This window comes from Ornithodoros turicata, chromosome 3 (assembly GCF_037126465.1).
Source record: "Ornithodoros turicata isolate Travis chromosome 3, ASM3712646v1, whole genome shotgun sequence".
Taxonomy (NCBI): Eukaryota; Metazoa; Arthropoda; class Arachnida; order Ixodida; family Argasidae; genus Ornithodoros; species Ornithodoros turicata.
The window spans coordinates 108,151,246-108,295,424 of NC_088203.1; the positions used below are offsets into that span (position 1 = coordinate 108,151,246).

At 44.6% G+C, this 144,179-nt stretch overlaps 4 protein-coding genes across 7 annotated transcripts in view; 2 read left to right on the forward strand and 2 right to left on the reverse strand.

The window, feature by feature from the left end:
- Positions 1–1,209: 1,209 nt before the first annotated feature.
- LOC135389177 (CCR4-NOT transcription complex subunit 4-like) lies at positions 1,210–2,709 on the reverse strand. The gene has a single exon (XM_064619240.1). It carries the CDS (start codon positions 2,548–2,550, stop codon positions 1,273–1,275), a length of 1,278 nt encoding a protein of 425 aa, XP_064475310.1. The 5' UTR covers positions 2,551–2,709; the 3' UTR covers positions 1,210–1,272.
- Positions 2,710–3,097: 388 nt separating this feature from the next.
- Positions 3,098–10,867, reverse strand: LOC135389178 (very-long-chain (3R)-3-hydroxyacyl-CoA dehydratase-like). The gene is made up of 9 exons (XM_064619241.1): positions 10,746–10,867; positions 10,520–10,636; positions 8,497–8,691; positions 7,721–7,889; positions 7,538–7,665; positions 3,671–3,783; positions 3,514–3,620; positions 3,327–3,461; positions 3,098–3,261 (listed from the first exon to the last, which is right to left on the reverse strand). The coding sequence occupies exons 1-9, from the start codon at positions 10,830–10,832 to the stop codon at positions 3,188–3,190; spliced, it is 1,125 nt and encodes a 374-aa protein (XP_064475311.1). The 5' UTR covers positions 10,833–10,867; the 3' UTR covers positions 3,098–3,187.
- Positions 10,868–11,030: 163 nt separating this feature from the next.
- On the forward strand, positions 11,031–79,871 carry LOC135389176 (E3 ubiquitin-protein ligase NEDD4-like). Of its 4 annotated transcripts, XM_064619237.1 has the most exons (22): positions 11,033–11,125; positions 11,180–11,431; positions 13,701–13,789; positions 17,987–18,068; positions 18,128–18,166; positions 18,232–18,285; positions 18,401–18,507; positions 28,891–28,972; positions 32,514–32,680; positions 37,318–37,432; positions 37,488–37,535; positions 37,833–37,961; positions 38,799–38,891; positions 54,644–54,698; positions 54,868–54,926; positions 55,008–55,073; positions 55,129–55,358; positions 56,850–56,971; positions 63,510–63,580; positions 63,654–63,823; positions 75,360–75,758; positions 79,659–79,871. In XM_064619237.1, the coding sequence occupies exons 2-22, from the start codon at positions 11,396–11,398 to the stop codon at positions 79,759–79,761; spliced, it is 2,316 nt and encodes a 771-aa protein (XP_064475307.1). In that variant the 5' UTR covers positions 11,033–11,125; positions 11,180–11,395; the 3' UTR covers positions 79,762–79,871. The 4 variants fall into 4 exon arrangements, with proteins under 4 accessions (XP_064475306.1, XP_064475308.1, XP_064475307.1 ...); XM_064619236.1 differs by having other exon boundaries at positions 11,031–11,431; XM_064619238.1 differs by having other exon boundaries at positions 11,031–11,431; positions 28,894–28,972.
- Positions 79,872–105,834: 25,963 nt separating this feature from the next.
- LOC135387638 (aquaporin-9-like) overlaps positions 105,835–144,179 on the forward strand; it is a 42,918-nt gene continuing 4,573 nt past the window's right edge. Inside the window, exons 1-6 of the mRNA XM_064616747.1 lie at positions 105,835–106,035; positions 138,073–138,199; positions 138,257–138,391; positions 138,448–138,566; positions 138,622–138,839; positions 138,896–139,026. Of these exons, the coding sequence (XP_064472817.1) occupies positions 105,913–106,035; positions 138,073–138,199; positions 138,257–138,391; positions 138,448–138,566; positions 138,622–138,839; positions 138,896–139,026 (853 nt within the window). The 5' untranslated portion in view covers positions 105,835–105,912. The remainder of the gene's footprint in view (positions 106,036–138,072; positions 138,200–138,256; positions 138,392–138,447; positions 138,567–138,621; positions 138,840–138,895; positions 139,027–144,179) is intronic.

The window sequence follows — 144,179 nt, forward strand, 5'->3', positions numbered from 1 at the left end:
TGGAATCATGCAAACACGTTTCTATTGCACTACAAAATAGCTCGTTTTTGTGTACATAGGATCATTCTAGCAGGAATCATTTTAGAGCATGTGGGCAAGATGCTTCCACAATGGCATTAAGGTCAGACAGACCAGGTTATATAATTGGACTGGATGAAGCAGAGTTGAGACTCGTTTAAATGGCAGGTAATGTGGAAGAACATAATACAAATAACCGTAAAACTGACATGACATATGAAATTCTTACGTTGCTTCAATCTCTGGCAGAAAGTGGAGTACATTTAGTAATGCTCTTTCCAGGAGCGACGGCCCTCAATGCTCTTTCATTTCGTTAGTGATCCAGAACGATTCTAACAGAGCTGGTCCCGTCCTCAATGCTTTGCCATGCACAACAGAGGGAATGCTTCAGATATGCAACATTTTGAATAAAACCAGTCTTAGGTTGGTCACCAATTCTGCTGTACAACACTCAATTTTTTTTCACATGCGCAGAGACATCCAAGTATTGTCCCTTTGCATGTAATGCTCGCATAAATACAATTTCAATCTTTAAATGCTATGGAGAAGTAATGTGACTGAGTGAAGGTCAGATGGACCTTTGTGGAGTGAGCAATTTTATACCAAGATATTTTCCTTGTGGGGTATTCTGGCAATTATGTGAACCTGCATTCCAAGTTTAGAAAACTGGCACTGTGAGTCAGATGGTCACATGCTTTTACGGCTCCAAATGGAAATGGCTCTCATGTCAGAGCTTCACGAGTACAACAAAGTAAGACGCGTAAAAAAATAAATCTCTTTTCCTCAGTGCTCTAGTGTGCATACATGATGTAATGAACCACATATGTCGATGTAGACTGATATTTCAAACAGAGACTGTTCCTCATTGGCGCGATATTTAAAGGTTCATGCGAATTGTGGGTCAGCAGCCCTGGAGGAAGAAAGGGTCCATCCAGGCTTTTACGGCTCAAGAGAGAGAGGGGATTATGTGAACAAAGTGGAGACTTTATTCACGTCGCAACCCCTTTAACCCATTACGTTTTCCAATGTTGTTAGCTGCTAAACACCTACTACATTGCGCTCAGCCATAGTCGGATAACTGCACACACAAACAATGGGAGCCTTAGTAAGAGAGCCATTTTTTAAGAAAAGGTTAACAACCTCTTTTCAAAGTCTGGCAATAGACATAATTTCTAATGGAATACCACTAAGAAAGCAAAGACACAGCACTGCTTTATTTGTCCATCATCTTAACTTAAAATTTAAGGGGGGACATCAGAAGCGTGCATTTGTGTCTGCCAACCCTCCTCTGGTCAAGATGGCCGGATCAGGTCCCAACCAAGATGTCTCCCACGGAGCAGATGGCGGAGGTTGACCCGGTGGCCCAAAGGTTATGTTCACGTTGGGTAGAAGCGAACGAAGCGCTTCCTGTGATTCACGTAGCGTGTACAGTTCCGCCATATTTGTTGGTTTAGGGGGCTCAAAGAAAGGGGGTAGTGTTGACCGGGTGAAGCCTGGCGGAGGAGGCGGCCTGCGGAGCATGGGATCCGCAAATGGCCGAAATCCGTGCGGCAGCATGTTGTGTCGGGTGGGTGCGACGTTGGCTTCTTTTTCTAGCAGGTCTGCCAAGCCCTTGGAACTCTCATCCCACGGATCAAAGCCGAGGTCGTCTTCTTGGTCGTGTGGTGGAGTTGTTTCTGGGTTGTCCGGTTCCGCTTGGCTCTCCTCCATTTTACTTCGGGTTGCTATGTGACGTGTATGTCGCGGTGGTATGTTTCCTTTACGGCTGCCTGCTTTATTCTTCTTTGTGGCATTACTGCTGCAACCAACTATCTGATCGTGTAATTTACGTTCATACTCCTGATGTTTCCCGTGTTGCATTTCTTCTTTTGTAAAGCTGGCAGCTTCATCACCTAGTTCATGCAAGTACATGCAATCTGTCTTTGGACACTGCTGACTTTTCAAAAAGTAATTGCAGTACTTGGTCGTTCCCAATGACGCCTTCAAACTCCTGCCATCCACCTTTATGTTGTTGACAGCGTGAATAGCCCGTAAAGCATCCTCTGCTCGGAAATACGTAACATATGCACTAGCACTGGGTCCTTGAACGCCAGCGTACGACGTACTATGATTTACCACCACCTTGTGAATCCTCCCGTATTTGCCAAAACAATCGTGCTTCTTCAAAGCTTCAGTGTCAGCGAGCCGCGGCGGAAGTCCAACCACGAACACAAGATTCTTTTGTACAACTCTCACGTTCGCTAAGTGTTTTCGGTTCTCGGTCAACTTCTGTTTACGCTCAAGATCCTTCTGTCGCTTCTCGTTTTTGATTTTGTGCAGTTCTTCGACCGATAAAGGCTTGAAATCCGCTGGGTCCTCGGGATATTGCTTACGACAGGCCGGGCAGAGTCCATTTTCGTCCGTCCTTATTCTGTGCCAGCAAAAACGACAAATCTGGTAGCCACAAGTGCAAGGAAAGAAATTGATGTCGTCCATTTCAAGAGGTTCCATGCACAACGGGCATTCGATGTTTTGGTCATCCATAGTGTACATATTTGACTACTTCAGCGTATCCAGGAACGTTAGAGGCACGAGAAATAAATTTGATAATAAGTCTTTGAGCACCTGTCAAGCAAAGAACACACCTCAAGCTTCCGCTTGCGTCGCCTATGCCTCTCGAAGATTCAACTACAATCGTTAACCAGATGGCACCACTGGAGGCGATTGCGATGCCGCCGCCCACATGTTTGTGTGCTGACGCCGCCACATTATGATTGTATACTTTATTCTTCTTTTTGTCTAAAGACGCTGTTCCAGTTGAGTACATGAAATTGGAATCTTTTTAGTGAATGCCTTATGCTTCGCCCGGAAATTTCTACGGCTATATTATGAACACTTACGTGATATGCATGAATACAGCAAGCGTCGCTCTTTCTCGTCCCGCTTTGAGAACTGTAGCTATTGAGGCTATACTATTGAGGGTCCTGACCTAGGTCATGCTTGGTATCCCACCATGCACGAAATCTCTTGGTTGGGATTGGAGTCAAGAAACACTGGGGAAAGTTTTGTACCTGTAGAGGCATTTTACGACCAAAAGCAGTCGACTTATGCATTTAATGAAACAAAACTTTGTCTATAAATAAACCACAAAATACTTTGAACATAAAAACAGCAATCTCAGAGGGCCCCTTCAGTCTTCTTTCTTTGCAGGTCCAATGACCTTCTTTCGCTGTCGATACATGTGGGACATCATGAATGCCAGCACTGGAATGAATACAGATGGAATGCCACAGAGACATTACAAAATAATTTATGACATTGTCACTGACCTGGGAAGATTCCAATGAGCAAGTAGAGTCTCAGGAACGTTGGCAGGTGGAAGGAAAAATTGAAAGCATTGGGGAGAGAGATGCTCAACTTGTGGGTCTCCTCAAAGTAGGGAATGTTGCGGAGGATTATCACACCTGGAAGATAGATTTATGTGGCACTCAAGGGGCAACAATTTGTGAAAGTCACCTTCACATAGGAAGCCTAAGGGAAGCAGGGGGATCCATACAGTGTAACGAAGCCATGTCATGAAACCAATGCTCTTGTTGTATGTGCGCAGCATGTAGTATGGATACCTGAAAAGTATAGGCTTGTCGTCTCTCTCTCTCTCTGCTTTTTCTCTCACCTGAAGAGTTCTACTAGAGTGTATATGGCAAACAGGTAGAAGACGACAGGTTTTGTCTGCATTCGTGGCTCTGCCTTGATCATAGCAAATATGATCAATATTCTTCCACCAACCTGCAAAAAGTCGCTTTCTTAATGTACCATTTATCTAGACCTCACTTCTCTGACAAGAAACATGGGGATGGATTTCATTCATTCAAGCTTCTGAACAAAAATTTCCTCCAAGGATCATACCCAACGTCTACCTTTACTTATCCAGTGTTGAGGCAATGTGAAACCTACATTTCACTAAGCGTCAAGTAAATTTTGACATGCAATTTACGTTTTTCAAATTGTTTACGTGGCCGCACCTAAGAAATAGGGGAAAAAAAAAGGAATGACCTTACGGAATATAGCATGGGTGGGCGCATAAAGTCAGAAAATCTGCAGAGCAACGTTCCCAATGTTAGTCTGCGAGAGGTTTCATTCATGCCTCAAGCAGTGAAACAGTCGTATGTGAAGCGCCACATCTGACACGAAGCTTTCACTCTTTTATGTTCCATTCCAGAGTAAACTGTTTTAAATACTTAGACATTTTACTATACAAGAATGGAACAAGCTTCTACATGCTATTTCTTCTGTTAAGCAGTTTCTAGAAGGACCTTTTTAGGTTTAGTTGCTATCTGCATTCACTGTATATCTTGTTCACTCGTGGGTCCCAAAAGGGTCTCTGTTGTATATTCAAATAATCTGCATTTCTGTCCTAATGAACATGGCTGTGTAACCCTCACACAACCATGTCCCTCAACACACACAAAGAAAGCATGAAACAAATCGTAAAGCAATGCTGGGATCAAGGGTGCTGGTCTTGGCTTCTTTGCCTTTAAAGATAGTTTAGGTCACACAGACTGCAAGTAGTCACCATCTTCCTAAAATACATCACATTCAAACTGCACGATGGACACAAGTCTCTTTGATACGTTTCTTAGCCTACAGTGAAATGCATTCATGGTCTCAGCGTCTTCAGTCTCTAGCTTCAGTATTCAAATTCATTTATGTCTACTGTTGTCTATCGCCCTCCTGCATCTAATGTCTCTACCTTTTTATATTTTTTAACCGTTATTTTACGTACGAGGGTGGTTCCATTAGTTTCCGGCCCGAGGTAGAAAATGCGGGCAAATTTGAAAATGCAATTAAGGACGCGTGGCGTCATCTGTTGGAGGGCCGGAGCACCACCCTCAACCCTCTCCATGCTGTTGTCAGTTGGAGAGCGGCATTGCAAACAGCCAGGGTGCACTCTTCAGTTAAAATGGAAAAAATCGAGTACCGCGCTGTGATAAAATTCTTGAAAAAAGAGGGACTTTCGCCTAAGGAAATTAAAGCGCGACTGGACAACGTGTACAGGGAAGCCTCTCCGTCGTACACAACGGTAAAAGACTGGGCTAAGCAGTTTCGACTGGGGCGAGAGTCCATCGAAGATGATCCATGTGATGGTCGTCCAGTGGAAGTGGTGACACAAGAAAATTTGTCTCTTGTCGAGGAGGAAGTGCTGAGCGACAGGCGTCTGAAGGTGAAGGAAATCTCAGAAAGGCTAGGGCTTTCCAAAACAACAGTTTTTCGCATAATCGGCGAGGGCCTTCACACGAAAAAGGTCAGTGCGAGATGGGTGCCACGACTTCTCTCGTCAGTTCAAAAGCAACAGCGCGTCGTCTGTGCCAAAGAGTTTTTGGAGCTCTGTCAAGAGAACGAAGAAGAACTATTGAAGTCAATTGTCACAGGGGATGAGACTATGGTGCTCTACTATGATCCCCTTTCGAAAAAGGAGGCGATGGAATGGCGTAAACCAGGAGAAGCACCCCCCAAGAAAAGGCAAGGTCACACAATCCACAAAGAAGATCCTCCTCCTCATCGACTTCAAAGAGAGGAACACCACAGTGAATGCACAGTGAATGGTATTATGCTTCACTCCTGCACCGACTGCGAGACGCCATCAAGGAACAGAGGCGCGGCAGGTTGAGTTGAGGTGTCCGGTTGCTCCAGGACAATGCCCACACGGCTTCTGTTGCCAAGGCTGCACTGAAGGAGTGCGGCTTCGAAGAAATCCAGCACCCACCCTACAGTCCAGACTTAGCACCGAGTGACTACTTCCTGTTCTCAAACTTGGAAGAGGGATCTCAGAGGACGGAGATTTCAAAACGATAGTGAGGTGCAAGATGCAGTTTTCCAGCATTTTGCGGACAAAACTTCGGACTATTTTTCAAGGGTATAAGAATGCTGGTTGAAAGGTGTCAAAAGTGCATTGAAGTTAAGGGTGACTATGTCAAAAAGTGATACACTTGTTTCGTCTCCATGACTATTAAAAGTTGGTCGGGCTGGAAACTTATGGAACCACCCTCGTATGAGTCCCAGCAGAAATATTGTGTATTTCTAGGTGGAGATTTGAATACTGACATGTTATCAGATAATTCTACAAGAACCCAGTTTACAACGTTACTGGTTGGATACGGGTTCAGTATAATACCATCGATGTACCTACTCACATTACATAACATTCACAAACACTTATTGCTAACAAATTTTGATCTTTCATTATTGACGTCCTGTATTGTAACAACAGATATCAGTGCCTGTGTGCTTAATTGTTAAGAGACCTATTACTAAGAGAAAGAAACATTTCAACTTATTTCGGATGATGGTATGAGGGCCTTCTAAGAAGATGTTAAAAATACTACCCGAAATTTTGTGTTTTCCTATCAAGACCCTAATGAGGCCTATACTAATACATTTTTTGATCATTTTTAGGATTTTATACCCTAAGTTTTTTTATAGTTACAAAGAAATTAACCAAAAGCTTTCGTAAACCATGGATGTCAAGTACATTATTGAAGATGGTACATAAGAAAAACAAGTTACATATATCCAAGATTTGTGAAAACAAGGGACTTTGTGCTCCGGGATATAAACAATTCAGAAATCACTTTGCAAAACAAATAAAACAGGCCAAGAACAACTACTCTATCAACTTATTCTCTACTAAACAGACAGGAAAGTCGAACACAGTTTGGAATACATTGAATGGGCTATTAAATAGAGATACTAAGCCACTGTCACCTGATGAAATCCATGTTGATGGAAAGGATTTGACATGGGGGAAGGCTTTAACTCATATTTGGTAAACTTATTTTCTGATGATAGTTCCCCTTGATCAAACACCTGTGAGGATTTCCAATATACTTAAAGCCAGTCGGTGTTTCTTGCTTCCATGGGAATTGCTGATGTTATGTTTACACTCTCGACATTAAGTAACACTAAAAGCTTAGACTATTTTGGCATGTAGATTCGTCTTAGAAAGTACTGTGCCTTGCCTGACATGCACTCGAGTGGTCCCATGTAGACGGGGCCAGTGACGAAATATCGCTTCAAGGAATAGAAACTGACGTAATCAGGCGGAGATCCAAGACTGCCCGTCAAGAAAGCATTGACAACTTTTTCCAACCTACTAGTGCTCAATAAAGTTGGTTTTTGAAGCCAAATTCGTTTTTTTTCTTTTTGGACTGCTCGATTATTGGGACTTTTGCGCGATCCCCACAAAGTGTGAAAAATCAGATTCATCGTTGTACCAGCTCATGAAGCACTATCATGCCTCATCCTAGCTCTATGATTTATCAACAACATAACTGGTTATACAGCGTCTAAGCACGGTTGGCATTTATCATTCAACTATGGAGTATCAAAGCTTGTTGAAGGAGTGCCAAGAAACGGCACTATTATGTTGTACACATACACCAATATAATGCCGTTTCACTCAAAAAGCAAAGGATTGAAGCCATGCTTTTATCAAGAGCAGGGACCATAGCCAATAGAGTGTACATAGTATGTAACCACTTACCAAGACTAGTGGGTGCAGAAAACTCCCAACTGTGTATCCAAGTAGTGGATGCACTACTTCTAGCCCTTGTAGCAGAATGACAACTTGCATTGCTTTGCCCGCAGCATCCCAAGTGCCTTCCATAGAGCCTACAATGAATGTTACTCCGTCTAAGCTAAGCTTCTCGGTCTCAAAGTCACTTACGTTCTCCATCTTTGGCATAGCGTATCAACAAGACAATGGCGATGTAGAGGAAACCAACAAACTGAAACAAGTTGTAGAGAAAGAGGTAGACTCTACGCATTTCCTGTGCTCTCCTTCGGTGGCGACGATTGCTCCGTGTGTCCATCTGGTTCACTATGTTGTCCACAGACTGAAAACAGGGATGGGCATTATCATCATAAGGACTAATCAGCGAGGAAGAATAGCGTTAGATTATCGTGGCATCTTCTGTTCGGCCGTACAATCAGATTCGCAAAGGAGAACAGCATCTCCACGGGTGCTCATGAACAAATGCTCGTATTAAATTTGATCAAGATGCTTCGTAGAACAATGTAATCGGGTAGTCACGACTGTTGTCCGCAACAACAGTGAAAACTCGTCATCTAAAATGGTTTGTCTCATGCGCATGTTAGCGCAAACCTGGAATTATTGCGCCCGAAAGGTCAAATGCAGGGCAACTTTAAGATATGAGTCAGTATATTCTGTATTTAAGAGTATTTATGAAGTATTTACGAGAATAAATACCCGAAAATTGGTATTTAAATATAGTTATAAATGCATTCTTCGAGTCTGTATTTAAATACAAAATATAAATACGCGTATTTATATTTTAAATAGTATTTTAATTACAACATATTTAAATACTGGCCATCCCTGACGGTCAGGCACACCACTAAGTGGAAACATTTTCACTTTTGGGGGTTCATTAAGATAACGTAATTACTTACGTGGCATCACTAAAAATAGGATGTGCTTACATCGTCTGGATAAATTTGATCCAAACGTCTACGGCGATCTCCATCAGAATCTTCGTCCTCCGTCTGCAACTTGTCAAAGTCCAGTTTGAGCCAGGCTGGCTTGTGTTCTTCCCGTAGAATTCTTGGCCACCACTGAACAGACTGCTTGGAAAGCTGGATTTCAATGTGGCGGTCGCTCACGCGGTACTCGCAACCCTTTCAACAAATATAAGCAGGATTAAAAATACATTTCTATGTACTCATGTAATTTTTGAAATGACAGTTGATAGTGCAAAACCCTGGGCATAAACAGGACTTGTGGTGTTCGTGCCCACCAGTTGGCCTGCAACAAACCTCCCTCACAACGAACCAGTTGTTAGGGGGTTCTGGATAAACTACTGCTCACTGATATGAGCATAGATGCTTGTATTGCCCTCCAAAACTAAAACGCGGCAAACACAAGAAGCATAGTCAGAGCCGTCGCGAGTTTGCACCCAGGGCAGGGCACATCTGAAACCCCCATTGCCGTCAGAAAAGAAAACACTTATTTGCACTGCCGAGATCGTAAATTCAAATTTTCCCGCTTTATACTGTCCAAACCTGCCATAGTTCTTATACGTTTATGGTGACTTGCAAGTTGAAAGCGTGAGTAACATTTGTCAACACCATGTTCATATACCACGTTCAACCACGTACTATATTTTTGAATAAATGTTTGTTCTGTGCACATATTCCCAAAGTCCTCAAAATAGATTTCAGAATATATACACAGAGGTATGAAGTTTTGTCATGGTCTCAAAGCTTACATAAAGAAAAGGAGGAAAACAGCAGACGCGGGTGAGGCGGTACCGAAAGCTGAAACGTAACGGAAATGAAAACAACAATGGTGGTAATGGGAACTGAAACCAGTGTTGCTACACCTACAGATTTATCGCGAGATCTACCTACTTTTTGAAAAATCTACGGATCTACAGAGATTTCTGAAAATCTCACGATTTTCTGCTCCAACGAATGAGTCACAGTGTTTCGCATCAGTGAACGAAACGACAACGATGAAAAACATGAGCAGAATGCAGGAATGAGCATTTTACAGACTATTTTCCGCAGTTAATTCGATGAAAACAAAGCAAAGAACGACCATCATAACTGTTGGGTCAAGCTGCTTCGCCTTCGCCGTTGACAATGATTTGATCCCAAACTGGCGGGGCTCGGCGGAGGACGTCTACAGCGACTGAACCATTGGCGAGCCTCAACGTTCATAAGTTTTCTTGAGTGTTTGTGTGTGTGTTACCAACTTGCCTCACAGACTTGGATTGACTAGCTTTAAAGTGAAACCACAAAGTTTATAATTCACGTCACGCACATACACTTTTATTATGTCTGTGGAAATAATATATCGAGCTTTATTGTTTTTGTGGTCCATTGCAGTCCTCGCTCACCACTGTGATGATGGAACGAGAGAAAGAAATGTTCCTACTACACACGATACGCTATTCTTGCATTGGAGTGCCACAGCTCATGTGAGTGCACATGTCAAAGTATTAGTCTACGTGCAGTGACACTTTTTTTTTGTGATTGTAGCGGACTTAAGTATCGCAAACATAATGCCAGTGGGCCGCAGCAATAAATTCCGGCTGTGGTCTTCAGCAGTGGAACGAATTAAGCCCTTGCTCTTATACTAATTTGGAGACGCAGGCAGACATTCCAGTTTTGAAGGCAAAACGTTCAAGAAACTGAGTTTTGAGTGGCTACAGATTTTTCGGACTCGGATCTACAGATAATTTTTTTTACGTGTGGCAACACTGACTGAAACAGATGTGGGCCAGTAACAGAGGCGATAACGGAAACGATTCGGTTACCTTTCCCTTGTGACAAGGTAACCACTTTAAGAGCACCTTTTATATCAAATTTTAGAGAATATTTCAGCTACAGACCAAATAAAGGAGTCTTGTCGACACACCGTTTCTTCTGTGCTTACATGAGGAAATCATGGATCTCTCGCGACGCAAAGCCACCAATTATTATTATTATTATTAATATTTACATCAGGATCCAGTGGAGCATAAAAGTTGAGAGAAAAGCTGTACTTTTCTTCCCCTCTCGCACCAACACCATAAGCCGAGAAACCCAGGCTATCACCCGTCAACTCGATATCTGGTGCCTGAAATGAAGGAACCGAATGAGCATGGAACCTTCATGAGCACTCCTTGAGAGGCATGCTCCTAAGGTCAGTTTTTTCGATTGGTCCCCGTTCTTGTCTTGTCACGCACCTTTACGTTGTTCAAATCAACTCGAAGAAATATTTTCTTGTCATTTTGAGCCCAATAAACGAACGGGCTAACGTTCCCCAACGCCATGTTGGTTGATTCAAGTGGATTCGGTCGATTCGGATTGGCTGCTGGTGGCAACAGCAATCTGGCTGATGCAGCATAATTCCCGTGGTCTATTTCCTGTGCTTTCCATATAAAGTACCAGGCATATAGACCAATACATTATTAAAGACCCGATAGCATAGATAGACTTTAATTTAAAATTGAAACACACGTATCACGTGGTCTCGACCCTCTCGACTGCTCTCGACCGTGGGCTGAGTTGGCCACGAAGAAAACCCTCCTGATTAAAACGCACAAGAACCAAGTAATCGTACTCTGTGGGTAATAAATGGTAATAAGGTTTTCTGTCTTATCAGTCAGGCTATCCATAGGAGTTTTGTCACCCAAGTCGGTAGGAAGAAACGTCGCAAGAGGTGCAAACTTTCTGCGAGAGGTGTGGCTGCTGAAAATAATGGGATCGCAAGGTGTACGTCGTGGATTTCGCTCACGACGTCAGAATACTGTGACAGTCATGGTGCAGTCGAATGTGGTTTAGGAATCTTGGGCGAGCACAGACCATTTGAAAGATCGTGTTATCGCTGCATGGCATGGCGGATTCGTCGAGGCCAGCGGAAGACGTAGAGGTCTGTTTTTGTGTACATGTCTGCATTTGCACTCAATAGCTTCCATTCCTTGTACAAGAGGAACCTTTTTGTCTATTAAACGCAGTGACATCGTGACATGCCGCAGATATGCTCCCGGACTTACTGTGTTGTTTTAGCAAATTCCGACCCGAGGGAGTTCCGTTACAAATTCCTCTTTGAACATGTGAATGGTCCGCAGGATAATTATACGAACAAATTGTTCCATTTTCCTTTTGATACTACGCAGTGTCGACGTCGCAAGGAAGTCGATTTCATTTGTCCGCCCATAAAGGCTTGATTGCGATTCTGAACGTTTCCAATATCACAGAGAACCCGAAAAATTTAGTCATGCAGAAAAGGCAACGCTTGACGTGAATTTTGACACTTTCAAAGTACTCCATTTTCATATCCATAGCGTTCCGTGGTATTTCACGCGGAGTTCTTGGCACTTTCCTATATCACTGTTAATCGGTATTCCTTTGGTTGGTATCACCATGACGCCAACCAAAGGAATGGCAATTTATTTACGTCCACACTTGTTTGGGAATGCCATACACCCCATGACAAAACACATTGCTTGTTGGTGAACATTGAAAGGCTATGCAAATGCAAAACCTTGTTTGCATCCTCCGTAATAAATGAAGTATTACTAAATCGCCATTGAAAGTGCAAGAAAGCTGTGACCAGTTAGCGCCCCTTTCCCATAGAAATACCCTTAGGGAAAAGGGGAAAAAAAAAAGGATTGAAAAGTAACTATAGTGTTTGATACTGGTAACCAACCTATTCAACACAGAAAGTTGCAGAAGTGTTGCAGCTGGCTGCAGTAATGTTGTTGCAATGTTGCTGTGTTGCAGCAATGTTTCAGAACCAAGCGCAACGTTACCACAACATCATTTTCTCAATGTTGAAACAATGGTGCGGAGGTTATGTTGTTGGAAACACTGTTAGTTTGCTTCTGCAACAATGTTTCCAATGGAAATGTGAAGGAACATTGCAGCAAGGTTGCTGGTACAATGCTGTGGCAGTGTCACAGGAACATTGCTGACGGTCGATATGAAAAAACGACAGAGTGACCAGAAAAGAGCAAAATAACGCAGACAAGCAGATCATATTTTCAGTGCAGATACACTGCACATGTATAAAATGTTCAATTCTAGACCGTAGGATATGAGGGTGTGATTACCGGTGAATGTTGCTCCTGGAATGTTGCTGCAATGTGTCAGTGCCGTGTTGTTTCTATAATGTTGCTGCAATATATCAAGGGCAGACATTAGCAACATAACAGCAATATGACATGGCAACATTGCCTCAATATTGCTGCAACAAAATTGTTGACTTGGAAAACAGCTACAGTCAGACCTCGTTTTACGAACCCTCGATATCCGAACTATGAACGGAGTATTAGGGAACGGACCCAAAGTAGCCAAGCCATTCTGACCTCGATATACGAACGGGCGTTATGAACGTACAGAGGACAGGCCAATGGTCCGGAGGATAATGAAAGTTCCTCAGTACATGCTGCCAAGGTCAAACATACAATGTCCCAACGTCGCTACGTTCCACAAACATGGTTCACCATTTCCTGAAAGAATAATTCGGGCGTTTGCAGCCGAACGGCTGTGAGTTTGGACCAGGTCTCCGAGATGGAAACATCTTGCCGTTCCAAGAGAAGGCGTTCAGTCCTGACAGCCGGTGACAAACGTAATATTTGCCGTTGGAAACAGTCTCATCCGCGCGCGATACGGTACTTTGAGGACCAGGTAGATGAATCAAGTGTCAGACTTCTGTCATCTCTTCTAAACAGGATAGACCCTGCAGAAAGTATGGTGCAAAGCACAATTACGCAGTATTTCCAAACATTCAAATCAATTTCCCGTGTTTTTGTGAGGTATTTGTGCACTGCACTCCTCGGACCTCGATTTACGAATACCTCGATTTACGAACGATTTTCTGAGAAACGAAGGGTGTTCGTAAAGCGAGGTTTGACTGTAGATACTTTTGTACTTGCAAGTTCTTGATTGTCGACACCGACTTACCATCACTATTGCTTGTAGGAAACTTGATTAAGTACTTTATTTTTCTGTATTCTAACTTTTGCAAGGTTATGTCTATGGAATTAATTATCTTCCCTTGGTCTATGGTATTGGACGTGAAAAACACATTGTTTTTTGTCTGCCACAGAAGTACAGCATAGAGGTACAGAAGTACTCAGAGAGAATGTTTGGGAACGTTTAAAACAGCCTCAGTGAGTGATTCCATTATGTGACAGGAAAATGGTTCCTCCGATGGCTCGCGTCTGCTACGTCTACGAGTCGTGGCTGGACACAATTTGGCCAAGAAGGACATTTTTGGAGCCAGGTCAGTGAATCGTCTCCTTATGTTAACCACAAAATTTTATTTTTTCATGTTTCCTGCTATTGAAATCCTTTCAGTTGCGTCACACTGATCTTGCTTGATATAAACATATGTCCCGCAGGTTATATTTGTTATCTTCTTTACTATCTATTTTATCTGTTTTTACTTGGGTTGGATGGATCCCGAGTCTTTACCCTTTGGAATGAGCAGTAGCTTGCACACCTAGCCTAAAATTAGAGTACTACAGTTTGATTAATCATGTGCTACTGCCTGTGTGCACTGTATTGGTCTTGGCAAAATTATTCCTAGCCCAGCAATTGTTTAGGGATGCTTTGTGTTGGTTAAAAAAGTCTGTTATTTCGAAAACCCAGTGCTTCCCATATGGTCACATCCTAAATACCTTACATTGAGGGGCGGATTTATAGCTGAGATCTGGGGGGGACACTCAAAAACAAAAAAAAGGAAAAAATAATACACGAGAAGAAACCATGCGAAAACGAAACAAGACAGCTTGAGACAAACATGGGAAATATGGAGCAGGAAATAAGGGACTACTGACAGGCGATTCCAGACAACCAGCAGCACATATCTCTAGCTGATGGCAGTGCAACAATTTTCTAGACTTATTTCAAAATGCAAATTTAAAAATGTTGTCAGTAGTTCTGCAGCCCATATTTCCTTGGTTGGAAATATGTTGTTCCAATATTGTATTTAAAGGAAGGCCATATGAGATAAACCACAGGGTGCTGATCAATGATAAAAAATTGGTTCCCTAAACGTGTTGCTTGTGGAGACATACGAGTGCCTCCCAATATTTCAACTGTGTAGACAGAGAGAAGGAATAGGGGGTTAATATGCATCCAGGGAACTGTGCTGTCTGGAAAGTCTGTTCAACTTTGTTTCGCGCAACTTTGTATTAAAGAAATGACCAGAGTTGGGACTGTGAACCGGTGTACCTCAAACATCTGCTGAGCTTTGTGAATAGCTGACAGAAAATGCCTGAACCCTTTAGTCAATATAACAACAATACAAAGCAATACAGTGCATATAAGTTGATAAAACTCTGACACATGTGTGCGCACCACTCAAGAGAAACACAAGCAAGAGGACTAAGCAAACTACTGCTGTGTTGGCCTTGGAGCCAAGTTTGCTTTGCCGTGTCTTGTGCGAGTCCACATTTATGGCATTGGCATACTTGAAAAGAAGAAAGTTTGCTCACCATTGATTACCTAATTGCTTCCGTATGGAAGTTTGGACACATACGACCACGAAGAAAGAAGGCTTTCTCCGTGCAAATGACTGAGAAGAAAAGACGGTGTGATTAGAAAGGGGACACGAGGCTCTTAAATAGCACAGAATGGCTGCAGGCGGAATAGCTATCACATCAACAGACGTATACTTGAAGGGCTCCTGAGTAAAACAAATCCTGAAAAACTGCCTCGTGACCACCCCATCCAAGATGCCTTTTTTTGCCTGTATTCTTTTTAACCAGAACTTGAGCCTGCTAAAATATAGCTGCAGTTCTAAAGTATTGTTCTGACAAAATTGTGCAGTGTGTGACAACAGGATTATGTGATTCCTACGAAATTTTGTATGTGTAACAATGCAAGCGTAGACTGCGGCCACAAAATAGGGAAGCGGATATGTCAACGTGAAAAAGAGGGAAAAGATGCCAAAATGGAAAAAGAGAAGACATATCTGCTTTCCTATTTTGTGCTTTGCATCCCTCCCCTTCCAATAATGGCCAGGAGGAAAAGGCTCAGATAAACGTCTAAAAATAACAACAACTTTATTTTAATGATAATGACGGGGGAGTTCCATTGTCAGGCTCTGTTATCAAATTAAATCAAAATCAGCGCCGGGGGCGATGCTCTTCCTCAGTGCTGGCGATAATGAGGACTCAAGTCCTACGGTATCCAAAAAGGACATGGACTATGCAATTTTGACATAGTGAGAGGGCGAGAGTCCGGCTGAGACTGAAGGTGTGGTTCTGAAAGGATGTTCTCACATCTTCTTATTTGATGCACACAGTATGATTGGGAACTAATGCTTAGCAAGAGAGGACGAGGGGTATGTCACGATATCCCAGAGTTGAAAATCCAATAATCTTATCTGTGCCATCATGAGCAAATAAGATCGGAAATGCTTGCCTCCAACTGCATTAGTTGGCTGCTTTCTCCTGTCCTTCTGTTGCGGGTCGGCACTAAGTGAATATTCTACACTAGTTCGTGGCGAAAGTTGTTGAAATTAAGTGCGAGAAAGGCTCCTTCCCTGGATTCTCTTGTGAGACTATATGCAGGGACATAGAGGTAATTATGCCAAATTTTGTCTTATGAAAGACGACTGCTCCTCTGGGTCCTTCCTTGCATTTCAATACATCTCTTCTTCTTGCCTACATATACCGTCTCTAATTTCCCAATATTTACCTACGTGGGTTTTTGTTCTTAGCATCCCTGTCTTCACCTCAAACAGCAATGCTGAGGCTCCCTGTAGAATTGTTGAAAACTCTTTCTGACTGTATTTCTTTTTTATGTGACGCGTGCATCCTACTTTGCCATACTCTAGTTTCTGATTCCATTACCCCAGTCTTCTTGCTTTCCTCATCTCAGTTTAAGTACTTAGCAGACCGATATTTTGTGTCTACATTATTTAGGTATATATATGATAGGACTTTCCTTGCCTTTCGTTTAAATTCCTCAGCTTTTTGTTTCTCTCCCTTCAAACAAGGACCATCCCATATCTCCCATTATTTCCTCATGGGCATATTTTTGTGTGCTCCCAATGTCAGTCTTGTAACTCCTCTCTGCGAGATGCATGGGTTTGGACAGATTACTGCATTTCCAATTGTCAAGCCAGGAACCCCAAATCATAAGGGTTACCTCAGGCCTGCGTACGCCCACAATGCCTTATTTTTCGTAATTTCTTAATTCTGTCTTTTTCATGAATGTTTCTTGTTGTTCCTCCAAGTAGCTGCTACCTGCAATTGTTTTACATTGTATCCTTAAGGTCGTTTGGGATCGTCATGAAAAACCGTGCCTCCCCAATCGTGCAACAGCTCAACTCAACACAACTCAATAGCCTAGTGCATGCTACATAGTCATATGCCATTGATTTTCTGCTGTGCCGTATCAAATGAAAACCTTTCTTTTTGCTTTGTTTAATTTTGTGTGTACGTGTGAGGATGTATTTCATTTTCGCTGCAAGAAAATGTGCGATGGATTTTGTACATCATTAAATGTTAGGGACATCCTTAAAGTAGCACACAAATCATTTTTAACACCCTGTTTTCTTCCTATAAAACTGTTAAGCAGACCAGTAAGATGCACCATGAGAAGTAATTCACACCAGAGAGCCATAATTATCGCAAAAAGCGGTGGTGGAGAGCAGTACCAGCCTGTGATCTGCCTGTGACCTCGCACTGACGCTACAGAGTCCGCACTCGCTGATTGGTTCAGAGAAATGTCGTCTGCTACTCGGCTGTTCAGGGATCTGAAAAAGCATTGCTCCTGGCTCAGTCATGATTCGGCTGATCCCTTTATCCCCAATTCTCGGGGGAACTGGCGAAACTGGTTTACGGCGGCACAGGGACAGGGCGCTGACCTCCATTGACCAGCGAACCAGAACTCAGTGTAACCAGTGTAATGTCATTGGTGACGTGGCACCATGCTTCTCCTCCTCATTACAACTGGAGTGGTGAGTTAAGGGTGAATGCGCTGAGCAATGTTTATGTGCATTTTTTTCTGGGAAACAAATTGCACACACCAAAACCTTTTGTGCTAGTCGGTAAATTGACACGCGCACTTTCATCAGACGTCTTAGTCTGAAAATTTTTGGATGGCCCTCTGTACTCCTTTAAGAGGAATTTTGTTTTCTAAGCTACTTAATTTTGTTTTCTGGATTTAACTCCATTTGGACTGACAACACTGTATTTGATGTTAATGTTGCTCCTGATGTGTCATGTGGTGTTGGTACTGAACATACAGTAAAACCTCGATATAACGAAATGCTATATAACGAAATTCATGGTACAGCGAAATAATTTGTATTGCCTGCCACAACTAGCTCATCGGGCTGGATACAACAAAATATTCGGTCCAATGAAATAAATTGCTCTGAGTTTCTTTATATCGAGGTGTATTTTTATTCTCCTTGATTTGTTATTATTGATGTTGCTGATGGATACATTGATTACTTTGGCAGCGATCCGTATGTCAGAATTGATGTGGTGAAGCAGGAGGGCTACTCTGTACTTGATTCGTTCTACACAAAAACGAAGAAAAAGGTAACCTACTCATCTTGGCTATTGGGATGCATACATAATATGTTTACTAAATTTGGCAGACCTTAAACCCAAAATGGGACGAGGAGTTTGTTATAAGAGTAAGTCTGACTTTAGAGCTTTTTCCTGCTTTGTCTTGTCTAATGAACCCCTTTAATGACTGCAGGTTGTCCCATCAGAGCACAAAGTTGTGATGGAAGTTTTTGATGAAAACCGTCTGGTTGGTATACCATTTAAATATATATTTGAAATTTTTACTGACAATTGACTGTCAGTCATACATGTAGTATCTCATATGCTAACACAGTGTTATCCTCTTGTTGTGTGTACAAAAGACAAGGGATGACTTCCTTGGACATGTTGAGCTGCCTTTGAATGCCATCGCGGAAGAAAGACCAGGACGCCACATTCCACAGAAGTACTATATCCTAAGGCCTAGAAGGTCAGTATTTTGTGTTGCTTAAGTACGTATCTTGATGAGCAACCGGGGAATGTTGTCTACAGTGGCAGCTAGCGAGGTTTTGTTATCTTCTGCATAGCCAATGCAGACTATGAATATGAATGCAGCATCTCGTGAAAGTTGTCTGCTTCCAAAGGCTGCTGGGAACATGAGTCTGCATAACTTGCTTTCCTAAATAACTTGAAAGGTATTTACTGTATGTGTAAAAAAACTCATTAATATCTCTTCAAGGAGGCAACAAGCCATGGTCAATTGTTATTGAATATGTAGTCGCTGTTGCCTACTATTCAGACACACCCTTAATTATTTTAGTTGTGTGTTGGTTATAAAGTAGAATTTTTCACACTTTTGTTCCACGACTGGCTCGTAATAACAGAAATTGATTTTTTTTTGATTGCATGGTTTCCAGATGAAGTTGTAAGTATCCAGTGTAAGAAGAGTACTTAGTGTCACAGAGGGTTTGCACAGGTCCTTGAAACCCTTGAGAGTGATTTCTCTGCCTACTTCCTAATCTACTGTATCCATTGGCATTCCATGGAAATACACACAGGGAACTCCGATAGCATTTCTTGTCAACGTCATCTGGCAACCCTTCATACAAACGTCGTCTGCGTGTTCACCATGTGCTTTTTGGTTAATGCTACTGCCCTTATAGACCCACTTGTATTTGTAAACAAGAGGGAGCGTATGCACATAAAGCAAATGTCGCTGCTGGGCAAAAGGGAGTAGGAAACTGTGTACGATGTATGTGGCCTTTCTGTACCGCACATCCAGTAGCTACACCACTTTGCACTATGCCTTGAATAACGACACCATTTTTGCCTGTCAAACACGCAGTGAAGTGAACTGATGAGTCACATAGAATTGATGACAGTGGCAACATGGGGTATGGAAGATGGCTTGGTACATGAGATAATGGAAGAAGATCTGTCAAGGATGGGGCAGCAACTACATTGAGCCATGTGTTTATACAATTCTGATGACATGCACTCATTTTTCATTGGGGTCATTTGGGGCTAAAATCAGGGTGTCGAACCGCAAAAAATATGGGTTTGGTTCAGGTTCGGGTTACTTGGATTTCGTTCCGGTTCGGCCACGCCAAATATCAAACCAGTTCGCAGCTCCGAACCAGTTTGCGAACCGGTTCGACGCTTCCATTTTATAACTCCCCTAACAATGATGCTTTTATTAGGAAATGTGTGACTAACAGCTTACTGCTGTTTTCTGCATTGCCATTTTTAGTGGTCAGGTACTCCCTTCAGCGAGAGAAAGGAGAAATGGATGAGCACTTACAAATAGCGTTCACGCTGATGAAGCAGTGTAGCCCTGCTATTTTCTGTTCCCCAAATCTCTTTTTTTCACATGCATAGTGCCAGCAAGATACACTTAGAGGAAGCCTAATAGGATAGACAGCATTTTATATAGACAATGGTACTTTCTTGCACACTGCATTGACAACGTGAATCGATCTGAAACCCTACGTCGAAAATAAGTCTGCTAGCCTTACTCTGTCTGAGCTCACAGCAGTGTACCAGTTAATTCACGACACAAATGCAACGTGTCACGACACAATTGCACTACCAGAAAGCAGAACTACATTTACTTTTCAAACCACGACCAATCAAACAGGCACTGTTCTACATACGCTCCACTTGTCATGTTACTGCTCACGTGTAAAGGGAAATGTTGGGCGCTAATTACATATTCATCATATAGAGCTACCCAACTGGCATACTCCATTCATCCGCGTGGCGTCTTCTCTCTCAAGAGCAGACGACGCAGTGCGTGAATGGGGCGCTCACAAGGACAACTGCGTGTTGGACATGTTAAGACTATACGTCCTCGTTTGACTCAAGACCAATGTGTTCTCCTCCGGGGCTTGAGAGACACTTGAACTGTTATACTGACTTCTTTCATATCCGAACCATTTTGTTGTCAACTGCTTACCGCTCTTATTTTTTTCCAGTTCTGCTCTAGTTCGGGTTCAACAGTGTTAGGACAATTTGGGTTTGGTTCCGGCAAAAGTAACGGTTCGGGTTTGGTTCAACACTGTGGTTAAAATATAACCTTTTACATTCCAACGCCAGAGGCGACACGTACATGGAAATAGTCCATTGTGTGTACTGGACCACATAAGACAAAACCGATTCACCGAGGGTTTTGAGATAAGTTTCGCAAAGCTTGGGGGCAAAGGATGTACATTTGCCCTTTTTCTCAGTATAATGATTGCCATTGAAAGTAACGACTGTGGAGGAGAGGTGGAATGAAACAGGCTGAAGAAACGTGGAAGAGGGAATATACTAAGTCCTTGATATACAATGAGAACAACAGTTGATGTTATGTCCATGGTAGGGTGGTCAGAATTGGTGAGGGCAAGAGATGCATTTGAGCTAGATAGGATTGTTTGCCACGTGCTTTGCAAGCTTGGAATTTCTCAACTGTACAGGTGGAAACCCTACTTCTAAACCAATGCAGGTATTCCCTCTTCCATGTTTCTTTAGCTTGTTTCATTCTACCTCTCTTCCACAGTCGTTACTTTCAATTGCGATCATTATACTCAGAAAAAAAGCATACAAATTTATCTCAAAACCCTGGATGGATCTTTTTTGTCTTATGGGTGATTTCAGGCAGTATCATGCAGGGTGGTCCATCCAATATATATTGAAGCATAGTGCTTAGGACCATTTAGAGTAAAAGCGATAAAACCCCAGTACAGGGGACACGAAGCACTGACTGACAAACCGTTTTTTATCGCTCTTTGACCATTTAGAGCACTGCACTTCCTCGCATCTTGATGACCATTAAGGCCACACACTTACTGCCCATGGGCTGCTCTACTGTTTGCTCTGTCTTGAGGTTCTAGGTCTTGCAGGTGTCCAGATAAGAAATCGCGCCTCATTTGCAAGAAATTTGACTTTTTCTGCAAATATCAGAAGGTTAATATGGGTCACATCATTCTGTTCATCTTTAAACGCTCTTTCCATTCATATAAAAGAGATTGTTGGAAAAGCTCAGGCATACTTGCTAACGCGTGTTTAGTGAGGGGTGTAAGGCAAAGACGTGCACTTTGGTTGCGTATTTTCTCTATTCGCGTGGGATTCTATATTCTATATAAGACATGCTTCATATTCCTCACACATATTGTTCATAACAAGCTCACATATCTTAGCGAAAAAAATTTCACTCGAGAAATGTCTCAAGTTAATTTTTTGGCTTTCCGTGCTCACCTGCCGGTTGGTGACGGGCGCAGCGAGGGTGGACAGCGGAGTTTCGTCCCTTCGTGGATTCATATTACATTTGAGATAGTCAAGTTCTGGTTTATAAGGTTCATTATGAAACAAAGTTGAAATATCAATCTACAGAGAAAGGAGTTACGCTCCCGGCATGAACAATTCTTTCATGTTGGCACGAATGTTGGCATACATGCAAAACACAAATTGAAAGCTAGTACGGTCCTTAATTGATGACAAAGTTTACAGTGGAAGGCTGCTTTCCTGCATGCACTCGCCATTAAACGCCATTACCTGTTCATCCTGCACGCATTTGAGGACTGTATTCCAGGAACGGTGTTCCCCATGCGATGCCTTGCGCCGGCAGCTTGGCATTTCTAATTATCTTATTTGCCGTACATCTCAGGTTGTACAGTGTGGCACTGTGCTTAACTACGCCACCGACACTGTGTCCTGCTGCAGTAAAGACCGAATTTGCTACTAGGTAGCTTTTGCTTCCCACTATAGTCCGCATGAGCCCTGTTCATTGTACGCTCTTACAAAGGAGCACTGATCTTCTTGCACATAGCAGGAATACAATGTGCTCTGCCTAGACCAAGTGGCATGAAGACAACAGACGGAAAGAGGCGCTTTCTCAACTTCTGTCGATCGCCTCACTAATAAATACTCGGAAAGCAGATTATGTTTCACTGTTATGACATCCATAACATCCATCCTGACACTACCTCGGCTCCGACACCGTGCTATACATGTTGCTGTGATGGGGTTACTTTCGGGTGTCTGCAACGGAACCTCGGCCATTTGTCGAGTGAAATTTTTTTCACATGACTACGCTATGTCAGCTTGTCATGAACAACATGTGTGATGAATATGCTGAATATGCGTGCTTAGAGATACTCTGAGGCTAGCAAAGCGAAATTACTTCTCTTGAGCCATCAGTCGTTCAACTGGTGACCCAAAAAAGATATGGAGGACGATAAACACGGCACTATCAAGAAAGCCTAATGCAAACCCCACTGGTGGCCACCGGCTTACGCTGAACGAGTATTACAAACCCAAAGGAAATTGCGTATTTTTGTAATGTAGCAACTCGTGTTTGCCCACATGTTGACCCACACCTAGCGGCCCCTTTGCCTGTTCTTTTCCTGTTCTTTTTTCCTTACACCAACAAGCAGTACCGAAGTCACTTCTGTTATGTGTCAAAAGCTTGAAAGCCCCATCTGGGCATGACAATATTTCCCCTACCTTTCTTAAACGGTTTTGTCCTTATCTTGCAGAATCTCTTACTGAGTTATATAATGAATTATTCATTAAGGGCATCTACCCTCAGGACTGCTAAGGTGCTTTTTAAAAAAGGCCATCGTACTACTGGCCAATTTCATTGCTCTCAGCAGTAAGTAAGGTCATGGAAAAACTAATCTTGAGGCGTTTGGAAAGTTTTTTTGAAATCAACAAACTACTTTGCGCTTCCCAATTTGGATTCCGCAAAAACAGGTGAACCACTACATGTACTGCATTAATTCACGAATGAACATCCAACGAAAACTTTTAACTATGGGTATTTTCGTTGACTTATCAAAGGCATTTGACTTAATTAACCATAAAATTCTCCTACAGAAGTTGGAATGTTACGATATTAGAGGAACACCATTAAAATTACTTGAAAGTTTCCTGTGCGATAGGAAGCAATTCGTTTATCCTGCTGAGAGTTATTCTGATCTAGGGTCTGTAGAAACTGGTGTGCCTCAGGGTTCGATTCTGGGCCCGTTCTTATTTCTTGTTTATATTAATGACTTACCTGAGTATCTATCTACTAGTTGTTTTCTTTATGCGGATGACACCGTCATATTTATAGAGTCTGACAATCTTTCAACACTGTTTTCAAGGCAAACTCTGTTCTTGATAAATACCGACACTGGCTACTATGCAACAAACTTGTTATTAACTTACAGAAGACGTCATATATCGTTTTTTGCCCTTCCCAGAAGAGTCTTGATTTTGCTGAAAACAAGATCCTTTTTGGAGACCCTTACATGAGCTACTTCTGTGCGCTTCTTAGGTGTAATTTTACAAGAAAATCTCAACTGGGCGGTTCCACGTGAAATGATCCAGCGGACCTGCTCGGCCCTCACAAAACTATCGCAAAGTTTTATGAAAATTTTTTTTAGCAGTCCCTAATAGTGCAAAACGACACACCACGAAACATTTCTTCCCAAATCTCAATGTGGCAGGTGCTAGACACGAGCAAAGTTCGCAGCGCTGGCGAAAACCGTGCCTGGCGTGAACGGCAGGTGCGGCTCATAGAAAGCACCTAGAACTGTGCGGTTTTCTTTTGCGTATAGAGGGAACCATGCTTTACACAGCGTTCAAATCCCGGTTGTCATGCTGTAATCGGTGCTAGTATACAAAGGCCGGAAGTTTCGCAATTTTCCTCCTACTTCGTGATTTTTTTGTGGAAAATCAAACCATCAAATTTTAATGAATATTTTTTTCTGACAAGGCCTTGTGCAATACTTCAACAGGAAAAATCGCAAAACACGGAACTCTTGTAGTCATTGCAGGAAAAAAAGAGGAAGTATGCGATTTTTCCAAAATACGCTACAATCGAGCGTAAAACACGCAATGAAGAGGTCGGAAGAGACGCCTGAAACCAACGCAGTTTTATAGAACGAGCCTTCCTCTACAACATATTAAAAAATCTCGAGGGTGTTTTTTCGTATACGGGAGAAAATATTTTTTTTGTAGTAGAGGGTATTCACAGGCATGCACAGGAAATCCAAGTTTTTTTCCTTGCACAATAAAAGTTAGAGTGTGCCAAAGTTTCAGTGTCCGACTGTGGTGCGTGTAGTGACCATGGAAGCGCTGCGAGAAGATTGACACCACATATTTTCATTACCATTCAACATACAGGGTGTCCCAGAAAATGTATAATTGAATTATAATTAAAAAAACTATGCCACCTAGAATCATGGGATCAACAGCATTTGTTCTCACTAGGTTTTTGCCACCTCCTGATGTGAATGTCATGTAACGCAAGTTTCATTATATAAATATTTGCAAACTGCACTCAGAAATTTGCCTAGTAAAGATCACTTTTTTACCCTGCTAATATGAAGTGCGTGCCAAATTTACTCAAATTCACGATAATTGACAGTGATATTCAGGAGCTATCCCATCGGAAAAAATAGCCAAACATAATGATTTTCGGAACACCTGAGCATAACGCGCGACGACTTTTTGTATGCAATTGCTGTGAGCCTGACGAAAGGAGGTTCTAAACCCAGCTCACAGAGTGATAGTAGAAAAAGTGACAGCTCCTGAGATTGGGAAGTCATGTCTGTGCTATCTCTTTCTAGAATGCGGGCTGGGTTTCCAACATCCTTTCATCGGATCGCACCTGGGAGCTTCGTAGCACATGATGTTCGGCTATTTTTTATGATGGGATAGCTCCTCAATATCCCTGTCAATTATCACGAATTTGAGTAAATTTGGCACGCTCATCACATTGGTGGGGTAAAAAAAGTGACCTTTACGAGGCAATTTCCGAGTTCAGTTTGCAAAAATTTACATAATGAAACTTGGGTTGCATGACATTCGCATCAGGAGGTGGCAAAAACCTAGTAAGAACAAATGCCGTTCACCGCATGATTCAAGGTGGTATAGTTTTTTTATTATAGTACTTTAATGACACGTATTCTGTGACACCCTGTATGTTCAGCTGAATTTTTTTTTCACATGCTGTCAGCGGTTGGTCACATTTTATCCTAGGTTCTGGAGATTCTAAGGTCTGCGTTTGTGTAGTTAAAAGATTGCAAAGTTGCCTCATTTGTGAAATTTGGCACTTTTTTGGCATCTCACTGATCTTCTTCCAATTGTGGTACATCAAAATAATTTCTATAATTGTGTTCACCTTGAAATGCCTTACTTCTCGTATCAAGCGCACCGTTTTGTGATTTGGGTTAACACACCCGTTTTGTGAGGGGTGGTCTACTGAAAATAGGGAAATTCCCTCAGGCACATATTTCCATTCATGAAGTTGTTTATATTTCTCACAAACCTTGTTCATGATGACTCAAAGTAGCACATGAAACAAACAGTTCCTATGGGCCAAGTTATGTTTTAGAGGTGCAAAGTATCCCTGCAGCAACTAAGGCTGTTCTTTCTTCCCTGGAGCTCACTCAAAAGTGCACTGCTATGTGAAATAAAGGAAAAATAGGGCTTTCAGAAAATTTATTGAACAAAGGACATGAACTTGAAGACATGCGTAGGAGGAAGAAGGTGCAATTTGTGACTGGTGAAGTCATAATTGAAACCCTGCTGGATAAAAATGGGGCAGCTACCCATTTCTGGAGGGATTTTTAAATACAAACTGGTCGTGGCAAGAGTGCATGTTAAGCACAATGCCACACTACACAACGCCTCTAGGTCCACGCAAAAAGCCATCACAAGTGTGCTGAAGCTCTCCAACATTGGCCTGCTTCACATGTCAGCGCAAAGACATATCTCACGAAAAAGAAGGGAAAACATCCCATCGGGGTCAGGTGTACAGTCGTCACAAATCACTGGGGTGTCCGTCAACTGTTCATGGCAAGGACGAGCCAATGGTGAAAAGTGCACACCCAAAGTCCTCTTCGGTGTCTGCCTTCACCAGTCACAAATTGTACCTTCTTCCTCCCATGCCTACATAGCATGTTTCTGTACAGCCTGTAATTTTTTTTCTCTTCAAAGTCGATCAGGGTGTCTACCAACCTGGAAAACAGGGAATTGTCAGGGAATTTGGCTAAAATGCAGCTCAAGTCAGGGAAAATCGCAGACAAGTGCCGTGATGATGCGCGGCGAATCGCGAGTGCCGACCGGTGGTTGAGAGGCGATGCCGCAGCAACGTTACTACGAGTAGTAGTTCATCAGTATGACAAGCTCTGACGCAGAAAAGTAGGGTAGCCTCACTAATACTTAATAAATGGTCTGTTTTATGTTGTATCTGGTATCAAAACGTAGGAGCAGGCTCCAAGGTCCCTTTTATTTTTGTCAGGGAATTCGAAGGCTGCAGTTTGGTAGACACCCTGTTGATGTTGTTTGTTCATTTTATCTTTCTTTCATTTGACAGTGCACTTTTGAATGAGCTCCAAAGGAAAAAGAACAGCCATAGCCATTGCTGCGCTCTTTACTGGGAAGTCACTGCAGGGGTACTTTGCACCTCTGCAATGTAGCTTTGCCCATATCTGAATCAACATTTTGTTGATGTGCTATTTTGAGTGGGAATATATGGGAAGCGCACTGTTGAATTTACCCATTTTTGGTAGACCACCCCTGAAATACTGCCATTGGACGCGTTGCCCCAACGCACAAAACGACATGCTTGCTACGAGAAGGAAGGGCATTTTGAGGCAAACACAATGATAAAAATTACTTTTAGATATCGCAATTGGAAGAAGATGAGTGAGGTGCCCAAAACATGCCAAATTTTACAAATGAGTCAACATGATGATTTTTTAACTGAACAGAGGCAAACCTAGCCTAAAGAACCTAGCCTAGAGAACCTAGGATGTAATGTGACACGCCACTGGCAGCATGTGAAAAAAAAAACGAAACAGCTGAATATGTTGAATATGTTATGAAGATGTGCGGCATCAAACTTGATAGGAAGTACTGTGGTCGAAATGTCTGCATCTGTATAATAATTAATTAAAAAATAACTACCAACTATGTTTAACTACTTCCACTACCAATATGCTTCCTAGGGACTATGCTTTGATATATGTTTGAAAGAAAAAAATTGGAGCCCAATTCTGCGTGAAATGAGCCCACGGAGCAAGTATGAGTGATGTGCATGACCCACATAGCAGTTTGCCTATTCGTATCGTTCATAGCGACCTGGGAAAGTGTTGGTACTACATCCCAAAATGTAACATGTTATGTGTTATGTTATGTTATGTTATGTTATTTTATGTTATGTTACGTTATGTTATGTTATGTAACATGTTATGTGTAGGGTGCTCCTGCACATACTTTTGAAAAATTCTGTCATTCCACCTGTTCACAATTCGTGGTGACGTAAATCTTTTCAAATGTAATTAATTTTGGTACAACGATAAAACGAAAGATCCTCAGAAACTTCATTATATTTAGGTTCAGCTGTATACAGGGTGTCCCAGCTAAGTGTATACAGATTTCTTAAAAACATATCTATCACTTTTTCCGAGATGAAATCAGTTGCAATATATCATATGCTGAAGGGCACTCCCTAGGAGGGCATTAGCAGACTCCTAAGGCAATTAACTTTCAATAATTAACTTTTTAATTATAAAAGCTACAAAGTTGTTCCAATGAGAATATCTGATCTCTTCGGTCACCAGATACCAAAGCCGTTTTCAGAACAAAAATCCGTTCGATAGATCATTCGTGAAAAATTCGTGAAAGAACACTATTTTTTTCTTTATTTTGTTCATTGCGCATCTTCGAAGAAGTGGCTTTCCTTCACCCCCAGTGTGAGAGAGTGAAAGAGCACAGTGCCGCCTCATGCGTTGAAGATTAACTTTAACTTGTGGAAACAAAACAAACACAAATCTATTAGGTGATTCTATCGCAACTGCCCTTATCTTGGGCTGCATTCTCTTTTTCCTTTAATCTTTTTCCAGGACGCAAGAGGCGACAGTGTGCTCTTTCATCCTCTCGTATTGGAGGATGAAGGAAAGACGCTTCTCTAGAGATGCGCGATGAACAAAATAAAGAAAAAAATTGTGTTCCTTTGCGAATTTTTTGGGGACGATCTATCGAACGGATTTTGTTCTGAAAACGGCTTTGGTATATCTGGTGACCGAAGAGATCAGATGTTCTCATTGAAGCAACTTCGTAGCTTTTATAATTAAAAAGTTAATTATTGCAAGTTAATTGCCTTAGGAGTCTGCTAATGCCCTCCTAGGGAGTACCCTTCAGCACATGCTATATTGCAATTGATTTCATCTCAGAAAAAGTGATAGATACATTTAAAAAAATCTGTATACATTTAGCTGGGACACCCTGTATAGGACTAAACTATTAGAATACATATGTGTGTCTACAAGCAACATAACAGCTGAAAATATTTAAAGCAGAAATGCATTTATTGGAACGGTGCATTGATTTGTCTCTCAAGCAGCTTGAAGTCTCGAGTGAAGGGCCACCTGCAAGTGTATCATGCCTTTCTGCCTCCCGAGGGTGAGACAAATCACGAAAATGTGAGTCCAATTTCTCCTGTGCTACATGCAGAAATGTTGCTTTTATTTTAGCAGAATGGCAGCAAGGTTCTCTCACCAAAATCTTGCAATGAGATGTGTAAAATTATATGTCACAGTTTTTCTACAACATTTGCCTCATTCCAAAGAGGATTTTTCATTCTGGTATCATTGTTACATTATGGAAGATTCTGCCTTCATTGACGCATCCTCCTCAAGAATTTAAAGGGTCTTCACATGCGACTCATAAAAGGAGGACAGAATACTAAAAGTGTGCAAATATCATTGTTTAAAAACTTATCAAATTTCAAATTTAGAAACAAATTTTTCTGGAATGTGTAACCTGAGTAAGAAACTGCATATTTCCATTGGTCAATTGTCTGTTTGCAGCTTTTTGTCCACACCACAAAGCAAGTGCTCGGGCGAAACCGTCAGGTTGTCATTTGTCCACTAATACATGGTCCATGAAGCATGACACAGATTAGTTGAGGAAGGTTCAAAATGGACTCCTAGTGTACGACCTCGAAAACAAATACTGAAAACCCCAAATGATGTGTAAGACCGCTATAGGTTCTACGAGGAGATATCTGTTGAAACATCCTAGAACGAAACTCTAAGAAGGTTCATTGAATACTGGATCCATGTTCGCTCGGCTTAATCTTGAGTGTCCGACAGCCATCGATGCCATTTTTTCTAGAAAGGCTGTTGCTTCTACTTAGCACATGGTTTTCAACACGCCGTCAGTGCTGTGAGTGCTACCGAAGTTACTGCTATGCTTGTATTTGGTTTTGTGCCCAGCGTTCGGATGGTAGTCCACTGATGCAGTGGACGATACTGTAACTCAAACTATGAAACAAGCATGGAACGAAACACTGGATAAACACGCTGTGAACTTACAACACAATGTGACAAAGTTGGTGAACATAGCATGTTTTCGATTGTGAGAGTGAATATGCCACATTGTCTCAGCATGTTTTCGATTGTGAGAGTGAATATGCCACATTGTCTCAGCATGTTTTCGATTGTGAGAGTGAATATGCCACATTGTCTCGCCGTCTTTCACTGGTAGTAGGATGAGCGATTGTGGGCCCAGAATTTTATCTCCTACCTATGCCTACCGTTGCCTGTTAGACACAGTAGGCCAATACTTCTTTCACGCTTTTGCAATACAGCGCTAACGTCAATACTGGCTCAACATGGAGGAGTATCATTATGAGTGTTACCGTGCGCCACCCCCAACTTCCTAGACTTTTTTGAGGAGAAAAAGTGTGCAAATTATGCGAGTAAATATTGTTTTAGTAGAGATGCGCAAATATAGAAATTTTCAAATACGAGTCTAGTACGAATATATCCACAAAATTGTCCCCTGAATATCATGTCGTAGGATAACGGCTTGTAATAGTATTAACGATGAATGGCCAGTCACAGTTACACGCTGCTGATTGTTAGAAAATTGCCCCAGTACATGCACCTGAAAAAGGCTTATAAAGAGAATGTGTTAATGTATTGGCTAAACACAAGGCCTACATGCTTACATGCTTACCTGCACATGTACAGTCAAATCATTCCTCAAAATTACACAATTAATGTGAAACTGTACTAAACTGTAACTAAGCTGCAAAAACAACACTTTGAAAATCCTTGATGCATTTCACATTTTGGACATTCAGCCCTTGAGTTAGTATTGCAAATACTGGTGAAGCAGAATGGAACTAAAGAGGAATGACATGAGAGAACTGATGCTCTCTCATGTTCAACAGTTGCCGCTTGCGTCGATCCCGTCGTATGATTGTGTGTGAGTGAGAGTGGTTGATGTGTCCCTTCAGATGATGCACCCTTGGAAGTTGCTGGGGAGGTGTGTTAGCTTAGCTCAATTGGTAAGAGCCCTGGACCGGTAATCCAGAAGATGTGGGTTCGAGTTGTACAGCTGGCTAACCTTTTCAGTGACTTGCATCTTTCATCAGGAATGACATGTTGAGCATGTGAGATGGTTAACTGATGAGCACATCTCAACTCAACATTTTATCGCAAAGAAAATATAGCAGATGCACTCTTCTTGCACTGACCTTCCGCTTGTGCCATATAATTGCTACTTGAGAGAGTTTGGAACAGCCTCCTTCATTAGCGCTGTAAAACCAGGCTCCTTGACAATGCTGCATGGCTGTGCTTATAAAGGCCTTGCAATCATAGGTATCGGCTCTGAAGACAGTTTCAAATGCAGGACATCCTAGTCCTCAATTACTGTGTCTCAAGTTATTCTGGGTAAATGGAACTCGCTTATATAGTGCACTCCTAACTTCCCTCCACATATAGAACGCCATTAGTGGCACGGCCGGCTTGCATTGCACAACATGACGAAGCATAGAGGAGACGCAAGGCCAGAGTTGACAACCAGTGAGGTGGACACATTGAATATGAGGACATTGGAAAATGCCGTCAGGTGCTGCGGTATGTGTGCAATAGACCGAGGAATCATGATGTTGGTAGACATAGTGAAACCGAAACAGCGGGTCTTTCTTAAAGGGTCCATGAACAGATGAAGAAATCTGAGTTCGCAGTGAGAACTGCTTGCAAGGAGACCTCCTATTTTTGCCATATTGCATTCAATGCAGTTGACGCACAAGTAAAGTGTCACCCTGCTTGCAAGCTGACTGATATTACTTACATCCTTTGCACACTCTATGGTTGCACCAAAGTCGCCTGCTTTTGACATCACAGCCAGTTTCTCCGTCATGCCGGCAGCACCAAAGCAGTTGCCTTTTTTGCCTGTGGTTTTTAATTAATACGAATGCTGGGTTCATACTCCACATGGTGAATGCATTATATATGCTTGCAGAGGTTTTTGGGATCCCTTCATGGTCCCTTTAAGTTGAACACGACTATTGAAGAGTCTTACCACGGTCACGTCATTGTGCAAGCAATTGTTTTGGGTCTTGTTGGCGCTTTTGGCTGGGTTTCCGCTTGGTCTGAAAGAAGAAAAGGGAGGAATGTCATTTATACCCTATGTAAGAGGGCGTTAGGAGAGAGGGCCACAACACCCATCTGGCACGGTATATGCTTTTCCAGGTTCCCGAAAGGGCTGGCAGTGAGGGCAGCATACCGCTCACACTAAAGACAACATTAATTCCGTGGATGCTACCATAGGACGCAAAGAGTCAACCACCTCAGGGTCTTCCGATCCCCCAAACATTCTTCGGAGTACACCTCTCATGAAATTGTTAGGGTACCCAGCTTTGTGCAAATCAACTAATTGCTCACTGAAACAAACATCAACGCGATGGCTTGTATGGTGCCATGGCTTGCTGACAATGGCTTGTATGGTGTTTGAACAGAACAACACCGCCTGGGCTTGATTTGATGGGTGTTGTGCATCACTACTGCAAATAAAAGTTTCCTTGCCATTGCTGTAGCTTTGTCTTGGCATAATTTGACACAGTTTTGTGATCACATCAAGATGGTTTATGTGTCTTAGAAAATTTCTCTGGGATGTTTTAGTATTGAAACTCACAGCTGTTCTATGAATGGCATGTTTGTTTTTGTATAGGACTGGGAGATAGTGGAGCCGGTGAGCAGCCCTGAGGAACCTGCGGTTCTTGCTGGAAGGCCAGTCATTCCTCTTCCTGCAGGCTGGGAAGAGAGAGAGGATGCCTGCGGGAGAATCTATTATGTTAATCATGTTGCTCGCACTACACAATGGGACAGGCCTACGGGGTGAGTGATACTTGTCTTCTTTATAGGAAAGAGAGATTCAATTAGCCTTATTTTTCAGTCTGGTTCCACACACACAAAAAAGAAATAAATAGCCAATATTTTTCGTGCAGAAATGTCATCCAGCATAGTCAACTATACAGAAAAATTTGTACTGCCCCTGTAAAGGGGCCCTTAGGTTTAAATGTTGACATTGCTTTGTTAAGGTGTTATGTAGCAAACCACACACACTACTGCATAAGTGGTTAATTTTGCGGTCTTAGTAATTCGTGAATTGGATAGAGGCACGTTTGGGATTTCGCCGTACATTGATTCTGCACCACGCAGTGTTTAGGGGTGCCTCGTAAGACTTTAAATCTCGCGGAACAATAACATTAGCAAAATTGGCGAAACTCAAGTCCTAGCAAAAATTACTACTTATACATAGGGCCTGACTTTTTCGGGTTTTATTTTTGGCCAGATTCGGGGGGTAAGTATCGGGTGATATTTTTCATTTGAAAATTCAGGTGTATTCGGGTTAAATCCCGTTACGGCATATTCTGTCGTCAGGAATTCGGGTGTATTCGGGTGATTTTTTTTTGTTTAATAAAAATTTGTCTTAACATGGAACTAATGTTTAGCAATGTTATCAAACTTTATTTGAATGCACGCTTATGAGTGTGCCACGCGACCCAGATGTGTTTGGGTAGATTCGGGTTAAACCCGAATTTTACAGGTTTCGTTCGGGGGGTAAATATCGGGCGGATACGGGTTTAACCCTAAAAAGTCAGGCCCTACTTATACAGTATTTGACATAGTCCCACAATGACCCAATGTGAAGCAATTATTTATTATGGTTTGCAAGCTGTTTAGAAGGTGGCATTATTAATGGTGAAGACCGGGTTCCATATTTTGGGTGTTTATTGTGGGGCAAATTGATTGATTGGTTTAAAAAACAAAACAAAAAAGAAAACAAAACCAAATTGGATATATACTGCTCTCGTAGGTTTCGTTACAAAAAATCTGTAATGGATTAAAAAAGAAAACCTTTTATATACAGTATGTTCATCTTTATCTGTTAGATTATCTAAATAAAAAGCCATGAAAAATGCTACACAGATGCCATTATTGCGGGTGAGTTCTATGGCAAGTGGACACTTTTTGTGAGACGTTGTGCAACTGCAAGATGACTAATTAACTGAAATCCATTAATTCACTTTTTAATTATAGACTTATGGAGAAAACTGAAATACTAGTAGCATGTTTGGACTTTTGAGCCAATTGCAATTGAAAGCCAACTCATGCAAAAAAAATGGGGCTGAAAGAAGCACATGTGTTGAATTACCCAGGGCCAAAATCCACTGTGAGATAAAACAAGCTTCCTTTACATCAGAAGGTAATGTGCAATGACGACATTTGCGTCATGATTTGATGGCATTGCGCCCCTTCCCTCTGACCATATAAATTTAATAGATAGGACACTACTGCTGCTTCTTGTACATGATGCTCATTTTATTTATGTTCCATGCAGCTTTATCCTAAAAATTCTATAAGGAATAAAAAACAACGCATTGTATGAGTTCTGAAGGAGGTGTTCCAGCCACCGAGATGGCCAATATAATATTGCACTGAATACGCAAACACCTCAAGAACACCATCACTGCTGTTATGGCTCGTGAGACACTGCAGACAGTGTACGACAATGGCAATCAGCGCACACACTGCATATTGCCGAGATTTTGTGTACTTTTAGTTGCTCATCGTTATCCTTCATCAGTACTTCTTTTTTCCCTGTAATATTTCATAATATGGACGGAAGCGTCTGTAATTATGAGGCACGACTGTACATTTATAATTGCAGCCTTTATTTTACCTGGCTGCATGAAGTCTATTTTACGTAAGTGCATATTGGATACTAAATCACACGGGCGTACAATCTGCATTGTTCCGTTAAAACTATCGAAAAATCTAGTGGTGTATGTCTATCAGCTTTTTTTTTTTTTCGGTTCAAACAAGCGAAACCCTATTCATGATTCAGAATGTCGATGCTTGAACCACACATTAACCAGATTATGTGTTTGGTGTGCAACAGATTGTTGTGGGTTGTTTGCCATCTTTCATGTTTGTTGTTTCTTTTCATGTAGAATGTTTTCCTTGCATGTACCCAGGGTTCTTCGTTTTCGGGTTAAACCCGATTTGTCACAATATTTGCACCCCGAACCAATTTTGTGAAATTCGGGCATAACCCCGATCTCTCCCCGAATTCCGCAAGGTCTTTCAACCTTCACAGTGAGTCACGAAAGGGATGAATCACGTTATCAACCTTAATTCTTAAACACTCGAACACCTGAAGCTCCCCCTGTCTGTCACCTCCTAGGTAGTACTAAAGGCCTGTTGCAATTGCATCGTTCATCCCTGCAATCATCATGGCAGCTTGACTTGCACGATTTTAGTTTCACCCGGAAACTCTCGACAGCTTAAAACACATAAAACACATGACGCCTGATTCTCCCCCGAATTTCAAAAATAATAAAACCCGAAAACGAAGAACCCCACGTGTACCATACTAACATGAACCACAGGTTTTACGGACATGTTATCACCATCTCTGTGATGTGGAAAGTGTTGTAGTGTAAGTAGGGCCAGCTCTAGGCCCGTGCCTTCTGCAAATTCCAATCCTGAAGGTAGAGAGCATTTGGCTGGATTAGTCTCCGTAGAGAATAGCACTGGGGTGCCTAACAGACATACTCGAACCACAGTCATGGAGCTTTGCTTGGACACGAATAGCTGCCAAGGCCAGGGTTTTCATAATGGATCAGACATGAATGGCTCGAAGCAAGGGTTGCAAGCCCATAGTTTAAATACCTACCCTTGTGCACTCTCCATGCCTTGTAGCAGTCACGCATTAAACCTCATCATAAGCGACATGGCATCAACTTCTCCGGAACTATGTCGTTCTTTGGTATGGTTCAGAGGATCTACATATTGTTTACGTATTCAGCAAAAAGATGAGCGCGAAAGAACGTTTCTTCCCGGTTTGACACATACTGGGAAAGCAGGATTGAGAGTGTCAAAGTCATCAAAGCTATCAGATTACAAGCAACAGGCATCAGAAATGGGCTTAATGATCTGGCATAAACTATATACGGATGACGTAGAAGTGAAGCGGATGCCTTAACCTCCTGTCATCTAGTGAAGTTTGAGTTCCTGCTGAGTTTGGTGACTTGATACAATCTGCTTGACAACAACTATTGACACACGGGGTTCAGTTCTGCCCAACTTGCTCAGGATCCAGACGTCGCCGCAGAATTCCAGCTCAGGAGAGCAAAAAGACAATTTTTGCCCATCACGGAAGTGAAGAAGTAGTTTTGTAGCTTGGAGACACGTTCAAGAATGACTATTGTTTGTGTGTTGTCGATCAGTGTTTGGTGGCCCTACAGTGTCGGTGTACACAGTACGATGCTTATATGGCAACCTTCGGGTTTTTGTTAAATGCTACAAGTTTGCCAGTAATACCACGAAGAGGTGTGGGAAAAATTATCAAATTTACCTACTCCTCCCATGTAATGGCATCCCCAGGGTCTTTTGGGAGTAAATAAATTGATTGATTGATTCTCTCACACATAATGAATTCAGAGACATTTGACGGGGAGGGTACCAAGTTAAAGATTTTCTCAGAAGGCTTGGCCAAAGGCATTAGACATCTTGTGCAAGGTTCCAACGTGCATTGAGTCCTTTCCAAACATCACTGGGCATTCAGAATCTTGCTCACTATTCCAGTGACAGTCACCAGTGCTGAGAGGACCTTCTGGAAGTTAAAATTTAAACTACTTGCACACAACGATTGCCTAAGATAGATTGTCCGACATCTCAATAAAGAAATAGCAGAATCTGTTGGCTTATCAGATATTATTTTTGACTTGATCGGAAAGAAGGAAAGGAAAATAGTTTTGCAAGTTTGTAACTATGTACCTAACGTTCTATTTTTATCTTTGTAGCATTCTAACCATCAGTTTTTTACTCGTATGAACATGTATAAAATAGGCCATCATGTAAACTGCACAGAAGTGTAGTAAAACAACGTAATATTTTGCAGTGGCACTTAAAAGGGTTGGGACTCTTTCATAGATGTGGTTCATTACGCTAAGCACGCATTGTACTGCATGAGAGAATACTGTGGAAAAAATAATTCTTCTTCTACGTGTCGTACTTAGCGAGATTCAAGCCCTCGAACACACTCCATCCCCATTGGCACGTGACTTCTCGTGCGCTGCCTCATTGGCGCTGCCTCACTGACGGTGGCGAGGGCTGTCATGTCAGAGCTGCATGAGTTTTGGTATTCACAGTGCCCATTTTCTCCACTTCTATTACCCTTTTCGCAGTGAATCTTTCAATGCACTGTTACATCTGTGCGAAGAACAGTCTTTATCTGGGATAACCTGGGATGAACCTGTCGCAACCCCTTTCAGCATTTCTGTTGTTTTGTCGCCAATGATTTGATGATTTATGGTGCAAACGTAGCTCCTCTACGATGCTGTTTTCTTTGTTTTTTTCTTTTTTGCACTCTTGTCATTTTTATATGGCCCTGAGTGTAAGAAAGTGACTGATTGTGGGATGACTGAGCACGGTGCTGACGTAAACGCAAACATTTCCTATGTCAGTGCTACAATGCTGGAAGAGGAGGTGCAGCAACGAAGCTTGGAGCTTGCGCAAGAATTTGGCCGTAGGGTGCACATCAGCGCAGACGACGAACAGCAGGTGTCTGAGGACATCCAGGTACGTAATTTATTTCCTGCTGCGGAGCTGTAATTAAATTGTGTGTCTTCCTCAGCCGCCACCAAGGGATCTGGCAGCTCCCCCGCAGAGACGCTTCACTGTGGTTCGTTGATCACACTTGAGCATTTAAGGTTGTGAAACTCTCCAGTGGTGTTTCTAAAAGTGAGATTTATCGGGGGGCGTGCTACATACACGTGGTGAGGACAGACCCTCAATCGACCTCGATTCTATGCGACGCATGTGTAGACCATGTGTATATGCGAGTTTAAGCAATACCAATCTAGCTTAAATGGACACACAAAAATGGTAGATACCAGTCACTCTGGATGATGTGCTTTGCAAGAGCTTCCCACTTGCACACTATGAGGAAACCATCTTCACTTCCCCTTGGTGTTTGTAGCCCATGGTGGCAGCTTTGAGGTGTGAAAACAACTCCAGTCCTGAAGGCCTTCCAGCAGGGTGGTCTCTTCAAGTAGCTCCAAACGGACGGGTCTTCTTCATCGACCACAACACAAAGACTACTACTTGGGTAATACAAATACTCTGCATGTTGTTTGATGACTAGAGCATCAATTTTCATGGAAATGCATGTTTTTCGTTGTTGTTTTTTTCTATGGTTTCGTATCGGGACCACGAGAAAACACTTTTGTTCTTGGTTTGGAACTGATCAGAAGTGTTCTATTGTGCATATAATTGCATGTTTTGCACGTTGTGGCATATTTTGCACAAAAGTCCATGAATAGTGCATATTTTGCCATATTTTTAGGTACAAGATTTCATTTATTCTTTTTTCATGAATGGTTTTGCTGGTTTCCAGAGCGCGTCGGGTTGCCGCTCGCAAAGCTTCTGGTCAACATGGAATATTTTCTATGTTTCGGTGGGGTGAGGTGCAGTGTTCAGCCCATACCCTTGCTGCTCCATCCTCCACTGCATGCATGGTTGATGGGTTGTACTTCACCTTCATCACTTTACCATTACAAAAAATACGAACATAGGTACACAACTAAGCTCAAAGTTGAGTGTTTTTCGTGTTGCCCATGCTCACGCTTGTTTCATCATGGGTTTCGTCTACCAGCTAGTCTGCATTTACGCTATTTTAGCAATCATGAACGCAAAGCATTCAACTTGATGATTTATATCAGTGGCGCAATCAGTCTTTGTTGTGCGCTGGAAAACGAAGGTGGCCCTATTTTACCGTGTGATCCCTAATAAAATGCTCACCTTTTTAAAAATAGGCATTCGGTGCATTTGAAAAACATTGTCTATATACTGGATTTTTACTGCATACTTGCATGCATATTTCGGGAGTTTTTAGCGCATATTTATCGGCACTCTAACGATGACTAATAATATACACCCTTATCAGGTGGACCCGCGAACAGGTAAACCAAGTGCCTTGCCACAGCACGGCGCTCTGCCTGGGAAGCCCGATGGTGTCGATGACTTGGGCCCACTGCCTGTGAGTATTTCATGGAAATCAGACCCCAGTTGTTATTTATATCCCCACAGCATTGAAGGAAAAGTAATGTGTGCAATTTATATTACTGAGGTGTTTGAGATGTAACAAAGTCTCGCGTTTCATTACCCACATTCACTGTAACATGCCAGGAGGAAACACTGTCATGTGTCAGTGACTACTAATTTATTTACGGTAGTTCGTCTAATACTATAAATGCAATGAATGCACATTTAGCAACTTTTGTGACAAGCACCGGATCCCAGAGCACCAGTGGAAGCCTTTTGGCAAATTTTACGATCTCACGGCATGAAATGCTTTTCCCACTCGCCCGTGAGATGGCGCTGATGGCAGGCAACAAAACGATAAAAGCGCGAAGGATCATCGCAAAGGGTCCAACGGACAGTGTGGCGCGAGCCGTAAACGCGTTTATGACAAATCGGTTCGTGCTTTAAATCTTGAGCTTTATTTATGAGTTTTTCTTTATATTTTTCTGCGTGTTCGTGTGCTCGATATGCGAAATGATAATTCGCATTTCAATACCGTATTAACGCGCATTTCCCGGCATGCCGGGTTTTGCAAGGTAGACCAGCTTTTACGATCCGCCCTCCTGGTCTATCCCGGCATGCCTGATTAAGCGAGGTCAACGACAATTCGAGCACCAAACATTTATTACAGGACATAGAATGACAAATATCGACAGCTGCTACACTCATTTAGATTTGGTCGTCACCAGAATCGCAGCTGTCTGTAAGGCCAGTCGGGTCTCCGTCGTCTTCGAGCCCTGCAGAGCTTGATGTCAAAGTGTTGCGCAGACGATGGTGCAGCACGTTGGTTTCCATGCCACCAACAAGTCCGCACTTTACAAAGGACTTAATAACGTCTTCGGACCCCATGCTTCTTTTACCCAAAGTGCGACAGTAAGGTATGAAGCGGAACGGCTTTTTCCGTCCCGTAGCCACGCCGTCCAAAGTTCTTCATTGCTGTCTTGAATAAACTATTCCACACAACATCAGCAGGCTGCAGCAGAGGAGTCATTCCGCCAGGAATAATGGACAAAACTGTATTATAATGTTGCTTGAAGCTTGATTTCGTCACGGTTTTCAGGTGCGATGGCGCACTGTCTATTACAAGCAATGAACGGAGCCTGAAAAAGGCACCTGGTCGGACACCCCACACTTTCTGCTTGTAACAGTTCATGAGTTCAGCCGTCATACTGCCCTTCATTGCCACAGAAACGACGACATCCTTAGGGAAATCAACTTTTGGCACATTTTTTAGTCCCTTGAATATAATCATCGGTTTCAACTTTGTGCCATCTGCCATGGCAGACAGGACAGCGGTGTACCTTAACACTCTTTCCCGGTGGTTTTGCATGTGACATGCTTGACGCCCTTGAAGTCGTAGGTCTTACTGTGTGGCAAATCAAACCACATCGGCGTTTCGTCCATGTTACCGATATTCCCAAGTTCTATCTCACTGATAGCTGAATTGTGGTAGCTATAAAAGGACTGGCACAGCAAATCAGCATTTTCTGGCACCTTTTGCCCCACACTGGTGACTGTCCTGTTCACTATGCTGTATCTGTGTACAAAACGCCCCAACCACGCGTTGCTGGCCTTGAAATCCGTTCCACTAGACGATTCTGTCAAAAGTTGCTCCGCTCGCAACTTGATGCGAGATGCTGACACAGGCATACCTTGTTTGCGCTCCTCTGCTATCCATGCGGCAAGTTCTTCCTCCATTGCAGGATACTTTGCACGTTTCTTTCCAGTCTCCTCAGTGGAAGGCACATTTCTTCTCTTTCGGATGGCGACGTCTTTCTCAGCCTTGCACGCGTTGAGCTTCTCTTGCTGCTTCATCCAGTCCTGGACGCACGGGCGAGGAATCGAGAAGAAACGTGCCGTGGCACTGATGTTTCCACGAAGTTCCGAAAGTTTTTCTAGCACTTCCAATTTGAAGGCTAATGTGTAGCTTCGCATGCGCCCGCGACCAGCACTTGTTCCTTCTTCCATGCTGCCAAATTGTGGAATGCCGCAGGGTCCTCAACTACAAAACTCAAAAACGGGTTACAATACGGGTCAGTTAGAACTTCTCGATGACGTGGCGGGGATAGGGCGTTCTTCCCACTGACCTCCTTGTGGCTGTCATTGAGCCCCAGTCTCCGGAAGCATTGTACTATTGAGTGTGGTATTTTCCGGCATGCCGGAAAATACGGGTTTTCCCGGCATGCTGGTCAACCTCGGTTTATTCTGGCATGCCGGGAAATGCGCGGTAATACGGTATGCTTCTTTTGCTCGTGAGCTGTGGGGGTGGTAATGATACCGCAAATGAACATTGATAGTTTTACTCAAGAAACAGTCAACTTTGATCGATGAGTTTTTTGTGTGCACACTGCTACGCTGCAATAACATTGATTGTACGACGTCGGCTCGGACGACGCTTCGAAAAGCCCGCCGCTTTCACTCATACGATGCCGCGATCGGCGCAGAGAAACGGTATTACGCGGTGCTTCTTTCTCATTATTAAACACAAACGAAGAAAGACACGAATTTGTTGTTGTGACGAGCACATACAGACTTTATACAACACAATAAATGGAAATGCACATGCGGACCCATCACGAAACCCATCGCCGCTCAAAGTAATCGACCCTCTTTCGCTAGATTACTTTTCAGCTTTGAAACTAATCTTTTACGTCATTGTTACGTGAAAATGACGTAAGGTCACGGTCCGAGACTAGGGCCGAGAGGCTGCGAAGGAAAACTAGGTATAAATTTCAATTGAAACGGGCGGGATTTAAGGGCAGAGTATTCCGTGGCAGCCCCGCCCTACAGCTTGTGACGAGGATAGGGCCCCTGGTGTCATCGACATTGATCTATATGTCATTCAGACTTTACTTACTGTGGGAACATGTGTAATTCACCTTTGCTTCCTTAAATGGTACTTTTTCAACATTTCAAGCCTCTCAACAATGGATCTTCTTCAACAAATATGCTCTTTAAAAGCACAAAAATCATTTTTGGTAAAATGCCAGACTGGCACTGTTGGTACTGCATCCCACTAAAAGAGCTAAAATGATGGCAAGAAGATGAAAACACACTGATAGTGCTATCTGTGTGTTTTCGTTTTCTTGTTGTCGCAGTTTTAGTAGGGTGCATTTTTGATACTTTTTTGGGATTTTTTTGTGTCCGGAGTTGAAGTTTGGGTACTTGAGTACTTGATAGAAAAGTACTGTGAAAAAAAGCACTTGAAGTCAGTAGCTAGACCGCCAAGGTAGGGTGGGCTCGATACGAAAACTCGCCCCCCCCCCCCCTCGCTGATCCTGGGTGCGACAACACAAAATACTTGTGCACACCGCACAATGCGGTAATTGATTTGGGCGTTCACAATACGATTACGCAGTGATGTCCAATGAGGCGGTGTCACGAGATCGGAAGGATTTTGAAAAGCGTATACTTTGAAAACCATTCAAGAGTGCCGATTAGATAGACGCCATGAACTGTAAGAACTTTCACGATCGTCACACTGCCCCCCCCATATATGATTTGCGTGGGTCCGTCGTGGCAGGTAGGGGGGCTCGGGCCCCTCCCTAACCCCCCCCTTGAAGCACAGTACAAAGTACATGATCTGAATTGTACTTAAAGTAAAGTACGAGTACTCAGAAATGTGCTTGAAGTACTTCCCATCACTGCCGGGTCACACAACAATGTAGGAAGTGATAACTGTGGTGTCACCATAGTACAGATCACTGCTGCTTTCATTATTAAATTCATGGTGGTGGATGAACGAGTTGGAGTTATGAATGAATTTACGAGTATTGAGTATTGGATATATGATTTGTTACATTTGAGTATCATGCTGATTGCTTTGTTTCTGTTTTGGTGGCGTACTGTGCTGTGATAGGTGTGGTTGGAGGTGGGCCAATAACCACTCATTTTGGTTGACCAATGGAAATAGGTATTCCATTTGGTGTCATTGGTGTACACAATTCCATGGCAGTTGCTTTATTCAGCACTGGTAAGCAAAGCCTGATGCACAATGGTAGTGTACAGCAAAAAATGGGAGGTTATTGCTCTTCAGCATCTCAGTGTATTGCCTGAGAAAACATTGGTAACAAATGTGACAAAAGAGTAACAAATAGAACTGTTGTTGCAGCGAAACATTTTGTTACCTGGCTAGTTCCATCTCAAATCGAACAATCCGGTACACTTGATGTCTCGAATGAACGGGAAAAAAATATATGTTGAAGCCATCAGTGAGTTAGGAGAAATACACGCTTTCCGAATTCTCTGCGCTGCGCGGTTCGGGAAGTAGGAGAGGAGGAAAAAGCTGCCTCTCATAAGACGACGTCGTCGCGCGCGGGTTTGACTGTTCGCTACAAGGCTATTTATTGTCGCATTATAGAAATTTCTTGATCTCACTTTAGGCCACTTAGGGCACAATAGGATCCTGCGTTGGCAGTGCTGTACCGGCTTTTGTTTGTCTGCAAAAAAATATCAAAGTTGACTCAAAGTGCCGAAAAACACCATATTTACTGCAGCTTTGCGGACGATGTACAAAACGGATAAGATTCAGCTTTATGCCGTTTAATTTGTCATTCATGTGGCTATCGAATTATGTATAATTTGTTGTTCTACTCTGTCAGGAACGTAAGCGATACCTCTTTCAGTAACACCATACCACCGAAAAATGACGAATTTCGGAAGCCTTTATCTAAAAAACCCCACCAAAAACTTGCCTCGAAAATTTTATATGTTGTAGGTAGTTCCTTAGACTATGCACAGAAGAAAAATCAAAAGTCGGACTTCATCGGTAGGCGCACTGTGAATTTTTTGCCAGCCCTATACGCGGAGCGCATTCAAGCCGTGGCACTGTGTCCCGCGTGTTGCAAAATCGAATTTTCCAAAGGGACTTTCACTTCTGTCTTCACATAAAAAGTAATTACTATCATTTGAAACCGTTCTGAGGTTTCAAGGTTTCCTTTTCAAGGTTGTGAGCCTTTGCGTTCATAACAATGGTGTAATCGCTGAATCTAGATTGCGGAGCAACCAGATGTGCTTTTTTTTTTTTTTTTTTTGCGGAATGTCACACATGCATTGCAAGTGCTGGGAGCCCGGGAAGAACAGAATGATTTGTAAGAGGTATATCTGTTCAGGGTTATTCTAAACAAGCATATTTACTGTACGCATTATGGCAGGAGGGACGCAGTGACTTCAAGTATTATTTGAAACATTTCCTTTCCTACGGCCCCATGACCTCGGACGGGGGAAATTGCACTGAGGAAAATGTTGTAGTGTCATACGCACACACTCAAGGCTAATTCATGGTGCCTTTTGTGAACCTTGCCGAAACAGCTCGACTGGCGCCGCTGTCCAATATGTTATTCGGTTCGACATGCTGCGACCATGGGAAGGTCCTGATCGCATTTACTCCCTGAAGACACCTTGCGCAAAGTTTCGCCTACACACAGAAGACGCTTCACTCACTTCTCGACTACAGAAGTGCATGGAGTGCCCTTATACAGAGTGTGCGACGACATCTGCATTACTGTAGTGTGTCGTCCTGGTATCACACCTACCTCAATGGCCTCTTTGTTGTACAGTGCTGGTCGTGTGGATTTCGCTGACTAGATATACAGGGTGTGTGCAGAAAAACATGACCCGCATTTTTACATGTAACTCGTTGTCTACTTAGCCGAGGAACTTCCGGTGGCGCACGACGGCGTATTTATGCGTCCGAAAGCTACAAAAAAATCCTGGAAGCCATACTCAGTGTAAAAAAATAAACAGAGCGCGAAAACATGGGCTTCCATGCATTAGAATAGGGCGGTCATGACAGTGCATTGTAGTGCATTTCCGTCTCATGAGAGTTATGCAGGCACCGCTAGGGGTACTACCGATGAGCATCCATGTGGGACGTCGTTTCGATTTATGCACCGATAGCTCCCCTAGCGGTACTTGGACACAACTCTCCTAGGTGCACCATGTTGCCCTTTCACATACACCCTGTTGTCCACCATGTTGCCCTATTCTGATGCACGGAAGCCGACGTTTTCGTTGTTCCGTTTATTTTTTAAGCTGGGTATGGCTTCCACAATTTTTCTACAGATTTCGCACGCATAAATGCGCCATCGTGCGCCACCGGAAGTTTGTTAGTTAGGTAGGCAACAAGCTATGTGCCTAAATGCGGGTCATGTTTTTCTGCACACACCCTGTATATACCGCCTCATACACAAGAAAAAAGTGCTATAGACAAAGGATTTTCGCTTTGCTTCGGAGATCTGCGTAGCTGCTATAAAGACTGTGGTTCCAGCAGATCAAGCCGAAGGCGTAACAGAAATGGGCCAGCTATGCAGAAGCTGCTTCAAGTGCTTCACAGCAAAGGTGGCTGAATCACAACACGCAGCAATGTTGCCTACATTTGAAAGAAAATCTGACAAGAACCTGCTATCAAAAGCAACATTAAGGAAAGTGGCTTCCACAACGGTCTAAAGCAGTTCATGACACGAGCACTCTCATCCACCCGGAATGTTCTGCATAACTTTCGTTACCTTCTTACCTTCGTCACCTTGTCTTCTTCGCTGCCAAGTTCTTGTTACTGTTCTGTGTACTGTAAATATGCTTCGATATGATCACCGTGGACAAATATACCTCTTATAAAGACGCAAAAGTATTCTAAGGCACTCTGTTCTTCACGGGCTCCCAGCACTTGCAACGCATGTGTGTCATCCCGCAAAAAATGAGCACATATGGTTGCTCCACAATCTACATTAAGCGATTACAACACTATTATGAACGCAAGCGCTCAGAACGCTTTCAAATGATAGCAATTACTTTTTATGTGAAGGCAGAAGTGAAAGTCCCTTTGGAAAATTCGATTTTGCAACACGCGGGACACGGTGCCACGGCTTGAATGCGCTCCGCGTATAGGGCTGGCAAAAAATTCACAGTGCGCCTACCGATGAAGTCCGACTTTTGATTTTTCTTCTGTGCATAGTCTAAGGAACTACCTACAACATATACAATTTTCGAGGCAGGTTTTTGGTGGGGTTTTTTAGATAAAGGCTTCCGAAATTCGTCATTTTTCGGTGGTATGGTGTTACTGAAAGAGGTATCGCTTACGTTCCTGACAGAGTAGAACAACAAATTATACATCATTCGATAGCCACATCAATGACAAATTAAACGGCATAAAGCTCAATCTTATCCGTTTTGTACATCGTCCGCAAAGCTGCAGTGAATATGGTGTTTTTCAGCACTTTGAGTCAATTTTGATATTTTTTTGCAGACAAACAAAAAACGGTACAGCACTGCCAACGCAGGATCCTATTGTGCCCTAAGTGGTCTAAAGCGAGATCAAGCAATTTCTATAATGCGACAATAAATAGCCTTGTAGCGAACAGTCAAACCCGCGCGCGACGACATCGTCTTATGAGAGGCAGCTTTTTCCTCCTCTCTTACTTCACGAACCGCGCAGCCCAGAGAAATCGGAAAGCGTTTATTTCTCCTAACTCACCGATGGCTTCAACATATATTTTTTTCCTGTTCATTCGAGACATCAAGTGTACCGGATTGTTCGATTTGGGATGGAACTAGCCACCTAGTATTCAACTTTTAGTTTATTAATGGCCAATGAGCTGTAAATAGGAAGTTAACAGGAAGCTATTATGCGGAGTAATCACAATACAGTATCGAAAAACTGCATGGTAAGCTGTAATTCACTTACTGTAATTTCATGCATATTAGCCGCTGCTTATGCACGATTCTTTTCCCCTCACGGGCGCTCTGTGGATTATCCACCGGTGTGGCTTATCTGCAGACTATTTTTCTCTGGTATTTTTCCCGTACACTGGTTTTAACGAAAGGGCCGACAGTGCTTTTGGAACAGCACCGCCCTGCCAATGCACAATGCATAACAGGGGCGCAACCACATTCGAGTAGACTGACCTTCCTGGTGCCTTCACCCAGGCAGCTTTAACTAAAGTGGTGACAGTGACTCGTCTTCTGGAAGGCCACTGACCTGTCGATCCACGAAAAACACGCAACAAGGGCACAATCCGATCTTGGTAGAATGTTATCTGCGAGTGGGGCTTATCTGTCCAAAAATTTTCAAAACTTTCCTAAAAACAGGTCCTGTGGCTTATCTGCGGTGTGGCTTATACACATGAAATTACAGTAATCAAAATGACGTCTAACAGAAGCATCGATATAAAATGCAACTTAAGTCAATATCAAAGAGAGAACACACTCTGTAAACTCATTTAATGATTCAGTTCACTCATAATTCATTCATTAAGGACTCAGTAGCAGCATTAATTTGTGGGCGCCGCCCTCACGGTTGCACCATATGGTAGATCCGTAGTCGTCATGGTGGCAGCACACATTCGCGGATAGAAAAAAGAAAAACTGCTATAAAGGGAAAATACACACAGTTCTAAATGCTGGCATGCACGGTCATGAAACAGAACAGCTCACTACAGTACATACTTCTATGAGGCAAGGACTGTGCCAGCACCACCTAGATACAAAAGACCTGCTTATTGCCTGCGTGGACATATAAAGTGAGAATTGGTCTGCTATACTGTTTTGATTCGCCGTTGTGCGACTTGAAGAATTTGCAAATGACTGCAGAGCTAACTTATAGACCTGGCTATGTAGACAAAAAGTGCAACATGCTTTCCAGAAAATCAGTCTTGAGAAAGATATCGTTTTGTGCTTTATTTTAAAGTTTTCCCATTTAGTGCGCGGGGACTTGATTTGCTGCTTTCATCGAAGACCATATGACACGACAACAATTTTTAGCAGTAAACTTGTATAAGCTAATTGTCACTCTTTATGGGAACTGCTGCTGCTGTCTAAAATAATAAAGTACCCCCATTAAAGCTGAGAAAAATAATAAGTGAGCCTGATCTATCAATTAAGCACTTTTACCTCAAACTATTTTTATTTACCAAATGCACATGTCACAAAAAATCACCTTTGGGGCTTTTCTTTGTATGCTCACATTTTGCTTCAAATGAAAAAATAGCTTACTAGCAATAAAGCGCTCCACGTTTTTCTTAACTGCCTACAAAACAACTACAGGTTCTCACTTCGCAATACCCGTGAGCTACATTATACATGTTCTGCACCAAACTCAATTCAGAAATGCAGTAAATCTTATTCCTGTATTTTTTAAAACTAGTATTTCACTCATTACCTTATTTTCTCTTTACGTGAGTCACACGAAAAGGCATACACAAAGAACACAGATTAGAACTTACTTGTCAAGCGGCATCCCAACTTGGCAAATACACACATTTTTTCATGTACACAATGAATGTTGCATACAAACACCCAAGAGTGTCTTCACAACCACAACAGTCCACTTAATTCTGCTCACCTATAATTCTCCAGTATAAAAGACAGGGCACATATATGCATCCGTGGAAAAGCCACGCCGATGTCATGAAGGAAAATATTTAAAAAAGCAGCTCAGGAATGAACGTTGGCTATGCGTAGGAAAAAGGCGTCGAGCTTGATACAGTCATATAATAACAATAATAATAATAATAGAAATGGGCAACAAAAAAGTTGGATTCATTTTTCGCTTGCATCGACAAAACAATATTTTTGGAAGAACACTATCAAGTGAAATAAGTAAATGAGAAATAGATGTGCTAGAAAAGAATTTGCTGAACAGTGTTTTGCGACTGCCATGCACGACACAGAAAACTCGTTGAGAAAAATAAAATGCAGGAACTACAGCTCAGGATTAGTGTAAAGTGAGCACTGAAAATAATACCCGATCAGGTGCCAAAACAGCTATGACACAAGAATGGATTATTGCTACGAAAATATGCGCATATTGCCTGGGCAGAGAAATTCATTTTTGCCAGTGAGCAATGACAATTGCTTCCGCTTGAACAGCATAACATGACTCTCAAATGGAGTAAAGTGAGCTGTTTGCCGTTGAACAGCATAATAACTATAATACATGACACAATCAGGGACTATTGCTGCAAAAAGTAGGCTCAGAAATACATTTCTCGCTTCATTTCATCAACATTATTCCTATGATGTGTGGAGGAACCCAAAAGTGTCTTGACAACCACAAAAGTCCACTTTATTTTACTTCCATCAATAATTTACTACGAAAAAAACTTGCCACATGTGCATCTATGGTGCCCCATGGAACAATCACCAGATGTCACCAGCCGTTGTTGTGGCGAGAAAACAACGTTCATTCGTTTTAGAAATGAATGTTGTCTATGCGTACAAAAAAGGTGCTGTGCTTGTATGCAGCAATAATCATAGAGATGGATGATGCAGAATTGGAAATTTATTTATTTTTATTTTTATTCGCTCGGATCTACAAAATAATATTTTTAGACGAATACTACAGAGTGAGATGCTCTGGAAAAGAATGCCTGGTTCGGATCACACAGTTTTAGCGACTCACAAAAACATGACGAGAAAAATAAAGTGTGGGAGCTACAGAACAGCATAACCATCTTTGTGGTTACCTCACTTGCCTCGTGTTACAAAACACATGCGCGAGACTCATTTGCTGCACGACACATTTTTTGAAGAAAATTGCAAAAATCGCTCTGGTGCGCAAATTTTCCTGAACTTTGCTGGCTCGTATGGGGAGGGATACACATCACATCGAAACAAATGTGATATTGCACGTCTGACAACACATTGAAAGCTGTAAATTGTGTAGTACCGTAGACACTAGGAGAAAAAAATTCCAGAATGGTTGCGGTTGTGTAACCCAAATTTGAGCAACAGCTGTTGTGGGTGAATGTTGACACCTTTATTGCTGATGTATGCGCAACTACTTTAGAGTGACAAGTACTGCCTTGTGTTCTGTGAAGTGAGTGCTGGTGTGGTTGACATTTGTGACAAGGTCTCAGTTTTGGAAGACGAAATCAATGCCGGTCTTTCTCGAGGTTGTTACGGCCCCTGTTCCAACATCATCTTGTACACTGGTGATGAAGTTGGTGTTAAAGTCACCCAGCAGCAGTATTGGCAATGATATGTGGATTGCTAAGGCGTTGCGGTGGGAGCAAACTAGGCGACGATGAGTCCGTTCTCAAATTGCACCGCAGATACCTCACCCACGTCTTGGCAGTCACCAAGGAGGTGAAGTGTTGACCCCATCTCGCATGTAGATGACCACCCAGGCCGAGAGCCATAACTATACCTGCAACCATTTGTTCCATCCACATCTCTGACAAACACAGGATGGAACAGAGCACGTTGACGTGGGGTGTGGTGAATGTCACGAATGTGGTGAATGTCACAGGGTCTTTGCGTCAGCTTTGGCAGCATGCGCATTGGGATCCTGACATAGCACTCTCTTGTTTGTGGCTTGGACTGAACTACCAACAGGGTCTTCGCAAGATCTGTGCTTCCATTTGTGTTCTTGGTATCTCTATGGCATCTGAAACAGAATCACTAAGGGTGTTGTCTTGCTCTAGACACTTGTACAAACTACACTTGATACGGCAGCACTAGGTATACCAGCCTGCGGCGAAAACTGGTGATTGAGTTTTACCAAAAACAATGAGAGACATTTCCTCCTCTCACTCCTTCCTTCTGCCGCCACTATCTCTGGAAACAGGTGTCGCTGTAAAATACACTAAACCATCGCCCGAAGCAATTTTTTAAACTAAAATAGACTCGCCTTTATTCATTAGTATGCTCTCTTTCACCGAAAACAGGTGAGTGACTAACCAGTCAAATTAATCGAATGCGAGCTTCAACACCCAACAGAGCAGTGCACTTTGCACTCTCCTTGCGTCCACCTGACATACTCGAGACATGTCTGTATGTGGCCTACAGGTACTGCAATAAAGATTTATTGCAAAAATAATCGTTTGCTTCTCATCATATTTTTTTTATAGGAAGTTGTAAAAATGCTCAACAGTGACACTTTACTCAAATCTTCCTAGCTCCCATGGATGAAAATAGAGGCCGTATCGACGCCTTTTTTGTACCATTTCCGACGTTCATTCCTGAGCTGCTTTTTCTTTCTTTTTTTCTCTCGTTTGCGATGTCGGAATGTTTTTTTTTTGTGTGTATGTGCGTGCATTAGTGTGAAGCCCTATTGTTCTACAAACACATGTGCCCTGTGTTTTACATTGGATAATTATAGGCAACCAGAATAAAGTGGATTTTTGTGGTTCTGAAGATGCTTTTGAGTGCCTGTACACAATGCTCCTTGTTTGTGTGAAAAAATTGTCTATATGTGAAACTGGGATGCCACGTGACAAACAAGTTCTTTTCTGGGTTCTTTGTGTATACCCTTTCATATGACTCGAGTAAAGAGAAAATAAGGTAATATGCGGATAAGTGAAATGTTGGTTTTTAGAAATACTGGAAATATGGGAGCCAATGTAATAAGATTTATTGCATTTTTGAATAGAGTTGGGTGCAGAACATGTATAACGTGTGTAGTAAGAACCAGAGGAGGGTAACGGTAATGGTAATGGAAACAGAAACGGTATATTACTGAAATTGAAGATGGTAACGATAGCAGAAACGGAAACGCATACCACGGTCCTCCATTACCGGAAACAGAAACTGAAACAAATATTATCGTCCGGTATTGAATTCGGGTAATGGCTATTCCTGTTGTGACATTTGAGTGACTTTTCATTTTATTTTTGTATTTTGATGACTCTATTCCCTGTAATGCTCTAAATACTACACGTGGGCATGGAAACAAAGCGCAATATTGGATCACAAGGGTGCATCCCTCGCTTACTTCGTCCCAGTCCTCATAACTCCATGACATCAACACATGACTATACTCCACCATAGCACGAGGATGACAGCCTACGATTTTTAGTTATTTATTTTTAATTTTTTTTCATTCCACTGTGGCTATGCATGTGACATTGGATGAAGGTCACGCCCATCTTGAGTTGCTGGACTCCGAGTGACTGAAGACATTCCCACATTTTTTTTCTTCTAAATCTTGCAAGATGTGCACATCCCAACGATGTAAAATTAATTGTGTAGTGTTTACGTGTGACACCGAAGCAGCACTTGAGCGAAACAGGGTGTTGACAGAGCCGGACGGGCTGTCCCCCCGCAGCTCTAACAGCCGTTCCATTACCGGAAACAGTAACGGAAACGTAACGGAAACGAAATTGAAAGGCTGGTATCAGAAACGGATAACGGAAACGAAAATATTGCAGTAACGATGTGGAAACTGTAATGAAAATATGTCCGTTACCCTTCCCTGGTAAGAACCCATACTTGTTTTGGAGGTGTAAATTTACTAAGATTTGCACTGATTTTATTAGCTTTCCACACAGTTATTGTGGCAAATTAGGGACTGTATTGCATAGATTGAGAAGTTACCCATCAAAAAGAACTCGTTACATGTTAAGTTGCCGTGTGCAAAATGTAACTAAGTTAATAACGAAGTTCTTCAGCATGAAATCTAACTCGCAGTTACTGAGTTACTTAAAAAAAAGAATGAGTTACTTCCAAGTTACTTCGGACACAAAATAGCATTACGCAGGTGCAGCGCGCGTGAGCAGTTGAGTTAGTTACTCAACTCAACTCTTACTAACTCAAGTTACTTTTAACTCGCTTTTCACTCACGTCCACATATTTTATTGCTTTCTCTCCAGTTCCTTCATGGCATTTTTCCCATAAAACGTGATATTCAATCAATGACAGTATTTTATTGAGGAAGTAAGAACCGCTGCCATTGAAATTAAGCTGAACCATTGTGCGCCCACAGGTAGTATGCAAGACGTTCGAATAGACCTTTATAAGAGAAACGTCACCATGACATTGGTAGACAGACTGAAACCGCAACAAATCGGAAGGAGAGGGCTGGGTTCCAGTAACGGGCACTTGTTCGCTGCCTCCCATTGAAAGAAAAGCAGGACCGAGGGTCGCGTCCCTTTAAAGGACCATATCGTAATCCCCATAGATTGAGAAGTTACCGGTCAAAAAGAACTCGTTACAAGTTAAGTTACCGTGTGTAAAATGTAACTAAGTTAATAACGAAGTTCTTCAGCATGAAATGTAACTCGCAGTTACTGAGTTACTTATAAAAAAAGAACGAGTTACTTCCAAGTTACTTCGGACATAAAATAGCATTACGCAGGTGCAGTGCGCGTGAGCAGTTGAGTTAGATCTTGATGTCCTGCGGAGGAGTGCAACACGCTTAGATCGTTTTCGTTTATGTCCAACAATAGACCTCTCCCTGTTTGTAAACAACTGATGTCATAGTGTTCGACAGCGCCAAAATTTGGTAGAATTGAACTACGCTCGAAGCTATAGGTGAACAAGGTCGCGCCCGAAAGTCACGCTCTTGAGGGGATTACGACATGGTCCCTTAAAGGGACGCGACCCTCGGTCCTACTTTTCTTTTAATGGGAGACAGCGAACAAGTGCCTATTCGTGGAACCCGGCCCTCTTTCCGATTGGTTTCGGTTTCAGTCTGTCTACCAATGTCATGATGACGTTTCTCTGGTAGAGGTCTATTCGAACGTCTTGCATCTTACTCCCTGTGGGCGCACAATGGTTCAGCTTCATTTCAATGGCAGCGGCTCTTACTTCCTGAATAAAATACTGTAATTGATTGAAAATCACGTTTTATGGCAAAAAATGCCAAGAGGGAACTGGAGAGAAAGCAAGAAAATATGTGGACGTGAGTGAAAAGCGAATCAAAAGTAACTTGGAACATAGTTTAAGTTACTTTGGCAAAGTTACTTGAAAAAGGAACAAGTTCCTCTGAAAGTTACCTCGGGGCAAAAGTACTGAGTTAAGTTAAAAGTTACCAAAAAAAGGAACTTAGTTACAGTAACGAGTTACCTCGAACTCTGCTGTATTGAGCTGTGCTTGTTAGGAAAGGCTCTTTTCAACTGGTGTGCCACAGCAAATAGCTTACTTTGCTCTGCAAAAATTTTGAGTGTAACATATTATGCTTTTCTAGAGCATCTCACTCTGTAGTATTCTTCTAAAAATATTGTTTTGTAGATGTAACTGAATAAAAAGAAATTAATCCCAATGTTGTGTTGTCCATCTTTATGATTATTGCTGCATACAAGCACGGAGCCTTTTTTGTACGCATGGCCAACGTTCATTCCTAAATGAATGAATGTTGTTGTTTTCTCGCCACGACAATGGCTGCCGACACCTGGCGATATCTTTCATAGGGCACCACGGATGGATATGTGGCGGATTTTTTAATAGTAAATTATTGACGTAGGCAAAATAAAGTGGACTTTTGTGGTTGTGAAGACACTTTTGGGTTTCGCCACACACCATCGGAATGATGTAGATGAAATGAAGCCAGAAATATATATCTGAGCTTACTTTTTGCTGCAATAGTGTCATGTATGATAGTTATTATGCCGTTCAACAGCAAACAGCTCACTTTATTCCATTTGAGAGTCATGTTATGCTGTTCAAGCTGAAGCAATTGTCATTGCTCACTGGCAAAAATGAATACCTGTGCCCAGGCAATATGCGCATACTTTTCGTAGCCATAATCCATTCATGTGTCATAGTTACTTTGGTATTTGACTGGGTAATATAGCATGCCTCCAAAACAGAAATGAGGATGGAATGCAAATGTCGTAACCAATCATATAATCTGTTAATCATAACCTCCCATTTAATAATGAAAAGTGAATCACAGCAAGTGGACTGGCACCTGGAGTAAAATGAGGACCTTTAATGTAAAACACTCGGTCTAAAAATAACAAACCACTTAGAGATTATTTGTTTGTTTCCTAGGATGGCTGGGAAGAAAGGATCCATACAGATGGACGCATATTCTTCATTGATCACAGTGAGTGTGATCGCAATTTTTTCTGTGTGTCATGATTCGCAGTTCCCCAATAATACTTGTTTGTTGCCTGCTTTGTATACATTGATGCCGTTTTCGCAAAAACATTGTACAATGTTTTCAAACTTTGGACTGAGTAGACTCACTAAGCTACTATACGATTTGTGTGCAGCTGCACGAATCACTCAATGGGAAGACCCCAGACTAAACAACCCTAATGTTGCTGGACCTGTAAGTTATCATTCCCACATTACATTGGGGTAATTTTTGCCTGTTTTCTTTTTTTGTTCATGAGTCATATAATTCTTACAGGCTGTGCCTTACTCTCGAGATTACAAGAGGAAATACGAGTACTTAAAGTCAAAGCTGCCAAAGCCTGTGAGTAGATTATGCACTGCTTCCTGTGTGTACAACACAAGCAATTATCTTCCAGAGTAACATTCCTAGCAAGTTTGCAATGAAAGTGACACGAGCCAAGGTCTTGGAAGACACATATCGCATCTTGAGCACCGTCACCTCAGTGGAACGGTTGCGCTCTAAGCTTTGGGTGGAGTTTGATGAAGAGGAGGTTCTTGACTACGGTGGTGCTTCCAGGGAGTTTTTTTACCTCCTATCCAGAGAGATGTTCAACCCATATTATGGTCTCTTTGAGTATTCTGCTGCGTAAGTACTTTACAACTCTCAGCGCAGCTTTCCTGGGCTCCCATTGCAAGAGGTGACAATCAGTCATTCAGCAAGACATAGCTCATAACAAGGGCCAAAAACCAGGCATATACTAATATAGGCTTATCACATAGAAAAAGCCTGCTTGCCAGACCAACTTCTAGTCGACGATGCATCAGTGCGATGAAAACCAACGAAACAATTGTGGTAACCAAGTTCTGTGCAACACAAACTTTGCTCTTTGTGCATTTTGAATGGGGTGCTTTCCTCAGTTGCATCCAGCTACTGCTAGGCATGCCATTGGTGCAGAAACTGAAACAAAGTCCAACTTGGCTATTTGGGTTTTTGCACCATTAGCACCACATGCAGTACACAACTCTTTGAAGACCGCCTATTGACGTCAGTATAGCCCAATCGAAATTCCCAGAGAGGAAAGTTTGCGTGGCTATTATTTTGTTATGAACAATTTGGTTGGCCTTGATCACACAAATTCGTTGTGCGCCACCAGTTGTTGATCCGGGAGGCAACAGGTTACATGCACAAATGTGGCTGTGTCTAAGCCAACCATTGGTGCACCTATTTGGAAAGGAATTTGCATTAGCTAATTCATAGATACATGTGTGATGAACCAGTTTCTGACGTAGCCCGATACTGTAGTACAGTATCAGGCTGTGATACAGCTGGATGTTGCCAGTCAGCATGTGTGGTATGTGCTCTCTTCCTTGTCCTTTCCTGGTCCCTTGTTCTTCAGCGCCCCTGATAGATACACTAACAAATCTGCTGTACAACAAAACACATTTTTATGTGTGTGTATTGTAGCTGTGTTGTGCTTTCCTGAATCAAGTCTCAGCAATGGATAAAACAAAGCCAGGAAAATGGTTCCAGTCGAAAGAATTTTTGGGTAGAAACGACTAAAAGTATGTGTGAGTGGTGTGAAAGGGAACATCAATGTCCTGTGCATAGTCGAGCAGAAATGCGCGATGGATTAGAAATTAAAGAGCGCCAAAGGATATCATTGTGATAATAAAGTTTACGGAACAGATTAGCAGCACTCCATCCAAGTGAAAGGTGTGATAGGTTAAGAACAGCTTCCACAGAGAAAGGAAGTGTAAGAAAGGCTATGTGAATGTACATACTGATTATGGTGGCAGCACAATGGAGTCATCGCTAGCAAACAACAGAATGCATCTTTTTCTCTTTTTTTTGTAGAGGTTATTGCAAAGATTAGGGGGGTCAACTTATGATCACATTTGGACACCATTCTGAAGCAGACTCCTTACTATAGGAACATTTTAATAAACATTTTAGTGTCTTTCCCATAGCTTCATATATATGCACGAACAAAAATTTGTATATAAATTGAACCTAATGTTGGACAGGAATTGGAAGCAGTGCCAATTTAAAGATTAGTTTTGTTACCTAATTCTTTCACGTAGTGTGAGAGCACATGGTAGAATGGTTGATTCCCCCGTGACTTATGTTGTTTCGCAGGGACAACTACACACTTCAGATTAATCCATTTTCGGGCATGTGTAATGAGGACCACCTGTCATACTTTAAGTTCATTGGCCGGATAGCAGGAATGGCCGTCTACCATGGCAAGCTGTTAGATGGTAAGCTGCATATCTCACTGCTCACTATAAAGCATCCCAAAAGATGTGTCACAATTTCCGTTTGCATGCTACATTTCTTATGCACACCATGCCATTTGCTGTACTCTATTTTTATCTCTTGTACACCACTGGTTTCACATAACTACACGGTTTCCAAAGTTGACCAAGACTGAAGCAAGGAATGTTGCACACTCAGAAGGGTCTATGGAAGGTTGAAGCGGGAATGAAATGCTCATTGAAAAGAGAAGCAGGTGAGGCTAATTGGGACATGAGTTTTATTACCCAATTGGCAATAGGGTGCAGGCGAGCTGGTACATCTTGATCAACGAAAAACCAGAACCAGGGAAGAGAGACACACACACGGTCACAGCAGACCCTTTAATGAACAGAAAGACCCCAACAATTTTCTAATCGGTGACAATCGTAACAATCTTGTGAAATTCCGTTAAAGGTTGGGGGTCTTTTGTCCATTAAAGGGGTCTGCCGTGTTTGAGATCGTGTGTGTGTCTCTCTTCCCTGGTTCTGGTTTTTCGTTGATCAAGATACAAGACTGTTTATGGCTGGTTTTTGGCATCATGAAGGTCGGGTGAGCAGGCTATAGCAGCCTGTTTAAAGCAAGGCTGTTTAAGCTTTTTAGGCCAGCCTGGGCTACCCTTTATTATTTGGGGAAATTGAATGAGCTCCAGGTACTTTGCATTTGGCATGCTCCTTGTAGCTAGTGTAGAAAATAGCTTTGAGAACAAAAGGGAGGATAATATTTTTCCATGCAAATATCGAGAGAAAAAAAGGTACCTCTCAATAACATATAAGAACCTGCACCTGCCTAAAATTGCCATACTAATGATGCCAAAGATATACGGGGTATCTGACGAGAAGGTGTCATTTTGTGATGCCACACGTGGTGGTGTGTAAAGGGTGACAGCGGAAATGAAGCCATCACAAAGCACATGGATCTTAGTGGGATTTTGCAAGTGTCGCAGTACAGGGTACAAGCGCAAGCCACGGAGAAGATTGTCTTCAATTTAATTAGTAAAAATAGGGCTGCATAACATAAATGTCCAAAACCTCTTGGGTGGCACTCATAAATGTTAAAACCATTGATGATCACAGAGATCGATTTAATTTCAACTGCAAATTTTGAAACTGTGAATAAAACTAAGCATTGTACCTTGAGGAGAAGATAAAAAAGGCCCAGTCGGTTTTTCTATAAAAAGTAGGGGTGTGCGAATCCGAATATTTTAAGTCGAATCGAACATCGAATCGAATGGGGGAAAAAATTCCGAATACCGAATCGAATATCGAATATTCGTGCAAAATTTACAATATGTGACTTTCGCACTAAAAGTTTCCATTTTGTAGCCCATGGCTTTAGTGTAATTTTTCTGGCATTAACTGTCACGAGATAGACATACAATTCTTCTGTTTAAAGCCCCTACTCTTTAATTTTACATGAGAGTGCTTCCTGCTTTTCAGGTGAGCCTACACTTACTGGAGTACTGGAGTGGTTACCTTCATTTCAAAATTTTATGCCAGGCAGTAGCATGTTATACGGATGAGGCTGTAATTGTTTCAGACAACCACAGGCCATTTGTGAAACAAACGAATTGGCATCCTGCCTCAGCTTTGCCATGAACACCTTTTAGTTTCTTTGCACTTGCCCTAGGAAGTTGCACTACTGAAATTTTAGATGCAAAGGACATCTTTAAGACACCCTTCTTGTTCGTGGGCTGTAGTCATTATTCGAGAGTCCTCACTTTTTAAAGGCAACCTCACAGACATCAAATTAAAGTCCCTCGTCGGCACCGCTAAACTGCATGTTGGAGGGGCACCACCCCTTCCACAGACAATGTCTACAAAACTAACTTTGCATAACGTTATCTTAAATGAAACACCGTCCCGCCTGTGTTGGTCCTGCAGCAAGAGCAATGTCGTAAAGCAGGCTTCACCTCATGCACGGAAGCATCAGGTGAAGCCCACTTTCGGGTTGTGTCATTCATATTTGTGGAATAGTCGAATATTCGAAAAATCGAATATTGGATATTCGATTCGCGAATCGAATAGTTCGAGCGTTTGATATTCGATTCGAATTGGAGAATTTGAATATTTGCACACCCCTAATAAAAAGTGTTGCATATTGACAAATAATGGAAAGCATTAAGTTATGAGGAATGTTTTGATTGACATGTGGAGCTCTGAGGAGACACACAAAACGCAGCAAGTGTGAGGATGTGGATGCACGCTCTCTCCCGGGATTAGTGGCATTTGTTGGGAAGCATTTCGAAATCCTGGGAGTTAAAAAATGAGCGAGATTCCCAACACTAGTTACAGTTATCAAGAATTGTGCCATTTTCACGACAACTTAAATCGCCTGTTTTTATCTCCAGTAATACAGCATGTATCTAAAGGTTTGGTACAAATTGTGGTCAGGTAGATGTTAATACACTTTCTGGTAACAATTTATCGTGAATAAAAGCTGCCTTTCTTTGTCTCTTGATGGCTTTTATCCAAGATATGCATACAAACCGTTTAGTGCACTATCGTTCTATGACATAATCCCTGTCTGCATACCGTATTTTCCGGTGTATAACGCACACCCCTAAAAACGAACCGAATTTTTAAAAAGTTGTATGTATAACACGCAGCACAATGTTGCTACAGACTGTCACCTGTATATACAATAAACCAGGGCGGTATATCATATATGCATGCTTGTATTGTATGCCATTGAAACACATTTAGTCAACAGTGTCGGTGTCATAGTATACTTCAGTCTCCTCTCCGCTTTCGGTTTCGTGTCCCTTCTCAAATGAATTCATGATCATTGATTGCTCAACATCATCATTAACCTTTCAAGAAGTCCAGTGCCCATTTGCCGGTTTTGTCACTGACCCTAAGGTTTGGGGGAAATTTGGGGGGACAGCACATCCTGGAAGAGGCTACAATTTCTACGTCACCGACCTTAAAAGGAACTCTGCAGATCTCAAAGTGACCTTGTGTATGGAATGCTGACTTTACCACTGCGACTGACATAAAAGAAGTTGATATTTGGAGTGAATAAAGTGCCTAGTTGCACATCCACGATAAATGAAAGTATGGAAACACACTAACAATGTTGTTATAAAATTACAGCTTGCTAAATAAAACTGGCCTCTCAGTGCAGAATTAGTGCAAAGTAAATAAAAAAGTTTCAGAGTGGAAAGGTGCGCTAGTTTGCATACAAACAACCTGGGTTCGTCCAGTGCTGCTTTGTATTCTCCATTCATTATGAGAGAATTTAGTTAATAAAACTCACGTCTCAATTGAAACACAAGTTGGCAAACGAAACATAATTTCACGTTCTGCTCCTGTTTTCAACTAAGGCATTCGGGTTATTTTCTGCTTCAACCCTCCTTAGATGGTAGACATCATCCTCTTGTAGACATCACGCAGAGACAGTCTCCGGGGCAACTTTGGATTCAACACTCAATGTTGCACCGCCATCTCCTATTGGTTACATTTGAAATGCCAAATTGCACTGCAGTGCGTAACTGTATGAATGATGAATATGAATCTTGCTGGTTCAGAAAATTAGCCTTGCAGCAGCGAAGCTTTCGGTAAAGTACTGTGAGTGCATAAAAAGATGTAGCATGCTTACACGATTACAGGAGAGTGATTCTCATTGACTTTTTGATAAAAGTAAAAGGACCAATATTAGCTTCAATTACCTACCATGTTGTCACTGTCAGGAATGTTTCAGTAATCTCATTGATTTTGTTTATCGACATGTTTTTTGCATGTACACTACGGTGGTGATGACATTACCTATGTACTGTCCACTCTTTGAGCCACCGAAAGTACTGCACATAACTCTCTCTCTTTGTTGTTTCCTCTTGGCTGCATTCATAAAAGAGGCCTGCTTGTTTCCATTAAAGTGACTGCAGCTATGAGTGATTGGTTCCATGGCATGCTAGCATAGCTCCATAGCATAGCTGGGTGATTCCATCTCAACTCAGGCAAGGTGGCCCGGGCATCATCAGTCATATTTATCGAAAAAATATATATTGTAGCCTGGCTCAGATTGAGAAGGGAACGTCAAGTATTTTTTCTCTAGTTTTCGTAGTTCCCGAGAAAAAAAATCCGGAAGAATATGGCAGGTCTGGCGCACTTTCAAGTATAGCGATTTTGGCGTTCAATATCTTTCCAACGAACGCGTTCACAGCTTTGTATTTTTTTTCACGCACTGCCAGCTATGTTGGCTTCTAGTGCATTGAATCACTTCCGGCGGGGGTTTTGCTATTTTGCAGCTAAAAATACGCAAAATTGGCAACGACGACGAAAATCGCTCATATTCTTGCGCTTATTGTGGCACTTGTGTACGTGCCTGTGAAACGAGAAAGGTGTAGTCATGTAGCGGAGACTGAGCTCTATAATTTGATATCAAATTTAGATGTCTAGGCCAGGTTGCTGTCACGCATGGAGGCGTCTACAATGCGCAGCATTTGAAAGAATGCAGTTTTTGAGTGCCCATATCTAAAAAACCTCACCTCGAATATTCTTCAAACTTTGTAGACACATGCTTCCATATATAGTATTTGAGAGCACAGAAAATCAAATGTTTTTTCCTTGCACAAGAAAAGTTAGAGCACGCCAAAGTTTCAGTGTCCGACTGTGGTGCATGTAGTGACCACGGAAGCATTGCGAGAAGTTCACTGGTTGATATTCGCGTTTTTATTGAGATGGCGGACCGTGGTACTTGTAGTCTACCAATTAGCATGGAAGCATAGACAAAGATTCCTGTGTCCGTCGGCGAGTACTTTGCCGTGTCAGGAGTCGCCGCTGCTGCTAATGAACAGCGAGAAGAGTAACAAGATTAGCGCCACCTGCACTGGAGCCGGCTTCAGGTAGAAAACCAAAGTTATTTTGGAGTCATTTGCGAGAGTGAGTGGTTCCTCTAGCTGTTGCCAGTAGTGATTTCGTTTGTAACAGTTGTGTATTGACATTGTTTCGACTCGCCGTTGCTTTGCCGTCTGTATCTTCACCATGAACATGAAATTAAGTAAAGACCATGTCTACTGCATGAGCTACATGAGTAGGCACAGACAGAAGATCCATATTCAAAGGAACTTGGCCCGCGTATCCTCGCTAGACGATGCGTTGATGAGAACCGTTGTGACGTCTGAGTATTGTAACATGCATGAGTGTGATTATCTTTGCCACAACTGCTAATGTAATCAATCAAATTTAAATAAATAGTGACTCATCTTTACTGGCACGGTCTAGAGATCTGGATGTAAACATAGAATTTTCATGCACATACCGCGCAAGCAGTGACACATACACTCAATCTACATTTCTCTATAGTGTCCTTGTGAAGCCGTCGTGCCGCTTTCCACGTCCTGGGGAAAATATTCGACTCTTTGGGTTCTCAAATAGCAGCACGAACAGCACGGGCGGCTGTCACAAGAAAAACGTGAATATCGATCAGTTAACTTCTCGCAGCGCTTCCATGGTCATTACACACACACAACATGTGTCCGACCACACAGAGACACAGTGTGGCAGGAAACTTTGGCACGCTCAAACTTTTATTGTGCAAGGAAAAAAACTTTGATTTCCTGTGCACTCAAATATCATATACGGAAGCATGTGCATACAAAGTTTGAAGAGTTTTCGAGGTGGGTTTTTAGATATGAGCACTCAAAAACCGCATTTTTTCAAATGGCACACGTTGTAGACGCCTCTATGCGTGACAGCAACTTGGCCTAGACTCCTAAATTTGGTACCAAATTATAGAGCTCAGTCTCCGCTACATGGCGATACCTTTCTTGTTTCACTGGCATGTACACAAGTGCCGCAATAGTCGCAAGAATATGAGCAACTTTCGTCATCGCCACCAACTTTGCGTATCTTTAGCTGCAAAATAACAAAATTTCTGCCGGAACTGAACCCAAGCACTAGAAGCCTACATAGCTGACAGTGTGAGGAAAAAATTCAAAGCCGTGAATGCGTTGGTTGGAAAGATTTTGAATGCCAAAATCGCTATGCCTGAAAGCGCGTCGGACCTGCCATATTCTTTTGGATTTTTTTTTCTCGGGGACTATGGAAGCTAGAGAAAAAATACTTGCTGTTCCATTCTCAATCTGAGTCAGGCTGCAACATATATTTTTTCAATAAAAATCACTGATGATGTCCGGACCACCTTGCCCGAGTTGAGATAGAATCACCCAGCTCCATAGCATAGCTCCATATCAGAGCTCCATATCAGAGCTCCATAGCAGAGCTCCATAGGAGAGCTCCACTGCATAGCTCCATAGCATAGCTCCATATCATAGCTCCATAGCATAGCTCCATAGCATAGCTCCATAGCATAGCTCCATAGCATAGCTCCATAGCATAGCTCCATAGCATAGCTCCATAGCATAGCTCCATAGCATAGCTGTGCAATGGAAACCATTAGTTACTTTGTGTCTGCGTAGTGCAGTCTAGTTGGTTGTATCAAAAGACCTATCATTGTCATCAGAGAATGTGTCTACCCATGACACATGCTGCATCTTTTCAGCATTTTTCATCCGGCCGTTCTACAAGATGATGTTGGGCAAAACAATCACTCTCAAGGACATGGAAGCAGTGGCATGTATATTGTTGTTTAATAACAACCTTTCAGATTTGAACACTTGACATGTGAAAGTTTTTTGCACTCTAGGACACAGAATACTACAACTCATTGCGATGGATAATGGATAACGATCCTGTGGAACTGGATTTAAGGTTTTGCGTCGACGAAGACCTCTTTGGTCACATGCAACAGCGGGAGCTCAAACCCGACGGGGCCAACATTGCTGTCACCCAGGACAACAAAGCAGAATACATTGAGTGAGCATTTTATGGAGTGTACTGTGTTGAAAGTAAGATCATTTTGGTACGTGCCACCACATATTGTGGAATATTGTGAAAATAACCAATAACATTGCATTCGCATTGGTCAGTCCTCATATTTCAACGAGGCACGATGAATGTACAGAACTGAACCAGGGACATGTTATGTCGGAAACGTTTGTAAACAACGTTGTTTGAAAGCATTTGTTTGCAAGGGAGGTGCCCATCACGTAAGGAGGATCAAGTAATAAAGAGGGGCCATAAAGTGACCACACATTGAAGCATGTAGTAGTGTACATTTTATGACAAAGCTGACACTTTGCTTCCATCTTTCCTAGAATATTGGACAGTTTACTCTCTTCATTCTCCTACACTGTCAACAACTTTTCGTGTGCAAGGTTGGCAATGTGGTTTGAAATGTACTGGCGTCTTGATGATTTCATAATCATCAATACCCAAATACATATATATATATATATATTTTAAATGCTAGGTTGCCTAGTTTGTGACTTCAGTTATGCCATCTGCATTAGATGTTAAATTTGATGTCTCTTTTATTTGGAGTGAATTCTCGAAAGCAAAGCACTGTGATCTGAACTACATTAGATGTTGAATTTGATTTCTGTTACTCGGAATGAATTCTCGAAAGCAAAGCACTATGATCGGAACTAGAGAAAAGTTGTGGGCCTAGATAGACTGGTGATGAAGCTGTTTCTCTCAAAGGGAAGCCCTCGCAAAAGGTGTCACAGCCTGTTTAATTTGTGCCTACTTAGAACAGTAGAATATCGATGATATGGATTTCTCGGGACAACGGAAAATATTCGCACCAAAAGAATTAAACCAAATACAGTCAAACCTCGTTACAACGAAACGCGATATAACGAAATTCGCGATAGAGCGAAATAATTCGGATTCCCCGGCAGAGGGCCATAGAGATCAATGTATTTTAACTCCCGCTACAACGAAACACTTTTTAGCCGCCGCCTCGATACAGCGAAAGAACGAGATAAGGTTTATGACCCCAAAGCTGACTTTAGAGTGTGATGAAAACAAAGGGCGCAAGCAGCGTTCTGTTCCCGCGGTGAAAGATGGCAAAGGCCCTTCTGCTTGTGGAGTTTCTTTGAACCAAAGAAAACGGAGTGCATCACGGTCATCTTCCTTTACGATGATCTGTAGAAATGCTTTCGCTATGTCTGCTACGAGAGCGATCTTCTCCGTACGAAAGCGCAGTAGCAGTCATAGCAATTCATTGTTAAGTTTCGGGCCTTTTTTCTAGATAATCGTGTAGCGAGTTACTGTCTGGAGCGTGGGATGAAGTGTCGAACATGATTCGTAGCTTGGTGGTCGCGGAACTTTCATGGAACACTCCTTGATGAGGAATGTAATATACATGTTCCGAGAATGTAGGTTTGACCTCGTGGACAACTTCAGCATGTCCTTCATTTAGACATTACGATCGCATGGCTCCGTCGTAGTCCAACAGCCGGTTGAAGTTGGAGCGCAACTTCTTCACCAGGTTCTCAAGCCTGCGTTCCGCCACCCTTTGATTATCCCCGAGACCAGTGCTACTGGTTTACCACGGTAGACTGACTTTGTAGCGGTTGTCCTCCTTCTCTACCGTGTTCTCGAAGTACCGCATAATGGCATCATCTTCCAGTCTGTTATCGTTGGTGTCGTCTGTGATCCCCAAGCCTTCTAGCTCCCAGAGCTTCCTTACGTCCTAGTGAATTCCGCCGACTTCGACATGTAGTGCACACGTCAAGGCGTTCGCGTCTTCGGCAAGTGAAGACTTGAACGTCCAGCCGAGCTGTGTGTTAATCGCAACAAAGCCGTTATCTGCCACAGGACGTTTAACGTCGATCTTCATTAACTTCCACATTTGGTCTGCTCCAATAAGGAGCGCGATACCGGGTTCCGACTTCACGCCTGGAAAGAAGAGTTTGTCAGCGATGCGTCCGCCTTCTGTCTTCACAGCTGCTACGAATGCGTCGTCTGGTCCTTCCCCACGTCACCTCCTCCGTCACCACGATGTCCTTACAGATGAAGGGGATCTCGACTGCTTCGATGCAGTGCTCCCTCTGGTCGTATTGACTTCGCAGTCGAACTTCAACAACTCTGCGGCGAGTAGCACTTGCTACTGCTGAGGCCTCACCGAACGTGTTAAGCCTCACATCTAGCTCTTCGAGCACTTGTAGATTCATTCGGCTGGAGACATCTTGCCGGATGAACGTCTTCTGGCTACCGCCGTCAAATAAACCCCGTACGTAGGCGGACCAGTTGTCTGCGATGAGCCAAGGTTTGCAGCAGGGCGACGGCATTGGCATTCTCTTCTCCGGTACTGGACATATACATGCTGGTGGTGTCCACAGCCTTTGTTTTGGTTGCTGCAGCTGAACGCCACTCAGGGTCGCAGAGAGCAATGACGTGCCTACCTTTGCACAATGGACAAGCAATCTTCCGCTTGCAGTCTTTGGCGCGATGGCCCTTGACAGTACACTTGAAGCAACGACCTTCGGAAGCGAGTATTTTCTTCTTTTGCTGCAGATCTACGGACGCCATGCAGTTACCAGTTTCATGCCCTTCTGCATTACAGAAGATGCACCTTTTCTCTGTCTTTGCTGCTGGTTGAGTTCTTCTGGATTGATGACTCTTGGACTGCGTTGGACTGGGTTCATCTTTCCTCGTGCTGACATTAAAACTTCTCTCCACTTCAAAACGGAGGAAATCCAATATTTTCTTCAGGTCAGTAGATGGGTCTGGCGAAGTGGTGACCGTGTCATCAGGTCCTCTACTTCGTGGACCCTCGTGCGTGTGCTCGGATCCGTGGGAGGACCGACGATAGTAGTCCACCGTAATCTCGTTGGGCAGAGCCTTTAGTAGGATGTCTGCCAGCAATGTGGAATACGTCGTCGGTGAAACTCCAAGCGCTTAAAATCCTCGCATATGCGTCTGCATGTGGTCATACAAGGGTCTAAGTCCACGAACATCGTTCGACGAAGATACTCCAGGGACCGACCGTAGCTTTCAGAGATGCTCTTGCTCGATTTTCTTGCGATCTCCGAAGCGACGGGTCAATATGTCAATCGCATCCTCATAACATCCCTCCGTTGCCTGTAAACTGGCAATTGCTGCTGCAGGAGGGCAAGACAGCAGAGTTCTCAAGTAGTGGAACTTTTCGCAGCAGGAGAGGTCACCGTTATCGTGGATAGCCGCTCGAAACTGTTAGTGGAAGAAGAGCGAGAAATAAGAGATGGCATGATGAAGTTGCCCGTTATGCGACGATCCGAAATGGTCGATGTCCAGACAGGTCGGATTCGTAGCAGCTCCGGGCGGGTTCGACTTAGACGTGGTCAAGCGAAGAGTCACCAAGTTCGGTAAAGACAACAATTTATTTACATGTCGATCCAAGACAGGATTCAGTTCCGAAGTTCAGAATTAGAATTTCCAAAAACCCCAGCACCTTCTTAAAAAGGGTTTCAAACCTGGGTGCCAATGGTCACACCGTTCTCCGCCCACACTATCACGTGATCACAATAAACCAATCATAGCTAGATAAAGCGGTCAAACTCACTTTCCCAGACTTATAAACCAATTAAAAGTCGTCGTTAATGCTGGATGAGTGGACCAATGGCCGTTCTTGTTGCTCTTTCCACGTTGCACATCTGGACATCCAGATTTCAAATAATGATTCTGAGAAAAGTGTGTGCGTGGCAAGATTATCCACTTTCTAACAGTACACAGGAGAGCTCCATGCTTGTAGCCAAGTCAGTGGCACACGCATTGTTTTGTCAAGTAAGGGTCCCGGACCTCCTGCTAAGTTATTTATGGGTGCCACCGCCACCCTCACAAAGACGTGAAAACGCGGGCCAGATGTCCCGTTCTGACTGTGGTCAAAGCTAAGTTCATTTGGAGACGCTTCCGTTGTTTCCCTTGTACACTCCTCTTCTTTTACGTATAGGGCAGTGTTCCCTGTCTTTTCCCTCAAAGCGGGCATGTGTGTGTTTGGATTCGTGTACACTGCCAGCTGACCGCTCCTGCCCTCCCGACTTACTCGAGATATCAAGAAACACCATCACACCCTGCACAAACATACAAATGGCTTCGGGAAAGTCAGCCAAACGCATGTCGCACAGCTTATTCGTTGAACTGCATTTACCATGCCCAGGAAACAACACAATTAACGAAAAATAATACATCACAACATGACACTGTTCCCCAAAAGGGCTGCCATTGAGCAAGATCCCCGCGGAAAGTCTGCAGCTGTAGTTTCGGTAGTCTTATCTTGCTGGACCTCTCACCGTTCGTTCTTGTTCCCGCTGAAAGCTTACCTGCCAACTTGGGAACGTCCGAATTATGGAGATTTCAAAAGCTACGTTTGTTGGCAAATGGACTTGCTATGTTATATAGGAGTAAGCTAATGTTGGGAGGCTTTTATTTGCATATGTAACAGGGGCACGTTTGACCCCAGCAGACTCATCAGGCACAAGTTTTGCTGCAACAGACTTTACCCTCTCCAAGAAACTATCTGGGTCTCTGGCTCTGACGAGGCCATGCCACTTCCTCAAAAGAACGTCAAGACACGAAACTATGTCCCTGTTCTCTTTGCCATACTCAACTGCCCTCCGATTCAGGACTACTCGTTCAGCACTGCCTCAGTAATGTGGCTGAACTTGAAAAGCCCCTCTGGACTTCCCAGGAGAGCTACATAGTGGTTGTTGAACAGTTAGTTAACAACTCATTAAAAAAGTAGTTTGCATAATACGTCACAACCATCAGTTACACTTGTACATCGCCGTTACACCGTGGGAGGACACGGGATGGCATACTGCAAATACTTTCCGTTGAGCGCGCTTATCATGAGCTCTTGTGTGCGGTTTCCCATTTCACCGACAATTGCAGCCGACTTAGTTCGAGCACACATGTACAGCTTTGCAACGTCGGGAGCTGGGAACACGGAGGAGAAAGGCCCTCACGGATAATATCATAGTCTGGCCCTTGTCTCGATTTCGGAAAAAACTCATGTAGCTAGTACAGTTTGTCTTTGCATTTAACGTGGTACTTGTGCTCCCCCAACGTAACGTGGGTAACAACAGCGTCGGTCCACCCTCCACACGGAACGCTGATGTTGCAGTCATAAACTGTGCACAACGCATGATGCCCTTTCCTGGACACGATCACGCGTCCCAGTTCAGTTGTCCATTGCTTCAGAAACACGTGCAGATATTTGTTTCGCTTACACGGAGCCGTGATCTGCAATATGCGAGGCAAAAACATGGCAAAGGCGCACTTGTCGCCCCAAAACATGGAGGAAACACGCGGAAACTAGAAGTGCTAGAACTAGAACAGAAAGCGGCAGCGATACCGATGGCAGTCGGGCTGGTATGGGATTGACATTTACGTCTGTGTGGCCAGACAAAAGGCAGGCATTCTAGATATAGAGGGGGAAACTGCATTTTCCGGGAGATTTGCTTCTTGGTCGTACAATCGTACAAAACGGTCTGAATTCGGGAGTCTCCCGGATGAATTGGCAGGTATGTGGACATTACCATGGGGCTTCGAGTGGACGCTGTGATGTCCTCAATCTTCGCCTTCAACAAGGCCGTTGTTCGAATAACATGGTCTTGGTATTCCAAGACCGCAACAAGGGGCTCGATCTCCTTGTCTAGTAGGCTAAGCTCCCTACTGCTGGCAACCAGTCTATCCAGTAATGAGCGTCGAGGAGTCCACATCCGCAAGCGCCGCTGTCGCTTCATTGATGATCTTAGTAGTCTGAGTGCGGCGCGCGCTCCTCTTACTTTGAGACGTTCCATCGCTGCAACCTGACGACGATCTCTTGACGTGGGAACTATCCAGGTCAATCGGTCTTTACCTCGATCCTGTAAGACCAAGAGACCGGTTCGACACTTACTCATAACTTTATCTCGTCAGGCTAGCTATAGTCCGCATACAGTGTAGCATCGAATCCCTAGAACACACACTTTCCCTTCATCGTTCTCATCTTCTACAAATGCGATTAAAAGAGAAAGACGAAATCAATCCGCAACACGTAGTACTGCAGTGCATACGGGAATGTACCGTGTTGCTTTGCGTGTGTGGACAACCATTGAATTTGATCTGTTCTTCATGAATCCCGAATCTTCTTATCACCTTATTTGGAATTTCTGGATGTTTCAGACTGGCTATCTACAGAAACATAAAACAATGAATAAAGCTAAGCGAACCTAAAGCGGAAGCAAAATAGAAATGCAATCGTCCTTGCTACAGGCACGCGCTGTTCCCCCTTTACTTAACTGCTGCGATGGACGTGAAGAAGGATTTCTCTTGACATAGAGAGCTGCTTCTGTATTGTTGGGATATTATGTGACTTGTCTTAGAGTGACTTGAGGATGGTTACCGGTATGAGCATCACAGACCAGTCTGATATGTGTCAACCGTAAGGGACAGTTATGTAACACAAATGTCAGTTTACTAAATGACATTTAATTCGCCCTCTGACAGGTGTATTAGCCAGTATAAAACATTCGGAAATTCCAAATAAAATGAGAAGAAAATACAGTATTCGTGAAGATCTGATCAAATTCAATGCTTGTCCACACACGTCAAGTGCAAGCAACAAAGCGCATTCACGTATGCATTGCAGTACCTTTTAAAAATACGAGCACATGTCCACATCTCTCCGTAGTCCACCGATAAAAATAAATTAACTGTCTAGCTGATGACGAATAGCAATGTACATATTAAGAATGAAACATCGTGGAATTAATATTTTTATTGTCTATTAAATATTAATATGTACATTGCTATTCGACATCAGCTAGACAGTTAATTTCTATTAATTTCTAACTAATTTCTTTAATTTCTAATTAATTTCTATCTCTCCGTAGCTAGGAGAACCCCCACGCATAAAACAAGAGATACAGGCGAGCGACCTGCTCGCATGACATATGACGTTCGCCATGAGGCGGAGCCCATGTGACTCCAACTACAGCCGAAAAGAGTCTCCCGTAAAAAATACCGGCCAAGGAGAGGGGGGGGTGAGGGAAATAACAAGTGTGGAACAACCACTGTTCTTCAAACCCAAGAATGTAATGAATGATGGGAGAAAAAAAAAAAAAAAAAATCCCAGTGGATCATTGTACCAGTGTTTTGAGAAAGTTCAGAAGCTGAAACCGTGACACGAGTTACGAGTACAAAAAAGACCGTGGTCATGGACCCTGTGTCCACTGCCCAGTTTCCTGATCTGGTGACTGCAGAGTTGGCTCCAGATTTCATAGAGCTGCTGTGAAATGGTGAAGGAAAAGCCATGGGAAAGCCTCTATATATGAAAGGCCTGAGCTGCAAATACTGGCAAAAGGGCCGCCAGTATTACCTTTCAACCGGCAGAGCCGATGAAATACCAGCTGAGCAGCAACACATCCCTTTGATCTTATCTCCTCTGCTACCAAAGGGAGAGTCATTGCTTGCATTGCGTAACATGATGCAAGGGAGTTTGTGGTGAGGGTCTCCATCACTCCTCACGTCACGGGGGAATGACCTCTGTCACCTCTTCAGCTCGTTCGTATCATCCGTAAAGGCAAGATAATGCCTTTGTATCATCTCAACTGTATGTAATACATGGGAAGAATAGGCATTCTGGCAGGAAAATAATTCCTATCATCCCAAAATTGGTATCATCCGTGATTGTACTCAGTCTTATTCTGGCAGAGCACCATTAATACATCACAGTCAAAATAGCCTGGTAAATAAAGGACCAGATAAAGGTTGTACTCTTTTTATGCCCCCTTGCATTAGGACGGCATGCTGCTTTCGTAAGAGTTATAGCTCTGACCGTCATCATGGGAGGAATGACACCATATAGCATGTGCCTTCAGATAGCCCTTGTGCATAACGAAATCCCACTATCCCAGTCGTTTTTGACATCTGAAAAGCCAGGGATTTGCTAGAAAAAATTGTGGGACTTTGGGATTTATTTGTTCGCCTTCGACATTTGCAATATTGGAGTAATTTCAGGACTTAAGTAGAATACTGCAAAGGTACCATTGGCAAAAAGCATAACTGTGGATTATTTCCTAGCACTGGTTTATATGCTGGTTTAGAAGTAAGACCACAGCAGCGTGTGGTTTTTCAAGTACTTATTATGTACTGAAGATTGACTGGAGGCTGTGTGCAGGAGATGCAGCAAAATACTAAAAACTTTTGGGGCCTCTATGAAAGGTCTCCTTCAACATAACATGAAACACTCTCTTGTCAAATACCAGTGTTGTACATAGCGGCGCTTCTAGTAGCGCCACTACCGTATTCCCTACTTTTTTCAGTAGCGCTACATTTTACATTAGTAACGGAAAAAGTATTTCCGCTACAAATACGGGTAGCAGCAGACTCTTTCTCCACTGCCGCTACTTTTCATAATATAGAAGACGTGTAGAACACAGAGAAAAAGTGAGATAACAATGAAGCAGAATTTCTTCTTGTCATTCCTTTTAGTTACTTGTTAATCAGGCAGACTGATGAGACCATCTTCCTCAATTTCACTAACTTTCATAAAGCTAAGCGCAATTGAATATAGTTAGGAATATAATTTGCGTTATTCTGTGAATTTTCTAAATTTTTAGCTCACATTTGCGAAGCGCACACAGGTATGTATAACATACTGCGTAATATTGGCTACGAAGCTATTTTCCGTCTTCCGCAGATGGAAGAGTTTGAGGTTGGGATCCGCGGATATCTTGGACAAAATACTATCACTGCAGAAAAATCATCTTGTGCTTCAAACATTTTGATGGGAAAATTATTAAATGCACATATGCGCTGTGTGCATTAAATTGTCTTAAATGCGCATCATCTCAAGGTCAAGATCAGTGTGAAATAATATATAGTATTGGATGTAGGTAGTGGTATACTTTATACTGCATGCTTTCCCTCCTTTTCTTTATAATAAACATATATCCCCTTTAACTATGTGAGGGAACTTAAATATTACATCGTCTTTAGACACATTCGACAACGAGATGCCTATGGTAAGGTGTTGCATAGAGAAGGGTACGGTAGCGGATAAGTAGCGACATAGTATTTACGTTACTTTTATTTGGTAGCGATATCTCGTTACTTTTTTAAATATGTAGCAACTAGTATTAGTACTTGTATTTGTAATCTAGTATTGCGCTACTTTTCTGTTCTGTTCTGTTCTGTTGAGTTCTGTTGAGTAGCGGGTAGCGATATTTCGTTACTTAATTTTGGTAGCGGGTACAACACTGGCAAATACTAACCACTTGGAGTCTATACAACCAGCCTTTCCTTAAACATTAAGTTTCCTTTCCTGTTTTTTGTCAGGTTTTGATGCTTCGATGCTTCAGTTTTGTAAGTCGGAAACTTGGTTTAATTCAGTATTAAATAAATCAAGTGGCGCTACACGTGATGACTGCGCATAAAACAACTGGCCAGTGGTGTATCCAGAAAAATATGGGGCGTCTAGAATGCGGGCAGACAATTTCACCATTGTTTCCTTCTCCCAAATGCACTGCGAAAGGTACAATTTTGGGATGGCTTGAACCCCCAAATCCTCCCTGGCTATGCAGCTGCTACTGTCCCTCATATTACAGGAGAACGTAAAAAAAGCTATGTCACTTTTTGGGGCTCCCCGCCATTGGGGGCACATAAAAACTCCCGCATAATAAAACACAATACAAAACATTAAGTTATGATGAATGTTTTGATTGAATGTAGAACACTGAAGAAAGACACAAAAAAAAATGGACGCCTTTTTGCATCCATGCTCGAAAAAGTGACAGCAATAGCTGTATTGGCCACGCGCGACCACAACCTATCGCGAATGTCACAAACATGTCCAAAACCGTTATTGAGAAACTTGACCGCAAACTGCAACGGACGCGCATTCGTTTCAAGCACACACGTCTGGGACTGTTTACATATCATGGCCACAGCTTTGTGCTCTCCCACCTTCGTCTCTTGGCTGTTGCATTCCCTAACTTAGGAATCTTCTCAGCTTCGTCTCATCACAACCACTTTGCGTTTCCTCACTGTTGGGACATGTGTATGGTCGCTCCATGTGCCATTTGCATGCTGCAGCCAGCGCGCCAAGCCTCCCTATCTGCGGGCGGTGTACAGCTCCCTGTGACCGCCACATAGCGCACCTCGCTTTCTTTTTTTAAATCTGCTCTCTGATTTCCTGCTGCACCAACCAATGGCAAGCCGAATAGGACGCCATGAACCATGTACGGCCTTGACAAAACTTCCCTCGTACAGCTATCGCTGTAAAACGCATACAGGATACGTCAGAGTTACATCTTCAAATGTTGTCTATGCATGCTGTCTCTGTTTTATCGCAATCCCAAAATTCCAAAGATTGAAAAAAAATGACAAGGGATTCTCGACACTAGTACATGATGACTTCTCACGGTACTGGCAGGGTCGTGGCAACAAGCGTCGTGTAACAGACAATGTTTTCGACAACTTTCAATTTCTATATGGGTATAAATTTTTTGTCACGAGTGAGTATGAGGGTGGGATAATGCTTTGATGAATGGAAAACATCAAATACATTAATCTGGTTTTGAGCCAACGAAGGCAAAGAGGGAATACGAGAACAAAACAAAACCAACAAAAACCAATTAAGTTACGTATGGTGCTGGATTTATTGTGACTCATCTTCCATGTTAGACTACTACTTGCTATGTTATATGTGCCTTGCACGGAAATCTGCACTTTTCTGCAAATAACTTTGTTGCGAGTCTTCGTATCAAAAACAAATTTTGCTTTTTGTTTCGGCACCAGTTTCCCAATCGGGTACCGCAATAGACTTGACAGCGAAAGAGACTGAAATCATCAAGACGTCGGTACATATCAAACCACTAGCCCAGCCATGTGAATGGAATGCTTTTCACCGTTGATGATGTAGAGTTAGAATTATAATATTTGGAGCAAATAAAGTGTAATTTCCAATATTCTACAAAAGAATGCGAACAGAAGTGTGTGTCCAGCTCCCGAACCTCATAATGTGCTTAATTCCAGCTCTTATCCCCCACACAATACACAAAGCAGCTACCTCACCCTCTTGGCACGATGACTGGCACAACTCCTTTGCAGACAAACGCACTTTGAGTACAGATTAGCCATAATTTGTTGTTGCACAGAGTGTGTGGGGAAGGCGAGGAGATGTGCTTGCCTAAATAAACTTTGTAAACATCACAATACAGCTGGCAGTGTTGCCAGATTGAACAATGTTGCTAAAATTTGCAAATTTTGTAAGGCACTTAGCTGTTGCATAACATAGTTTGCTGTCTCTTTTCAGCATCATAAACTGCTGAGTGAGACACTTGACAAGCATAAAAGTGGTGCAAGGAACAATGACATCCTTGTTTTCTTATCTACAGGATGATTCACTCATGCCTCCTCATTGTAGCTTGATTCCATTTTTTGACACCTTGTCGCGATGCAGGAATAATGATGCAAACAACGTGTGTGTCATGGCAATGGGGCCACATAGTTAGGTGATTATTTTGGTTGGACATTTCAGGTTGGTGATCCAGTGGCGATTTGCTTCCCGCATTCAGCCCCAGATGAATGCCTTCTTGGAGGGCTTCAACGAATTAGTTCCTCTACAGCTTTTGCGAGTGTTTGACGAACATGAGCTCGAGCTTCTTATGTGTGGCATTGGCAAGATAGATGTGCGTGACTGGCGCCAACACACAGTCTACAAGGGTGGTTACCATGCCAACCACGTAGTGGTGCAGTGGTTCTGGCGGCTGGTCCTCTCTTTCAGCAACGAAATGCGTTCACGGCTGCTGCAGTTTGTCACGGGTACCTCGCGAGTGCCCATGAATGGCTTTCGAGAGTTATACGGCAGCAATGGACCTCAGCCCTTCACATTGGAGAGGTGGGGGCTGCCAGCCAATTTGCCTCGTTCCCACACTTGGTGAGTCGAGGTTAAGTGCACTTTATGCTTTGTATATCTCATCTGCCAGCCCACAGAAAGAAAGAAAAGTACTCTGGTAAAAAGCACTTTGAGGATTCATCCCATTGCCCGAATGTGTTTGCATATTGGCTGACCATCATCAAATGCAGCATCATTGGCAGCTCAAATCAAATTCATTTTAATACATTGGACACCTTCTACAAGATACTGTTGTAGGTGCCATCGACAAATTAACCCGCTTTATTGACATTGATTTAGTGGAATCATGCATCGACCAAAAGGATCGTATTTAGTCGCACTTGTTGTACCCGAGGATTGGAACAGTACTTTTTGTTTCTTGTTTTAGTTGGGTTCGAGTTGTGGTTCAGCTCTGCAGCAGCGCAAAATATCGGTTTGAACCAGTTTAAACTGGTTCAAGAAACTTGTTCAGGAAAGTGAATTTTGAGCAGATATTGTCATGAGTTAAAAGCAAGCACATCCTTACGATTCTCAAATAACACAAATGTATTTTTATTGTTGTTCTTGCCGACACAGCAGTGGTTCACATCAACAGCGCATATTACAAGTCTGCATTTCGGGTGCAACGTTACGGCAGCATACTGTACTCTCTATGTTCACTTATCGTATATACCCTGTCACATCCTGCTCAGGGACGGCAGCTAACAGTCACCAACCTCACAAGAACAAAATTGCAATTGTGCCAGTTAACATTACGTAGTGTGCTTGCTCAGTGTTTGCTCAGGCACGTTGGACCAAATGCACAGTCAGATGCTACATTTTCTCCTTTGGGAGCAAGAAATTTTACTCTCCCTAGCACCCACAATTGTGTTTGGAATGTCATTTCAATTTACATTTGGTGTCCGAAGTACCCAATGAATGATCTGTGTGAGATCAAGCACCGCCAGACTCCAAAACTAACACAACTTAACATAGCACACTTGGGTTGTAGGTTTTGTTTTGTTTAGTGTCTGTTACAGTTTCGAATTCGTTTGGCAATGCGGCTCAATCCGCTTTGTAAATTGTAGTTCTGATGTGTCACAACGCACGTTACATGTGAACCGTTTTGCAAACCTGTAACCGCCTCAATTTTTTTCGGTTCAGTTCTGGTTCAGTGCAACGGAGGGAAAAATATTTCAGTTCGGTTCAGTTCAGGTTCAGCAAAAAATATGTGTTTTTAGTGGTTTTCGGCTTGCGTTCAGTTTTGGTTCCAATCCCTTGTTGTACAATTCTGAAGAATTGGAGCTGGCGTCATTTTTCCGTCAACGCTGGAATCATAAACTTTCCATACAATGTTATCATCCATTCCATCAAGTGCTGAAGAAATTTCAGTTATTTTAAAGCACAATGACATTGGGAAGCACTTCTTGTAGTGGCACGCAGACGTCCATGAAACTGAAGTGAAAACCACTAGGAAAAAGGCTATCAACAACGAGCTCCAATGATCATTTTCTTCATTGGCTTCTACAACACATGCTTAGGGTGGCTTTTACCATAGGTGCAGGGGGAACAAGTACAAACATTTAGGAACTTGAGGGTGCATTAATTATGCCAATTTTTGAGCACAAATTGAACTGGATGTTCAGACAAGGAGCATTACAAAAGCACATGTGGAAACAATGAATAAACATTGTTACCAGCAGGTGAACGCATGTACAGCGACAAGGTTGCTGGATAATACTTGCAAGTTTTTTCATTTGTGACATTGCAAGAAAGAACAACTAACTGTACACAGTATTGTATACTCCTCATTGTATTGGAAAACTATTGGACTTGTCCAACTCAAACACTCTTGTAGCTTGATTCCATTTTTTGACACTTTATCACGATGCCTTGTCCCACCCCGTCGCATTTATCGGCCCGTAGAAACCAAACAACCTTCAACAATGGGGTCGCATATTTTATTTCAACAATTTCACTATATGTGAAGACAGTTAGTTAGGTGGTAAGGACAATGGCACATGAGAAAGCAATTGAGTGCTCAATGAGTGCTTGTGACCATAGATCGACAAGTTACCCATCAAAAAGAACTCGTTACAAGTTAAGTTGCCGTGTGAAAAATATAACTAAGTTACTAACCAAGTTCTTCAGCCTGAAATGTAACTCGCAGTTACGGAGTTGCTTAAAAAAAGGAACGAGTTACCGTATTTTCACGCGTATTAGCCGCACCACAGATAAGCCGCAGGACTCGTTTTTAGATACATTTTGAAAATGTTTTTGCAGATAAGCCGCGAATAATACGACGCGACGCTTTGTGCGCTAAACCAGTGATGCACAAACAAAATCATTAGAGACGCTCAACGCTCGTCGAAGCCGTACTCCTTGCCAGCTGCCCTATTCCCGTACTGGTCCGCGACGTCGACGACTTTTAATTTGAAGCCGCTGTCGTAGCTGTGCCTCCGCGTTGGAGCCATGCCTCACCTCTAACTGCCGTGCCCGTGTCCACGAATGCTGCTGCTCTGGTCAAATGAGAACTGACGCTTAGCTGACCACGTTTTATCCCGATGTCAGGTGTATTGAACCCTTCCTGTGGGTCTGCCGACAAAGGAGACCGTAGGGAAGGCCATAAACCCTGTGGTCCACATTCCGGTGTCGGCATAATGTATAACAAAGGAGATCAGTTCTAGTGTTCTACTAAGATCGGAATGTGCCCTTGTTGCGTGTTTTTCGTGGATTGACGAGTTAGTGGTGTTCCAGGAGACATTAATCACTGTCACCCCTTTTGTTAAAGCTGCGTGGGGGAATGTATTCGGAAGGTCGGTCCACTTGAATGCGGACCCGCCCTTGTTCAGTATTGTTCGTGCACTGGCAGGGCGGTCCTGCTCCGAAAAACATGAGGCACTGTCAGCCATTTCGTTTAATCTATGGTATGGGGAAAATACCAGGGAAAAATAGCCATCAGATAAGCCGCAGAGCGTCCGCGAACAACAAAAATCGCGCATAAGCCGCGGCTAATACGCGTGAAAATACGGTACTTCCAAGTTACTTCGGACACAAAATAGCACTACAGAAGTGCGGCGTGTGTGAGCAGTTGAGTTAGACCTCGAGTTGCCTGTGGAGGAGTGCAACAGGCTTAGATCGTTTTCGTTTATGTAGAACAGTTCCAACGCTTTGCATCCTACTCCATGTGGGCGCACAATGGTTCAGGTTCATTTCAATGGCAGCGGTTCCTACTTCCTGAATAGAATAGTGTCAGTGATTGAATATCACGCTTTATGGCGTAAAATGCCATGAAAGAACCAGAGAGAAAGCAAGAAAATATGTGGACGTGAGTGAAAAGCGAATTAAAAGCAACTTGGAACTTAGTTTAAGTTACTTTGGCAAAGTTACCTGAAAAAGGAACGAGTTCCTCTGAAAGTTACCGCGGCACAAAAGTACCGAGTTAAACTTCGAACTCTGCTTGTGACCAGCAGTCTCTTTACGTGAACATGTGTCTTACATATTTCTATTTACTCATTATTGCTGTTACAATGGATGTTAGAATCAGTGGCGTCACAAGGGGGTATGGTCCGCACCAGTAGCTCTTTTTCTATGCGGTCACATAAGGAAATCTCTGCAAGTATGTGATTTTTTCATGTGGTATGATATTATGTATTGCATACTGCCTGGTATGGAAAGGGGTGGGGTGATGCCACTGGTTAGAGTGAACATGCATAACTGCAATACTAGTAGTAGTAGCTTTGAATGGACTATACCAGCAACATTTTTTGGCACCCCCTATATCCTGTAGAGCTTGCATCAACAGTATTTTTACACATGCAAATTATATTTATTAGCCTTTTTTCTTCTTTTTGCCATTATGGCCATTAGCCATTTATAGCCATTATTAAGCCAAAATATCCACCTCAAGTTTTCTGATGAGCTATTTTTTAAGAGTAATTCCTAAGTAAGATTTCTACGCAGCTTTAATCGTCTGGACCTGCCTATGTACGAGAGCTACCAAGACCTCCGTGAAAAGCTAATCCAGGCCATTGAGGGTTCCGAATCCTTTGGTGGTGTCGACTGATCAACAAGACACTTGTTACTAGAGCCGCTGTATCATACTGTACAGTTGTCAGATGCCCATATATGCAGTTTTTCCCTCCAAAGGCTCAATAAAGACATTTGCTCTGCGTTGCTATCAAACTCATCAGTTGTTTGCAAATTCAGAACAACAACTTTAGTTCGAGATGATGAATGGGGAGTACTCTGCGCTGTTGGTCATGCGGGCAATGAAATAATGAGCCCCTTCAAAATGTGCATCCAAGTCAGCATATGCAAAATTATTGCTCAGATGAAAATCCTTTTTGGTGTCAGGAATGTTTTTCCAAGGAAAACCCAATCTTGCATACTGTTAACACTCTAAAAACTGTGCTGCAGTCGAGGGGCATCAGAAGTCGGTCTCCACATGGGGACCGAGCCTAAGTTTCATGGCTTGGTACATCGAGACTAGCAAATAAAATAAAAATAAGCCCAAAATAAAACGTACTACATGCAGTGCGAAATTACTTGAAAGATGCTGCTATGAACACTTTCACCAATCTTCCAATGACATGCCGAATAAGATGCACAGATGTGGCATCTCCTCAGTGCTTAAACAATTAAAACATAGAAAATACCATATTTTTAGCAAAAATTCATGACAATATTCACGTGGAGGTGCTATGTCACCTGCGCAATCATCCCACTTCACCAAGCGACGTAGTCAATCTAAACATAGTAAGCGGCAAGTTGCATTTAATTTTGTGATGTTTTCTCGATAAGTTACCACATTTTGCTGTATACCTTGGCATGCTATATTATTTTAATACGTCTACTCTTGCAGCTTTTTGAAAGTGGGTCTTCACTGTTTTCAAATTATGGGTCATTCTTTTAATTTTCTACGTGCGGACTAAACACGCGTGTATACGGTGTTTGGGAGAAGAGTGGATGCCTGATCAACTTTGCATCTTTACGCTTTCGATAATTGCATCGTTTCCAAATTATAGGTCATTCTTTTAATTTTGTACGTTCTCATATTATAAAGTGCGCATCTGATAAGCCCGAGTGAATAATTATTCCCCAGAACCGATTCTGTACGACCGTTGCTTGCGTTGGTTTCGAAATCTCTCGTCGTAGTAGCTCGGAGGAACTGAAATAGCATGGCTAACCAGGAAATCCCAATCCTCAAGCCTTATTGCATTCAGTCACTTAGGCAATGGCCGGTCTTTCTCTTCGCTTCGTGACAATACATAGCCATATTTAGGTCTGGAATGTGCTTCATGTCAGAGAGGTATATATTCATGGCCAAGTAACAAAACTCTTCTCACTTAAAAAATGTTAGCTGTAGTAACCAAAATTCCAACTGATGAACATGCAAATCCTGTAGTAAAGGACGACGAAATTTCTCCATTGCAAGAAAAGGTGCGGACAAGGTGCAAATTCTCTGTAGAATTGCGGTGACACCAGTATTCTGCGAGTATGGTGTACGGATCTGCTCCTTGCAGCACCCAGGTGGAGCCAGCGTCCTATGTCCCCTACTGGCGCTGCCCAAAATTTGGGGTAGTCAAGGGTCCACCTCCTCGCTTGGTTTCACTACGAGATCTCATTGTGTTGTGGCATTTGGCATAGGAAATATTCAGCCGATGATACGCCTATAAAACTCATGGACAGATATTTGGGCATACTTAATGTGAAAGCGCATCACTTGACCACTTTTTGGGAAATTCTATTGTCGCCGCATTTAGGCGTGATCAGACTTGCCAACATAAATACGACGCACAAATATGTGAATGTACACGTATACTGAACACGTCTGGAGACTAGTTCAATTTCTCTTTTTTTTTTTCCCTCTCACAAACAACAACAATAATAAATTAAGGAGAAGTGATGATGACATGGGATGTTTTCCTGTGGTATCCATAGAATACTATCCCACTTCAGAGGTTAATACATATGAGCGGATGAATTCTTACAAACAAACGTATTATGAATTATACAAAATCAGTGTTGTACGGTGTGAGTTGCGGTTTCTCGAATTATTACGTATGATCGCCGGGTTTGCATGAAGTATTCAGATTGTCAGCTGAGAAAATAAATTAGGATTAAAATTACTATGTATGCTGAGCTGGAGTTCCGAGGACCGTGTGGCTGACAAATTATATCTGTATGAACTCATATGGAACGTTGATAGCACTTGATTTGCACCCTGCGGAAGTGTTTGAATTTATGGTATTGCTAAATTTTTGTTCAAAAATTCAGAACGGCACAGCAGTGTTTAGACTTTTTGTCATTGAACAGTAGATACGACACAACAGTCCAAAAACACTTGATAAGATCTTTTTATCTCGTCGTTAAGAAAATCTTTTGTAAGACGGGTGGCTATATGTTCCCGCATATTTTCCTACACGCTTATTGTTCGTTGACATCCGTCTGTATTTTTTTCTTTTTATTTTAAAATTTTTTTTGCGGAATAGCAAGCAGACATACTGTTTGTCTGACTTTCCATGCTTTTTTTTCCCTTGTAATAAATATATTCCTCCGCAGTTCGTAAGAATGGCGCGTCTAGAACCGAAGTCTCGCAACATTCCCGAATTCCACAGTGAATGTATCTAAGCAGTAACCGCAAACTCACGTCATCCCACGCCAGCAACTAAAGTATTTAAAAAATCGAAGACACTGGCGCGAGTGGACAGTAGCGACTATTGAACATTTCCTTCATTCGGTGAGGCTTGCTGGACCGGCTTGCGGTGTCCCATATATGTTTCATTACGAAAAATTATGGGCTGGCGGTGTAGCCCATAAAGCGACTTCTCAAGTGTGTACTGCCCTGAGCGATTAACAAAAGCTTCGCATTAGTGGCATTAGCCGGCGTGGTGCCTGGCTGATCTTCCCCTTTCTTCTTCCCTTTTTCTTCCTTCTTTCTGCCAATAAATCCCCTCCTCAGCGGATCCTATATTCAGTGAACAAGGTTTCCTGAAAAAACTTCGGGGCCGGCTCTCCTGTTGAACAGAAGGAGGACGGCTGTGAAGCCGCCCAGAAGGCACTACCCAAATGTTGACACGTGGCTAGAAGAGGGCGCTGCCGCTGCTCGAGAAACGTTGTTGCAAGGAGCGGATAGGCATATTTTTCACGATTACGAGCCTGCCCGCCCGACACGATGCCCACGGAACGCGCCCGCTGTCGCAAAGCATTGCGGGAGAAAGTGAAGGAAGGAAGGAAGAGCGCGTGACGTCAGATGTTCCTCGGCATCCACGGGCGGCTGCCACGTGAACGGGATAAACACGGCGAATACCGAACAACGCCTCAACATGTTCGATTCGGAGATCTCGTGGAAGCATGCGTGGAAGTCTCAAGTCTTTTTCGCTCTCGCTCTCTGTTTTTATCCGCAGCGGGAATCAGACGTACGTCAAGTGGAGGTGAAGATTTGTGCCGTCCGTTTCCATGAAAATACAGAAAGGACCGCTCCTTCTTTCATCCTGATGTACTTCGTTGACAAGCCAAGGCTAATGAGCACCCCGGAAACACTTCATTAGCATGTACTTTCTTTTTTTTTGTCGCGAAAATCAACCTCTGATTGCTAAACAACGGCGAAAAGAACGGCAGGAACTCGAACAGGAGGAACAATGTGCGTCACTTCCGTGGCCTGCTACGGCGGCGCGGTGACGCTCACCAGGGGTTCAGAGCGTTCCGCGGCCGAATTTTATATCGCGATTATGGTGCCATTTCAACGAATATGCGTAAACCTTAGTCGAATTCCGCATTTTTTTGGTACACACCGCAATATGAGCTACAGCCATGCAGCTTGCAATAGAAGTTTCCGTTGTCCTTTAAAATGGAATATCATATACACCCTGCCCGATCTCTGTACATGAAGGTGGGGGGGCACAGCACGGCGTCAAGGCCCCTTCCCCATGGACTGTTCGGCTGAGCCAGAGGGCGCTACTGTTTACGGCAGTCACTGGCAGTCACGGCCACTAGTGGCGATAGTGCGAAGTTTTCCAAAGTAGCGCGTGTTCTCTCATCACGCACATGGTGCGTGCTGTGTCAGAATGACGAAGTTGTGTTGCGCTCCTAATAAGCCGAAAGAGACCGAGGATTGTTCCCTATCGTAAGCCGGTAGAAGGGAAACCGTCAGCAGCGCATATGGCAGAATATTCTCGGACAGGCTCGAAATACGAGTAAAATGTGACCTCCAGGTGACGTAGATCTAGCATGATGAACTAACACTGGGAACGGGACAGAGAGAAGAGACGACACGACAGGTGCGTCCCGTTCCCAGTGCTAGTTCATCATGCAAGATCAACACCTGTAAAAAAAGACGACGAAGTTGTATCGCGGACCGCACGCGTCTTCCATTCGGTTCGTGACCATTAAAGAAGAAGCACAACGTCTGTGACCAGTTGTCCGATTGCTTACATTTAGGTGCCGAAACCCGGGAAGAAGACTACTCAGGAAAGCATTTGGCAACTGGACCGTGCCCCATGGATCGTCTCAATCAGTTAAGAGAACCTGTCCGTGAAAGGGTTGCGAAGCTTACTTCGGAGATCATAGCATCTCTCCAGGAAATTCCTTCTTACAAGACCCTGCAGCTAAAGCTCGCACTACTAACCCGTCACGCCACAGAACTCCGTTATCTGGACGATCAGATATCAGCCATTATAGACTTGGACGACATCGAAACCGAAGCAGAGGGCTGCGACATGTATCTGGAGATGATAGTAACTGCTCAAGTGCGCGCTAGCAAGGTTCTGGAATGTTCAAGACGTACCTCAATGACTGCGAAAAGGCCTACCTTGAACACTACACGATTTGCGAAAGATGATCCAGAAAGATCCACAGCAGATGCTTTTCAGGAATCTCTTCAACGCTTGAACGACAGAAGACACTATAGCGACAACCCTGAATTCGTTGTACTGGCATCAAGTGACTGCTCCGCAACTCAGATTGAGCGTCAAACCATGGAAACTTGCGGAACCAAAATCACAGGTGCTGCAGTAGGCCAGGTTCAACACGGGGATACAATGTGTAGTCTCAAGATCTCCGCTGATGACATCTGGACTGGTAACGGAAGAACCTGCGAAGAATGCGAACACCCCACGGATCAGGGAAATCATGAAGTCTCCTGTACCACATCAGCAAAGCAGACATTACATCCAACTATGACTTTGGCAGACTCTTCCGACGTCTACGACCGCGGACATCCTACGACCTCTTCCAGTGACATTGCCGCTCAGGCTGCTGCAACTAACCCCATCCTTGTGAACAAGAAAGGCAATACACGTACGTTTGTTCATGTCAGTCTACGTCCTATCACGCTTCGTAGGAAGAACTGTTCCCTACGTCACTTTGTCTTGCTACGTCTTCATCGGAACATTCATGTGAGGTCACAGGGCCACCACGCACATCTCTCACGTAAGGGTTGGATACTGGAAGCACCTTCAAATAGCCATGATTCTTCGCAAGTGCCTCAGCAGCGCCAGACAAGATCGTTCAGCCTATGTGGTTCTCTACAGGACTTGTAGGACTACCATTAGAGCCTGACTGAAGACCACTCGCTTTTGTACATCGGTTTTAAGTTTTTGTGTTATACGTTGCGTGTTTATGTATATTGTATCGTGGATATCGTCTCACCGTTGGCGCCGGGAGTGTAAAAAAACGACGACGACGAAGTTGTATCGCGGACCACACGCATCTTCCATTCGATTCCACTGATCTCTATGTATAAAGGCTGGATCGCGTATGGGAGAGGGGCTCGTGGGAGAGAGGTACGCATTCGGGCCGCCATGTTGGTGGGCCCTAAAACGCTGTGTGTGCCCATTGGAAACAATGGGAGGCAACAGAGATTGTGAGTATTTATTGCGCTACAGGCGTTGATCATTGTTTGTCGTCACGCGATTTTGTAAGGTGCCAGTATACTGATGTATCCTAACAGTGTTTCGCAGGTGCCCTGCTTTTCGATTCTTAATAACGTTATGTTTTGCATTCCGAAACTAGACTGTCACTGCAGTGCAGCGCTGGGAATTGTACTACAGCACGTTTCCCAGCCAATATTTCAATAAGAAACGATGTGAGGTTAACAACAACCATGTATATAATATCCTGTGCTGCGTTCTGGACAAAAATTTTTCTGTCACGAACGGTCCGGGAAAAGATATACTCGCATGACAGAAAGATATCGTTCTGTAGACTCTCAGCCGTTGTTTTAGCCGTGTATGCGTTTAGTATGATTTATATCAAGCATCGCCGCAGAAAGAGTCTTTTAGTGAACGACATGGGTACCATGCCTCACACATATGGACACACCGTCAAGCAGCTCAAATAATTACTTCACGCAATTCGTTCGCGCTCGTTAGAACAGTTAGTCAGGTAGTGATGTAAGCTTAATCAATTAACTTACTTAGGAAGTGGTGACACCCGCTTGAGACACAGGACTTATCTCTTTTTGAAGTACAGCCCTTCTATGTTTGTTTGTTGCTTCCTTCATTTGTTCTGCGTATTTGCAGGCGCGGTTGTGCCAAACTGAATGTCCATCCAGCACTGGCTTTGTCATGCTTGTTATGTGAAGCACGTTACAAAAAATGCAGCTCCACATCTGAAACACCAGTCAGTATCATCGTCATCTAAAAGGGGCACCGTTGTGAGACCAGACACGCTTTCTGGAGATCTTCTATGGCACTTTCCGCAGTTTGCACAATTTTCTTCAGCATCGAAGTCTCTCATAGGAACCACTTTCATTAATGACTCCCATCTTACCCTTTGATGTGCAGGGGCCCCCTTGCACTACACACGTATGGTCTGCAAATTGCAACAGAACGATTTGGAGCTTGAAACAGTTGTGCTTTTGTCATTTTGGACCTCGTGTATCCTGTCTGTGAAGCGTAAACAAAAAAGTCTAACACGATATGCTTTTGTAAAGAAGATCACTGATGATGAGTAAAGAGAGTATACATTTTTCAAGTTCAACATTTATTTCTTGCACTTATGCGTTTCAGGATACAATGAACATGCAGGGAGGTCGCAAAAGACTACATTTATTGTTTTGTGACCTTCCTACAATGACAATATATATTTTAGGGATGACAATGGACAGGTACACACTCTAAATTTGTAGCACTCAATTTTAGGTTGGAATGAGCAAAGAATAGCAACTTCCCTCCTGATATTTTCTCATATATGCTGAATTTTAAATTTAATGTGATCAACGGTAGATGTAAACAACATCAGTACCAGAGAAATGCATCCTCAATAAATAAATTTCTTCTTATAGCATATATGTGCATGCCTATTAACTGAAACGATTATCACAGTTCCCTGACATGTTTTAATTTCTGAGAGTGTACTGTAGAGGCTGCTTAGATCTACAACAGTTCACACAAGGTATTATATACTGTGAATGCCTTTAAAAATCGCATGTGACACATATGCTTTTACTTTCTGGAGGTGCTGTGGTAGTCAAAGTTTGTGGGCATTACGCAGGTTCTGCACCCATTTCTTGAGTATGTCGAGGCAGCTGTGAAGTAACCTGTATGGATGATTATTCTAATTTTTATGGTGCATCGACAACAAAGGCAATAATACATCAGAACATTGGTTTGGGTGCAACCAGTTAAAAATGAATGTTGTTTAATAAATGCATTGGACAAATGTTAAAACATCAGTTTAAAACATGGCTTACAATCCCTGTATCTTCTAAAAATTGAAAAGATTAAAACCTATTCTAAAAAGAATATGGGGAACTCTTCTAAAAAGAATTATAATTATTATATTGCTGGGTGAAGGAGCCTAAGGTGTGTTTCTGATGTCAACATGTATGAAAATGTGCAAATTTGAGAGAGGCTAACCACAGTGCGTGCACTGAGGTGGTTCCTCCCTGTAAAGTAGAAACCAGTGGATGAGGAACTTGATACTTATCTGTACACCCAGTCGTATCACACTGCACAGATTATTCACTGGGTAGTCCACATGACGAAACCTGTATTGGCGAGACACCACTTTTGCCTTAAAAACTGCTACAAATAGCACGGCACGCTACAAATTATTATTATCGTAACAAGCTGACGATACAGGTGAGACACAAGGCGTTATCCAAGTCGCGCCACACCACCGTCACGTAGCATTCTGTGTCACAAATCAAACCAAGGCACAAAACAATACCAATACATGAAAAAAGGTGACAATCTCGGTCTAGTTACGACGTAATACCGAACTTGTGCGCGAAGGTAATTCAAAGAAATGAATGTGCACTCGCTTCCGTAGAGAACACCGTGTACCATGCTAGCAATGCATGCAAAAAAGCGCTCGAGTGCTCGCACATATATTGATGACAACACTACCAGTGTACTATAACATGTTCTTTCAAGCACATTATGCACTCAAACTGTATTTGCCACCAGGTAACATGCAAGTGTGCTCGATTGAACCTCGGAAGAGCGATCAAACAACCTGCATCCAGTGCTCGTTTTGAACAAAAAAACACTTCATAATGGTCAACTAAATATACAGAATGGACGCCTATTTATTCCTTGATAAAGAATTACTCACCTGTAGAAATTTAGGCCCTGTATCCTTGCCAGTACGGTTGGTACGACCGTAATTGCAAGAAGTTGCCATGATCGCTGCGGCGACTGTTGTGGGTACAGTAAGATGGCGGCCGGTTTCCTCACGCTCGCGCTCCCCATCCGCGATCCAGCCTTTTACAATCGAGATCAGTGTTCGATTCATGGCCATTAAAGAAGCACAACGTCTGACCAGTTGTCCGATTGTAGTCTTCTTCCCGGGTTTCGGCATCAAAATGTAAGCAATCGGACAACTGGTCAAAGACGTTGTGCTTCTTTAATGGTCACGAACCGAATGGAAGATGCGTGCGGTCTGCGATACAACTTCGTCGTCTTTTTTTACAACACCAACATGCCCGTTTTTTTTTTTTTTTTACTTTGATGACGTAGATCTACTAGCTCTGAGCGAAATCTGACTGAAGAATAAAGCCTGGATGCATACAGTTGGATATCTCTGGTTTCAAAAGTTTTACTCAGGTTTACGAAGGTGGTGTGAGAGCCGGTGGAGTAATGATTTATGAAATGAATGGAGTGAGTACTATGAATGTTTGTCAGTCGGCTCTCTTTATGAGCGTTACATTTTTTTTCTTTTCCCTCTTTGCTAACTCCAAACCAAGCTACCACTTGTCCCATATCCGTGACTGAAAGGAGGAGAGGAATACGAGAGTCAGATCAGAACAGTCATCAGAACAAGAATTTAGATGTCTTTGCGGCTGAGATTATTGACTTTGAGATACTTGACTGTGAATGAGAACTAACTTAATGAGAGACTTGTCTCGAGTATAATACAACTTTCATATAGACGATATGCATAGGGAGCCTCCATGAGTTGCTGCGGGAGCCTCCCTAGATATGCAAAATGCAACGCGCCATCTCACGGTAACGGTTGTTACTAGGGCGGTCATATTGTCCACGACCTACTAGATTATAACGACCATGTACCAGTGTTGCCACACCTACAGATTTATCATGAGATCTACCTACTTTCTGAAAAATCTACAGATCTACAGAGATTTATATAAATCTCATGATTTTTGGTCCAATGAATTGATCACTCGACGCAGTACGTGTCTCGCATCAGTGCACAAAACGACAACGATGAAAAACGTCAGCAGAACGCGGGAATGAGTGTTTGACCGACTATTTTTTAGAATATTTTCTGCAGTTAATTTGATGAAAACGAATCAAAGAAACAGCCTCTCAACGACCACCACAACTGGCCTCCTGCACACAAAACGCATGCTGTTGGGTCAAGCTGCTTTGCCTTCGCCATTGACAAGGATTTGATCCGTCGATCACGAAACTGGCGGGACTCGCCGGAGGAGGACGTTTTCAGCGAACGAACCATTGGCGAGCCTCAACGCTAAATCAGTTTCCTTGAATATTTGGCGAGCTCTTTCACCAGCAGCACCAGCACCACCTCTTGAGTATGTGCGCGTTACCAGTTTGCCTCACAGACTTGACTTGGCTGGCTTTGAAGTGAAACCAAACGCTTATAATTCACGTCACGCATGTACGCTTTCATTATGAAAATAATATATAGAGCTTTATTGTTTTGTGGTCCATTGTGATCCTCGCTCATCACTGGGATGGTGGAACGAGCGAGAGAAATGTTCCTACTACACGCGATAGGTTATTCTTGCATTGGAGCGCTACAGCTGATGTGAACACACATGTCAAAGTATTAAAATCTACGTGCAGTGACACTTTTTTGTGATTGTAGCAGACACTTAAGTCCGCTGCAGTCACAAAAAACGCGACATCGCAAACCGAAACCGAAAGTTCCAACGGCAGTGCGCCGCAGCAAGAAATTCCGTCTGTGGTCTTCAGCAGTGGAACGAAATAAGCCCTTGCTCTTCCACTAATTTAGAGACGCAGGCAGACATTCCAGATTCGAAGGCACTGAGTTTTCAGTGGCTACAGATTTTTAGCTCGATCTACAGAGTTTTCGGACTTGGATCTACAGATAAATATTTTTTGCGTGTGGCAACACTGCCATGTACACAATCACAGGGGTGACACAAACCCGCCATTGTTGTAACTACCCTCAAGCGGGTGCTCTTCGCAAAACTGCCATTTTGTCCTCGTCGTACGTCATAGAAAACGTCATTTTCAGGTCATGTGACTTTGTTTACATGTCGTTTTGCCGCTTACCGACATATTTTCGCCGTCATAACACCAAGAGATGACCGTATTTTGCCAGCGTAAACTATGCGGTGCTTCTTCCGCAATATGGTAGCCCATTTCACCTTAGTTTAAGTACATCGCATCGGCTCGGTAAGTCTTAACGTGCGGCCGTCATCACATCTTTGGAAGTCGTCAACAATACGAGGCTTTATATGTAAAACTGCGCGTTTTATTGCGAGATTATCGGATAAAAATAATCACCGTGATCGAAAAACATCCAAAACGTCGTCCAGAAACAACAACCGCATTGTTTACAAACGGTTTGGCCGCCGATCACGGGCGCCGCCATTTTTAGGTCACGTGTGCCTTGACGTTTGCTGTGACGTGCGACCAGGACCTGTCCAGGATGCATTGCGTTCGCCCAGCACGCTTTCGTCTACGAAGCAATACATGGATGCCACCCCTGTGTACACAATCACCACACCAAACCCTATGAGGAGCCTGTCCGCACGATCCGCCAGGGGCGCTACTGATCGGCACGCCACGATTGGACGATGGAAATTTGAATTCTGAACGCGCAGAAGCGTGTGTACGACTGGTAGTGGTACGACTACCGTAGCAGACGACAGCGATGCGATAGCTCCTATGAAAACGCGTAGAATGATGATGATAATCAACCTCAGAATAAAACATCTGTGGAACGTCCACCGCTTGTACAGAAATACTAAGGTAAGCTGAAGTACAAAGTATTGTAGAAGTTGAGAAAGCAATAACTGGGACGATGAGAAGCGCCACCGCTACCTTCCAAAAATGCGGCGCAAGAAAGGGGTGCGCAGACATGGTCGTTATAATCTAGTAGGTCGTGATATTGTCATATTGGTAGAGTCGAGAAACGCGCGCGTTAGGCTGCTGCTGTACTACATGTATCGTCCTGTACGTGCATATACACTGCGGGATCGTACAGGTCCCGGCAAAAGTTGACGGAACACCGGAGTGGTGTATATACGTATAGTCATCGGAGCGATACCGTTGCTGCAAACAGGAGCAGATGACTGGGTACTCCATGCACCTCTGAATAAGTGTGTCCACTCCCGTTCGCTGCTAGGGTGTCGCTCCGATCAAGAAATCGTCGGTGTTCCGTAAACTTTTGTCGGGATCTGTACCTTTTTTTGACACAAAAATGCCCACGCACTGCTGGGTTCCGTTGTGTAAACAACGTGGAACCAAAGACAGCGACGGGAACAAGGTTGGTATCACTCACTTTACTCTGTTCAGTATGCCTGGCAGTAACCCTAGAAGCGGCCGTGAAATGCAGTGAATGGTACGCACGCAGTATACCACGGGCTCTTTTTAAGTGATGAGGGTGTTGCACGTTGATAATACCGAAAACAGGGCTAGCAAGAAAAACGCTAGTGCTTGTGTTACATGCAGTCTCGTGTTGTTGTTGTTGTTGCTCCTCAAGCGGGATGGCGCTTATCCGCTAGGGAGATTGGCCAGGACTACTGAGGTGCGGTCAACAGGATGTTAAAAAAGAGTTAGATCCACTCAGAGTTAGATCCAGTCAAAAGAGTTAGAATCGGTTAGAGCTGGAGATGAATGACATGATACTATGGAGAACAGCGCGGTCCCTAACGCCATTATGGGAGGCTCCAAGGGATAGCAGAGATGTCAGGGAGAGCTGAGCACCGATGGAGAGAAGAGGGGCGACGAGAAGGCGACGACGAATGGTGACGTAGGAGGGGCAGTCGAGAAAGAAGTGATGGACAGTCTCGGCTTGTCCGCAGTGCGGGCACGCAGGTACCGATTCGAGGCCAGCACGGTGAAGATAGAAGTTCAATGGGAGGGAGAGGCACCGAGCACGCGTTACAGAAGATTCGAACTCACGGCAGCCACAATGCTCAGGATTCCAACGGAATAAGAGGTGTTCATAGCCAGGACGTGGAGGGCGACGCCGCGTGAAAGGAAGCGTCTGTAGCGCGCCCGGACGATGTCAGCTATTGGAGGAAGGACATCCGGGATTGGCCCAGAGAGTGCCATATTAGCCAGGGTGTCAGCGGCTTCGTTGAGCGGGAGACCGCGGTGACCAGGAATCCAGGTGACAAGGAGATGGGAGATGTGGCTAGGTGCAAAAGCAACTAAGGTGGCGAGCAAGGGGCTTGTAGGGCTCTCAAGGGAGGAAATCACAGAAAGAGAGTCAGAGAGGAGGAGCACCATTTTGAAAGCGATGGGAACCCTCATCAGCGCTAGGAGCATGGCTAGAAACTCACTGTGAAAGACCGGTGTGTAGTCCGGGAGGCGGACGGGACTGTGCAAGTCGAGCTGCGGAATGACAATGCCAACTCCCGCCCGTTCCTCAGATGCGTCCGTGGCGATGACCAGGTGATTGGGAAACTGAGACATGTGAGTGTCAAGCTCTGCTTTCAAATAAGTGAGAGGGGCATGTTTGGCATACGAATGAAAGATGCTGAGAACCTGGACAGAGGCTGGCGCGGGAGGCACAACCGGCTGGGGGACATGGGCAAGCGAAACATTCAGGGGCGACAGGAGAGATTGGGCAAATAGCAACTGGGGAATATTGGATCTGCGCCACCGCCTGCTAGTCCAGGAACCCAAATCTCTGAACGATTCAATGTGGTGAGAAGCAAGAGGGCTCTGCGCCAGAGACAGGAAAGTGCTCACTGTTAAAAGATGAAAGCGGGCTTTCAGTGGGAGCACACCCGCCTCAAGATACAGGGCGTCGTTAGCAGTATACCTGGGAAGGCCGAGACACATGCGGAGCGCTTCCCTCTCCAGTTAGCTTGTGTCTTCGTCTTCCGACTGCGCTTGAGCTTCTCCCCAGAACGTCCGCTGCTTTCATCGCGCCATAGCCTCCTTTATACTGAGTATATGGGAGGCAAGGATCGAGCGATCGCGCATAACGATCACGTATCGCGTGACGCACGCAAATGAAAAGATAGGTGTTTCGCGATCGCGCAATGTTGCGATGCTGTGTTAGCTAAGGCATTCATGTGCGGACATTGTTGTGGATGGATCCCGCATGACGTGAGCAAACAGGGCGTCCACAAGGGCAACTTATTCAGAATGAAAAAATAAATAAAATTGTTGTTCTCCTCGAGCCTTGCTGGCACGCAAAACATGTGTTCTGTCTTTTGTAGGTGTCCTTTCACCGTTTTCCAAATGATGACTGACGAGACACTATACAAGAAGTGGATTATTGCCATCAAGCAAGACGAAGGCAAGGACTTCCAAGTTACGAAATGCACCAAAGTATGCTCCAAGCATTTTCGAGCATGTGACTTCATTCCTGCTGACTGCATCACTGCTTAAGAGGAACTTAAACAGTACTCTGTACGGCCGGCCAGTCTTCTTTTGGCTTCTGTAACACGTTGCCTGAGCGTAGACAACACCATGCCTGCAAAAGAATAGCGAATAAAAATCAGCCAACTGTTGCGTGTGTAACTTAGTCACATCAAGTTCATAGCATACATGTGGCGATGACAGAAAAAGACAGACGGACACAACAGTGCAAATGTTGTCCAATGTGGAGCAACGTTTTGCAACATTCGTTAACATTATTATAATATTACCAAAAGTGGGCTAACGTTACTATCCATGTTAAAATGTTCCTGCAACGTGGCAGTGCAATGCTTCTCCAATGTTGCTGACAGCATCTGAACGTTCCTCAGTCTTCGAGCAACATTACTCATCCAACCACCTGACCGTACCCTATAGTCGCGCAATATGTTGCAAGCCAGTTGTGAAAATGTTGCCTCAAACATTACGTGGGTAATGTCCCCTTGAAAAGGTTTGCCAGCAACGATACTGGAGAAAATTTCCGCAACATTGAGACAGCATCCGAGCCATATTCCTTCAACACAAATAGAACATTGAGGGAACTTTGTGTTATGTTGCTGCAACATTGAGACAACGTCAAGGCCATATTCCGTCAACGCAAATAAAATATGGAGGCAACATTCGTGTTATGCTTCTGCAACATTGAGACAGCGTTAGAGCCATATTTTTCCGACAGAAATACAATACTGAGGCAGCATTTGTGTTATGTTGCTGCAATATTGAGACAGCCATAGTTTTCCAACAAAAAGACATTTTTAAGGCAACGTTTGCGTTATTTTGCTGTAACATTGAGACAGCTTTACAGCCATATTTTTCCAACACAAATACAATATTGAGGCAACATTTGTCTTACGTTTCTGCAACGTAGAGACAGAGTTACACCCATATTTCTCCAACACAAGTACAATGTGGAGGCAACATTTGCGTTGTATTTTTGCAACATTCAGACAGACATTCAGCGTAACAGCAATGTTTCTTGGAAAAGAAATACGATATTTTAGGCAACATGTATTCGTGATGTGTCCAGGCTTTGTGAGGGGGCCTCGTGCATTACTCTCAGTTAATATCCCATGCTTGACTTCAAAACATGGTACTTGACAGGAAGGGATGTCAGGAACGTTGTTGGGTATACTTGACTCGTTATAGGTATATGGGTTAAGTGAAAGTATGCATCATCGTCACCGTTACAAATGTTTTATGCCCCACTGCACTTAATGAAAGTACCGCAGCAGTTTTTGTTTCAGTATATGGCCCCTGACGCCCAAGCAGTTTTCCCTCCAGTCTACCTCCATAGGTAGCTCTCCTACTTGATGACAATACGGGTCTCCCCCACCCCCAGTCAGGCGGGATGGGCACGGCACTTATGTAGTCACACACTGAAAAATGTGTACATACATACGTTGTCGCAATGTCGTTGCAGTGTTGTGCAACCAGTGTTGCACATTGCACGGGTGTTACAAATGAATGTTGCAAATGACGTTATAAAGTCGTGGACATTAGCAACGTTTGGGCAACGTCGCCGCAACGCTTTACAATGTTGCGAGAACGTTACGTAACTGCTTCTAAATGTTGTGTTGTGAAACATCGTTCTAGTGCTGTCGCAATGTTGCAGAAATGTTTTCCAGCAACGTTGCTGCAACAGATTTTCAAAAGGACATTAGCCACGTTTCTGCAATGTTTGAGTAAAACATTACCACAACGTTGTGTTGCCCGACATGAAAGTAATTTTGCATATTACCTATCCTGCGTAGGTATGATCATTTTGGGATTCACATATGCACTCGCGACATCTCATACTTCTCCTATGCTTGACAAGCACTCGCTGTCTAGGAATTTGTTCCACCTATATCTGTAGAATATGTTACTAAGAATTTAAAAATAAATGCATAATCCACATTACTCATGATTTTCACATACTATTATACGCAGCCCCAGACATATATAGGTCTACGTCTATGACAGAATGGCGTAGACGCAGGCGAGGTGAAAAAAGCCTGAGCGTGGGGCACGAACAAAGGCCGAACAGCTCAAGTTTATAAGCTTGCAGAACCACACAGCTAACAGCTTGAGTTTGAATATGAAAAGAAAAAGGTACGCTCCGGTGTTCTTTGTGCAGTTCGTGCGTTTTATAACGGTAACGTGGTCCAGACTTTTATTTTTCCCGTTCCCCGGGCTGTACATTCTCAGATATTGCACGGAAACAGGTGGAAGGTCGTGCACACCGCATGTAATCACATTCTTTGCCTACTCTGAAACTTTTCCTCCCCGTACCACCAGGGGAGAAAAGCGGCGCTAGTGTCGCGCTGCCAAACTCCAGGCGAACGTCCCTACAGAAGCTCGAGCTTATGGACGAATGCGAGTACTCAGGGAGCGAACAGGAGAAATGCGCCCAGACCAAGCGCCGTTATATCGACCGGTCGTTCACTTCTCTGGACGACTTATTTAACTCGTTCCTGCTGTACGACAGGGCTAGTACGGTCCAGGAGACGTCAAAGGACAAGCTGCAGAACGTAACTCCAGCTACCGTTCGCCGACTCACAGAAATTCCTTCGGCCGCCGCACCGCGTACACAGGAGACGTCCAAGCTCGATTCTCCCGTGCACAAACCTGGGCCGCAAAGCAAACAGAGCCTAGCCGCTTCTAACAAGTGTTCTCGACAGAAAACTCGCTCTTTTGTTTACAGTTCGGAGGCGTCCCAGTCAAGAAACCAGTCCGACGTATTGAAGATTTGTTTCAACTGCAAGAAGCAGGTCACCAGGTGCCTGGAACCGTTGTCTCGGCAATTTCTCGACTGGCTGGAGAGCGTCTCCTTTATTGCCATCGAAACGTCAGGGAAACTAAAGACTGATGCCTCCTATACCTGCATCAATAGCTCAGCGTGTTTTGCTTTAAAGAACCAGCGGGTAGCAAAAAAGTAGATATAAAAATTCTACAAGGAGCCTAATGAACTGCAAGTTGGCGTCGGACCTTGGACTTACACCTCAACCTTCTCAAGTCCGTTTAGTTGACCCGTCAGATGGCGGAAAAGGAAGAAGTGAGACGAGGAGAGCGACATGAGGACAGTCTGTAGCTAGCACTGAACGGTTTAAGTGGTCTCAATAAACTACTGGTAACTTAGACTACGTTACAATTGTGAACACCTTCCGATGTACTAAAACTCACTACCATGTTTCTCGGAGGTTCTTTTCATACAAAACTTCAGATAAACATTTACTCAACATTATGACTATATGCTAATGCGCAGACCCCAGGCGCTGTACAGCAGGTGCTCACATAGCTTACATACATTGCTTGAGACCCGAGTGCTTCAAACTGAGTTTCGATCAACCTGAAGATATATTATTTGATTGGGTGGTGTCTGAGGCAGCGTTGCTTTCCTCTACGTGTCTCTGATGTACCTATAAGCAATGTCTGTACGAGGGCATTGTATGTTTTCTTATTGATATCTTACTGGTGATAGTAAAGGTGTTAGAAGAAGTGGACGTGTTAACCTCGTTGCGTGCGCACCCATTCTGGCGCACGTGCCACCTTTCGGAATAAACCCGTCCCGTGTGGCCACTGTTCCTAGTGGTGGAAGAAGAAGAACCCGTCCCGTGCACACGCGCCGTTGCTGGGGTTTACTGCTTTCTCACAGGCCCAGAACACTGGAACTGTGGATATGGGAGACACCAGCAAGTTTACGGTTGCAAAGCTCACGGACGGCAATTATCAATATCTATCAAAATGAAAATGTTGCTGACCCGGGAAGGAACATGCACGTACGTGGACAGACCTACTCCACAGACACCTTCTGCAGACTGGACGGCTGGCGATGAGAAAGCGCAGAGCACGATTTGCCTTAGCGTTGAGGACAATCAGATTGTGCACATCTGTAATTGCGGCTCAGCGAAGGCGATGTGGCAAGAGCTACGCAAGGTTCATGAGCGAGCAAACCTTAGCAATAAGCTCTACCTGCTCAGGAAGCTCTACCAATCCAAGTTAGCGGAGGACGAAGACATGCAAGGCTATATAAGGCGTACCTTGGAGTTAGTCGAGCGGCTGAGAGGGATCGGACAGGAGACCACGGATTTCCAGGTAGCGGCTCTTTTGCTCAGTGGTCTCCCGGAGAGCTACGGGGCGCTCGTGACAGCCCTGAACGCACGGCCTGACGACGACCTGACGCTGGAGTACGTCAAAGGAAAACTCGTGGACGAGTATATGAAAAAGCGAGCATCAAGTAGTTCAGCGTCTGGTTCGGGAACTGCCCTTCAAACGAAGAGAGACGACAGTAGGAAACCTCCGTCCGGCATTGCTACTACTGCAAGGACGTAGGCCACTTGAAGTGGAACTGCCCCCTTTTGAAGGGGCACAGGAAGCCTCGGCAGCGTGCTAAGGCAGCAGCGCCCGACCGCTCGTCATCGTCCGAAACTGCATTTCTCGCCGCTCCCGAATTGCCAGGTAGACCCGTTGACTCTGGCGCTACCAGCCACATGTGTAACGACAGGGATTTCTTCACGGAGAGTTATCGTCAGTCAGCAGAAACCGTGGCGAATGGTCAAAGAATTTCTTCACATGGAATCGGTGATGGCATTCTACAGTGTCGCATTTCTGACTCCAGGTGCAAGTCGGTCAAGGTGAAGAATGTACTTTACGTACCCTCCCTCGAGAGTAATCTTCTGCCAAGCGCCTCACGCAACAAGGCAACGTGGTGACATTTCAGGGAGACCACTGTATCGTCACTAGGAGGCAGGAGGTGTTGGCTAAGGCAAGAGTGGAAAATGGCCTCTATCGCTTGTCCACTTTGAGTACTACGGCTGCCAATGTCTCTCGGACGTCTAGTCACCGAGAGTGCGTACACGTATGGCACCTCCGTCTCGGGCATAGAGACGCAGTAGCAGTCAAGCGTTTACAGCAGGAGGATTTGACAGATATAGGATCCTGATCGGAGACTGCGACCACTTGGTAAAATGTAACAGCTCTATCAAAGGAAAGACGAAGAGGACATCCTTTCCTAAAGAGACTTCGTCGCAAGTGGGAGCTGTTCTGCAGCTTGTCCACACGGATGTCTGCGGCCCCATGAGGACTCTAACGCCTATCAAAAACATGTACAGTCAAACTCCTTTACAACGAAACTCAGGGGACAGCAAAAAAAAAAATTCGCAGTAAAGGTATTTTCGTTAAAAAGGATGTCCATTATTGGACCTATAGGGCTCCGGCGGGACCGCAAAAAAATTTGCTGTAGTGGTATTTTCGTTAAAAAAGTGTTCACTATAAAGGAGTTTTACTGTACTTCCTCACTTTCATCGACGATTTTTCACGATACACTGTCCTGTACCTGCTGAAATCACGAGGTATCTGCAAAGCTGGAGGAGTACTTGGCCCTGATGCACACAAAGTTTGGGCGCCATCCGCAGGTAATTCGCTCCGATAATGAGACAGAGTACACCAGTGGCAAGACACAGGCCCTTCTGCGCAAGTACGGTGTAACATCCCAGACATCAGTCCCGTACAACCCAGAGCAGAATGGGGTCACCGAGAGAAAGAACAGGACACTCTGTGAGACGTTCTTGAGAATGTGCTAGTGGGCTTCAGCGAGACGCAGAAGGGGTACCGGGTGCTTCTTAAAGGTAGTCACAGTGTCAAAGTGACGCGCAGTGTGATCGTTGACGAAAGCCCGACCATGGAAGCGTTCTGTGGAGAATCACCCGCTTTCCGGCGTCCGGGCACACAGCGTTCGGAGCAGTCGTCTTCTGGTTAAGTTAAAGTGGAGCTGCTTAGCTTTCGCCCTCCTAACTTGCCCTTGCGCGATGACAGCGTTGGAGATGTTCCGGTGACTGACAGAGTTGTACCAGGGTCCGGTGCGGATGTTCAGATGGCAGATGGAGTTGCTCCCGCAGCTGATGGAGATGGTCCTGTTCAACCACGGCGCTCGAGTCGGAACAACAAAGGAGTACCTCTGGACCGCCTTTCTTATGTAGCCTGCGCGGCATCCGCACCCGATCCAGTTAGCTGGAAGGACATGCAGAAGCTGCCAGCTGCTGACAAGGACAAATGGATAAAGGCTGCTGTCAATGAGATCGATTCGCTTCACCAGCTCAACACCTGGGTTCCTGCAGAGTTACCGGAGGGCAAGCAGCCCTTCGGCTGCAAGTGGATTTTTAAAATAAACGGGACAAAGATGGCAACGTTGAGCGTTACAAGGCAAGACTGGTCGCTCAGGGGTTCTCCCAGCGGTTTGGAGAGGACTATGATGCCACGTTTGCTCCAGTCGCGAAGCTGACCACACTGCGGATTCTTTTAACAGTGACAGCTGCCGAGAACCTGAGAGTTTGACGTCATTTCGACGTAAAACCCGCATTTTTGAATGGCGAAATCGAAGAAGACATTTATGCAGCAACTGGAAGGGTTCGTCGCTCCAGGGGAGGAACATCTCGTGTGTAAGCTTCAGAAGTCGTTGTATGGACTTAAACAGGCTGCCATGGAACATCAAAGCCAATCAAGTACTACTTGGAGCGGGCTTCACACGGAGCCAGGCAGACCCCTGTTTGTACACCCAAGTAGTGAACGGATCCCAGCTATACGTACTTGTATACGTGGACGACATGTTAATTTGCCACCGAGACAATCCTACCATAACGGGAATTTGGCGTCAGTTGACTAGGTACTTTGAGCTGAAGGACCTTGGACATGTCTGCCACTACCTTGGTATCGAGATAGAGAGACCACGCCACGACCGTTTCCTGCTACATCAGAAGAACAAAATAGATGCATTGCTGGAGAAATATAACCTCAGTACTGCTAAGATCAGCTTCACACCAATGGATCCAGACTATCTGAAGTTTACGGGGGAAGATGATCAGCAGTCGGAGAGCTGCTGTATCTGAGCGCGACGACACGACCTGATATCGCCTGCGTAACTGGCATACTTTGTCGTCGAGTGAGCAATCTGCGTCAGCGAGAATGGGGGGCCGTGAAGAAGCTGTTCAGGTACCTGATGCATACTCGAGACTTTAAGCTGACCCTTACAGGTCGACAAAGCTTGGATATGACAGGATATGTCGACGCAGACTGGGCCGGCAACGTCACTGACCGCAAGTCAACAAGTGGCTACATCATCCTGCTTGGAGAGAGCCCGGTCACTTGGTCCAGCAGAAAACAGTCATCTGTTGCTCTGTCGAGCACCGAAGCAGAGTACATTTCCGCGGCTTATGCTTCACAGGAAGTTTTGTGGCTGCGTCCATTGTTGGAAGATTTCGGACTAGTCATTGATCAACCCACACCTATGTTCGAGGATAACCAGGGCTGCATTAAGCTTGCCCTTAGTGAAGGGATCAACGCCAGGACAAAGCACATCGATGTCCGTCACCATCACTTACGTGATCTAGTAGCACGCAACATTCAGTACCGCGAGTCCGCTGACGCTTTGACGAAATCTTTACCACGACCGAGACTGGAAGTGTTAAGGCAACGGGCTCATCAAAGGATAACCTGTCGAGGGGGGGTGTTAGAAGAAGTCGTGCGCACCCATTCTGGCGCACCTGCCCCACCTTTCGGAATAAACCCGTCCCGTGCACACGCACCGTTGCTGGGGTTTACTGCTTTCTCGGTGACGTTGTTCTATTGTAAGACGTTCTATACGCTCCTGGAGCTTCTTGATCCCATACAGCAGGGTGCTGTAAAAGCGTATCGATTCCACCCTTATACAGAGTGATATTTCAACGAATTTTGCTGGGACTGTGCACTGGACTACGATGACCGTCATACCCAACAAAGGGAGCTGTGCGGTGCTGCAGTTGATCTTCCGATTGATGGAGCAATTGCGCACATATCACGTCTGAAATGCTTCTTTCTTTTCTTTTGTGTGCAGCAGCAGAACGTCAGGCTTGTACAATATAAGACTGGATGATGATAACTGAATAACAAATGCCGCATAAATATTGAGCAATACACGTTCCCAAGGAAACAGAGGAAAAACGATCAGAAACGCCTGCAGGAAAGTAGCGCAGACAAACATCCACACACAAATATGGCTGCATAAATCACTACCACCACCGCCACCTAGGTTGTGGTGGTGGTAGTGACGTAGAGGGGGAAAGAAAGCGAGGTTTGCCTGCTCCAGGAATAAAGCCCCTATATCTGTAAACAGAGCCGAAATAGGAAGGTTGCTCCTGGGAGGCTCTTTCGCTACACGGAACCTCGTTATTGAAGGCGAACTCGGATGGTCAACATTCGAATATCGCCAAGCCATCTCGGCAGACTGATCCACGGACCGCGCCAATCCTATATGAGTCGCGTCTTTAGATACGTGCGTTATCTGGGGACGCGCCCAAACTGGATCAAACGGATTACCCAATTGGACAAAATCTATAGCCGCAACACGAAGCGAAACACTGCAAGGTCACAGCAACACTGGAACCGCATTACAAAGAAAGAAATGGACATTTGTTTGACGACATATGCTGAAAAGAGAAAGACGCCCCAGCACCTGAAGACTTTTACAATGGAGATAGAGGAAGCGGGCTTTTGTTCCAGGCACGCACTAGGAACCGGAACCTCTTAACTAGGAAGCGAATATTCGGACAGGAAAACGCAAACTGTGATATGGGGGCCAAGAGGAAGACATACGCCACATCCTCCTAACCTGCCCAGCCTTGAAAGACATAAGGGAACCACAACCCATGACAGTGGAAACTCTACTAGGATTCAACAGTAAATCTCAAGACTACGATATCGCAAAAACAAAACCACTTCTACTGGCATGGGACAGAGCGAAAAGGAAACCAAAAGCACAAGAACCGCAAGAGCCCGCCACGGACCCACGAGATGTCCGCCGCCACCCTTTCCCTTCAAAATCAGGGGCTAGATTTTGAACTTTTCGCTATCCCGTAACGTTTGCTAAACGCTCGTGCTCCCCGGTTGACGGTCAATGCGCGTGACGGAATGAGTGCGCAAATTTTGTAAAATAGCTATAACGATCGCTATGTGCAGATCAAGCCAGATCAGATCAGATTGAGCCAGTTCGGTGACGGACGGTCAGGAGACGCTGCAAAGAGTTGCGATGAAAAATACTAGATGGCGCCGCGATGACTTTACAGGTATTCAGGGACTTTATTTACAGGCAGCTTCTGGTTCAGGTACGCCTAGACCATGGCCTAGACCCTTTGGCATCAGGGCGGGCTCCACAAGTGGTGCCTCAAGCGAGCAAAAACAACGTTGTCGTGGCTCAGGTTTCAGGTTTTATTTACTCTTTCTGAGTTTCAATGAATTACAAATGGGACTGTGAGGGCGTGCCCTGTGTAACAGTCCCAGCAGTAGATACACAGACGTACATGAATATATAACGAGCCTTGTGGGAAAGAAAGAAGAAAAAAAAAGACATTGACAAACAATTGACAAAAATGCATTGACAAGGAAAGTGAAACATTATGGTGCAACCTATAGTAAGCAAAGAGCATTACCGACATAGATAAAACAATTGTATAAGTCATATCAAGGGCGTGTTATGTCAAGAAAGAAAGGAAGAGATCATTACTAAATCATAGAGCTTTCGTGTCCCATTACCATTGTGAGAGATGTAAACGGGAATACCTCTTAAATTGAAAAAAAGGAAGACAGGGTTCTGATATGCAACGGTAGGGAATTCCATACCTTGGAACCAAAGAAAGACATTGAAAATATACCATAATTTGTACGTGAAGAAGGAGGTTGAAGCATGTCAGGCTGATGACGTAGGTTGTACAATGTATGAACACGATTGAGAGAGATCAAATGGTCCGTGATAGCCCCATGGATCAACTTGTACATTAAAAGTGCGACTTTATGCTTAACAAGAGAATAAACATTTTGCACTGACAAACACTGAAAGGCAAACGCTATTGATTCGCAGGGGGGTATGAACAACATTATCCTCAGGGCCCTTCTTTGGGAGTGTAAAATAGGAAGAAGGGTGGAGGGATAGGTCAGCCCATAGACCTTCAGAGCGTACGAAATATTGGAGAGGACTAGAGCGTCGTAAACCATTAGAAGCGCCTGGATAGAAAGAAATTGTCTTAACTTAGAAAGTGCGAACAAGGCGGAGGTGATTTTGAGTCGGACAAACTTAACATGATCATCCCGTGATAGGTTTTCATGTAAAATAACGCCGAGAAAAGACTCTCTGCTGAGAGGGCGGCCTGCGAGGTATAGCTTTTCCTGGTCTAGGTCCAAATATTTTTGTCGTGGGCGAAATATTACGTATGAAGTCTTATCGATATTTGGAACCAGTTTGTTGGCAGAAAGCGAGATGGAGAACCGACGTAAAACGTTATTCGCCTTTGCAAACAAGCTCATAGTGTTAGATGCGTCAATAAAAATGTTAGTGTCGTCCGCGTAAAGGAAACAGTCTTCATGTAGGTAACCATGGAGATCATTAACATAGATAAGAAATAGGAAAGGTCCCAAAATAGAGCCTTGAGGAACGCCTGTTGTCAGTGCTTACGCATTGTTTCCGGTTTTCCAAATAACTGGTCAATAAGTTCAAAGCTAAGCCACGTATACCGTACCTCTCAAGTTTTTTAAGCAGGATCTGATGATATATTAAATCAAAAGGTTTTGTCAAGTCGATAAAGATGCCCATGGTAAGTAGTTTTGCTTCGATATTACGCTTAATCTTTTCAGTGAGCAGTAGTAGTAGTAGCAGAGTAGAATCAGTTCAGCTCAATCTTGATCTGCGCATAGCTATCGTTATAGCTATTTTTCAAAATTCGCGCGCTCATTCCGTCACGCGCATTGACTGTCAACCGGGGAGAACGAGCGTTTAGCAAACGTTACGGGATAGCGAAAAGTTCAAAATCTAGCCCATAGCGATCGTTACCGTTATATTTAAAGTTGGCGCGCTCCAAAGACGCTTTGGTAGGCTCGCGCTCGCGGCGAATCACGGGCCGATGTGATGCATTTAACGCGCGTTAAACGAAAAGTTTCACCGCTTCGCCGGCGGTGCCCTGGGAGGCTGGATATCAAAGTCTTGGCAGTGGCAACCTCGTAGTGCTTTAATATTGTACACCAAAGTGCAAGCTGATCTCACGGTTCTTTTAGCTTCGAGCTCTCGAATTTCTGCGCAGTATAGCGCAATGTTCTCACGATCAGATCTGTTCGCGTGATTTGGGGGTCCCCTGACCATTACTAGAATTTAGTACTGAACACTGCATAGTTCGTTTGTTAGATAATTGAGTTTTTCAACAATTCTCACGCACAGCATTCTCCAACGCTTTAAGACCTCAGAGGTCGCGCACAACACAGAACAGCTTTGGCGTCGTGAAACCAGTAGGACCACATATCTAGTGTCGTCCTTAAATCCAATTATACCTAAAAGTAAACAGAATAAAGTTTACAATTAAAATAATGTTAATACCCCGGAGAATTTATAGCCTTAACCAGATATACAACAACAGAAACACACAACAGTTGGAGCTATTGGAGATTTTGCAAACATAAGTACTGCACTGTGTAATCTAGACAGCATTGCAAGTCCAATTTCTTACAAAAACAATCCTACTTCGGGTACAAGCCGACATATTCGGACTTGAAATACAAGTAATCAGTGAATTTTTGCTTACACCTAGTTTAGTTCCACGTAGTCACACAATAACTACATTGCGTTTGATAAATAAGTCAAAATATCGCGAAATTCACAGGGTCTCGCCACATTCAAGCTTGGAATTACCAGCACAACACACACACACACATGCACAATGTCAACAAACACTGCAGCCTTTGACGCCGCTGCAGTAAAATGTGTCCTCCGTGGGCTAAAGAAACACTGAGAGGACATGCGAAAAAATTTAATGAGGTAGTCCTGAGGGTACAATATGGGGATCTGCAATATCAAATAACTTTTATGTACCGTTGTTTTGATGAAAGCGTTCGCGAAATAATGCACTGTCAAGGTTATGGGTTTCGGAATCTGGCATCCCAGGGCACGGGAGCGCCGCGTCGCGGCCGGGATTGCCGGCGAAGGCATTCTTTCCTTTTTACTTGTAATGTCCGAGCGCTAGGGGTTGTTGCTACATTTTGACCAAGCTAGCGTTATTTATTTATACATCCCGTATTCAAGAAGTCAATCCTATTTTCCTGGGGGTAACCCTCCGATTTCCCGATTTCTTTTTTCGCGAGACGCCTCCTCGACGCCACCAAAATAAAATCGAATGCGCGGTCCTTCGTTGCTCTATTTGCAGTCTGTACAGGAGACGCGCGCTATGAACATGCACATTCGGAGTCTGCTAGTGAGGGAACTCATCAATGAGTTCATTGGAACTATGCTGCTCATTGTGAGTACAATTTCCTCTCGATGCGTTTTCGTCACAAGTACATGTATGTTCATTTATTGTGTGTGTTTCATGACAAGAGACCGTGGGATTTCTTCATCAGTTGACATTAGGATTAACCTCATATAAATTCCACATCCAGAGTTGTGCTCTTGAGGACAAGCAAAATATTATACGGTCTTAATGTATCCTTTGTGATGGTCTCCCGTGCGTTGCGGCGAAACAAACTCTTTAGCAGTGATCCGAGCATGTTTTTTGTCTGAGAGATCTTTGCGCGTATAAACACGAACGAAACGTTAGCTAGTGTAGTTTTCCGTCAGTGGAAAAATATGTACTAAAAGCCGCATCAGAAATGTGGCACAATTGTTACGTGCACAGAACAAATAATACGAAGAGGTTTTGTTTCCAAAGACAAGCGTATTGATGTATGGTCCGCTGCACAATAGTAAGTACGGAAACTCATCCGAAAAAAATCTTGGTCACAGATTGGCCCGTAAATCTTTACCTGACAAGACAGTGTTTCCAGTCGGTTGACATGTTGGTCGTTCAAATGGTTTCTTGCACTTTTTGCCGAAATCCTTGGCATTTGGAAGCTCTTCCAATGACCAAAGAAGAGGATCAACGCCTCTGCTGCGGAGCTAAATCATTAACTGAAAACAGCAGTCATGTTTGCTAGCATTCATTTGCCTTTATTTATTATTTTTGTGGACTCCACTTACATAATGGTCGTTTCAAGAATATTCGTGAATGAACACGTCTGTAGATAGGGATGACGAGTTTTCTTTTTCTTTTGTTACACGGAGGCTGGGAAGGAACAGCAACAAAAGCGGGTTATTTTGATATCACCTTACGACCCCGAACAGTTCAAGGTGACCGTGCATTGAGGGCGCTATCAAAATAGGGACCGCAAAAATAGCGCACAGTGTCAGATGAAATGACGTCCAGTAATATACAACGTGTGTTTTTAATAAAAGTCTCGTAGTAGAATTAGTACAGGGTAGTCCAAAATTGCCTTCTACACTATCGATGGGTTCGGCATGTTCTCACATACAGCAGGGTAGTTTCATTTTAAATCGAACAACGTGTGAAAGTCGTATTTTTTAATTCGACCAGAAAAAATATATGTTAGAGGACAGTTCAAACGACGCAAATCGCGCCACGTGCGACGCTCGTGCGTGAAGTAGTTTCCGCGTAGGAGAGGGGGAAAGTCGGAGGCTGCTTGGGCGCGCTTTCTTCTGGACCGACTTTGACGGGATCTAGCACCGCTGACTTTATGTCTTGGAACTGGAGGATTTTTGTGATTATAGGCTGCACCATAGACACTGTCCACAGCCACCCACAGAACTCTGAGAGCCACAGATTTTCTGTTAAAAAATGCCAAACTTGGCGTAAACGTTCAAAAAGGCCAAACTTTGTTACCAATTTTCGTCATGACGGAACGTCTGAGAACATCGAGCTTAGTGCCATTCGATAGGACGTTGAAAGAGCTTTTGTGCTGTATAGAATTCATTTTTCTCAGCCCAGGTGTTTCTGCGTTATTAACTTGAGAATCACACATGGTAGGCTAAAATTGCCAATGTTGCATCTCAATTTTCTCAAAAATGCCATCTTCGATTTCTTTGATTATTTTTCAAAAGGTGGCGTCATGTCTGTACTTTAGACGTCAAGTGAGACAATCTTTTATTTTTGGCTGAGAGACGCGCAGCGATTTTTTTTGTCAGGCAGGGTGCACGAGGCTGCGGCCTTGCGCGCCCCACCCACGAGCACGCGACCTTCAACCTCTTCTTTGCTATATGTGTCTCGTTCACGGAGAAATCAATGACCACAGTGCGTGAGCTTGTTGTAGTGTCCCCGGAGCATCACTTTACGTTTACCCAATGGTCTCTCAGTTCCGTCAGGCTCATTCAAACCGTGGGAGAGTACATGAGTTGCCTGTTCGCCCTTGACAAGAAGCCCCAGTTCGACGAACATACCGACAAAGCAGTGAGAAGAAACGAAGCACTTCGTAGGGATCTTTATCCACTGGTAACATCTTAGCTTTTGTTTCAGGTTGCCGCCACTCCCTCAGGCAGTGTGAAAGGCACATCCTTTTCATTGGTAAAAGAACGAAAATCGAAAGTTTCGAAAAACGTAAAATGTGCTCATTGCGAGACCCCTGCAGGTGGTGGCTGCCACCATTGGATTAGCATCATCTGACAGCTTTAGACATGACCTTTCACATGATATAAAGTGACTGGGTTCAAGCGCATTCTTTGTCCGCCTAGTATCGCAAAACCACGAGTGGTACGCGAAAATTTTGCATGTTCGATCTTAATTATTTCTAAAAAGCCGGAATATTTTTCACGATTTATTCCACAGGGGCAGAATTATGCCGGTACTTTGCGCTGCTGGTAAAGTACCTTTTCTCCTTTTGATTGAGACGTAGGGCTACCTTTCCGCGGAGCGATTTTTCCACACAATGGCGCTCTTCGAATGTTTACGAGCGCGTTTTGCTTCGTAGTCTGCTTTGTAATTTAATGCCCAGGTGTTGCATTATGTACTTATTTTGCCCTTATGGTACGTATGTTTATTTTTTCCTTTGGAGACGCAGGGCAATACTTTCGTGGGCGACTTGAACTTGCTATTACGCACTTTCATGGAAGTCGCACGCACGTGCGCATATTCACTATTCTCCCGCACATGTGCTTGAGGCAATGCACATACGCACGCTATGAGGCTGTCGTACGAGTTCATATTAAGAAGGCAGAACTACGGCCACAGGGGACAGAAAGTTACAACACCTGAGAATACAAATTTGTGGTCGCGCGGTTTCAGTCGCCTCTTAACTTGGGCGCAATAAGTGATAGTTCCGAATGTGTGCATGCTCGCTTTAATTAGCTCGCTTTATGCTCCGTAGCGTTATTTCGGAACCACGACGGGTGGTACAAAACCCGTAAGACCGCTGTGATGACAGTTACTCCTCTCAAGTATAACACGTTCGCCCTCACCGAGATGTGTCAGTGTCACCGTGGGAATCAAAATTTCCGACAGAACAACGCACAACTAAAATCCCTCGTTTCCGGTAGCCGTAGGTACCTTAAACCCTCGGTGTGGTCTTCAGTAGTCCTTCTGGCATCCATGCGCTTGAACACATTCACCTTATATCATGTGAAAGGACATGTGTACAGCTATCGGATGATGCTAATCCAATGGTGGCAGCCACCACCTGCAGGGATCTCGCAATGGGCACATTTTACGTTGTTCGAAACTTCCGTTCTTCGTTCTTTTACCAATGAAAAGGATGTGACTTTCACACTTCCTGGGGGACTGGTGGCAACCTGAAACAAAAGCTAAGATGTTACCAGCGGATAAAGATCTCTACGAAGCGCTTCGTTTCTTCTCACTGCTTTGTCGGTATGTTCGTCGAACTGGGGCTTCTCGTCAAGGGCGCACAGGCAACTCATGTACTCTCCCACGGTTTGAATGAGCCTGACGGAACTGAGAGACCATTGGGTAAACGTAAAGTGATGCTCCGGGGACAATACAACAAGCTCACGCAGTGTGGTCATTGATTTCTCCGTCAACGGGACACATATAGCAAACAAGAGGTTGAAGGTCGCGTGCTCGTGGGTGGGGCGCGCAAGGCCGCAGCCTCGTGCACCCTGCCTGACAAAAAAAATCGCTGCGCGTCTCTCAGGCAAAAATAAAAGATTGTCTGACTTGACGTCTAAAGTACAGACGTGACGCCACCTTTCGAAAAATAATCAAATAAATCGAAGATGGCATTTTTGAGAAAATTGAGATGCAACATTGGCAATTTTCGCCTACCATGTGTGATTCTCAAGTTAATAACACAGAAACAACTGGGCTGAGAAAAATGAATTCTACACAGCACGAAAGCTCTTTCAACGTCCTATCGAACGGCACTAAGCTCGATGTTCTCAGACGTTCCGTCATGAAGAAAATTGGTAACAAAGTTTGGCCTTTTTGAACGTTTACGCCAAGTTTGGCATTTTTTAACAGAAAATCTGTGGCTCTCAGAGTTCTGTGGGTAACTGTCGACAGTGTCTATGGTGCAGCCTATAATCATAAAAAACCTCCAGTTCCTAGACATAAAATTAGCTGTGCTAGTTCCCGTCAAAGTCGGTCCAGAAGAAAGCGTGCTCAAGCAGCCTCAGACTTTCCCCCTCTCCTACGCGGAAACTACTACACGCCCGAGCGTCGCACGTGGCGCGATTTGCGTCGTTTGAACTGTCCTCTAACATATATTTTTTCTGGGCGAATTAAAAAATACGACTTTCACACGTTGTTCGATTTAAAATGAAACTACCCAGCACTGCTATGAACCGCTGGAAGAAAGCGTTTGTCACAATCTGCGTTCGCATCTAGCGCTCGTTTGTGATGGCCAATCAAGAGGCTGTTTTACCCATGACGTCTCGAAAACTGTATGTTGTGCTGTCATGTCGCCAATGAGGTTTCGCGAAACTTGAGCCGGCAGCTGCTTTGCTAGTGAAAACACCAAGAAAACAGCGCTGTATGTGAGAACAGACCCTTAGAAAGAAGGCAGTCAGTTCCAACTAACTTTACACAGAAAGCGGGAAAAGCCAACTATGTGAGAGGAGGAAAGACATTGCTCTGAGTTGGCTCTTGTTTTATCGTACATGCTCCCCCTCGAAAAGAGATAATTCCCGGTGGGGTGCTCAACAGGTCGCCTGGTAATCCCTCATGAGGAAAAGTAGAATTTCGCGAACGTCTCCCGTGATGAGGCTCCGTGGGACCTTGCCTTCTTGTCACAGCCCCCTTTTTGGATCATGTGTCCTGCGGAAGCCGTAGAGTGATCTTAGTTGGAGCACAGCGTTGCCACTTTCTGGCTGACAGCGGCGCACAGGAATGACGGGTGACCATAATAGTTTTTCTCATGTTTCTTTTATTTGCATCCTCTTGCTGGAACCCCACTACTCTTACGTGCAGCGAACAAATTGAACGTGTGCAAAGGAGGTTTATCAGAGCCGACAGATACATCACCAGCACCACCTACTATGACTATAACTATTTGCTTCAAAAATTAGGAATGGCTACTCTCTCTTGTCGGCACGTGTCATGTTTCTGCACCAGTGTTGCGGATTTGAATCCACGGATTCGATTTAAATCTACCGGAGGGCTGGCGGATTTGATTTGCGATTTGATTTGCGCAAAAAATTATGGGCAGGATTTGGATTTGGATTGAATCGCATTTTCCATTAATGATTTGGATTCAATCCCATATTCCAGGTATGATTTGGATTTGGATTCAATCGCATTTTCCACGAATTATTTGGATTTGAATTGAATCGCCCTTTTTTCAGCGGATTTGCGCGTGGATTTCGCCAAGCTCCCTCACAAGATGCGTGGATTTGAAATTGAGCGAAGCGCTGCACACGCACTAGAGGCGTCCTCTCTCCAGAGAGACAGGAGTAGCCGTTTTGTTCCAATCACTTCCCCTCACCGCACCGAGGGAACACCAGGTGCAGTTCTTTGAACGCAGTTAACGTCATTCTGTCGATTGGACGGCACCTTTCCCGTGGACCTCTAGCTGAGTCTTCAAGCACGACCCGTTTCAAGCTTGCCAAATCATGTCGCGAAATTCTTGGTCTTCGCCATCATATTGAACGCATATAGGTACACGCATTCACATCAAAACAAAGTAAAACCAACTATAAATATATCACATCCTATCATTTCGTGATTTCGGGAAGGCAAGCCTTTCCTACTCCCACGGACAATCATGGCAAGATGTGCCACTCTACCTAGCATACCTTTTGATTACAACTCGTCTGTACTGCGCGAGGAAAATTTTTACAAAGCCCCGAAACGTCAGCATTTAAATAGTCCCAGGGGCTACATGTTTAGTATAAGTATTCGTAACATGTCCCACGATTTATTAACGATCCATTTAATTGTGACCCCCAGGGTATAGCAACCAACGACCTGTGATCTTTTGAGTACTGATGGTAGAAATCGACGCAGGCGTGTGTTTTTGGGCGTTGCTGAGCCTAGGCCCGCGATAGGAACTCCTTCACTCAGGTGTTCGCCCGGTGCTAAATGACGAGGAGGTTCCTGACCCGAAATCCGCTTTTGGGAAGGTGTACCATACCTACAAACTCCACACTGTTCGTGCCCCGTGAAGCATGAGTCAACACCAACACGATACGTGATGATGGAGATGGCCCCTCCCAGAGTTAGCCAGTCATATACGATTCAATACACTTTTATCAGTATCACTTTTTCTATTTTGGTGTAAGACAAAAATTTAGGGGCACTTAACGAATTACGTGTTGTCAATGCAACCGAAAGTGCGGCTGATTTTCGATCAAGTTTTACTATTTTCTTTCTGGATGCCTTCAACTCAACTCCCATCATTCATTCATTACATGTATTTTCGTTGGGCTTCCCTTCGCGCCCCTCTCCCACTGGCATTGCGCAATTCCGCGCGGCGGAGTGGCCAGCTGTCGGCTACGCGCCGGCGAGGGGAGCTGTCTGAGCCAACGGGGAATTAAATGACGAAGGACGAGTTTTTTTCGTCAGGAGGAATTTAATGCTATCACACTGTAGGCCGACGCACCTCTGGGCTAGGGCAATGCTCGGGACTGCCTAGCTCTGGGGGAAGTACTCACGCCCTCCAAAACGCGGGCGGTGTTAGCTTTCAGCTAATCATATGGCGGCTGGTCGCGCGTGAAATACAACATCCACATTCAACGATCCCAACAATCTGAAATGGCTGCGCGTCTTCAACCTTTAAGAGAAAGCACGCCGGCATGTCCGTTGCCCGCACGGGGGGGCGTGCGAACGCTAGAGGTGACACAGTGAGGTCGCCTTCTGTCCACTCTTGGGTAGTTCCATTTTAAATCGACAAGGGTGAGAAATTGACAATTTTTAATTTCCATGAAAAAAATGTATGTTAGATAGCATCTCGATTGATGAGAAATGCAACAATTTCGAGCTCCGTCCGATGAACCATTTCCGATATGGAGAGGCGGAAGATTGCGACGGCGAATGTTGGTTCGAATTTTTTCCCAACTTTGACCTCATAGCAACGCGCTTCTTGTTTTACCACATCCTTAAAATTTGGCTAATAAAAACTATGGGTTCAAGACAGCACGCGGAAAAAGTCCCGTGACGCCTACTTTAAAGGGGCGCTACGAAAAAATTCTCGAACACAGCACTTCCGGCAAAAAATGTACGATTTCGAACGTTTATTGTTCATGAGCGGGTACACGCATTCCCTTGAAGGTAGGTTCATTAGAGCCGCTAACTCATTTTCTATCGAATGGTATAGATATCATTTATATAGCTCCTGTGGTAGAGCGAGTAGACTGCTGTAGAAGCAACTCGCCAAATTGCTCCCCCAGTCGCCCCCCCAAAGCGTCAGTTTATACATTAATTTCCCTCTCCCCCACCACGCGCTCCGACAAAGAAACCGCCCCCCCCCCCCCCCCAAACCGAGCGTCTGGATCCGCTGACACAGGCTGATACGTAGTGACTGATAGTCTGGTACACGCCGAGCAGGCGTAACCGAAAATGTCTTTCTAAACTCAAAAATTTATGTCCTAAAATATGAATAAAATTTCGGCCAGCGGATTGATAGGTTGGCCCTTTATATACTCGTCAGTCAGACGAAATTTATTGCGCTTTGTGCCACGTCACGCTGTTATTTAAGCGTTGTTTAGTGAATACGTGCAGTATTAGTAATTTGTAGACACTGTTATGGGTCTAGTAATGCTACAGCACGAATTTTGGCTCTCGGATTTGTCAAAAGATTCAATAAATCCGGATTTAAAAGCGGATTTGATATAGGTCCGGAAAAACAAATACGGATTTAAAAGGATTTGATTTAACGTGTCAGAATTAAATCCGGACGTGATTTGGATTTGATTTACTACCTTCAGAAAAAATGCTGATTTGATTTAAATCCGATTTGAGCGGCCAAATCCGCAACACTGTTCTGCACAAACTTCTCCATTCGCGCATTGATTGTCATGAGCCTCTGTCGTCCATTTCATTTCATGTACCGTCCCTCAGACGTTACATACACCACCTTTTATGTCAATACGCATTGAAAACTTAGTCATTTAATAAGAATTCTGGTGGATTTCAACAACTTTAGTCGTCAACATAGTATCGATATATTTGCTCATACTCGAATGTTTCTGACCACCCTTACGGAGGTTGCCCAGGACCGACTTATTTCATGGTTACTGTTAATGTTTGCTCCTGTTGCTACTCATTTTTGTATGCTTCAAACTACTGTGTATGCTGCGTATTATTGTTCGCCTTCTTTTCTTTTTTTTCTTTGGCATCTTTTTTTCTGGTTTCGTTGTTTTCAGTGCACTGTTACCCAGACCTTTACGAACTGTTCACGGGCACCTAAAAAGAAAATGAATTGAAATTGAAATTAGTAAAATGTGTACATGCGGACACGATATTACGACGTGTAAAAGTACTAAAACCAAGACCAAGGACGACACACACACAGGTGTGTACCGTTACCTGTGTGTGTCGCTACAAGCGCTTTTATCCGTCACAACTTACCAACAGGCCCAACTTGATGCTTTACGTCGATATTCTTGTTTACTTGAACATACAGGGTGTCTTTAAAAAAGACAAGGTGCTCTGCGTGCAAAAGAGAGAGCGCTCTCTGGTACTTTTTGTGTTTTGCGAGTTCCTTTTCTTTTTTTCTTTTCTTGCACCAAAAGTAAAAGCCTACGTACCTGAGAAACAATTGGGATGTCTGATGCTCCCCCCGCACACACACATAAGACAAAAAAAAAAAAGATAAAGAAAGCTGCACCGAATTTTGGTGATTTTTCCAGTACCTTACATTTCTCGCGTTCGCTTTTTTTTTTTTTACTCCCATACCTGTACCTTTTGCTGGACGACCCATCGATGCAACATAGGTTGCGGAGCCGCGAATGGAACAATATCGGTATTCATGTGGGTATTATCGATATTTTTCCAATACGATGTTATCGATACCTGTAAAATATCGATGTGCCTATTCATCCAAATATTGACATTTCAGCGATTTTATTAACTCCGAGGAAGGGGCGTACGTGCTTGACAACCGAATTTGTGTTGCTGCTCTCGACATTTGGTTTCATTTGTCTTGCTTTTTTTCTTTTTGGGAGGCGATGTTAGGAACATTCTGCTCGGCACTTCCTATAGCGCTGATGCATATACAGGGTGTCCCAGAAAACGTGTCACTGAGTTATAATGAAAAAACTACACCACCTAGAATCATGCGGTGAATGACATTTGTTCTTACTAGGTTTTTGCCACCTCCTTATGTGAATGTCGTGGAAATTTTTGTCAACTGAACTCGGAAAGTTACCAAGTAAAGGACACCAATGTGAAGCGCGTGCCCAATACTCGAGCTTTAGCAAACGGTCCAGCGAGATGGCAGATGTCATGGGGAGACGCGCTTCGTTGTGAGTTTTGTTGTGGGTCTTTGAACTTGGTGAAAGGGCTCGCCGTTGTCACAGAGGGGAATGTGCGTCCTGGGCCGACTTCTAAAGGAACTGTGCCGACATATGTCTGAAAGCGTCTGAGGAAAACCCCAGCCGGGTCTCGACGTGACATGGAACTTGGCCAGCTCTTATGGCCCGCCAATCATGTGAACGGCACCTAGGCCTCCTCTCCCTCCTTCGCTACTGCGAATCCCTGTTATTGCGAATTCAAGAACCCGCAAATGATTGCAGCTTACTTGGAGACCCGAATATTTAGACAAAAAGAGCAACGCGCTTTCCAGAAAATGACTTTTGAAAAACATTAGGGGCGTTTTGCGCTTTATTTCCCATTTAGTACGCGGGGACGTGCAATCGCAGACGGTTCGTCTTCATGGCCACGACCGGTGAAATCACGTTTGTGATTGGCTGCCGCCGTTGAAAACACCATCCTGATTGGCTGACTATTAGTTGTTACGTCACGTCGACGAGTAAGCAGGCTTTCTCTATCTAGGTGGTGTTGACTCTGTGCGCTTCGACGGTCATTTCTCTCGTTACGCAGGGTTCTTCTTCCAAGGTTCCTTCCCTGGACAGTGACTCCAGTTGTCGGGGTCACAGATAGATTGAATTTCGGTTACGGGGTTGTTGACGAGTGGCCTCCATTCTTTTATCACGTGACTCCGTCCAGAAATAGATCGGAAGAGCATCCACTCAAAGTCCTTTTTTAAAGACAATTTGCTGTTCTGACCACGACTTACTAGATTATAGCGTGTCATTTGCACCCCTTTCCAGCGCCGCATTTGGAAGCTAGTGGTGGCACAACTCATCGGCCCGTTTATTGTTTCTGCAATTGCTATAATACCTTCATCTCACCTTAGGATTTTTGTATGAGCGGTGCATGTCCAGATGCGTTCTTGCTAAGTTTTGATGGAAACTGTATGTTGTTGTGTTGCTGACGTCTGCTATGGCAAGTTTAAATTTCCACTATCCAGTTATGATGGAGATGTGTAGCATCCCTGGCCGCGGGTCATGCGGACGAGTTCCTGCACAGGAGTTGCCGATTATCACATGGTCGGTATAATCCACAGGTTTTCCCGCTCATTTTAATCCTTTGGTCCCAGCGCTACCCAATTTAATCCAGTGGTCAATCAAATTAATCCAAACACCAGCCAATTTAATGCTTCAACACGTGCAAAGTATGCCGTATTATTCCGTCATGGTAATTATGATGACTGAGACCTTCATGATTACGTTATGGGTTTATGACTACTGATCCAACAACCCCTAGTTTTCGCAGTGTCATGCTGTGTTTTATGACTGCTTTTTGTGATTATGACATTTCATGACTATTTTCATGACATGTGCCATGAATCGATTTTGTGGGACTACGGCTGCTTCAAACAGTGTCACACAGTGTTTTGTGACTACCGCCGGACATTAAGACATTCCATGGCTATTATGTCATAAAACTGGCTATTATATCATGGCGGTAATAAAACACCACATTGCACTGCAAAAACCAGGGATCAGTAGTGAAACTCATGATGCAACTCGTGGCGGGTATGGCCGTCATCATACGTGAACAACATGGGAAAGATCAATGACGTACCACATGACTTTGACAACAGAGATCTTGTCTCGTACCTGGCGCAAGAAGGCGTCATAGCGGCACGCCGCCAAGTTCGTCACGTCTATCATGAAGACGGACAGGTTCATCCCTTCATTCTCACGTTCAAGCCCACCCTGAAGCTCCCTGAGAAGGTGCACTCGTGATTCTGCACACACGATGTTCACAAGTATGTGGAGGGTCCAACCCAATGTTATAACTGCCAGCGTTTCGGGCATCTCTCGCGCAACTGTCGTTGGCCCACACGGTGCAAGATTTTTTTCGGGACCGCACTCCCTCATGGAGTGTACTGCGCGGCGGCAACCAAGATGCACCAACTGTGCAGGTCCGCATGCGGCTTCCCACTCTCTATGTCCGCGCAAGCGGTCGCCGATACAACGGTTCCATATGGAGGTGCTCCCCAGCATCGAGGGCCCGGTGGTTAGCAGTACTGACGACCCTCGTAATCGGCACGCCACCAACGTGGTGCCGCCCCCCAGCGGGCGCCTCCTCTGAATCGGATTCAGCGAGCTCCAAAGTGCACCAGAGTGTCCATGAGAGAACCAAGAGTTAGCCTGGATGTCCAGCACCCCCTGACGTCTTCGCCTCCCTTGCGCCAGACCTATACGGATGTCAAGAGGGCCGCTGCGGTTCCACAAATTGGTGCACATACAAGCACACCGCTCCGCCTGAGGCAGTCTGAGCAACAAGTGAGCGGTGGTTCCCCTGATTCTAGCCGTCCTCAAGGCCATCTTAGTGGCGTACCCAGACGCCGCTGGACTTCAGGAGGTCCAGGCCTTGCTCGCTGCTGAAAAGTTTTTGACCGCGAGTCATGGACCATCTGTATAAGCTACTATCCTCCAGTGGAATGCGCGTGGTCTACGTACGAAGCTACCGGATCTCAAGTTGTTTTTATTGAAGTACCGGACTCCCATTTTGGCCATCTGTGAAGCGTACGTGAAGCCAGACTTCCGACTTAGTGGATAATACCGTCTTTGGTCTGCAGCAGAGGTGGGCACCCTCACGAGGGCGTGCGAGGGTGAGGGTTTCCTCACTTCACCCTCACCTCACAATATTTGAGGTGAAGTGAGGTGAGGGCCAATTTTTCTGGGGATGTTTTAGGTGAGATGAGGTGAGGAAAAATTTCAAAAAAAAATTTTGAGGTGAGGTGAGGAAAATCTTTTTAAAAAAATTTTGAGGTGAGGTGAGGAAAATCTTTCTTAAAAATCTTGAGGTGAGGTGAGGAAAATCTTTTTAAAAAAATTTGAGGTGAGGTGAGGAAATTTTCAATTTTTTAAGGTGAGATGAGGAAAACTATGGGAAAATTTTTTTAGGTGAGGCGATGAAAAATTTATGAACGCACACTTTATGAAAACGTTTCCCGCACGTAAACGGGATATCTTTCCTTCTTTCCGCAGCTTCTGTCTCTCATCTGGGCGGGGACTGCCCTCCTCTCTCGCCGCTGATCTGATGCCCGACTTCGCGCGTCATTCGCATACCCACAATTGAACCTCAATTTCCGGTATAACAATTATCGGTATAACAATCGTTCCACGAAGCGTTTTCTGTGATTAACTAGGCCAAATCCTCCAGCAAGAAGAAAAAAAAAGAACGTTATATTGACTAAGCGATTTAATGAGTTCAACTTCGAAAATGTATTTCAATGGCAAATTGATGAAACTATTTGTATTTGATGACAAACTAAATGTCCAGAAGAAAGTTGTTTACCCCATATTTTTCCGTTAAGTCGTTTTCTTATAATGGGCAAATGACACGTTTCGTGCCGCACCCTGTATGCACTCACGCTTGAGGTATATGCATTTACATTGGTAGTCACTCAAAGCCAACGCGCATCGAATACACAATCTTCACATCGAATACACAAATAGCTTTAAAAAATTGAGGTGAGGTGATGTGAGGAAAATTTCGAAAACATTTGAGGTGAGGAAAATTTCGGGAAAATTTTTGAGGTGAGGTGAGGAAAAATTTTCAAGAAAAAATTGAGGTGAGGTGAGGAAAAACTTTCAATAGAAAATTGAGGTGAGGTGAGGAAAATTGTAAGAAAAATTTTGAGGTGAGGAAAATTTTTCTCCCAGAAAATTGAGGTGAGGGCGAGGCTAGTGAGGACAAACGCCCACCTCTGGTCAGCAGGGGGTCTCATCTTGGAGGACAGTGCTATACGTGCGACAAGACTTGGCTGTGACGCAAGTACACACTGCGAGTCAGTTGCCTTTCGATTGTGTCCACTGCAAGATTCTTCTTGGGAACACTTCACTGGCTGTTCTCAGCGTGTACGTGCCGCGGTCGGACCAGATGACAGCCCATGACCTAACACTAGCCCTTGCTGGATTGGGTGATCCCTTCCTTGTTGTTAGGGATATCAACGCTCATCACCCCTTGTGGGGGAGTCGCAGGCGAGACAGCAAGGGGTTCCTGTAGTGCGACATCATTGAAGACCTGGATCTTTGTGTCTTAAATGACGGGTCTTCAACGTTCCTCAGCCGGGACTACTCAACAGACGTATTAGACATTTCGCTTTGCTCGAGGGATGTTTTTCCGTACCTGACCTGGACGGAGGAGGTAGTGACCACGTTCCTATATTTGGTTTCCTACTCCAAGTACGCACCCGGGGCAGGCCGCAGAACCGTACGGCTAACAAATTGTCAGTCCTCTCGTAAACTGTCCAAAAAGGACGTGCGCTTGGGAATGACCGCAGGCGACATTACCGACCATATAGTGAACTGTCTGACGTCTTCCGCCACGACTGCAAATATCAGCGCTGACCACGCAGGTACGGATCCGGAGGCGGAGCGTTTGCGTGCCATTCGGAGACGGGCAGAGCGGAAGGCTCGGCGATCCGGCTAACTTGCAGATGCACAAGTCGCGCGTCGTGCGAATGCATCGGTACAGAAAGCCTTGAAGGCTGTCGACAAAAAAAGATGGCGCCAGTTTTGCGCGTCTCTGACTCCGTTTTCAATCCCTGCGAAGGTCTGGCGGATTGCGCGGAGTCTCCGCGAAGCCCCTCCCGCGAGGAACCCCCTGAGATCTCTGGCACTGTCAGTATCTAGGCCTGATAAGGAAGTTGCCTACGACTTGTGCAAAATTCTAGCAGCAAGATCCCAGGCAGCGAAATGTGCTGCCTTTTGGAGCCATGCATTGGAGCTGCAGCATGCTATTAGTCAAGCCCCGTCATTGTCTGACCCTGACATGGACGCAGACCTCACGTTTGCTGCGCTGGCACTCTCCCACAAGAAGTCGTCGCCCGGTCCAGACAAGGTCGCCTACGTGGTGATCCGCAATTTGGACGATGCATCCCTTTTGGCGCTCTTAGAGGTTTATAACACGTCATGGAAGGATGGGCTGGCCCCTGCTGCGTGGAAGGAGGCACGTGTAGTCCCCATCCTGAAACCGGGGAAACAACCCTCTGATCTGGCGTCTTTCCGAGCCGTGAGTTATTTAACATTGTCTTGATATGGGCCTCAAGGGGTGCCTTCCTCGGAGGGTGCATCTGTCCATCTATGCTAATGATATCTGTATCTGGACTGTTGGCAGGTCAACGTCGGCTCCAGAGTTCACTTGGCGCTATACATGCCTACTTCCTGAAAGCAGGGATGAGAAAAGCGCTGCCCTTCCGTTTACCCGGTTCCAATTACACATCGGGGGATCCCCTTTAAGGTAGGTCAGGCACCCTCGGTGTTGTGTTGGACCGCAACCTATCGTAGGTATCTCATTTCAAAGGCGCAACGTTGGGAAAATGTGATACGTCACTTTGCCGTCTTGCGCTGGGGATGTACTGAGCGGGACCTTCTGGCACTCCACAAAGCGCTTGTTCGTGGCTCAGTAGTATACAGCCTTCCTGCGTTGCACGGACTATCACGTACGTCCGAACAGAAGCTCCGTTGTGTCTTGGCGCGCAGTTTGCGGACCTGTCTTGGCGTTCCGCGTTGCGCTGAGGACGAGGATGGTGGCAGCCGAAGCCAGGGAACTCCCAATTGGCGTCCTCCGTCAGAGAGAAACTTTCCGCTACTATGTGCGATTGCGCACTCACCATCGCCGTCATCCACTGGTACAGAAGCTTCGTAAGCGGAAACACAGCAAAATCGCGCTGTGTGTGCAAGCAGTCACGGGCCACATACCTGATTGATTGATTGATTGATTATTTAAAATAAAACCAGGGAGAAATTGAACTTGTCTCCTGACTAGTTCTGCTACTCCCAAAACCACATACCTGCCTTCACTATTGCCCCAACCGCTTCTTCAGTTGGACATTGCCGAAACCATCCATCTCGACTCACATCCCGGGGGTCAAGGGGCCGAAGAGCCAAATATCTGCTCCAGTCCTGAAGCAGGCTACTCTGGAGTGGATGGACGCTGCATACGGAAACCAAACCGCCGTATATACGGACGGTTCTTCTACTACTGGTGGCTCATTTGCTGCCTTTGTAATTCCAGAAGAGTCAATTTCACGTGGGTTCCGCCTATCACACCGCACCTCGGCCACCTCTGCGGAGTTGTATGCCATCCTGTTATTCCTCAAGTCTATTTTGGATCACCACCCCTGCCTCTGGGTGGTTTACACAGATTCGCGGGCAGCGCTGCAGTGCATAGCCAACATGGGCATCCGCGGCTCCTTGGCTCCGGTGGTAGTGATCATCTTGATGACGCTCAAGGTTTTAGAAAACAGGGGCCACCGGCTGACCCTCCAATGGGTCCCTAGCTACATTGGAATAAGAGGCAATGAGGTAGCGGATCTGACAGCTGCTGCTGCTGCCCACCGTAGCCGCTCAGCAGTCTCCATAATACTTTCGAACGGGGATAGACGCTCCCTCTTGAGTCCGCGTTGACGTCGCCCTGGGCCCATCAGGAATGGTGTCATGGCATCACCCGGTGGTCCCTTCTGTATGCTGTTGACCCAACTTTATTATTTCAAATGCCAGGCGGTTTCCCTCTCCTCTTTACGTCTCTTGTGCGTCGTTTACGACTTAACGTTGCGTTCACCCCTGCACTCCGGTATAGCCTGGGCCACAGCAACACGGCGCTGTGTATAACTTGTGGTTTCCGGGCAACAATCCGACACATTATAGAAGACTGTAGCCAGTACGTATGCGAGCGACGGGCCTTTAAATGTCAACTTGAACTGCTGGACCAGAGATCATTCAACATCTGCAAAGTTCTCGGCCCATGGAGTAACCCTGCACATCAGTGCCGTGCACTTGGCGCTTTTCTTTCCTTTTTGAGGGCCACCGGCCTCCTTCAAGAACTGTACGGGTTTCTTTTGTTTTCCTTCCCTCTTCATCCTTTCATGTGGACCTTTTTGGAGTGGGGTAGGGTCCTGCACTCAACGCAGGGGAACATCCCACATCATTATCAGCATCCATTCATCTATGTTGTTGTTGTTGTCATGATGTATTGTCGAAGTCATGAAAGTCTCAGTCATGACAATTTCCATGACTGAATACATACGGAATATATTTACACGTGAAGCTTGGATTAAATTGGGTAGTGCTTGGAATAAATTAGTTGGTGTTTGGATTAAATTAGGTAGAGCTTGGATTAAATTGAGTGACCAATGGATTAAAATGAGCAGGAAAATCGGTCGCGGTTCCGACGGCGATGAGTGCGCAGAGTAGTCCTTGGCTAGGGAGTGTTACTTTCTTCAGAGGAGCCACGTGGGTCTTAGCGAAGATGAGGTTGACCTTGTATTACCAGCACGGTCCTCGACACCCATGTAGGTGGAGGCGGCGTACTAAATAAGGAAATTGGAGTAGATTTACACATAAGGTGTGTCTGCACGTGGCCGCTGGGCAGGACTGCGGATAATTTCGACCACCTGGGGGTATTTGATATGCGTCGGAAATCTCCGACACACGGTGCTAGAAGCAATGTTTACCCAGAACCGTATATTAAAAGGGAGTCTGGTCATGCCTATACCTGAAGCTGCACCCACTTTTTTAGCTTTCTGACCAATGACCTCTTGAAATATGGGACACTATCAATTAACCTACCCTCACTATTTGTCCCTCTATCCAACATGGGCAGCGCCATTTTGGGTGGCAACTGGATTAGATGGGATTGAAATGGACATCTCTCACGATCTGCAAAACTAGTGGATTTTGGGTACAAATCGATGAACGCCACCTAGGCCGCGCAAGGCACGTCGGGAATTGTCGTCTGCTTCCGTCTTTGTACTGCTGCCGGCAGAGCCACCTGCTGGAACACATCCTCTCATCGGTAACTTAACTACATGAATAGTTGGATTAAAAAGGCCAACAACGTCTATATCCATAAAATTCCGTAATTAAATTCAAAATCGTACAGCACAGTGCCATTTTTGTTATGATTTCGGTGTGATCTCCGTAATAACTAGGCCTAACACCGACGACAAAGCGTATTATTTTCGGTTAGATAACGATAGTGCAGCATCAGTTGAAATTGATTTTCGAGAAACTTATATGACGATGTACATCTGCAGCGTAAAATCAGAGTAGTCTGTGAAAATTTTTTGTCACGAAATTTTGTTTTCGATGCCATTTTGAGTGGCAGCAAGGTGTCATGGCGACCCCCGTGGTAAAAAGCAACCCTACCAGAGGCGCGGAACTGTGATTGACAGGTCGAGCCTCTTTGTGGGGCTCCTCTGAATGGCCAGACTCCCTGTTAATATACGGCTATGTGTTTACCTCGCCACATTGCTACCGTCCTCGGCCGGGATCGAGCCCGCGATCTTGAGCTTCGCAAGCGTTACCGAATGATCTACCGAGGCTCCATAGGCGAGTGGGCAGAGCCGTGTATAAAAAAGGGAGTCCTGCCATTTATGGGACCTGCCTGTACATGAAGCTCTACCCACTTTTTGGTCTCTCTGGCCAATCCTGAGCTCCAGGCTATCGAAAGTTATATTTCGCCCTTATTTACTCGTTGCCGCCATTTTCGGGAAACTGGAGTAGATAGGATTGGAATGGATGTTTCCGCTGGGTTGAGACAACGAACCCAGAAGCCTCTCCTCCCGTTCAACACCAATCGCTCCAAATTCGTAAAAGACGGCATCGTGCATTAAGAACGCACTGGGCAAGTCCTGTAACCACATTACAGCTTCAATAGACGACTTGAGAATATCCAAGAGAGCTTAGCGCCGCTTTGAACCATGGGAACTTGCCTGATAACAAAGGAGGAGAAGTTCCTTCTCTCTCGGCCGATTGTCGAGGACAGCGAAAACTAAAGAGGAAGGACACTTCATTCCAGTAGTCTCCCAGGATGCAACGCATGCGCAAGGAGCATCGGGATTTTCTGAAATCGTCTATTGGGGAGACGTATTAGCGCCCTTCTAAGGAGGAGGGAGCTAAAGAAACGCAGTATGTCGAGGCTGTTTTTGCTCGTATAGAACAGAAAGAGAAATGATCGAGGCATATCTCATTCATAAAAAGTTGACACTTCAATGTCGTTGTTGTCGCTGACTCAGAGAGAGATATCGTTCCTGGACCTACACCACACAATAGAGGGCTAACTGTTATTCGCTATACGTGATTCACCAAGTGTTTTCTGTATGTGTTTGTTCTCTACATTAAATATATGTATGTACATATTGTCAAGTGAATCTGTTGTTAATGGAGTGTCTGTGGGTATATCTTGGTCCATGCATCATAGCTTCTTTTCATAATGCTACTTTACCAACAAGTCCAATTTTCTGCAGTCATCTAATACAGGTTCAGACTGATGTTCAAGTTGAGGCACTTTGTCAGGATATGGCACGATACATTGCCTACTTGGATTGTGTTTAGTATTAATACAGAATTTACAAAACTAACTCTATTAATCCAAAATATGTTTGTCACCATGCTCTCTTTATTCCCCCACATGGCAGTGAAAGCATACCATGAGCTTTCTTATTTTTTTTAGCTTCGTCTCCCTCTTCTTGAAAATATATGTTCATCTTCATGCACAACTTTCCAACGCGAACGTCCAACATCCAACTTATTTTTGTCTCCTTTCCCAGACTTGTACGTATCTTGAGTACGTACTCAAAATACAGTATTTTAAATACTTTTTCCGGTATTTTGGTACTCTACTCAATACTTTTTGCGACAAGTATTTTTAATGTATTTAAAATAGGTTTTTCGGTATTTGCTACTCAGTACTCAAAATACTTTCCTTCCTCGTCAAGCCATATCCAGCACGGTTCCCGCCGTGCCGAGATTTTCAGCTCACTGGAATTTAACCCCCTTTTTCTTTGTTTTTCTTTTTTCGGGACTTCGCGAATCTGTCATTTATCCTCTTGTACAATAGGCTGGTCCCAAGCCTGGCCTTGCTTCTCAATAGCCAGCTTCGTTAGAAAACCGTTCCTATTCATATTGCCATGTGAATCACCAGGGGATTAGGAACAAGATAATCCCGGCATTTATTTACTTGGTCATCAAAGCAATAAACACATGCCAGAGGTTGAAAGACCCGAACCGACATACAGGAGGGATTACGAAGTTTTGGGTCAGAACATATCAACAAACTTTACTTGGGTTCACCAAAGTTCACCAAACATTACTTGACACCAAGACGTTGCAAATGAAAGATATGCATGGCTGATGAAGTTTATTCCTTTCATTTGTAAGGCCACGTTCAGAATACGCGTTTCACTTACTGCTAATACTAAAGTACTTTAAATAGTATCTTAAATACTTCTTAGAGTATTTAGTACTCTACTCAAATTACTTTCAGTTTTGAGTATTTTGTACTCTATTTTAAATACTTTTTCCGTAGAGTATTTAGTATCTTATTTTAAATACTTTTGCGCAGTATTTTGTACAAGTCTGTCCTTTCCCAACGGCAACGATCATAGGCGGGGAACGGCTCTTTAGCGCTCACGCCTGCTGCTATGATGATGAGCGGCTGTGAACACGGCCGCATGACCATTCAACAGCGTCTCAGCTGCGAAATGGCGAGGAACCCGCCCCAGGATGGGTCACTACGGCGCTCGGCCTTACTTCGCTCTGTGACCGCGTTTAGTACACCGGAAACAGCGTCTATCCTCAAGCACTTTTTTTTTAATTCCGTGTTAACGCCGTGAAGCAACTGTGGCAATGAGTATAGACGTGGTTAGTATGCGTCCTGGGCCGACTTGAAGGGGAACTGTGCCGACATTCGTCTGGAAAGACAGCACAGCCGGTGACAGGATTCGAACCCGTGTCACTCTAACCACTATGCCACGGGAGCTGGTGGAAGTGGTCCACTACACTTGTCCTTTGTGCGCGCGGTATCCGAACAAAAAGGCAGCGGGCTTAGAATCTGAGGCACTGTGGTGTAGCGCTGCCGTTTCTTATAGGCCTGTTGCGCTCAAGTTTGCACGGCGACGCGAGCGCCAATCGGGACCCAAGCGGGCGCTGTGACCGCACAGCCAGGCAGCCAGCTATGTATCTCAGATCGCCAACGCACGGAAAACCACAACACAAATCGGGAACACGGTACTATTGCGCCGTTGGCTACCATAACAACTTCCAAAACGTCAAAGGTAGCGTTCCAAAAAGCAAGTTTTGTCGCTTCAGTGGGAAACCTTGGGAGACAGAAAGGTGGAAAGCGTGAATTGCGTCTGTACCCCGTAAAAACGCCGCGATGTTTCCGCTCTGCATTCCACCTGGATATAATATACAACTATACTCGAGCAACTTGCGGTACAAAGTTACTTAGATATATCACAAATTCTGCTACACAGTTATTACTTGCTAACATATCGCATGTAGATTAGAGGGAATATGAAAGGCTTACTGTGGGCGTCGACTCTGAAAGGTTGTTCTTACTGCTATGCTCGAGGGCCCTCGTGCAGTGTGATGTTTACTTGGAAAAAAGCGATGACCTCATTACTTATGTTGTCCAGGAGACATGCCGCTATGAAGCTACCCCCTGGCATTTTTGCTGGAATGCCATAATGGAACACCGTGCGTGTCTCTGTCATGACCTTTAGGAGATCAAATAGCTTCTCCGTGTGCTCTCCCATTACTATATTGTCCAAAATGTCGTTCAGAACCTCTTTACAGTCCCACTGCAAGGCCCCTCCTCTGTTCAGACTCAAGCACGTCAGCGATTGGACAAACTATACTTGGGTACCTGTAAAGGATATCACCAGGCGGTTTTCTTTTTGCAGCGGTAAGACATGTGGTTGATGAACCTATGCAGGTAAACATTACACAAACAAGGAGAAACAGTCGCAAGCTGTTTATTACCAAGAGCAATAAAGCATTGTTTTTGAGGTACCCTACTAGGTACACGGTACAATACTGGCTAATGAAACATAAAATCCTGAAGAATTATCATTGACAGAATAGCATCAACGATGCAGCAGAGTATACCAGCAGCATTCAGTAGAGAAAGATCATTTTTTACTAGTTTGAACCGCACCGGCTTTCAACAAACATAACAAAATACAGTTAACGTTTCGGGTCCCATTCGGGTCCCATCATCAGAATGACGCTGTCCTGGTCGTCACCGGGTATTTACGTAGAAGAGGAGCGTAGCATTCTGGGAGGGGGCCTGGTTGTCGATTGATAGCTTCTTTTGTCTTCTTTATGTGTCATGACTCCAGCTGTCTCCTCACCCCCCACTTGTTCTTTTTCGCCAGAATGCATGGGTTGTCAAGGTCTAACACGTGTCCTGTTTTGCGCGCGTGTTCACACAGTTCTGTTGGGTTTGTTGCTGATTTCTCGATATCTTTCTTGTGTTCCTTCATTCTTGTTCGTGTCTTCCTTCCTGTTTCTCCGATGTACACGGCAGGGCAATCTTGACAAGATACCTTGTATACAACGCCTCGTTCTTCTTCCGGTGGTGTTCTGTCCTTGGGGTGGCTTAGTACGTTCCTCAGTGTTGTCGTGGGCTTAAATGCAGTTTTAATGTTCACCTTGGAGAGCACCCGTCTAATTGGTTCTGACACACCCTTCAGGTAGGGGATGGTAACGTACATGGGTCTTTCTTGACTACTTTCCGCCTGTTCCGGGCGTGTATTCATCATTCGGTGGTATGTATCACAGATAAATTGCTCGGGGTATGCCCTTCTTCGTAGATCCGCTTTGGCCTTTGTTATTTCTTCATGTCTTGTCTGATGATCTGAAGGGATCTTCATGGCACGTGAAAGCAGGGAACGAACAACCGATCGCTTGTGTTCAAGAGGGTGCCCCGAACCATAATGCAGGACCTGACCTGTGTCGCACGGTTTTCTGTAAACCGAGGTCTTCAAGTTTCCGCACGGGTCTCTTTGCACGAGGACATCCAAAAAGGCGATCTTTTTCTCTTTCTCCTCCTCGCACGTGAACTGGATGTTAGGATGAATGCTGTTCAGCTTGTCAAAGAATGTGTTGGTGAAATTCTTCTTAATAATCACAAATGTGTCGTCAACATAACGTCTGTAAAAGGTGATGAATTGTCCTGCGTCCTCTAAGGCCTTGTCTTCAACAAACTCCATGACTAAGTTGGCAATGGTCGTTGAAATTGGGCTGCCCATGGGGCATCCGTCGGTTTGTTTAAAGAACCTGTTCTTGAATTGGAAGAAGGTTTGTCCGAGGCATAAATTTAAAAGAGATGACCGCAGCCTCATCAGCTTTAAAAATGCACTATGAAAGATCTCCACCCGAGCTCCCGTTTAAAGGACAGCACACTGTCCACATTTCATTATACGTATGTACTCGGAAATAAGTCGCGATACTCTTTGTCATGTCACGCTGCGGCTTTGAGCTTGGCTTCCCCCACTTTTGAGGCTGCCCCGTACATGTCGCTTGTTCTTCCTTGTTCAGGTAGCAGCAGACCGCTGCCGCGTGCTTACATTTTCCCACAATTCCCACATTACAGGCGGCACGAACTGTTCGCGGGACACCTGTGATGGAGATGTACCGGAATCGAGTCAAATCACAACTTTCAGTGCGGGTAAAATGTGCATTCAAGGTTGTCGTGATCAGATATATCATTTTGATGTACAGCTTACATCTATTACGTAAGATCACGACGACTCACCTCAATCAGGACGTCATAAACCACGTTGTCCTTCACCTGCGAAATGCACTTGGCCTTGACGATTTCGTTACCGTCTGATGCTTCTTCGACGACAAAAACATGTTTGACTAGTAACTGGCCCTTCGAAAGGTATGATTCTCTGAAAAGCCATAAAAGATGCGATACATTGCCTGCTTGCGCCAGAGCGAAACCGAAACGCTCTTGAGGGCGATTTCCTTCCACATGCGGCGCTGTTGCCAGCTGATCGCAACGCCGTCTGGCCGAGAGCTACAGGCGCGTAACGGAAGGTTTCGTTCTAGAGATGGGACGAATCGAGAATTTCTCGAATCCCAATCTTTCGAATCCTTTGTTCAAAAACAGTTCCAAAAGCCAGGGAAAAAACTGAAAAGTGTTTTGAAGCAGAATTGGATATCTTTTTTTATCTTCAAAAAGACAAATTTCGGGAGAAGACATACCCACTCTGTCAGCACAAATTGTTGTAGTGAAATTTCACCAATATTGCCATGCAATATTGATGCTATATATATATATATATATATATATATATATATATATGTTATATACCGGGTGTTTCAGTTAAATCCCCGGGCTAAATAATTCGCGAACGGGTGCACCAATCCACGAGCTTTCTTTTTTACAAGTATCTGTCCGATACCACCTACAAGCTGCACACCGTGTGGATTAGTGGGAGGCGCTCATTATTAAGATAAAAATGCAAATGAGTTAAGTAAAAAAGCGTAACTTCTAAAGCAGGGCGCTGTCGGTATTAAAATGGGTACTACCCCTTTTGGGACCTTCAGTGGACACCTTTTAGAGAAAAATCTGCCACCGAAGCGGGTCATTTGTTGCAGTAATTAATTAGTTTCGGTTTACGTATTTTTGTCGCGGCTTGTCGCTGCGAAGCGCAAAAGGACGCTCTTTCAGTCCCTTATCCATCAATGAATTACGTCCTTACACCAATGAATTACACCAATGAAATACGCCCTTTTGCGCTTCGCCGCGACCAGCCGCGAAAAAAAATACGTAAACCGAAACCAATTAATTACTGCAACAAATGACCCGCTTCGGTGGCAGAGTTTTCTCTAAAAGGTGTCCACAGAAGGTCCCAAAAGGGGTAGTACCCATTTTAATGCCGACAGCGCCCTGCTTTAGAAGTTACGCTATTTTACGAAACTCGTTTGCATTTTTATTTTAATAATGAGCGCCTCCCACTCATTCACACGGTATGCAGCTTGTACGTGGTATCGGACAGATACTTGTAAAAAAGAAAGCTCGTGGATTGGTGCACCCGTTCGCGAATTATTTAGCCCGGGGATTTAACTGAAACACCCTGTATACAGGGTGGTCCACCAACCATGATAGAAATTCATAGTAAAAGACGTAGGCCCCGGAGAGACATGCGGTCAAGGGATTTTTTTCTGCCAATAACTTTTGCCACATATTGGTAACATTTTTATTTCATTCCAGTTGACGGAAAGTTAATTTCTTGAATTGAACTCCGAAATTTCCCAACCAACGTTTTCTTCGCGGAAATGGGTTCCCCGTGGTCATTTTGTTCAGTATAGTACATAATCCCACTCGTAATGCAATGTCAATTGCCGAAAGAAATTCGCCGAAAATCCGTGGAAATCACCCTTGGCTTCGCCTCTTTTTTGACGGCTCTAGTTTGAGCGCAAAGCTGCGAAGAAAGGAGGTTACATTGACACGCCACACGAGAAGGAAAGGGTTACAAGCCTTACCCACGGAACAAACACGCGCGGTGAGTGCGGGAATCAGACAGAGCTATCTTATCAAAAATGATGTCACCCGACGTGTTGACAGGTAGGGCAGGAAATACATTTTTTGAGCGTTTTGGCACTCCGGTCTCAGTGAATGCAGTGAACAAGTAAACGGCTGCGATGGCAAGCACCGTGTATTCCAACCAAGAAAGAACTAGGATGATCATTGCTCTAGGGGCCGCAGGTATGGACTATGACAGAGCAGTTCTCAAATAGAGTGAAATGTTTCCAGGAACTAGGATGGTGAGCTCTTGTACCATAAGGCGTGCATTTTTGAGACTGTCCACAACAGGAAGTTTCCATTCTGGTACCCAAAGCCGGTCATACCCAATCATTGTCAGTTGGTCGAGACAAACAGACAAGGTCCTGAAAGAAGTAGGAGATGATCCCCACGTAAGTCTGCGCACCCTGGCAAAGCGAGTACAGACATCAAAGCCAGGTGTGCTGAGGATACTACACAAGCACAAACTCCACCCGTACCACGTAAACCTTCATCAACATTTCCAGCCGTGCGACAACGAGAAACGGCTGGCTTTCTGTAACTGGATCCTATGTCAGACCTAGGAAAGCAGAAACTTTGTGAACAGGGTCATTTGGACTGATGAGGCCCACTTCTGCGCGAGCCCATGAGCGCTCTAGTGAATCTCCACAACGCGCATTATTGGAGCCAAACAAACCCCAAACTGGCTACGGGACTGCAAGCATCACTACGAGTGGGGATTCAATGTATGGGATTTATAGCGGAGCCATTATTGGCCCAATCTTTTTCACGGGATTCCTAAATGCCAACCGCTACTGTAGCGAAATTTTAGATGGCATGTTCAGCTTTGTTGATGACCTGCCTCTTGCTGAACGGACCCGCGTATGGTTACAGCACGATGGGGCTCCACCTCACAGCGCGCGGCGTATGCAGTAGCTGCTCCGTCAGATGTTCCGGGAGAAGTGGGTTGGCCGATTTGGTCCAGTATCATGGCCCGCCAGGTCTCCTGACTTAACGCCGATGGAGTTTTACCTCTGGGGTCGCATCAAAGACGAAGTATACAAAAGCAAGCCACGATCGCCGGCTGACCTGCAGGGTAAAATCACTGCTTTCTGCTCGTTGCTCTCCAGATCCAAAATAAAAAGGGCCGCGAAACACACAATTCGGAGAGTCCACCTGTGCATTGCAGCCGATGGCGAACACTTCGAACACTTGTAGGCGTGAAAGCAAAATATAACCATGCACCAGGTATTGGTGCATGGTTATATTTTGCTTTCACGCCTTTAGTTTTGCTTTCAACTTCGTTCTTTTTATTTCTTTTTTAAGTTGGTTTGTCTTCTATTGTTCAGGGAAACGTATCCTGTTCTGCATTGAAAGTGTCGCTAATGATAACCTAATAAAAGTACACAGGAAGTGTGTTGAATGTGAAGAAATCTGCACCATGCTGAGACAAACGAATTGAAAAAAGAAGAGCGCTGACAGGCGTTCGTGCATACAACTCTCTCTCTCTCTCTCACACACACACACACAGGTTCATGACAATAAGGTGGTGCAGAAAAACTGCGAGACCGCTATCTGCGGTCATAGTGAAAACTGCCGCGTACAAGAGGAGCGGGTTCACGCGCACCCAAAAGCAAACAAACACACTGAGCAAAAAACGAATAAAGGAAAAAGAGCACGACCCGAAACTGACGTGGGCAAAGCTGATATCTAGCAGCGGAACTCTTCTGTGGGTTGGGCTTGTAACTCTTTCCCCCTCGTGTAGCGTGTCAATGTAACCTCCTTTCTTCGCAGCTTTGCGCTCAAACTAGAGGCGTCAAAAAAAAAAAAAAAAAGGCGGAGCCAAGCGTCATTTCCACGAATTTTCGGCGAATTTATTTCGGCAATTGACATTGCATTACGAGTGGGATTATGTGCTATACTGAGTAAAATGACCACGGGGAACCCATTTCCGCAAAGAGAACGTTGGTTGCCTTGGGAAATTTCAGAGTTTAATTCAAGAAATTAACTTTCCGCCAATTGAAATGAAATAAAAATGTCACCAATATGTGACAAAAGTTATTGGCAGAAAATCTCTCCGGGGCCTACGTTTGTTACTATGAATGTCTATCATGGTTGGTGGACCACCCTGTATGTGCAAGTGAGCACAGTGAGGAAGGGTCGATGCAACGGCGTGGTCAACAGCACCAGTGGATCAGCCCAGAACTGACGAGATCACGAACGCGTGCCCGCGGATCAGCTTTTGGCTTTGTCCTCTACAGTACTTCCCCTCCTCTGCGCGAGAAGGGGAGTTGAAAACGCACATGGATTGGAAATGATTTCGTGACGATGGGCGTGAGGGCTGCAGTCGAACTGGTTGAACTGTCCGAGAATAGGAAGGCAGGCTTCAGCCGACCGATGTCGATGGGCTCCTCTCTATTCCGGAGCTTGACCTTGAAGGACGTTGCATTGCGCTCCAGGACCTCGAAGGGGCCATCGTAGGGTCGCTGTAGGGGTTTCCAAACGGCATCGCACCGGACGAAGGCGTGCTTGGCTTGAGCAAGGCCGGCTGGATAATAAGTGGGGTGCGAAGCGGAAACCCTGGTGGCAACCGGGCGAAGCAGCGACATACTTTGGCGCAACCTGTCAACCAACTCCACTGTAGGCGTACGATCATGGGTTACCGGTGAAAGGAAATCGCCTGGCAAGCGCAAGGTAGCTCCATAAACTAACTCTTCCGTGGAGCACTTGAGATCTTCTCGAACGACGCTGTGAAGACCCAGAAGAACGAACGATAAATGATCAACCCAACTGTTGGGGTCGGGGTATGCGCGAAAGGCGGACTTGAGTTGGCGGTGGCATCGTTCGACGAGTCCGTTGACCGCAGAATGATATGGCGTTGTTTTGAGGTGGGTGCAACCGAACAGACGGGCAAGATGATGGAAAAGGTGGGACTCGAATTGTCGCCCGCGGTCTGTGGTGATTCCAAGTGGCACACCGAACCGGGCGACCCAAACCGCGACAAATACCCGCGCAACAGTTTCTGCGGTACTGTCTTTTGTAGGAATATGGCTTCGATCCAACGAGAGAACCGGTCGATGATGGTTAAAATATACTTCTTGCCGTGGGACAGAGGTAAGGGACCTACGAGGTCGAGATGCAGATGCTCAAATCGAGAGTCTGGCATAGGGAAGTGAACAGGTTGGCTAGTAGTATGGCGGTGGATTTTGGAGGCTTGACATGGCACACAGCTAGGATCGGGCCCAGTCGCGTATGTCAGCACGCATACGAGGCCAAACGTAGCGTGAGTAGATGAACCGCTGCGATGCGCGGATTCCAGGGTGGGAGAGGTTATGAAGTTCGGTCGAAAACGATGCGGCGAAGGGAGAATGGCAGGTAGGGTCAGGGATGTTCGGTGGACATGTCGCACCACAGATGATGCGCAGCGCCGTGGAATGGGACGTGTTGTAAACGTAGGGAGTAGCCCAGGTGAAGCAGGGCGGACAACTCGGGATCACTGTCTTGAGCGTACGCCAGGTCACGCAGATCGAGGAGGGTGTCAGAGGCAGTGATGACATGCGTGTCCGTAACACGGGACAATGCGTCGGCCACGGGATTCGACGTGCCGCTTGTGTGGCGGATGTCAGACGTAAATTCTATTAGAAATGATATCTGGCGTATCTCTCGGGGCAACAGGTTGCCTCCAGGTGAGCGGAAAGCACCGAGTAGGGACTTGTGACCCGTGTAAAGCGAGAAATCGCGGTCCTCGACAAAGTATCGGACGTACTTGACTGCTTCAAAGGCGGCAAGGAGTTCCCGGCCATAGGTGCTGTAATGTCGTTGAGTGGCGTTCAAAACTGTGGAGAAGAAAGCCAGGGGCGACCAACGGCCATTGACGAACTGCTGGAGAACCGCGCCAATGGCCACGTTCGAAGCGTCGACCATAATGGCAGTATGCGCCAATGGATGGGGGTGACGTTATCCAGCAGAGTCTTGGCCTTGAGGAAGGCGGCGGAGGCAAAGGAGGTCCAAGTGAGAGCAGCATGGGGGTCAGCATGCTTGGACAGCATGTCAGTGAGGGGCTGGAGTATCGTAGCACAGTTGGGTAAGAATCGACGATAAAAGTTTATAAGTCCCAAAAACTCGCGCAAACCACGCAAAGTAGTGGGCTGGGGAAACCGTTGAATTGCAGCCACCTTGTGCGGCAGAGGGCGAATGCCATGCTTATCCACCTGATAGACAAGGAATTCCAGTTGATGGACACCGGAGGAGGAGGAGGAGTGTGGTTGGGAGGAACCCGAGAGGTCTGCCTGCCTGATTAGGCGGCATGTTTCTCGGGAAGGGAAAGGTGGTGGAGAGGAGGAGAGGAAGGGGTGAAGTGGAAGACCGAGCGGAATCCGCTCGGGGGTAGGATAGCTGCGTCCATGGGCCGACTTCAGGGGAACTGTGCCGGTATACGCCTATTACACATCTGAGGGAAACCCAGGAAAAACCCCAGACGGCACAGCCGGCCCGCGGATTCGAACCGCGGACCTCCCAGTCTCCAAGCGCACGCGTTACCGCTGCGCCACCGGAGCTGGTGATGGACACCAAATTGAGATTTGGCGGCATTTAGGACGACGCCATATTCGGAAAGCCGGGCGAATAACTGATGGAGGTGACGTTCGTGTTCTTCTGGGGTCACCGAAGCCACGAGAACGTCGTCTATGTAAGCATAAGCGAAGTCGTGATCGCCAATCCCCCGTTTTCTTGTGGACCATGGGGACCAGAGGGGATGCCCACGTGCTTGCAGATGGACGTACGATCCCAGTCAGATGCAGGACTCGGACCCACATCTTCTGGATTGCCGGTCCGGGGCTCTCCAGTGACTTCCAAGGCTGCGTCATCTGAAGGGACAAACCACACCCACTCACTCCACTTTCACCCATGTTTTCTCACTCACACACACGTTCATATACGACGGGGCGACGCGAGGGGCATCTGTTGAACACAATGGAAAGTGATGTTCTGAGACTGGAACACAGAAGAAAGCACAAACACACAAAGCCTCAAGTGCCTAAGAACAATGAATGAAGAAAGAAGTTAGTCAGCTGCAGGACTCGAACCCACATCATCTGGATTGACGGTCCGGGGCTCTCCAGTGACTTCCAAGGCTGCGTCATCTGAAGGGACAAACCACACCCACTCACTCCCCTTTCACCCATGTTTTCTCACTCACACACACGTTCATATACGACGGGGCGACGCGAGGGGCATCTGTTGAACACAATGGAAATTGATGTTCTGAGACTGGAACACAAAAGAAAGCACAAACACACAAAGCCTCAAGTGCCTAAGAACAATGAATGAAGAAAGAAGTTAGTCAGCTGCAGGACTTGAACCCACATCTTCTGGATTGCCGGTCCGGGGCTCTCCAGTGACTTCCAAGGCTGCGTCATCTGAAGGGACAAACCACACCCACTCACTCCCCTTTCACCCATGTTTTCTCACTCACACACACGTTCATATACGACGGGGCGACGCGAGGGGCATCTGTTGAACACAATGGAAATTGATGTTCTGAGACTGGAACACAAAAGAAAGCACAAACACACAAAGCCTCAAGTGCCTAAGAACAATGAATGAAGAAAGAAGTTAGTCAGCTGCAGGACTTGAACCCACATCTTCTGGATTGCCGGTCCGGGGCTCTCCAGTGACTTCCAAGGCTGCGTCATCTGAAGGGACAAACCACACCCACTCACTCCCCTTTCACCCATGTTTTCTCACTCACACACACGTTCATATACGACGGGGCGACGCGAGGGGCATCTGTTGAACACAATGGAAATTGATGTTCTGAGACTGGAACACAAAAGAAAGCACAAACACACAAAGCCTCAAGTGCCTAAGAACAATGAATGAAGAAAGAAGTTAGCCAGCTGCAGGACTCGACCGCACATCTTCTGGATTGCCGGTCCGGGGCTCTCCAGTGACTTCCAAGGCTGCGTCATCTGAAGGGACAAACCACACCCACTCACTCCACTTTCACCCATGTTTTCTCACTCACACACACGTTCATATACGATGGGGCGACGCGAGCGGCACCTGTGAACACAATGGAAATTGATGTTCCTGAGACTGGAACACAGAAGAAAGGACAAACACACAAAGCCTCAAGTGCCTAAGAACAATGAATGAAGAAAGAAGTTAGCCAGCTGCAGGACTCGACCGCACATCTTCTGGATTGCCGGTCCGGGGCTCTCCAGTGACTTCCAAGGCTGCGTCATCTGAAGGGACAAACCACACCCACTCACTCCACTTTCACCCATGTTTTCTCACTCACACACACGTTCATATACGATGGGGCGACGCGAGCGGCACCTGTGAACACAATGGAAATTGATGTTCCTGAGACTGGAACACAGAAGAAAGGACAAACACACAAAGCCTCAAGTGCCTAAGAACAATGAATGAAGAAAGAAGTTAGCCAGCTGCAGGACTCGACCGCACATCTTCTGGATTGCCGGTCCGGGGCTCTCCAGTGACTTCCAAGGCTGCGTCATCTGAAGGGACAAACCACACCCACTCACTCCACTTTCACCCATGTTTTCTCACTCACACACACGTTCATATACGATGGGGCGACGCGAGCGGCACCTGTGAACACAATGGAAATTGATGTTCCTGAGACTGGAACACAGAAGAAAGGACAAACACACAAAGCCTCAAGTGCCTAAGAACAATGAATGAAGAAAGAAGTTAGCCAGCTGCAGGACTCGACCGCACATCTTCTGGATTGCCGGTCCGGGGCTCTCCAGTGACTTCCAAGGCTGAGTCATCTGAAGGGACAAACCACACCCACTCACTCCACTTTCATCCATGTTTTCTCACTCACACACACGTTCATATACGACGGGGCGACGCTAGCGGCATGTGTTAAACACGATGGAAGTTGGTTCTTTCTTCATTCATTGTTGTTAGGCACTTGAGGCTTTGTGTATCTGTCCTTTCTTCTGTGTTCCGGCCTCAGAACACCAATTTCCATCATGTTATTTCTAGCAGTTTTATATATTCGTACATGCAATATGAGGATTACACGTCTGACAAATGTTACATTTCGCTGTAAATTAGACGCGTCCCGGCCAGGAAGCTGCGCAGCCTGGACCAAATTACCTTGTGGTGAATTATTTTATCTTCGGGGGAAAAAGTGGAAAATTTGCGCTTGTATATGGCAAACGTAGGTAAAATAAATCCTACAGGGAAGTATTTCCTTTGTTTCAGTTGATCGGCGATTCTATCATGGCCATTCTGATCGCGGGCCGTCAAGAACACAATGCCCACGTGATCGGTCCCATTGGATGGGGTACAGCCATTTTTTGTGCGGTCTTTGTAGCGGGAGGAGTGTCCGGTGAGCATTCTCTTTGCCAATACAAAACAACTACTTGTAAGGTGTGCTAATTTTCAGCGCACATCAACCCCGCCGTTACACTGGCCTTCGCTTCTGTCAAAGAATTTCCCGTGAGAAAAGTGCCCTTATTCTGGCTCGCACAATACCTGGGCGCTTTTGTGGGTGCGGTACTCGTGTACGTCATCTATAGAGGTGAGTACATCAATTTTTAATGAAGACGCCAATTTGATAACAGAGCCAATGCGCAGACGCCATCAACCTCTTTGACGGTGGAGTCCGTTCTGTGGTTGGACCAACTGGTACAGCTCCCATATTTTCCACCTACCCACGGGAAGGTGTCTCCACTCTGACCTGTTTCTTCGATCAGGTTCGTTAGCGCCACTAAAATGGAATCCCATCAAAAGCCTCCTTTTTTTTTTCAGGTCATTTCGACGGGTGTCCTAACCCTAACCGTGGCAGCGATAGTGGATGAGCGAAACTTTCATGTTCCCAAACCCCTTCTCCCTCTCATGTTTGGCATATTGATCATCGCCGAGATTTTCGCCTTCTCTTACAACTGCATGGCGCCCCTGAATCCAGCCAGGGATATTGGGCCGAGGATTTTCACTGCCATCGCTGGATGGGGCTCTGAGGTGTTCAGGTGAAAATGCTGCCTGCGATGAAACTTTTTTTCAAAACAATTTCTTGGTCGTTTAGCTTCCGCAACTACCAGTGGGTGTGGGTGCCTATCTTTGGTCCTCACATCGGTGGCATCGTCGGCATCTGGATATACAAGCTCTGCATAAGGGACCATTGGCCAGCAGAAACGACACCACAAGTCATCTCATGTTAGTTTCTCAATAACTCTGGAGCAGAATGACGCTCCTCCGGCAAATATGCTTTTCTTCCGCCATGTGAATACCCAGTTGTTTATGCTAAGTAACACATTTTCCTTACTATATGTCTGTCCCCTCGACCGATATTTTCAAGACAATTTGTACGAGTTGAGTCCCCAAGATGGCGTGAAAAAGTTGAGTTCACACATACCTTTTAGGTAACTAAACGCCTCACAACTTCCCACGCCAAAAGTGGTGATCCTGTTCCTTATGGTAGTGGCAGTCACGAAGAGGATTTTCACACCTCCGTAGTGATCTCCATTCATCAGAACGCATTTTCTTCTCCGGACTTTTGGCGCCTTCAAAGACATCTACAAAAAGATCTGATCAGTGTATATTTTCTATTCTCCGAAACATGACGAGGAAACCTCTCAGAATGAACCACTCTGAATTAACAGAGCTTCGCTGTTTTCAATGTTTGTCAGTTTCTCCGTTTGACAGCCCGAAGATTGTCAGTAAAATGGAGACAATGTCTTAAATTAAACGGGGGTACACCCACCCACGAAAGTCCAGACCAGAGAGGCATGTCATTTCCGGCTTTGTCTGTCTCTGTGCCATCGAAAGACTCTCTGCATTCTACGAGTGTAGTTCCCGTTGGTCTTGGCTGTTCATAGGACAAACCCCAGACCGGCTGTGTTTGAGAATGTCAAGGCGTCCTATTGACGAGATCTGTGACTTGCTTTCGTGCATGTCTTGAATGTTGCTCGTCAACATTCATCAAGAGGTCAAATTTCAGGCCACGGTAGAGCTCCATTTTTTAACGACGAGAAATAGGGACACTCGGTTAGACACAGAAAAGGAAAGACGGGTCGCAACTTCAAACCACTTTTACTAGAATGAGACCGAAATACAAGCCTCTCATCCATACCCTCCCCCTCTTCTTCCAAACCTGAGCGCCGCATACTGCTTCAACCGCCAAACAAAGACGATACCGCCAATCATGAAAGATAACGCCCTTCAGAACACCCGTCCGGAGTTGATAAGAAGTTGTTGTTTCTCTATCAGGGTCGCCGTCGCAGCACTGAACAAACTTATCTTTAAGTTGGACTATCGTCTTTGTCTCTAACACATGCCGCACATGAACGTCTTTAGATCTGTCTGGCTGTACTGGGGTTGACACAGGCAATAAATGACGTGGCCTGCAAGCCGAGATCCCTCTTCATCTTTTTTGTCAACCTTGTTTCGATGCTCTCGGATCCGGTCATTCAAACACCTAGAGGTTTCTCCTACATACTCTCGACCACAGGACGTTGGTATGGAGTACACTACACCCCCGCGCAACACTCCACGAATCTGTTCCTGTGTATAACCCCGCAAGTCGGACTGGCATCCTCTGCCGCGACACATCCCGGCAATGAACTCAGCTTGCTCCTAACACTGGCCACAACCTTGATCCCTTGTTTTTGAGCCACTTTTACAAGTCGGTGTGTCGCTCCATGCACATACGGGATCACCACCGTCTTCTCGGGCCGCTCCTCCCGACCTGTACCGGAGCCCCTTGAGCCCTTCAGAAGACGCCTGACCACTCCTCTGGTAAAATCGATCGGGTACCCTGCCCGCGAAAGTCTTAGCAGCTGCTCCCTCAGGCTTGCCTCGACTCGATGTTGACAACTCTTGACAACGCATGCCCTCACCAAGCTGTTTACGATGCCCATCTTCACCATCTTCGTGTGGTTCGAATTGAAAGGGAGTAACGGTTTTTCCGTCCTCTGACCGTACATCCAGCATAGGTGTCGGGCTTCTCTAATCATCCTCAAGTCCAGGAACTGCAATGTGTCCCTCGCGGGTTCCTCCAAGGTAAATTTTAACCCAAACTCGTTGGTCTGGAACAGCCGCAACACAGGGACCCAGTCCACCTCCCCCACCGAAACCAGAAGGTAATCGTCCACGTACCTACAAATTCGTAGCATGTTGGGTGCAGTCCTTTGCAGTCTTCCCTGAAGTTGCCTATCAACGCCGCCAGGTATATGTTGCTTAGGGCCGGAGCTATCCTGGACCCGATGCACACCCCCTTCTTTTGCCGGTAGATTCCCTTCTGGAACTCAACTGTGGTGGACAATAAATAAATGCGTAGTAGCTCCACGAAACTCCTCGAGGACATCCCGGTTTCAGTGGAAAACGTGACCGGGTTTACCCTGTCCAGCTCCTCCTCCACCAGCATGAGAAGAAGTCCAGTGTCCAAGTTGAAAAACATGTCTTCGACGTCGAAGGATCGAAAGTCATACTTCTCCTCCCTTAAAGAACCTAGAAACGCGGTGACCTCTTCTGACCGCGACAGGTAATAAGGGTCCCTGACTTCAACGAGGTTGAGGCCCTTGCGTAGAACACTGGAGGCGTAGGACTGCCAGGACCCTCGCTCAGACACAATCGGACCGAAAGGTAACCCTTGCTTGTGAGTTTTCGCTGTGAAGAAGACGTCAAGGTGGGTCTTCGTACACTTCTTTACTGGGTTAACGGTGCACGGCATGCCGGCCTCCTCTAGAGCTGGGATGGCCGACCTCCTGAACCCCCTGATGTCTTCTTCAGACAAGGCCATGAAATTCTTATTAAGGGCCTGCAGCGCCTTCTGTTGAAACTCCCCTTGTGGAAGAACCACAAATCTGCCTTCCTTGTCCGCCTGAAGTAGACAACAACCATTTGTTTTCAGATCCCTTTTCCCTGCCGATAAATTCAGGCTGGACCGCATTGCACCTTGATCTCGCAAGGTCGTCACTGCTGCTTGGGCGTTTGGCGAGCATTTTAGAGCTATCATCCTAGTGAACTAGGAGTACTCCACGAATTTGTAGGTACGTGGACGATTACCTTCTGGTTTCGGTGGGGGAGGTGGACTGGGTCCCTGTGTTGCGGCTGTTCCAGACCAACGAGTTTGGGTTAAAATTTACCTTGGAGGAACCCGCGAGGGACACATTGCAGTTCCTGGACTTGAGGATGATTAGAGAAGCCCGACACCTGTGCTGGATGTACGGTCAGAGGACGGAAAAACAGTTACTCCCTTTCAATTCGAACCACACGAAGATGATGAAGATGGGCATCGTAAACAGCTTGGTGAGGGCATGCGTTGTCAAGAGTTGTCAACATCGTGTCGAGGCAAGCGTGAGGGAGCAGCTGCTAAGACTTTCGCGGGCAGGGTACCCGATCGATTTTACCAGAGGAGTGCTCAGGCGTCTTCTGAAGGGCTCAAGGAGCTCCGGTACAGGTCGGGAGGAGCGGCCCGAGAAGACGGTGGTGATCCCGTATGTGCATGGAGCAGCGCACCGACTGGTAAAAGTGGCTCAAAAACAAGGGATCAAGGTTGTGGCCAGTGTTAGGAGCAAGCTTAGTTCATTGCCGGGATGGGTCGCGGCAGAGGATGCCAGTCCGACTTGCGGGGTTAAACACAGGAACAGATTCGTGGAGTGTTGCGCGGGTGTAGTGTACTCCATACCAACGTCCTGTGGTCGAGAGTATGTGGGAGAAACCTCTAGGTGTTTGAATGACCGGATCCGAGAGCATCTAAACAAGGTTGACAAAAAAAGATGAAGAGGGATCTCGGCTTGCAGGCCACGTCATTTATTGCCGGTGTCGACCCCAGTACAGCCAGACAAAAGTCGTATACAGATCTAAAGACGCTCATGTGCGGCATGTGTTAGAGACAAAGACGATAGTCCAACTTAAAGATAAGTGCGTCAGTGCTGCCACGGCGACCCTGACAGAGAAACAACAACATCTTATCAATTCCGGACGGGTGTTCTGAAGGGCATTATCTTTCATGATTGGCGGTATCGTCTTTGTTTGGCGGTTGAAGCAGTATGCGGCGCTCAGGTTTGGAAGAAGAGGGGGAGGGTATGGATGAGAGGCTTGTATTTTAGTCTCATTCTAGTAAAAGTGGTTGGAAGTCGCGACCCGTCTTTCCTTTTCTGTGTCTAACCGAGTGTCCCTATTTCTCGTCGCTAAAAAATGGAGTTGTACCAACCGGCCCTACTCTTGCTGTTGACTGTAGGAGCTCTTTCTTGGACAGAGCGAACCTAAAACAATGTGAAGGACCTTCGGAATGACATTCATCAGCCGAGTGTGGATCTTCCGTAGAGAAAGGAACATAAAGGCATTTCGAAATATCCCATCCTCATGCACTTTCATTAACATTTCCTTACCGACTCGCTGGACCCTTGTACATAAAAGCAAGCTATTCATAGTTGCACTGTGCCAAAATGTCTAAGTATTCGTACACAAGTTGAAGGCGTCAAGAGGATACATATGTCAAGCCACCAAGATCTTTAGCCACACTTGATGCATTGCATAAGACAAACCGAAGAGTTATCATGTTGTTGGAGAACACATTAACGTGTAACTAGCGCAATAAGTGATTTGCCGATGGGACATTTCTGTGCGTATGAGTACGGGACAGTACGGAACGTCATTCCAATGCAAAGCATTAGAAACAAACATGAAAATGCGAACCATGGGGCGCAAATCTTCTCAAAACATTGGCCGGTCATAAGAACACTATACTAATCTTCGAACATAATGTAATTAAGAACAGGACGGCAGGAACACCAGTGAAACATGTTTAGAATATGTCCGTGTACTGACTCCTTACAACGATGTGTGGTGACAAACAGCAATGAGCGCTTGGAGCGCAATAAATACTCACACTCTCGGTTGCTTCCTATTGTTCTCTATGAGAACACACTGCCCTTTTGAGCCGAACAACATAGCGGCCGCTGACCGTACCTCTCCCCGCGATCCCCTCTACCATCCAGCCTTTATACATAGAGATCAATGAAGAACACGAACGTTCTTCTTCCCCATGTCCATTAGCCACAAAGGACCAGGGCTATAGAGTCGGCTACATGACTAGCTAGATGGAAAGGATCAGAAGGTGAAAGAGGGAACATTCCCTGTGTTTGATGTCACGGGCAGTTTGCCTCGCAGGTGGGTCGTAGCAGTCGCCGTTCACGGCTGTGGTTAATATAGAATATTTTCGCTATTTGAACGACTTAATATTTCACAGGGTGAATGCTTTAGTACAGAGGAACAAATTGAAAATGGCCGTAGGCTTGTGAAATACACTTTCACGGTCCCTTTATTCGTAGTTGCGATAATGCTCAAGGGGTATAGTATATACG

What these genes read in the sequence shown, in the direction of transcription:
- LOC135389178 (XM_064619241.1), bottom strand. Translation starts at nt 10,832, where the DNA reads ATGGCGTTGGGGAACGTTAGCCCGTTCGTTTATTGGGCTCAAAATGAC. An exon ending in ATGCTCCACTGGATCCTGAT is followed by an intron (nt 8,692 to 10,519) that starts GTAAATATTAAT and finishes ATTTGTTGAAAG; the next exon opens with GGTTGCGAGTACCGCGTGAG. An exon ending in CTATGCCAAAGATGGAGAAC is followed by an intron (nt 7,666 to 7,720) that starts GTAAGTGACTTT and finishes CATTCATTGTAG; the next exon opens with GCTCTATGGAAGGCACTTGG.
- LOC135389176 (XM_064619236.1), top strand. Translation starts at nt 11,396, where the DNA reads ATGGCGGATTCGTCGAGGCCAGCGGAAGACGTAGAG. An exon ending in AAGGACATTTTTGGAGCCAG is followed by an intron (nt 13,790 to 17,986) that starts GTCAGTGAATCG and finishes TTACTTTGGCAG; the next exon opens with CGATCCGTATGTCAGAATTG. An exon ending in CCATGGCAAGCTGTTAGATG is followed by an intron (nt 56,972 to 63,509) that starts GTAAGCTGCATA and finishes GCATCTTTTCAG; the next exon opens with CATTTTTCATCCGGCCGTTC.
- LOC135389177 (XM_064619240.1), bottom strand. Translation starts at nt 2,550, where the DNA reads ATGTACACTATGGATGACCAAAACATCGAATGCCCGTTGTGCATGGAA.